The sequence below is a fragment of the Myripristis murdjan genome, chromosome 3 (assembly GCF_902150065.1).
Source record: "Myripristis murdjan chromosome 3, fMyrMur1.1, whole genome shotgun sequence".
NCBI lineage: Eukaryota > Metazoa > Chordata > Actinopteri > Holocentriformes > Holocentridae > Myripristis > Myripristis murdjan.
This window is the reverse complement of record NC_043982.1, coordinates 6150585-6272426: the sequence shown is the minus strand read 5'-3', so window position 1 is coordinate 6272426 and position 121842 is coordinate 6150585. Positions and strand designations below refer to the sequence as shown.

The 121842-nt window shown below is 40.5% G+C and overlaps 10 protein-coding genes across 24 annotated transcripts; 7 read left to right on the top strand and 3 right to left on the bottom strand.

The window, feature by feature from the left end:
• Nucleotides 1-3239: 3239 nt before the first annotated feature.
• Nucleotides 3240-36670, top strand: prtga (protogenin homolog a (Gallus gallus)). Its single transcript, XM_030081804.1, has 19 exons — nt 3240-3306; nt 4575-4877; nt 15656-15800; nt 15976-16109; nt 16709-17005; nt 17277-17436; nt 18093-18340; nt 20356-20520; nt 21887-22192; nt 23896-24084; nt 31951-32046; nt 32196-32382; nt 32680-32807; nt 33007-33177; nt 34774-34956; nt 35154-35277; nt 35402-35543; nt 35690-35803; nt 36263-36670. Exons 1-19 carry the CDS (start codon nt 3240-3242, stop codon nt 36668-36670), a joined length of 3567 nt encoding a protein of 1188 aa, XP_029937664.1.
• Nucleotides 36671-42558: 5888 nt separating this feature from the next.
• Nucleotides 42559-52969, top strand: ccpg1 (cell cycle progression 1). 3 transcript variants are annotated; one of them, XM_030079516.1, is made up of 11 exons: nt 42559-42717; nt 44152-44239; nt 45083-45200; nt 45614-45696; nt 45789-45978; nt 46172-46264; nt 47687-48025; nt 49317-49432; nt 50030-50152; nt 50427-51736; nt 51855-52969. In XM_030079516.1, the coding sequence occupies exons 2-11, from the start codon at nt 44180-44182 to the stop codon at nt 52042-52044; spliced, it is 2622 nt and encodes an 873-aa protein (XP_029935376.1). In that variant the 5' UTR covers nt 42559-42717; nt 44152-44179; the 3' UTR covers nt 52045-52969. The 3 variants fall into 3 exon arrangements, with proteins under 3 accessions (XP_029935376.1, XP_029935369.1, XP_029935384.1); XM_030079509.1 differs by having other exon boundaries at nt 51852-52969; XM_030079524.1 differs by lacking the exon at nt 46172-46264 and having other exon boundaries at nt 51852-52969.
• Nucleotides 52848-56391, bottom strand: pigb (phosphatidylinositol glycan anchor biosynthesis, class B). Of its 2 annotated transcripts, none has more exons than XM_030079599.1 (12): nt 56249-56391; nt 55976-56123; nt 55249-55372; nt 55034-55138; nt 54622-54752; nt 54382-54522; nt 54249-54300; nt 53938-54149; nt 53782-53846; nt 53462-53681; nt 53166-53343; nt 52848-53048 (listed from the first exon to the last, which is right to left on the bottom strand). In XM_030079599.1, the coding sequence occupies exons 1-12, from the start codon at nt 56361-56363 to the stop codon at nt 52935-52937; spliced, it is 1605 nt and encodes a 534-aa protein (XP_029935459.1). In that variant the 5' UTR covers nt 56364-56391; the 3' UTR covers nt 52848-52934. The 2 variants fall into 2 exon arrangements, with proteins under 2 accessions (XP_029935459.1, XP_029935468.1); XM_030079608.1 differs by having other exon boundaries at nt 55249-55366; nt 55994-56123.
• On the top strand, nt 56313-59723 carry pigbos1 (PIGB opposite strand 1). Of its 3 annotated transcripts, none has more exons than XM_030079696.1 (2): nt 56313-56419; nt 59237-59723. In XM_030079696.1, the coding sequence occupies exons 1-2, from the start codon at nt 56362-56364 to the stop codon at nt 59509-59511; spliced, it is 333 nt and encodes a 110-aa protein (XP_029935556.1). In that variant the 5' UTR covers nt 56313-56361; the 3' UTR covers nt 59512-59723. The 3 variants fall into 3 exon arrangements, with proteins under 3 accessions (XP_029935556.1, XP_029935540.1, XP_029935549.1); XM_030079680.1 differs by lacking the exon at nt 56313-56419 and adding an exon at nt 58055-58369; XM_030079689.1 differs by lacking the exon at nt 56313-56419 and adding an exon at nt 58995-59151.
• Nucleotides 59724-61996: 2273 nt separating this feature from the next.
• On the top strand, nt 61997-71212 carry rab27a (RAB27A, member RAS oncogene family). The gene is made up of 6 exons (XM_030079668.1): nt 61997-62228; nt 66761-66928; nt 68088-68167; nt 68300-68403; nt 70082-70205; nt 70676-71212. Exons 2-6 carry the CDS (start codon nt 66776-66778, stop codon nt 70869-70871), a joined length of 657 nt encoding a protein of 218 aa, XP_029935528.1. The 5' UTR covers nt 61997-62228; nt 66761-66775; the 3' UTR covers nt 70872-71212.
• A 406-nt stretch (nt 71213-71618) lies between these two features.
• Nucleotides 71619-83283, top strand: vrk3 (VRK serine/threonine kinase 3). 5 transcript variants are annotated; one of them, XM_030079628.1, is made up of 16 exons: nt 73841-73942; nt 75130-75350; nt 75475-75549; nt 76273-76395; nt 76521-76685; nt 77079-77219; nt 77887-77930; nt 78175-78241; nt 78962-79046; nt 79144-79246; nt 79386-79478; nt 79581-79713; nt 80115-80232; nt 81027-81085; nt 81292-81428; nt 82136-83282. In XM_030079628.1, exons 2-15 carry the CDS (start codon nt 75131-75133, stop codon nt 81426-81428), a joined length of 1563 nt encoding a protein of 520 aa, XP_029935488.1. In that variant the 5' UTR covers nt 73841-73942; nt 75130; the 3' UTR covers nt 82136-83282. The 5 variants fall into 5 exon arrangements, with proteins under 5 accessions (XP_029935497.1, XP_029935488.1, XP_029935481.1 ...); XM_030079621.1 differs by having other exon boundaries at nt 76270-76395; XM_030079654.1 differs by having other exon boundaries at nt 73865-73942; nt 75155-75350; nt 76270-76395; nt 82136-83283.
• A 278-nt stretch (nt 83284-83561) lies between these two features.
• Nucleotides 83562-93154, bottom strand: LOC115378959 (rho family-interacting cell polarization regulator 1-like). 4 transcript variants are annotated; one of them, XM_030079559.1, is made up of 16 exons: nt 93071-93154; nt 92827-92961; nt 92603-92681; nt 92433-92456; nt 92257-92310; nt 91260-91409; nt 90769-90832; nt 90638-90681; nt 90424-90549; nt 89590-89738; nt 88247-88355; nt 85965-86651; nt 85621-85865; nt 85199-85292; nt 84769-84898; nt 83576-84665 (listed from the first exon to the last, which is right to left on the bottom strand). In XM_030079559.1, the coding sequence occupies exons 2-16, from the start codon at nt 92916-92918 to the stop codon at nt 84595-84597; spliced, it is 2118 nt and encodes a 705-aa protein (XP_029935419.1). In that variant the 5' UTR covers nt 92919-92961; nt 93071-93154; the 3' UTR covers nt 83576-84594. The 4 variants fall into 4 exon arrangements, with proteins under 4 accessions (XP_029935446.1, XP_029935419.1, XP_029935436.1 ...); XM_030079576.1 differs by having other exon boundaries at nt 83576-84660; XM_030079567.1 differs by having other exon boundaries at nt 85199-85289.
• Nucleotides 93155-99830: 6676 nt separating this feature from the next.
• Nucleotides 99831-109701, bottom strand: LOC115378949 (transcriptional repressor CTCF-like). Of its 2 annotated transcripts, none has more exons than XM_030079537.1 (13): nt 109514-109701; nt 108057-108332; nt 107752-107934; nt 107221-107590; nt 106209-106379; nt 105913-106046; nt 105678-105798; nt 105421-105570; nt 104319-104479; nt 104011-104193; nt 103757-103889; nt 103031-103177; nt 99831-102107 (listed from the first exon to the last, which is right to left on the bottom strand). In XM_030079537.1, exons 2-13 carry the CDS (start codon nt 108309-108311, stop codon nt 101851-101853), a joined length of 2265 nt encoding a protein of 754 aa, XP_029935397.1. In that variant the 5' UTR covers nt 108312-108332; nt 109514-109701; the 3' UTR covers nt 99831-101850. The 2 variants fall into 2 exon arrangements, with proteins under 2 accessions (XP_029935397.1, XP_029935408.1); XM_030079548.1 differs by lacking the exon at nt 109514-109701 and adding an exon at nt 109438-109501.
• Nucleotides 109702-113181: 3480 nt separating this feature from the next.
• LOC115380659 (flocculation protein FLO11-like) lies at nt 113182-116951 on the top strand. Its single transcript, XM_030081793.1, has 8 exons — nt 113182-113280; nt 114294-114397; nt 114569-115034; nt 115143-115235; nt 115326-115362; nt 115687-115758; nt 115874-116850; nt 116937-116951. The coding sequence occupies exons 1-8, from the start codon at nt 113182-113184 to the stop codon at nt 116949-116951; spliced, it is 1863 nt and encodes a 620-aa protein (XP_029937653.1).
• Nucleotides 116945-118023, top strand: LOC115356909 (putative uncharacterized protein DDB_G0268234). Of its 2 annotated transcripts, none has more exons than XM_030048205.1 (2): nt 116945-117313; nt 117421-118023. In XM_030048205.1, exons 1-2 carry the CDS (start codon nt 116956-116958, stop codon nt 117732-117734), a joined length of 672 nt encoding a protein of 223 aa, XP_029904065.1. In that variant the 5' UTR covers nt 116945-116955; the 3' UTR covers nt 117735-118023. The 2 variants fall into 2 exon arrangements, with proteins under 2 accessions (XP_029904065.1, XP_029904064.1); XM_030048204.1 differs by having other exon boundaries at nt 117418-118023.
• Nucleotides 118024-121842: the final 3819 nt, after the last annotated feature.

Below are 121842 nucleotides of genomic sequence, written 5' to 3'. Positions count from 1 at the left end.
GAACGGTGTGGGAAGAAGAGTCACTGGTGTCTCTGCTGTTGGAGCCTTTTGCGTGATTCAGCTTAACAGCCACGGTCCTGATTTTCTCTCAACCCCCCTCCTGGGCAGGCTAAAGATGCCCCCCTCCACAGGGGTCAGTGGATAGGTCACACACCATCCACACCGGCCTTTTGGACACTTTGGGGGTCAGTGGGGATGGGCATGTGTGGTAGGTGGATGACAGGGCCTCAGCCAATGGCATACGACCCTGGGGGAGCTGGGTCTCCTTTACCCACGGCCTTCCCAACATTCATAACCTGATAATGACTTTTCCTCCATTGATCTGGCCTCAGAGCTTGACCCGAGTTCATCTGTGGGCAGATCATCACTCCACCCACAAACTGTGCCATATTGGCAGGTGCCGAAACCGAATTCCTGATTAAACACCCTTGAGAGTGTCCCCTTGACCAGTGAGCAGTCACCACAAATGAGGCCAGGCCTTCACTTTCTCACATTATGTAAGACCACAACTCTTAACATAACCGGAGGCTGCATTTAATTATTAGACCTCGAAACCAACTATTTCAGAGGAAACATAACCAGCCACTGGCCAATCAATGTGTATGTTAAAGGTTATTGTGGTAGATCACATAGTCACTGTAATAGCATGTATTACAAGAGTTAAGGCTTTTTGATCAAGACAGCTCTAATGGTATTATTATGTGGGAAGGTGTTCAAAATTATTGAGCCAATTAAAATTCAACTTTTGCATTCACACTGAAATTTTTCAAGATGAATGTACTTGATTAGTGAAACACAGCCGAGTTAATGCTCCATGCAGCTGATTCTGTATGATCCTCAACATTTGAAGGAGCAATGGAAACTGGCTGGCTGTAAAATGACTAATTATGGGTAATCAGTGTAAGTACTTTGATTCTTTGAGTACTGGATCCTCTGTATTCCTCTGAAACACAATCTCAGCCACATCAGTATCCCCCAAATAATACATTTTCTCAACATAAAAATGATGTGTGGTTTACCTTTTTGTTGAGGTTTGCGCCTTTTTGGTGTTTTTTTTTTTTTTCTTCTTCTGTTTGACCGGATGGACATCACAGCTGGGCTTCGGTCCTGCTGCTGAATAAGGGTCTGGGGGAGGTGGAGGAGGAGTTGGGGGTTTCTCTTCACAATAAGAGATGGACATTGGATCAATATCTGCATTTACACAGCAGCTGTCCTGCTCCCATCAGTGCTTCCTTGTAATTGCAGCACCCAGTTTTAGAGGAAAAGAGACTAGCTCATTTCCATTAACATTTTTTTTAATCTATAGGGGCCATTTGGCATGCAGTTGCTCTATGACATTGAAGGAAACACTGCTATTGGGCCACATATGTTCAGATTGATAGATCTCCCCTTATCAATATCGGTGCTACTTAGAAAATAAATATGCACTGCTAAAACAGCAAGACAATAACTGTGTAAAGCAGCATATGTATCACCCAACTCTAAACAGTGCCAAAGCCCTTTAATTTAGAGTACATATGAATGTTAAGTTAAATGACAAGGAAGTGAATAAATGAGTGAGAATTAATGGTTGCACCTCTTGGGAATGGGTGGCACAGGAAGGATCTGCTCCTGTATTAACTGATGTTACATGTAATAACATTCCAATGTAATATGTTTTTGCATAGTTTGGAGAGAGCTGAAGCCCATTATAAGATGCAATGCAATTCAACAAGCTTGTTAATTTTTATGTAATTTAAGCATCTTCCATTGATTTGGAGTCTGAAAGAGCCTGGGACAGTGCTGGAGGGATGTGATGCCACTCTGCTGTCACATATTCCATTATTTGGGTTTTAATAAGTTATCTGTGTCATGCAGTTCCAGTGTATAGTATCTTTTTGGAGGAACTTTATCACACACTTGATTTGATTTGCCAGTTCTCGTGCTGTGTACTCAGACTAAGGCCTCTCGATTTCCTTACCTCATGTCATCCCTGACCCTGCAAAGTCTACCCTCTGATACCACTGACATGAAAAGTGAACTGAACTAGAAAGATCCCACCTTAGACATTTTGATGTTTGTGTTTTTTCAGAGTTAACTAAGATTCTTCAACCAAATTGATTAAATTTATTTAGAGCAGACATGTCACTGGGTCATATGATGGATAGAGCATCAACAAGAATAAACTGGGCTATAATTTGACTTTTTATTTGTACCTTCATATAATTTGCATCATCTTGCTACTTGTAATAAAGAATGTTACGAATGTATGTCTTAAATATTAATGCTGACCTTTAAACTCTATTCTGCAAATGAAAAGGTGGGCTCAATGAGTTCAGGTCATCTCACTCCCCACTAACCCTGGAGGGGCACATCTTTTGCACACCTCAGAGACCAGAGTATAGTTGGTTTTATATTCATTTACATTTGATATGCACTTTTACATTTGCCCTTCAAAAAAGGAATAGCTTCAGTAGTGTGTAACTCAAAGGTGTCAAACCATCTCAGATATGTTTTACATCCCCATAACATCTTCACAACTTTCACCCCCACCCCCTCGCACACACACACAAACACACAAATATTCAATATATTATATTTACCCATTAATTCCAATAGCCTGGCTACCTTGTATCTCAGATGTCCCATACCCCATGACAGCCTGACCTTTTACCTTTTTCAGTTTGGATCTTAAAGTTTTTTTCAGGAGTTTTTATTACATGATAATTAGACATTATTTTAAGTAGCTTCACCAACACGTAACTCCAAAGACCTAAAACTGTGTAGGCTAATAAAAAAAATCATGAAAAAAGTAAAAGGTGTTGTGGGGGATGTGATTAAACATATAATTTGGGACCTCTGAGACATAAGGTGGCAAAGCTATTGAAATTAATGCATAAATAGTAATGTAATACATATCAGAGTTGGTTTTGCCACTGCTTACTTATCAGTGGTGAAGCTATTGTGTTTTTAAAGGGCCAATATTAAGTTGACTATCAAAGGTCCAATATAAAACAAATATCTCTGTGGCCCAGTACAGTAGATGGACGGCTCCCTCCCTGACCTGCCGCTAGGTGGCGTGATGGATCAGACTGCTCCAGAGTCTGTGAGCTTCAATGGGGATGTCCATCCATTCATTCAGGCACCGGAAAAAGCCCAAGCGCCTGTGCTGTGTCGGTCAGTCGTGGTCAGTAGTAGCAGCCCAGTCCGTCTGGAGGACACAACGATGCGAGACTAGCATGCACGGACAATTCAGATAAATGGCGCCTGTCAAAAGGAAATTATACCAGCGTTTGCTGTTTTGTGTCGTTTTTCTTCCAATCTCAGGTAAGCAGCATTTTTACTCAAATTTACGAGAAACAGAGGACACTATTAACCGCCTGCGCATCACTTTTCATGTCAAGTTTTGGTCCGTTACAAGTAGCTCAATTCAAATTTGTAGCTAGAAAATGAAATGCAAAACTTGTCTGTGCCCCTGTCGCTTCATGAAGGTCGACACGGACGAAGTGAATTGATGTTTCAGGTAATGCCATAGCTTCCTCACAGTTGGTTTAGTGGAGATAAACTCTTTTACAATATTAACATGGACCTCAACAGACCGCAGCAAAAGTTATCACTCGAGAAGAAACTCCCATGACAGTTAAAATATTCAAACCTAAAACAGACAGCCCATGTCTCGGCTGGTCGACTTTACTCGGTACTATGCTGTCATTTACTCTGACTGTATTACACTACGTTAGAGTAAATGATGGCACCATTACACTTAAACTGAGTTAAATATGTGATAACCCCTCAAAAAATATCACCTTAGGCTACTATCATGTATTTGGTAATAATAAGTTAGTTTTCTTCAATGGTCCCTTGCCTTGTTTTGGGGTATCAAACCCTGGTTAACAAACTGTACTTTGCAAATGTCATCCTTGAATGTTATTGAAATGAAAACATTACATAGACGAATAGGCGATGAGGCCATTGCTGTGAATCATAAATTAAGCTGTAATGTATTCTACTGTTACGCCGCGAGTTAGGAATGACATTATTTCTCTGTTCACTCCACAAAAGGTCACCTTAATGAAGCATTAGATGAATTTCATGGTGGGATTTCAGTAAGGGAGTAATAGGATCATCTGTTCACCTTCAGCTCGTGACTTTATGAGCCATAAGTAATTGGATTAAAGTGGAATCGAGACATTTGGAAATGTGATTACTGTAGCTAAGGACAGTGGAGCTCCTGCTGGCAAGGCTCCAAGCCTTTCACATGTAATATTTCACCTTAATAGAACATTTTAATTTGCGTCACACTTGGATTGAGTTGAGTTGATAAACAATTTGAATGAATGAATGAATGATACTTTATTAATCCTTTGATACCTGATATTAGCCATTGTTAGAGATCCATACCTGCCAGTGTTCAATGTAATTAATTTGACTCCACAAGAAAGCAAGCATGCAGACTGAAATAAACTAGTTACACTGATGTGAAGATTGGCTTCTAACCTGACAGTTGACCCCATACTGAGAGCCAAACACCTCATAATCTTAAGTGTTGTTATCCTACTTACAAACACTGACTGCTATCTTCCCTCTTTCTACAGGTGTTTTGTGTTTTAGTGAGTTATTTTTTATCAAGGAGCCCCATGATGTCACCGTCATGCGGAAAGATGCTGTTATTTTGGACTGTCAGGCGCACGGAGAGGCACCTATTGATGTCAGATGGCTCAAAAATGGGATAAAACTGGTGGAGAGCGAGCGGATCTACCTTCTCACCAATGGTTCCCTTTACATTTCGGAGGTGGAAAGCAGAAGAGGAGACAAATCAGATGAAGGGTTTTATCAGTGCCTCGCTCAGAACAAGTATGGAGCAATCCTGAGCCAGAAAGCTCGTCTTACAATCGCAAGTAAGTGTCATCAAAAAAAAAAAAAAAATAGCAAAAACTGCGGAGGAGGATGTGTGATGTGAAGTGATGGGTGACTCTAAATGTTCAGCTAGAGTTACATGGCTTGTATTTGTCTGTTGTCATCAGTGGATATGGCTATTTAACAGTCTACAGCTGTGTGTTTGTGTGGAAAATGAGGGGGCACGTATCCGGTTTCAAATCTGCCTGGATGGATCATCCTCTTTTTGCACTGCTTAATGTTGTATTTTGGGCATCTTAGCTTCTTTAATCCACCTAATGTGAGAAGGCATTATTGGCAGCAGAAGGGGGAGAGGGGATAATGTCTTCAAAGTTAGAGCCTTAAAAGGATACTATTTGGAAGGAGAATATGCCCCATTGGTGTGTTAATGAAGGAGCTGAAGATTTGAAAGGTTAGGAGCAGTCCAGGACAGCATTTCTCCGATGCTAAAAGAACAGATGACCCCTATTCACCAGGGCCAGCCTTTCATGTTATTGCTCCTCGCTGGAGGAATTGTTCTTTTGGGATGCTTGTTCCTCCAGCGCTGCGCAAGCTGGCCTGTCCCCCTTGCGGGGGAGCAGGGATGCTTCAGGCAGAGTTGGTCTTTTGGGATCTTATTCTTGGGTGTCACCAACTCCAAAATACCCCGCCCTACCCCCAGGGCCATCCTTCTTGTCATGCTACTTTGTAAAAAAAAAAAAAAAAAAAAAAACATTCCATGCAGGATGGTTAAAACTTAATTTAATCAATCATTTTACTATTGTGTGACTATTTTGGATGAAAAGGATCGCTAATACACAGCAAATTGTCCTACATGGCAAAGTATGCAATTAGAGTACATTCCTCCTCTGATGTGATCCTGAAGTTTGAGTGAATCCAAATGTTGAGACAAGGTCGTCTACTGTTTTCCCCAAGATGGATTCATACTCATGTGTGCTTTGTGAATACTTTAAATGATTAGTGGAAAACATGTTTAAAATAAAGACATGGCAGCTTGTGAAATCACATGTTTCCCACATTCTTGACATGATTGTTAGATGATTGTTTGGTGGGTTTGGCTTTATAGAACATAAAAAAAATTAAGTTATTTTGAGTTAAATGACATTCCCAAGATATTTGAACAAACTTCTATGAATTATTCTGAAACTACTTAACCAGCATACATACATATGTCTGTATGATTTTTGGCCCTGATCCAGGTCTCTATCCTGATGTTTACTGAATAGTACAAGTGTCTGTAGTTTTATTAATAAATTGAGTGGTTTATGTGCTTTATAGTTCAAATTTAAGAGGCGATAAATGCTGCCAGTAGAGTTTACTAGTTTGTTTTAAAATGGCACTTAGACCTGCTGGAGGGTCTATCTGGAAGCTCATAAAATTTGCACATACCTGAGAAATGCTTAGTTGAAGGAAACAAAGGTAGCAGTGGGGGTTGTTGAGAGCAGCACACACACACACACACACACACACACACAAATGTGAATTGCCGTTATCTAATACCCCAGCCTTACCCTGAGTGTCTAAATGACCAAACTTTATTGCAGGCCTGACCAGGGTAGTAGGGGCTGGAAGCTCTGCACAATTGTTTTCTGCTTCACTACTCTGGCCAAAGAGAGAAAAGCTTTTCACTCTGACCCTTTTTGTCCCCCCCCCCCCCCCCCCCCCTCCACCCAGAAGAAAAGAGTTTCTTTGGGGGCAATTGTTTGTCCAGATATCAGTGGACATAACAGCTGGGCCTATTCATCACAGCAAAGCTAATTATGTTAATGTTACATGTGAGATCAGAGATTGTTTCTAAGTTTAATTTTGATGTAAAAGTAAGGATGGCCATCTTCATTAATTTCAAGAATTTCCAATTGGGGATCAATAAAGTACATCTAATTATCTATTATACATTGTTTTTTTCTCCTGTAGAAATCTTCCCAGTGCTTTTGAAGATACGTCATTTGTCATAGATGTGTTTGTGGCACTCGTGTTTCACTTAAGGAACTCTTTCTGTGGAGTTAAGTTTTTATGAAAAGTTGAATTGAAGTGTTTGTGTGGCCTGAGATCTTTTCACGTGTTAAATTCCTGAGCAGGAAGATTGATAGTGCAGCATGTCTGGACCTTTAGTAACTTCAATAGCTTCTGTCCAGAGCCTCTTGTCACCTCTGGCCCTGTTAGATATCCCTCATTATCAGTCATGCTACCAAGTCCTTTCCTTTGGCTCAGTTCTGTATAAATCATGATTAAGGCCAGTGTAGAGAATAGCGATTGATCTGTTGTTTTTTGGTTCACATGTGGGATTGCCTCTGCCTTTTCATCCTGAGCACAGATGCTCATATGCTAAAGCAGAAGATCTGCTACAGGGTTTAAAAGAATATAATCAGTTACCTTGAACACTGGCTTGCTAAATCACAAAGGTGAGGGGGGTTTTGGCCTTGTGATGAATAGGCATGTGACATATGAGCCTCATCACGTGACCTCTGTCAATAGGCTTCAGATTGATGGGGATTTCAGGTGAAAGATTGCATCCTCAACTCGCCCTTTTAGGCCTCTTGCACCACGTGACCACAGGTACACAAGGAACTGTGAGTCAATGTCTTTTAATGTCCATCGAACTGATGGTACCTCTTCTATACTAACAGTGTTATGTTGGTGTAAAGTGGTCAACCTAATGCTGCCTCTTGTGTTAAAGAACCTCGGGAGCTGTCTGATGAAAGCTAAATTAAAACAAATGTGGAACAATTCAAATTGTTCATTATCAGGGTAGCTGGCAGAAATCAATGACAGATTTGTTATGGATGGTGTAAAATCTTTCTACTAAAAATTACCCAGACTTTCAATCATTAGACTTTGCCTAATTATACTAATGTTGTCCTCCAAAGTGGAAATTGAAGGGCAAAACATCAAATGGGAATGCCTGGTCATCCTAGAGGGAAGCTGATGCTTGTCTTTTGCTGAAGGACAGCTCACCCTTGGCTTTGTTTACAATGCACCAGGGTGACATAATGTTATCAAGTGTTTTCCTGTTGATGCAGTGGACTATGTGTCTGATTGTCCTGATTTTAGTTTAGCTACATAAGCTTAATTGTTGCTTACATAATTGATCGATAAATGCAATTTAGCTGTGCACTGTTGCTGCTGGATTCATCAGAGGTAGTTGAATTAAAGGTTTGCTGTGACCATTTGCTTTGTAGCCACAGTCCCATCTTTTTCTGACCTTGTGACTATCCTCTGGAAATGAACGTATTGTTTAGCATGGTATTTCAGTCAGATGGGGTGAGTCATGAGGTAGGTAGGGTACGTGTTGCAATAGCTGACATGAATCTGCACAAAGCAGATATTTAGAAAAAATGAAAAGATATGTCTGTATGCTAGACAAGATATGCTCTCATGATTAGCGCTTCTCAAACAAACATATAACTCATCTCCCTCATATATAAATGGTTTCATAATGTTGCATAACATGGCACATCCAGGACAGTGTGAAAAGTATTATTGAACATCCATCACCTTCTTGCAAGGACAAAAACAATTTGTCCCATACAACCTAAAGTGCGATGTACAGCTATATAGAGACTGAGTGGGAAAGTTAGGGCTGGGCGAAATAGACAAAATCAAATATTACAATATTTTTTTTTTACCTTGACCTTACCAGGTCCATGTGGTGATATTGTAGTGATGAGTATTGGCACTTTCACAAAATGTTTCACAAAATGAGATTTTTGATAAACAATCATTATTAATGTGGATATGATGACAAAGCAGGTAGAAGCAAATAATAGAACAGCTAGAACAGATTAATAAGTTCAAAAAATTGTATCTCTTTACTGTAATGCAGCCTTTAAAACCACGAAAAGACAACACTTTTGCCGAATCATGATACCATGATATCCAAAATCCCAGATATCTAGTCTTATACCACGATATTAATGCGTTATCAATATATTGCCCAGCCCTAAGGAAAAGATAAGTATAAGATTGCAGAGGATTATTGACACAATGCTAGCACTGCAATATGAAGTTTATTTCTATGTACTACTCTAAGAAACAGTCCAACAAATGTGTTTCTCACTGAATGTCTATGGACGACCTGTAGGTTGTAGTTCATCATTACAAACTACAAATTACAAAATACATAAGGTTGTTGGTTTGCTTGTGTCTAGATTTGAGAGGGGTTTGGTCATTCTCACAACTGCTGAGTTGACTGTTTTGGGTTCTAATATAAATGTGAATTTTTACACTGAGTGCTGTTTTATTTTAATAATAAAGATATTAACTTTATTCACATCTAAAGCCCAGAGCACAAAGAGTCTCAGAGGGGTTATTTGACTAAGCTGCTGCTGTCAACTTAAAAAGTTGGATTTTACCTTACTGGTGTATCTGTACGCAGCTGGGACAGGACCACAGCATTATTATTGGTTGCTAAGGAGTTCATCTGACTTGCAGTGGCTCGGCACAATTAGAAGCCACAATAAGAAGAAAGCAAACTTGGCACAGTATGAGATGGGGTGTGAATGAATGAAACACCCTTAAGTGAAATAGCTCAAGGCCTGGAATCTTGTTTTTCTCCTCTGCTGGACCTGAAAGGTTACCATGGTTCCCTTTAACGGCAGTTCCAGAGGTTAAAGGTTTCTTTAAACTGTTCAATAGATGGAGACAGAGAACAGGACCTAAATCTTTCCTGCAATAATGCTGGACATTCCTCTATTTTTATCAGCTGCTTTAATGATTGCAACCAGTGTGTCTACTTTGTTTTCATGAGCATCTCTTCATTGGCATTTTGTGCTACAATAACACTCAAGTTATATATTGTTCTCCCCTATCAAATGATTTTGAAAGAAAGAATAAAACAGTAATTACGGAGCAGATTGACTTCTTCAGCTGTATGTTCTGATACAAAGATTAGAGACAATGAACGCACTGTCTCTGGTGAGTGGAGGGTGGCTGTTGAATGATTGGAAAACTTTGTGGCAAGATAAGGGATTGGAGGAGGGGATGAATGCCCCCTTCTAACCCCACTCCCCCACCTCCCTGCTCTGTGAGAGGTCACACTGCTCATGGGAACAGCTCTTTGTTTAGCCAGGTCAGTGGTCACTTGACTATCCTGCAGCCTGTGTAGAGCTGCATTACATCTGCCATCCAGCCAATGATCGATTTGTGGGGCTTTTCAGCTTTGCATTCTTCTCTCTGCTTATCAGCCCTCTTCTTCTTTTTTTTTTTCTCAGAACGCTTTATTAATGTCTGGTGGGGTCGCTGAACATTTTAAAGGACTCATCACTCAACTCATTTGTGTTGTGCTGCATTTGTACCATTAATTAGAAAGCCTATGTGATGCATTAGTAGGCTAGTTAGCAGTGAAAGGTCCTATCACAAGGTGAAACTCTGCAAGATCAACCAAAGAGAACAGAAAGACCTTATTCTTAAACTTCTTTCAAAGAGTACCAATGAAACTTTTTGATGTCATTGTCTTAGTGAAAGCAGTCTTATAAAGAGACTTATTTCAATCAGGAAGATTCACATAAGCAGATATGTTCACATAATATGCAAAGAATAAAAGGACGATTAAGGTTTTGCAGTGCGGAATTCCATTAATATACCATGCAGCCTGCGGCATCAGAATGAGACGATCAATCTTAATGTCTCCCCAAAAAGATTGGACCCTGGGGGGGGGCTGGTAACTCAACACAAATAGCTTCTATCAACCAGGATGTTGAAATGCGTTTAGACTGTGGCTGAAACTGGGTGAAGTTATGACAAGGCAGAGACCAGCTGCAAGGCAACAAGGCAAAGATAGCTGGCTTAAGAGTGTTTTCGGGTGTGGCTGTGGAGAGCGTGAAGTTGGCTGCAGTTCAGCAGGGACTTGCAACTCCTGACATTACAGTAGCTAATAAAAGAGGACTGAGTGATTTGGCTGTGGAGTCAAGAAAATAATCCCTACTATACCATTTAAACTCGTCGTACAGCAATGTAACTACTTGTCTGACACACTAGAATGTGAAAATATTTGATTTATTTTTGACTGATTTGCAAGCAAGGGAGTTAATTAGCTGTCATTGCATAATTTATTAAAGGGAAACAATGTGCTGCAATTTATTTGGCTTTGGCAAAAAAAAAGCAAGAAATGACCTGAAAATTTGCAAGAAATTAGTAAAAAGTCACAAGAAGATGACCTATACATTAGAAGAAAAAAAGTACCAGAAAATGACCTGAAAACTATCAAAAAAGACCAAAAATTTACCATAAAACTAGGTTGATGCGACTACTAATAATAATCATCTGCAGATTTAGTTGGCATAAAAAAAAAAACATGCAAAAACTTAACACTGGGATTTAAGCTGCCTCGGTTAATTTTGCCTGAGAGTGAATTTCTGCTGCTTTCACTGTCTTTTAGACAGTGAAAGCAGAGATGGGGAAAGACAGCCCCTTGCCATTTGTAGACAATAAAGGTAGCGTATAACTTTATTGTATTTACCAGCCATTGTGCCAGTGGTGTAATGCTTTGACAACTGGCCTGCGTGTATAACAACAGATTGGTGTTTTTCCTTGTGTTGGCAACAACTGTCAAATGTCAGAGCTGCAGAAGAGAAAATGGTGTTAGAGCGGATTACAACATAGCATTTAAAGATAGCAGAAAGTCAGTGTAGTCTCTCTCTCCCAGTTGGAGAAGGCACTGAGTGATTGATTGTCAGTTTTCTGAGGAGCAGCAAGCCCTGGTGCTGTTCTGGGGTGGTCATGCAGGACTGTGCAGGGCTGAGTTGTGCACTGGCCAGGATTTGTGGAGGTCAGAGGTGAGAGGTGAGGTTGCTGGGAAGGGCAGATGGTCAGACCAGTTTTTTTCATGCTCATTGAGAATACACAGGCTAAGGTATTTACCCCTCGTTTGAAACAAGCTGGTAAACAATGTAATTAAATTTAGATTTCCCTTTTAACTCTTAATAAGTGTGTTTTGGTAAAATAAAGGGAAAGGAAAACATGATTGTGAAAGTTCTTTTTTCAATAGTTGAATTTGTAAGACATTGGTAATAGATGGCTCAGTGTGTTAGTACAGGTAATTATACAGATCAGAGAACCTTTGTCCTCAAAGTGTTTGCCTTGATTATTTCATAAAGGAACATTAGATGCCCTTTGGCAAACATCATCCCTCAAACCAGAAGGTCAATCTCCTGTTTTCAGCAGCCTTGGCCAATGCTTGACAAACCCTAGCTGTTATAGATTTTCAACCCAGCTTTAGTAGTTAATCAATAATCAATGAAGATCCTGCTGTTTGTCAATCTAGCATCATCTGACTGAAGGCAAAGTGTGGAGGCAGAGGATCAGTGCAGCTCATCTCTTGTGCCTTCTAGTTATATCACTTCAGCACATTAGAGACTTTTTTAGAGTCGATGTGAGGCCTTTGGTGGGGGTTGGGGGCTGCATGCCCACCCCCACTTCTCTCTACACATCAAACATCCACAGTACAGCACAGCACTGTGCCTACAACCCAAGAGGCCTAAGAGCTCAAAACTAATTTGATTAAACATATCCATGGCAAAAGGACTCAGGAAAAGAGCGGGCTAAGAGGGCAGTTTGTTCAAATGCAGAAAAGAAGGTTGTGGCCACAGTGTATGTTTTTTTAACAGGGTTGCTATTCCTATTTATCCCCACAAGTGACCCTTTAATCTAGTTCCATTTTGTCCCAATAAAATCTAAAATAAAATGTCTGGTGGTGAGTTTTTTTTGTAATTGATCAACATTTACATTTAATACATGGTGAAAGAGAAAACACAGCATTTCAAATGAGAATGCCAAATGCTGGTAAAGAGTTTAAATTTATTTAATTTGATCTCAGGCCCTTGTGGGCAAAAACTGTCGAGATATTAGCTTTATTTGGATGATTTTCAGGGTGTCCTCCTCTCTAAGGGAGACTAAATGCTGTCAGCGTGCAGTGGTCATGATTCAGTGACTGTTTTGCTTGGCAGCCAGAGCTCTCCTGCTGTTTAGCACCGTAACACCTGGCAACACAATTTACATTCAGCGATCCATCATGGCTCCCATGGACACTGCTGTGTGTTTATGACAGGATAGGGATTTCCTATTTGACATTTCTCGAAAGCAGAGCTCAACACAGCATGTTGTCTTTTGCAGTTCTCTGTGTGGAGAGACTATAATGTGCTTAGATATCCAGTGCTGACTTCTGTGTGAAATCTGATCTGACCTGTTGGAAGAAACCATAGGTAGTCTGCATTGGTTCGCCTCCAAATGCTTGATAAGTAATTCAACAGAGCAGGGTTGGCAGTGGGTGAGCTCAGGGCAGAGCAAGTCAGTTTTTGCCATTTGTGAAGCATATGGAGGGCATTTCCATCCTTAAGTGTATGTTTTATTCCCTTAGATTTTTGAAATTCTTTTAATTATTCCCTAACCCTTTGTAACTCACAGAGCATGTGGGCATTGTTTGTGTAATCTATCTGTATCTGTCTACAGATATCTAGATATAGATACTATAATAAGTATAAGTATATATATGTTTTTAAAAAGTTTTTTTTTTATTATTATTTAGAAGGTTTTGGTCTTTTTTCTGCTAATTTTCTGGTCATTTTCTGTTTTTTCATTTTTTCTTTTCAATGATTTTTTAATGATATTCTGGTCATTTTTAGGTCACTTTCTTATAATTTGTCTCTTAATTTTTGGATATTGTTTCATTTTTCTTTTTTTCTTTTTTGTTTAACATTTTAAATTTTTTTTACTGTCTTTTTTTCTCATTCAGGGTTCTCTCTCAGGCAGTATTTTAACTATATTGCTTTTTTTATAGCTTGCTTTGTATATTGTGAGAATGTCTGAATATGTCTTGTATACGTGGGCTCAGTGGGTTTGATGTTCTCTCTTAAGTTTGTTCAAGGGTAGAATTCATTTTGATGTTTTTTACACCTTGAATATATTGACTGGTTCAACCAGATGTCCCACTTAATGCTCCTCTCTGTTTCTTCACTGCTGAGTGCTGATGGCTCATCACAGCAGAAGGAGGTTAGATATGTGCATGGAGGTCAAAGAGCACCGCAGTGTTTGTTTGTCCATTACCTAAGAGGTGATAGTTTCATCCTGAAAACACGCATGAGCTTTACATCGTGACACTATGCAAACTATGTAAAACTAGAAATAATGTCAGTCACTTGAATGAAGTTGGACAGATTTAGTTTTTTCATTCACTGGAAAAACAAAATCCTGTTTGTTGGCTTAACAAGACTCTCTATTGCATCAAGGATTATTGGATTTATTATGATAATTCATTTGCTGTGGTGCTTTTTGTTAAGATTTTGTTTTGCTCTGTATCAGGAGCACCAGTGCAATTGATTTCTTTTAACAAATTATTGACGTGAAGCTTCTGCAACGTCTTTAGATGAGATGGGGGATGGTACAGCAGTGAATGACCTTAATGGCTTTCAGGAATTTTACTGCCTGGGGGGAACTGTTGTTGTTGGCAGAATTTACCAAAGGAAAAAAAAAACTTAAATTATTCTAAAAAACAGACAAATTGGGTGGTTCAGTGCTGGCCACTTGTTTCACTGTAACAGGCCTTATTCATGCTGGGTTGGTTTGCCTGTTGTTCGGCTGGTGGCTGATGACTGGTCACTTTGAGGGAAACTGTCCTTGCAAAATGTTGTTGTTGCACTCCAATCAACACCCTCCTGCAGCACTCAGCAGCTCTGAAGCTTTAGGTGATAGGCATCTGTGCTTTCTGATATGCTCTGGATTTATCTGACAGAGATGGATGACATTATGAAATATGTCAGCTTGAGGTCATTCAGAGATACGAGCTGAGAGGGAAGCATTATTATAGAAGTATATAAGCAACATATGCATTCCTCATTAGAGATTCCAAGAGCAAGAATATTTTTTTTCTTTGCTTGCACTGCTTGAGCTGCAGGTCTAGAGTCAATAAACTGTATGTTGTTTGAGTTTTGATGCGTGTTTGATATTAATTGTTTTTATATATCATGGATGTCAATAGTCTATCTTATCCTCAAACTTTTTGCTTAACTGGTTGAGGTGTCTCTATCTTTCTTTGGACAGATTTGAGAGGGTTTCTACTTTTATCATGTCTTTGTTTAGACTTCTAATGTGCTCTAGTTTTCCAAGTGAAGTTGGTGTCAAGGCACAGAGAAAGAAACACAAGGAACCAGTTTCAAAACACAGGAACAGAGTCTCCTTTGACTTTCTCATTGTATTGTTAACACCTAAATGATAAGTAATATTTATCCTTTGATTTAAACATTGTTTTGTGCAATAGTGGAACTTAGTGGAACATCTATGTCACTGCTCAGGCAAAGTTCAATCTCGATATGTTGATTCAAAGGAGTTGATGGAAGTTATAGTGAATTCCTGAGAAAAATATTAAGCTATAGGTTTACAATAAATCATTCATCACTCCTCAGTTAAGTTATTGGTCTACAATTGTTAATATGATTGTTATGTGATTGTGTGTGGGAGTTCAGAAAAAAGATCTTTTGTTGTAAAGAAAAGTATAAAAGTTTTAAGATATAAGGCAACATCATGTACATAAACAGAAATCTGTTCAGCTTCCCCTTCAGTAGTAACTGATAAAAAAAAAATGTATCAGGCTACAGCATGTAACATCCAACTGATATAATGATATAACTGATAAAGATATAATGTACAGCTGTGTGAACACATACAGATATTACGAAAACGTTGCAAAACAAATATTAGAACATCATTCCAATTTCATTGTTTGAATGCAAAATGTTAGACAAAAAAGTCACTCATTTAAAACTGACTGTCATTGTTCTGTTTGCCTCAGGTATCTCCTCCTTTACAATCCAACCAACATCCATAGTGGTGACAGAAGGCTCAGTTGCCAGGTTTTCCTGCAAAATCACTGCACACCCTCCTCCCATCATCACTTGGGAGTTCAACCGGGTCACATTACCTCTCGCCACTGAAAGGTACACTTTCTTTTGGTTTCAGCTTCACTTCACGATTCATTTTGTATATGCTTAATAGAGAGTTGCTTGAAACATGAAAATATAATCATTTTATTAGTTTTAAGGGATGTTTGATTTACTCTGTGCTGTCAGTGATGAAATTTTCTTCACATCTCTCTGTTATTGTGGCATCCAGAATCACAGTCCTGCCCAGTGGTGTTCTTCAGATCCACGGCGTGCAGCAAGCACATGCTGGGAATTACCGCTGCACAGCCACCAACATCGCCAGCCGCCGACGGAGCGCAGAGGCCACCCTCACTGTTACCCCAGGTGTGTCACCCAGCAGCAACATGCTGTTTAGCAGCGTATTTTAAATGATACTCCAACGCCCCAAACCAATAAAACTTTTCCTAATAGTGTGACAAACTCTTTGTTGGACTTTCTTGCTCTTCTTTACACCTCAAAATGCGCTTTGCATTTCACCAAGGCATCTGACCTCAACCTTTGACATGCATTTAAATTCAAGAAATCTGACACTGATTCAGAATCACTGATCTAATCTTGTCATATCAGACTCCCGAGAACAAAATCAAGTCGGAGTCTGGGACTTAATTAGAATGAGCTTGGGGGTCCAGAACATGAAAAAGTTTGAAAACCCCCTGTCCAATGCACAAAAAATGTATGCATTTTTAAAAATGCATTTATTTTTGCAAGAAGCGTGTTGCTTGAGGATGAACACCAACACTTTGTAATGTAGCAGCTGCTTTACCAAGCACCACAGATAACGTTTTTTTGGTGTATTCGTTGTTTTTGTACATTATACAGTTCATCCACCTGTTCTATTTCATTTCACTTGAATGTATACTAGTGGCTGTGGCACATTTTTATGCAGTAAAACTACAATATTTTCCTCCTCTGTCCCACTGTAGCTCTGCACCCCAAACTCCCCCAGAGGCCGCACATCATTGCTGGGCCTCAGAATATGACTGTGTCTCTGCACCAGAGTGCCATCCTGGAGTGCATGGCTACAGGAAATCCCCGACCCCTGATCTCCTGGAGCCGAGCCGACAGCAAATCTATTGATGTTTACAACACCAAAGTGCTTGGAAACGGCAACCTTATGATCTCGGACATCAAGCCCCAACATGGAGGAGTCTACATGTGTAGAGCCACCACTCCTGGCACACGGAACTATACTGTGGCTGCAGCCAACATCACTGTGCTTGGTAAAGATGTACAGCAGCCTGACTTTATATGTTCTGCACTGAAAAATGACCATTTTAACAAGTCTTTTAGTCTCATATTTAGTGTTGAAATCTTTTTTTTTTTTAACAAGTGAAAAAATCTGCCAGTGGGATGAGATTATTTTTGTAGTTGGTCAGTGTTTTATGAGTTAACTTAAAATTGAGGTATCAATTAGTTCTTTTATTCAAGCAGTGAAACTTTTGTGATGCTGCTACATGTGTTTCTCATTGCTTCTGATGCTTCTCTTTGAAGCACCACCCTCCTTGGTGGAATGGCCAGAGAGCCTGACTCGCCCACGTGCTGGCACTGCCCGCTTCGTGTGCCAGGCTGAAGGAGTCCCCACACCCCAGATCACCTGGCTGAAGAACGGGGAGAAAATCCACTCCAATGGGCGCATCAAGATGTACAACAGGTCTCAAATCTTAAGTCAACAATATATCTTTCTCGTACTTTTGTTTGTGGGTTTTCCTTTCCACTTCTGTACACAGAGACATGATTAGGCCTAAAACTTGTTTAGATGTTTGACAGTAAATCTGTGGGAATACAGCTTTAATAGTTTTTAATTGTGTACTAATAGTTTTTGTGCTTAATTTGTTTTGTTGACTGATTAATTTTATTTGTTTATTTTTTTGGTTTTGGTTTTGGTTTTACTTTACTTTAATGTACCCTGGGCTGCATTTTAAATGAGGATTCTTCCCTCAGTTCACTACAAGACTTAAATAAACGTTTAATTGAGTGAATAAAAAAACAGGAAAACTTACTCCTTTTCCCTTTAGACCCTATTTTAATAGTCTTTATTTTCCAATGTACAATGATTCAGATAAATAATTCATCAGCCTGTCCCCACAGTAGGAAGGAAGCTGAATAATTTACAATAGTGCAAACGAGGTTTCAGTTGGTTTCCCTGTAAATTGCTGCCACTTTTCATCCATCTCTCTGTGCTTGTAAAGGTGACGAAGGAGCTTAACGACTTAGAACTGATAGAACAGCCTCAAGATGATGCCATCTGTGTTCGTCCACATCATCTGTGTGTGTGTGTGTGTGTGTGTGTTTGTGTGTGTCCCACAGCAAACTGATTATCAACCAGATCATCCCTGAAGATGATGCCATCTATCAGTGCCAGGCAGAGAACGAGCAGGGGTCCGTCCTGTCCATGGCGAGGCTCATCGTGGTGATGTCAGAAGACCGGCCCAGTGCACCCAGGAACATCCGGGCCGACACCGTGTCCAGCTCCGCCATCCTGCTGGCTTGGGAGAGGCCTCTGTATAACTCGGATAAAGTTATCGCCTACTCAGTACACTACATGAAGGCTGAGGGTGAGTGATGTGGCAGAAACAAACACACAGATCATACTGTAATAGTCCAGTTTTGGTGATTTTCAAATGAAGAATTGTGCAACCCGCCATAGTCTACGAGAGATACGTAAATGTTAATTATTAAAGAAGAGTATTCATGATTAATTTGTGAGTGCAGGCCCTTTTCAGTTGTACTTTGGATCTATTGTTGGCTTTGAGCAGCTTTGTTGCCTTTAACTTGGCTGAAATTTGATTTGAACATGTCACCATTCTCTTGTAAAACTCAGCGGAAAGCCTGAAAGTTGTCAAGCTTAAAACAGGGATGTTTTTTGTAGCTCCTTAAATGGTGGCATTTTGGACATACATTTTGGAGATTTCATCTCACAGAAAAGATGTTCTTTTGTCCTTTTGTCACATGTGCATGGTTTTATCTCTAGCAGCAGGAAATACTTAATATATTTAGACATTATGTGTTAATGGACTTCATAGCCTCAGGAACTGGCATTTTAGATCCTTAAAATGCTTCCACTTCCTTCTTGCCCTGAAAGTGGAATGTGGAATGACCATCTGTTGTCAATAGTGTGTTGGTGGACAGAGGTCAAGGGAAAAAAGTCATTCCTCCTCTAAAATAGGAACAACGGCTTTCTCTCTACAAACAGGAATGGTCTTCAATAGACTGTTGCCCAGTCGCATGGAGAGAGTTTTAAGATGCAGGATCTCCTTTGACTGATAAAATGCAGGATGCAGGCACAAACTATTCACAGAAGCACAAGGCTTGTATTGTAGTAGTAAAAGAAAAGCCTTTTAGCCTTTCAGATTTCCTGGGAGCTTTTGTTGTTGACAACAAGAGTCACATTTGAGAATTGCAACATTTCAGGGAAAAAACTTCATCCTGTGCATTCAAGCACTACATCCATTGTAACGACATTGACCTCCGTTGGGGAGGTGAAATGTACAGAATTCAAGCAGCAAAAGGAACACCTGCTGGATTATGTAAGGATAAGAATGCAGAAAAAAGAGAGCGACTTCAGCAAATTCTCTGTTTTATTCTTGAGTAACTGGCATCTGTCAAGGACATTCTGCTCTTGATTAAGATTTAGTGGCACGTTCTCCCTGGTCCTGGACTCAGAGAATGGCTGCTCATTGACATTGACAGGAATTTCAGACAGTGCATTCTGCACCTGAGGACACAGGGAGGCTAAATGGAGGCTCTAATTAGTCTGTGAGATGGAGTGTGCTAATCCAAAAGTGCAGGATTCTGTGAGGGCAGCAGGCAAGTGTGATTTGGACGGGAAGGCAGGTTTTGTTACACTGTTCAGGGAGGCTTACTGAGGCATTCAGGCTATGGACAAGGCGTTTTTTGTTTACCCTCAAGGATCTTGTTTACAAGGTCAGAAATCAGCCCAGCTATTCTTTGTGTCCATGTGACAGGCACATCTTTTGTGTGACTTTCCCAATCTGCACCAATTAAAGAACTATCGGTCAGCAGGTGATGTGAGAAACTGTTGTGACATTTTGATTGGAGCTTAAAATGCCAGCCAGAACAGTTGAATGTCAGTTTCCTAAAGTAAATATTAAAATTCCCGCTATTTCTAACCTTATACAACTAAACTCCAGGAGCTGTATTATACTGCTGTATAATGATTGAGATGATTTCACATTAAAGGACCATGCCAGTGATTTTGGATGTTTGGCCCATTTATTACAATTTTCCCCCTTTTTCATTGCAACAAACCATTTTCCAAATTCTAATTTCTAATTTTAATTTTTGGTTGAAACACCCTCCTTATAACATTATGCTTCTGTGGCTAACAAAGTCATCAGCATTCATAAACCACAGAACTGATAACTGGCTGTGTAAAGCAACCATTTGGCCGGGGACTATTTTCTGGGTATTACACTAAGCATGCAAAATCACTGGAATGGTCCTTTAAGATTTTGGACAGGGAAAAATTGTATTTAACCTGAGATGAGCATTCTGAAGTGTTTTATAGTCTTTTTTTAAAACTCCTTTTACCTTTTTGTTGTTGATCCAGGCTTGAACAATGAGGAATATCAAGTAGTCATTGGCAATGATACAACTCGCTACATTATTGATGACTTGGAGCCTGCGCGCAACTACACCTTCTACATCGTGGCCTACATGCCCATGGGAGCCAGTCGCATGTCGGACCATGTGTTCCAGCACACCCTCGAGGATGGTGAGCCATGCACCCAATGCAGGCAGTAAACAACAGTATTAATTACGTTTCAGTGCCATCCTTTCCCTAAGGAATCTGAAAAAAAAATCCTAAAGTCATAGAGTTTGAGATAATTAAAAGAGACCCTTCTATAATAATGGTTTTCGACTGGTAATGATCCACATCTGGATCCACATTTGTCCTTAAGTCACAGTGCATATCTTGGCCATTCAGTTGGATTTTGCAAAAAGAAAAGTAAACCACAATACTTTTGTATCCTTTAGTTCTTTCAGAAATATTTCAAAATTGCCTCTTTGGCCCAGACTCTCATCTGAATGACAAGAAGTTTATTTTTTATTTTTATATTTTTTTCTTATGTTTTCCTTTTTTAGTTCTTTTTTGCATAAGGTAATTTTTTAAATACATATTTTCAAATCATTAAATGAGCATCTGCACTGGGAACCAGTAGATCAAAATAAAAATAAACAAATAAATAAATAAATAAAACAAATAAAAGCACTGTACCACATGAACTGTACCAAATCAACCTGCAGTCCACTTTTGGGCTGTGACCCTCCAGGTGAGAATCAGTACTCTATAAAAGACGTCACTGACGGTCTTTTATAGAGTACTGATTCTCAACTCAGTATAGAATAGATGGTATATACACTGGGTGTTTTGCCAAATCAATCTTTGTATGTTGCCGAGAACAGAATGGATTATGAAAACATTTGTGTCCACGGAGCTTATTGGTGTACATGGGCACGTGTATGTCTGTGTGTGTGTGTATCCATTTCTATCTGTTTGTGTGTATGTCCTGTACCCCTGGAGTGTTTTTGAATTCCAGGCAGACCTCATTTGCCCATGGTCTTGGCCTGTGGGTCAAAGGCTGCCATGTTTGTTCTGTATGGCTGACATTATTAAATGGTATTACAGAGACTGTTAAGCTTAGGGCAGGTTTGGGGTCAGCTTTACTATGGATGCTGAACAAAAATGAATGAGGGGGAAAATAGTAATGTGTTTTGATTAGTTTCACTGCTAAAGGCTGTATGTCAGATTGTTGCCTCAATATCACTACGAGTACGTATAGCTGAAACATATTCTGGTACTAGCCAAACTCCAAGACTGTTTTCATTGCAAAAGTAACTCCTGAGTTATGCAAAATGTCTTTCATTTGCACCGATTTTGGAGCTGACTGACTTTGTTTGTCTCAAAACTTCTTTTCAATGGACCAATTATGTTACAAATATAAAGTGTCAGCAAGAGAAGAAATGAATCTACACAGATGGCATTTTTAGATGGGCATATCCCACTTTTCTTTGACACGGTGTGAGATCTGCTGACATGAGAATGCCTTCATCACCTTTCTTGTCCTTTCCATCCTCAGTTCCCCTCCGCGCCCCTGAGCTCAGCCTGACCAGTCGCAGCCCCACGGACATCCACGTTTCTTGGCAGCCTCTCCCGGACAAACTAAGTCGTGGCCGGGTCACGGCCTACCGCTTGTCTTATCGCACCAGTACTGAGCATGCTGTCACACAGATGGAGCTTCCTGGAGAGAGGACCCAGCACCTCCTGGAGAACCTGCAACCGGACACCATCTACCTGCTGCGTATAGTTGCCGCAACCAGTGTGGGATGGGGTGAACAGTCAGCCTGGACCTCCCATCGCACCCCAAAGGCCTCCAGTGCTCAAGGTACAACACCAGAAAGTGTCCTCATTACAAATTCACAGTATGTTATCACAAAGGTTTTTCAGAAGATGTTGCTGTTAATGAGCTCTCTTCTATATGAAAAAGTCAAACTAGTGGCTCTATTGTGCTTTATATGGCTCTTCTTTGTACAGGAGACCATGTTTGTGGCACAAATACATCTGGTTGCACATTGTTAATCCATGAAGATGATACGGTTTGGATGTCAGCAGCCCCATTTGTCGTAAATCTTACAGAATCAAACAACCCCTGATCGATCCAGCTACGCACAGCTGAAGTTGACCTGAAAGTCTGAATTATCACTGAACCTTTCTTCTTCTCAGTTCTATTTGGGCCATGGGAGAGAACCAAGAGAAGAGCTTGCTCTAATAATCTTGTTAAGGCATTGCGTTTGTTACTCCGTGACCTTTGCCCTGCACTGTCAGTAACATTGGAATGGCTTCAGTCATGGGTCATAAAGAGAGGGACCCGGGCCTCCGGGTGGGAAGCAGAATATGGCTGTTTAGAACTACATCTGAGGCTTGGATGTGGGGGAGGGGAGGATTTGTTTTTCCTGCCCATCTCTCCTGCTCTCTGTCTCCATTTTAAATGGAGACAGGAATGAAGCTTTCCATTCAGTTAAAACCTAAAAAAAAAACAAAAAAAAACTGTGATCTCGCTCCCATGCTAGTGACTGTGGCTCTTTCTGGTCCCTAATGCTGAGCGTGAAGCAGCTGGTAAGGGACCTGAGGCTAGCTGGACTCTGATAGGAAACTTCTGAGCCTCTTAATGTCCACCAGATAAGCATAAACAGCTCGATGGAGACTAAATTCTTGTTCTCTAAGAACAAGGACATAGTGGACATTAGTGACATTAGTGTTGCAGTGATGAGTGGCTGTCTTGTGTTGTATTTGATTGAAAGTTTAAGTCACATGACACAAATAGTGGAACACTATCTCTGACGTCTTGTTTTCTGGTAGCTCTTAATATTCTATTTCACTTTTTATTAGAGTTGCAGCAAACAGTTATTTTCATTATCAGTTAATCGGTTGATTGTTTTCTCTATTAATGAATAATTTGGTTTATAAAACGTAAGAAAATGGTGAAAAATGTTACTGTCACAGAGGACTTAAAAAGCAAGAAAATATTCACATTTGAGAAGCTCGATTTGGAGAATTTGGAAATTTTCTTTTTCTCAAAATGATTATTCAACTGTCAAAATAATCGAGGCAAGGCAAAGTAGCTTTATTTATATAGCACATTTCATACACAGATGCAATTCAAAGTGCTTTAGATAATGGTAAAAATACAATAAAATTAAAAGATGGAATTCAGAAAGTACAAAAATACAGACACAATTTGAATTGCTTTGCAGAATGATGAAATACAGTAGATAAAAAAAATAGAATAAAAAACTGTGCAAAAGTACAAAAGTTTCATTACAAGGCAGAATAGGCATTGTAAAATGTTCAAGTTTTAAGTTTGGAACTACATCTGAGTAGGTTTACTCTTTGAACAAAGTAGAGAAAGGTTTATTAGAAAAGTTGTGGATAAAGATTTTATCTATTACAACCTGCATCTCATTATCAAAAAGAACTAATAGAATTACATTACAATTACATTACAAAATATTCATATATATTCATATGTAAGATAGTGCCCTGTCTTTGAACATGGAAGAGAAACATCCAACTTTTGTCTCTCTGCAGTTCCTCTGGCACCAGAGCTGCATTTGGAGCCCTTAAACTGCACCACCCTCCTGGTGCGCTGGCAGCTGGCACCCAGAAACTCAGCCGGCATCCAAGGTTACCGTCTCTTCTACCACGAGGAGAGCCAGCCTGAGAGTTCCCCGATTCAGCTGCGTGCTTCGGATAACAGACACACCATCGGAGGCCTTGGTGAGTTTTGTCTTGCCTCACTTTGGGCGAGTCATTTGGTTCGAAGTCGTGACACCACAGTGCATTGGCACACCACTGTGCAGGACACAGTGGTGTCATGGTTGTGTTTCTCTGCCTGTGTGGAGACAAATGCTTAGACCAAAGATTCCCCTCGCTTGGACTTGGGACAAATGTATGAGGCTTGGTGGCATACACTGGCATATTAATTAGGGAAAACTTTTTTTTTTCAATGGCTATAATAATTTTGAGTTCTGTTACCACTTAGGTATTATGTGAAGACAAGCATGTTTACTCATTTGCATAACAGTTTATGGCTAATATGCCCTAGATCATAGTGCAACATAATTTCTCTTTAGGGATGTGCCATAAGGCATAAGGTTTTATCAAAGTGGTTATACAAAGAAACCTGAACAAAAATTTCCTTTATTTGTTTTCAAAAATATTCATTTAAAAAAATTACTACATTTTCTAGATGCATTTAGTAAAATCAGGAAGTTATTATTTTTTGATTATTTGTGATTAATTTAGTGCAAAATTTTAATATTTTTTTATATTTCCTTAGGCACAATTTGTAGCATTTTTATACATTTCTAAACATTATATATTATACATTTTATATATTTATTTTATCATATTAACATTGTTCGTTTTTCCATGTATTTATTTTCTTTTTACTTTTTATTTTACTTTTTTAATTTCTTACTTTTGTCTCATGAAAAACGTTTTACATTTCTTTCTTAGTTTTCTTTTTCCTTTTTTTGTTTTATTTTTTGACACATTTTCTCAAAAATATTTTTTGAAATAAATAAAAACAATTATGTGTAGGCTAGTGTGGAAGAGGATTGAGAAAATTTAGAATTTACCTACTGTATTTAATCATTCTGCAAAGCAGTTCAAATTATTTCTGAATTTGAGGATTGAGAAAAATGGGTTAAAATAAAAAGGCTGCCCACCGGCCCCTGGCTTTCAAAGGGTTGATATAAGTGCTGCGACAGGTATGATTCACTTCCTTCATTCCCTGTCTGAGTATGTCTTTATCAGTAGCTACTACCAGTTTGATAGTGGTTTGAATGATCACATTTGGATTGACTTTTAATTAAAAGTAATGTAATTAAAAGTAGTGTCTTAACCGCTCAAACAAGTTTTTAGTTGACAAATGCTATTAGTTATTGTGGAAAAATAAGATGACAGCCAGCACCGGCATCTCCTGACAGCCAAGCTCACAAGTATTTGGTTTTATAGGTTTTAATCTTTTCATTTGGAATGCAGAGGTTGATTGGGCCTGGGATGGTCCAACAGCCCGTCCCACTTCCATGACCTCTCAACCTTTGAACAGAATTTTAGTGTGTGTCTATTCAACAGCTGCCGGATGGTGTTGGGTATATCATGGCCTTTAGGTCGGATTCATTTTGCCATGTTTGAGAGTGGAAAGGCGTCCCAGGCCAATGCAGTGGACAACTGACCATCTGTGGCCAGAGGGGGTCAGCCAGGTGGTCAGCAGCTGACTTGTAAATCAGGAAGCATGGAGTTAGAAAGGGATTAGAAAGAAAGAAAGAAAAAAGAAAGAGGAGGCGGTATAAATTACTATAATAATAGGAGCCATATTATTATTTTGTTTTGTTTTGTTTTGTTTTTAGTTCTGTGGGTTGAGACACTATTAATACTGCTGATACCACTACTAATATTATTGCTCTTACTGTTACTACTAATACTAAACCAAAAATAATGGTGATATTATAATAATGACTAAAGTCAAATATAAAGCTATACTCAAGGTCCTAGTGAAGGGATATCTTCAAATGGTGGAGAAATAATAAAAAAAACTGAGATTTTTTTCATTATGTTTTGCAGCATTTGCATTTTATTAGTTTTATTTTTCTTTGTTATTATTTCATTTTATCCATTTTCACTTTGCTTTTGACAAAGCTGTGTATGGATATAGTTAGAGCTCTATAGCTCTAAGTATATCAGGACAAACTGCACCTAAGTCGTTTGTTCACAGTCTTGGTTGCCTCATCAGATTTCATTGAAGGTTGAAAGAAGGGTGTAGGCGATATTAGAACGATATTAGAACACAGGAGAAACCAGTCAACAAGATAAGGAATGGAATACAACTTAAGCTAAAAAACAAACCAAAAATAAATAAATAAATAAATAAATTGATTTATCTTTTTGTTCCTCTTTGATAAAGGAACATTGTAGGGCTAAGCCTTGAAAAGAGGGAAGTTGTTATTGTGAAGGGAGATTTATTATGTGTTTTATGACTGCTTTGAGCAGTGTTCCTGGAGGAGCATTGACTTCAAAGACTCTCATTGTGTTTGACTTGCAGGGCCACAAAGATAGTTTATTAGCTAAGAGTCAAAGGAAATGCAACCTCTTACTAACTGAACTGAGGCCATACAATGAGGATTTCTTGTGAGCTCACTGTTTTGCTGATCCACTGTCATTCCTGGTGTATTAAGTCCAGCACCCTCCACGAAGACAGAGGAGTGCCATGCAGCATCTGACCTCCCATGTGGCACCACATCCTGCAGCACAACATGCTGTTTACGAGGCTGCATGTGCAATCAAAACAGCTTTCAAGCTGCTCACCCATCACTTTCTCTCAGTTTAATTAGTTATTATTGTTGCTGTTAAAATTATTATAGCAAAAACCTCAGAAATTTAGTCATTATTAATTATTCAAATTCTTAAACTGCTTCATGTTCCTTTATGTAACTATAATGTAAATAAATGAATAGGAAGTGTTTGGCTTTTTAATGGCTAATAAAGTCACCAACAGTTGTCTTTAACAATGCTTCTTCTCACAGTTAATGTTGCTGTTAACTCATAAATGAGCAACCCAGTTTGATATGACCTGAAAGGAAAGGCAATGTAAAAGACTGTAGGTTAATAAAATGTTCACAGCCCAAGCTCTGATTTAATATCAGCAACACTGACGTGATATGAAAATGAACAGAGATGAAAATGAAAGTTAATCCAGTGAAGAGATTTGTCACTCAGTGATTTGTTTGCACACCGCTCTCCTTCTGCACTTGTCTTTAGATAATTATGGATTAAAAACAGGGATTTTTCAGGGTGGGGTCTGGGGACCCCCAGGGTCTTTGAGGGTCTTCCAGGGGGTCCTTAGCAAAAAGGAGAATAGTTTTATTTCACTGTAAGTTAAATGCTTGTGAAAGGCAACTGAACCCAGTCTTTCACAAGAAATCTGACATTGATCCAGCATCACTGATCTGACTTTTAAATACAGAATTTTAATCGTTACAAATATACTGGTTGTTTTCTGAATTTTTTAAAAGATTTTTTTTGCTATTTTTTTCTGGTAGTGTTATTGAGGTTTTTGTTTGTTTGTTTGTTTGTTTGTTGTTGGGTTGTTTTTTTTTTTTTTTTCCAGAAAGAGATCAAGTGCATTTACTCGGGTTTTAAAGCGTTAATTCACTAGACACCGCTATGACACAAAAATTTGCATATGAGTATGTTTTAATCTCCCCACTTTGAATCTTGTCATATCAGAGTCCCGAGGGCAAAATAAGTTTAAGTGGGGGTCCAGAACATGAATAAGTTTGAAAAACCTTGGATTAAAATGCTGCCTCATATTTTTCAGTTCAATGTGAGCATTACCATAAATGGTAAAATGAATTTTAACCCTACGCTGAGTTTATTTTTAGTGCCGTTGCATACAAGTAATCAGTTCAAACTCCCTTTAAATGACCTTGTTTGTTTATTTTATAGCAACAGAGCACATTAAGAAATTTCAGTATAAAATAAAAGATTGTAAATATACTGCAGTTAGCAAGAATGTTAATTTATGTCTGTAGTCCCTGGGCAGGTAACAAAAAACACAAGCAATATAAATAAAAATATGCAAAGTTTGTCCATATGTGGTGTGCCTATATGGCACCACACAGTCCCATAAGAGGAACCACCAAAATGTGGCTATCCTTCTGTAGTTAACTGCCAAACCACTTAATTGTATTCTTCTCAACCAAGCTCAACAGCTTCCAGTTCAGTGATCCATACTCCAAATAATATGGGCAAATAGAATTATAGTTAATTCCTTCAAAATAAACATATATTTTGGTTATTTAGCTTTGACCTGATTACTTCTAAGGTATTATTTGCAATTACTTGTGGACAGTATGATGTTCAGCTTCCTTAGCAGGTGATCCTTATAAATTTCATCTACTGTAAATGAAACTCCCTCTTCTTGATGTTCTACACACCAGCTATGCTTTGATTACCAATAAAACTGTTCTCTAAAGTACCAACTGTGACAAAGCAGGATGCTGTTGATTCATATCTGTGTAAAGGTGCAGAGAGACACGCTAAATTACCACTTATGACCATCCACATGATTGAAAGCATACCCTAAAAGAGAGGAATGTGTTTGAGAGGCTCCAGTTGTGTGTATAAATGACACGGTGTTGAAATACTGTGACCTTTCCACACATGTATTCTTCTCATGGCCCATTAGAAGAGCCAGTCGGGACTAAATACCTTTCATACCTGTTTGCACCAGAGCTGTGTGCGCGGAACTGTAGATTTATCTCATAGCTGCAGGCTATCATGGGCCTTACCCAGTGCTGCTTCCTCTGATTACACACTGGGCAGAGGCTGCTTGGTGGGAAAACTAGATTTGAATTCTGGCTATCATTTGAAAGGTCATATTGTGCGTACTTTCTGTGTGTGCGTGTGTGTGTGTGTGTCTGTGTGTGTGTGGTTGTGTCTTTATATGCCAGTTTGTGTGAATGAGAGCGAGAGAAAGAGGGGGGATGAGAGGAGAGAGATGATAGATGCTGGTGTGTGGGTCAGTGTGGGAGTTGACATTTATGGCCCCTGTTCAGGCCTTGCATGCTGCGGCCTGGGGGGGCCTTTCACAGTGGAGAACAAAACCACAGGGGCCAACAGGATCTGGAGGCAAGCTGTAAAAATCAGGTGACCACAAACAGCTAAAAAAATCCCTTTAATGCAAACTGGCATAATTTATGGGAGCAAAGAGATTTATCACTATGGGAATAAGAGGGAAGTGTCTTTGCTGAAGGCATGACCACTAAAGCAGAGTGCAGCCCAGCAGGGATATAAATTGTAATAATGACATACTTGTATGTTTTTATTTCTAGTTCTAAATCCACATGTTTCCAATTGAAACATGTATTGCGGTAATTCCTTGACATGCAGCTAGTTGAATCCACAACAGATTATTGCATACTGCTGTGTGGTTAGTTGACCACCCTGCTCTTATCTGTGGTAGAGATTGACTGTTCAATGGCCCAGGGCTACCACAGAGTCTCTTTGAAGTAGTGTTAATTGCGAGCAACCTGTCTCTAATTCCCTCCAAAAATGTGTATTTTGTTGTTATTTGTGACTTCTTACAGATTGCACAGAAAATTTGTGGTCACTTTCTATCACAGTTATACAATGCAGTAAATTAGTTCTGGAATCAGAATCAGAAGCCTTTACTGTCATTGTAAACAAAAGCATACAACAAAATTCGAGGTACTACTCCTGCTGGTGTTTTAGTTATAGCCTCGGGTAAGTTTGAAATAACTGCAAGCTGTGTGGCCCGTTGCTGATGAAGTGAGCTGTAATATTTTTTGTATAATATCGCCCATTGAGACTTCTGAGTTCTCCCTCTCAACTTTATTTTACTAGCATGCTGCATCATCACCTCCTAAGTGGCATTATAATTTGGCTGTTTTTCCACTCACTTCCTCTGTTTGACCCTCCCCCCTCAGAGGGAGCAGTATAACCCCTCTTTTTGCAGGATTTAGCTTGCCCAGATTCCATGTCAAAGGTCGTGGCCCAGATGTCGCAGCTTCCCCCCTCTCATAGCCCCTCTCCCGCATAATTACGGCAAGCTCATTGTATTGTAGGGCAGGGTAGAGGTGCATATGGAGAGACTCTGCCTGTTCCTCTTTAGAGGTGGACACTGAAGTATAACAAAAAGCTCAGGCATTGACCAGAAACTGTGGATAATAAAGTTAACATTATGATACAAGTATAGACCCATTTTGTTTGGATCTGTCTTGCTGCAGGGAACAGAAAAGGTGGTAGTAGAGGGTATTTGTCTTTACTCTGGTCCGCTTCTTGCTGTATCTCGAGATGCTAGACATTGATCAGTATTATTCACAGGGAAGGGTTTGTTTTCTTCTGTTTGCATATTTGCATGCAATTACATATATGACAAGCAAGGCACATGGTCTAATTTATTAGATTATTGATTACACACTCAATACTGTTTTTTTCTCCCTCTCTGCTCATAGACTATAGCCATTTAGGTTAGGCTGCAGCGAGGATCCTTGAGCAAAAAAAGAGGCTCATCTCATATTCCACACCCATGACCTCAGATTCTTTCAGAGTTTTATCTAGGCCTGACCTGTTGGCCCTTCTCTGGCTCTGCTGAAACTCCTTAGGGCCAGGGGTCCAAGTAGCTCCTCCCCTCTTAATCTTCTTTTACCTCCTCTGGACATGAGTCCACCTCCTGTGGTCTCCCACTTTTCCCTTCATGCTCCTCAATGTCTCATTTATAACAAATACTGGTACTTGAGATTTGCATTTTTTTTTGTGTTTCTCAATAGTCAGCAATTGACAGCAACTACAGACTCAGTATGCCAAACAACATGAAAGTTGGCTTATAAACACAGTATTTTGGAGTAACGTTCATAGCAACCTATCCTTCAAGGTTTTGATCAACAAATGCTTTATATAGTAGGTTAGCTTATTAGATTGTCAGGCAAAAATACAAGTACATAATGGATATTCATGCACAAAATAATACTTCTTCCAAATTCTGAACAAGCATAAGTATTAGGGAATTCCTGGGGAAACAGTGTGCATTTGCTTTCCTCTCTCAGTCCTGCTGCGTTATAGAAGCTTACAGAGGGGAGAAGCAAACTGACTCCAGTGACTAACAGATTTACTGTTCCCAAAAACGTATTATTACATGAAAATGATTTTCAGGTCGCCCTTTACAGAGATAAAACATAATCCATTTAAAGGCTTTGTAACTGGTGAACATCAACTTGTGTCTGCTTCTCAGTTCAGACCTGCCTTTAAATGTCCACAAACTGACCATTACCTACCCCAGACACTGGCTCCATCCCTCTTGTCCTCTGGCTTGTCTTTGCAAATCACAGCATAAAATTGTATAATTGAGTGAGGAAATCACTCAATGCCTACAGATAGTTAGTTGCTATATACAACATTTGAACTGAACCCTGATTATAATTCTCTTAGAGGTAAAAAGGACATTTGTTCTGATGGCTTTTGTTCAACGTGGGGTCCTTTGGGTCAGTAATGCCGGCAACTGCCGTTGACCGACATCGATGTCCTTCCCAGGGGGTTTGGTCTGTCGATTTAACCCCCGGGTTCTGGAGCTGAATAGGAGTGACCGCTGACCACTGACCAGCAGCCCTGGCTGGGGCAGGGGAAAGGGCCATCGCATTTGCAATGAAAAGACTGTGTGACAGGGTGATGGATAGTGGAGGTGCTCTGTCCTGTTGCCCTGAGTGCTGCAGACACTGACCAAAGGACCCACAACACCAAGCATCTGTTGCCAGTGTTTGGCCTCTTTTTCCCACCACACCATCAGACCCCAAACCTCACTGACCCCACAAACATATAGTCCAGGTCCCCTTTATATAGCATGCCCACTCCCTATTGGTTCAGGAAATCACATTGCATCTGTCTTGGCTACATTGATTTCAGAGCAGTGATCTACTCAAACTTATGTGGATGATTCTTGAGGTCTACATCTGAAACCTTAGAGACTGTTACATTTTGCAACAAGCAGTCAGACATTCTCATGCTTTTTTCTATGATGTGATTTATTTTAGCATTTAATCGAGTCTCTTTTTCTCAATTTAGACCCACGAAAGAAGTACCATGTGAAGCTCCTGGCTTACAATTTCATTGGAGATGGCTACCAAGCAGACCAGACTATCAGCACGCCTGGATGTGTCTGTAGGTTCTACAAAATAATTGAACAGACATTTTTCCTGAATAAAAAGTCATCTAGTCACTTTGATTGCATCTTAAACATAATGTTATCAATTGTGTTTACTATAATCCAAATTTGGTGACATAAACAGCGTTTTCACTGTATTCTCCAGCTGTTAGAGATCGCCTGGTGCCCCCTCCGCCGCCACCACACCATGTGTATGCAGAGACTAACAGCTCAACTGCTGTATTTCTCCACTGGGGGCGACCAGCTTTCACTTCCAGCCATACAGTCAACTACACCATCCGCTGCAACCCTGTTGGTCTGCAAAATGCTTCCCTGGTGCTTTACCTGCAGACGTGAGTGCATTTTTATATTCAGTGACAACTTTTTACTTTTGTTGGAACTGTGAACTGTTTCCCACCCTGTCACTTTACCAAAACAGTTTCCCCCTCTTTATAATATAATCAGAGCAAGATTTGCCAGAGTTACCCTTAACAGTCCTCTTGGTAGCACTTAATTAACCCTTGTAAAGGGAAGTTAAGTGACCACCACTTACATGAAGCATTTTATCCTTCAAAGGTAGCATGGCTCCACAGCACCATCTGCTGGACAAATCCTTGTGGTGAAGCCTCTGTTATTATTTCCTCTTGCAGGGGAGAGCAGAGCCTCCTGGTGCGGGATCTGGAGCCAAACACCAAGTATGAGTTTGCAATTCGCCTTCACATTGACCAGCTGTCCAGCCCCTGGAGCCCCGTGGTGTATCAGAGCACTTTCCCTGAAGGTGAGCACAAACAGGTTCAATAAAAAGGGACTATGTCGTAAAAAAACTATAAACCACTCTTTTCTGTTAGTTACTCAGTCACAATTTTCTCTTAAGGTGATTTGAGTGGGCACTTAATATTCTGTTTTTGATATACACTGCATCTTGGTCAGTTATTTTTATGTGACGCTGGTCTTTTCCTCCACCTGCCCAACAACAGCTCCCACACTGCCCCCTTCCAACGTGAAAGTGACTCTCATTGAGGAGGACACAGCACTCGTATCATGGAAGCTCCCGGATGAGCCCAACATAGCCGTGACACATTACACCATCCTGTATGCTTCCAGAAAGGCTTGGATAGCTGGGGAATGGCAAATGCTGCAAAGAGAAGGTAAGGGGGAGAAGGGAAAGAAGAGAGCAAGTTGTCTGTTTACAGCTCTGTGGGGGAGTACAGACACATAAAGCCGGCCCCTGTCCCAGACAAATGGATCATTGGAAATCAGTAACTCAGTTCATCCTCTAATTCATTTATGTAGTCTTTGTGATACCTGTGAATTGCAGTTTGCTAAATCTTCACCTATGCTAGTGTTATATGCCAGAATGACTATTATGTTAATAAGGGTAATGGCCTTTTGTCCTTATAGTGAGTGGGCAATCTAAGGGGATCTTACTGGTATTTTTATTTAGTATTTTGCTATATTCAAGGTATTCTGTTCAAATTTGCTGCACTGCAAAAATCTGACTCTCCTGTTTCAGAGAAACCTCAAAGAGTTTGTGTCAGAAATAGTCTATCAGAATATTTCACTTAATTAAGAGTGGTTATGTTTCATAGGAAGACTCCATGTGTAACCATGCATGACTTCCACATGTTTACCTAAAGCCATGTTTTGATATAACCCTTGGGTTTTCTTACCTGGGGCAAAATAATGGTAGATATCTGTGATTTTTTTACTTTGGATTTCACTGCAGCTCTTTCTATAATAGACTTTTTCCACAGCAGCCATTTTGATATGAACAGCAGGGTAAAAGTGTGTTTCCAATGATATTAATTAAGGTTCTGTCCCATTTAGGTCTAACCGAGCCAGGGCCCTGGTGTCGTTCATGCTTATTCACTGAAAGGGTGCTGCTACACTACTGCATTTCAAAATCCCTGCTGTGAAAAAGGGCTACAAGTTAAATTTCCTTTGAAGCAGTCCATAGACAGAACAAAAATATTTGACCACAGTTTGACGTGGCCACTCTCAGTTTGTAGAAATGATAAGGAACTGTGTATAGATTAAGCATACAAACGAACCTCACTCCATACAACTGAATGGGTGGTATTTGGACAGCAAAGTGCATTTTTAGTTCCTCTTTATTGGATGTGAAATGACATATTTGCCAGTTTCAGTTTCACTGGATTTTTAGCCATTTTGAATGTACAATTCAACTGCATTTCAATTTCTATTTGCACATATTATCACACAGATTTATTCAGTGTCCAAGTAGCGAGTTGGAGTAAATTCTCAAAAATCCATATATGCAACATAATAAGAAAGCACCCAACTATTACCAAACTCTGTCCCTATATTTATATCTTTAATTAATGTGTACTCCTTATGTTCTCATTAATGAACTCAAAATTCTATTCTCATTTATCTCACCCACATACTGCTTCAAAGTTATCTGATATTAACTGAAATCCTGAAACCTTTTTCAAGCATGTAGAAGTCATTCTACAGCAAGAATTGTAAATTACATACAAAAATAGTCCCTTTATTGATAAGATAATCTTAATTTGTCCAAATATTTTGGGCATTTTGAAACAAAGAAAAAGGGATGAGATTTGAGCTTGGGGTTTACTTTTTAATGCGTGTGATCATCTTGTGTGAAAGACTCAAAAAACACAGGTTTAAAAAGAAATCAAAAAATCAAATCAAATCAAAAAGCTTTTTATAAAAATATGAACAAGATACAGTTGAACAGCAGAGATAAATCTCATTGACAGGGAGCATCACCATGGCGCTGCTGGAAAACCTGAAGCCTCAACAGGTTTACTTGGTGAAAGTTTCTGCATCCAACGAGATGGGTGATGGACCGTTTTCTCACACGGTGGAGCTGGCTGTCCCTCCTGAGGGTTTATCCTCCGGTCATGTTCCTCGCCTCTCCCATGGCTCCCCACACACCTCAGGTCAGTGACTATCTGTGTTTCTCTGACCTGTCTTCCACTCACATGCATCACTCATGCTTTTTTTTTTTTTTTAACTTATTCAACATTATCAGGACAAAATTATTTCTATCTTTTCACAAGCCTGGAAATTCTTCTACACCTCAGACTGTACTGATTAACATGGGTTCATCTGATCATTTTGACCTCATGCTTTGCAGTCTTTTCTGATGGCTTCTACCACCTGGACCAAAAGTCAATGACAGGGATCATTGTGGGAGTCTGCATCGCATTGATCTGCATAATCATCTGTGCTTTCATCATTGTCTGTCGGGGCAAAAACAGGTAAGTACGACACAGTGAGTGACAGAAGTGCTCACTGTTCTTTGCAGGGGTACCTGGGAAAAATTTACCCTTTTTTTCTTCAGTATATTCTGTCTTCAGTGATGTTGTTTTTGTTTGTCTGCAGGAAATTTTCAGCTGTTAAGACGTACAGGCAAGGAGCTAGCACCTCTGGTGCCACTGCGCACCATTTGGGCCCTGATGGACAGGCTGAGAACATGGAAGTGATGGTTCCCATGATGACTGAAGACCATTTCATTGATGCCAAGGTGCTAAACACATAGTGGACAAAATATGTCATATCAGTCACATTACAGAACAAAGAATGTTTGACACTGTGTTGTAAAGTATAATATGGTAAGTCCTACCTCAGGCTAATGCCTTTCCATGTATTTTTATACTTTTTAATTCATAGGGTGGAACAAATCTAATCATCAACAGTCTTGGACCAGTTCTTCCCAATAGTGAGAGGAAGAAGAAATGGTTTTGCTTCCCCAATGAGGAGAAAAAGAATGTTAAGGCGGTGCAGGTAAGATTGAGAATGAGGAGTGCCTGCCTCTCGAGTGTTTGAAATGATCCCGCAATGCCCCTTACCCCTTTATCTATCTTCCTTGAATTCTTTTGAGGCAGATAAATACAGTCGGCCGGTGTTCTTTGGCAAGAAATAGTTCTGAACAAAACTCTTTACCCTTAAGGGCTGTGGATTATGTTGTGTATCTGTGTTATTGCTATTGGAAAGAGCTGGAAAGAGCTGGAGTTTTTCACATGTAAACTTGTGTGGTTTGATTTCCTCACAACCATAACCATGTAGTATGCAAGTATATATTTTGGGTGAACCTTTTTTTTTTTTTTCAGATTGTTGCTCTGCAGGGTTGATAATGACGTCAGGTTGGGTCGCAGGCGTCCCTATATAACGTGTCCAATGAAAGAGCAACATTAGTCTGTCAGAGGTTCAACAGCATCTAACTTAAAAAGCACTTCATTTCAGGTGCAGAGCAGCAGACACGGAGACGCTTCGTTCAAGCCGGGTACCACGATGCTGTGTTATGAAGAGGAGCTGTCCACAGATCCCCACCAGCCCACCACCCTGCAGGTGCTGCTGGGACCCCACGGCGACACCGAGGGCTCCTCCAACAGCGAGGGCAGCCATGCCACAGGCGACTCAGGCCGTTACTCTCACGACGAGACAGAGATGACCAACCTGTCCTCTGGTCCCAGCAGCCGGCCCTCATCTCTGAGCACGGAGGACAGCGGGGGGTTGGACAGCAGCGCCCCGGCTCAGACAGGTCAGCTGAAAGAGAGCGGCCAGCCTGACCTGAAGGCAACAGAGGCTGCTGAGGATGGCTGCCGTCACCATGACACACAGAGCAGTTCTCAGCCTGCACTTTCTCTCTAAATGTGTGTGCTTGTGTATGAGTGTGTGTGTGTGTGTGTGTTTGAGTGAGTGCGTGTATATGTGTGTGTGTGTGTGTTTGTTTGGCTGTGTTTGTGTGTGTGTGTGTGTGTGTGTGTGTGTGTGTGTGTATGTGTCAAGGTTATGGCATATTTACATCAAAGTTGATTTTTCCCAAGCAGTTTTGTTGACCATAAAATGTTGGCACAGAAATGTTACGTGTACTCAGTGAACAAGAAACTTCTTTAGTCTGTGCAAATCTGCAAAAACTTTGCGTTGAGTATGCCGTGGCCTTGAGTGTTGTTGTGAGTGTGAGGGAGAAAGAAACAAAAGAGAGAGCCCTCCTGTCTTCACCGTTTATCCTCTATTGTTCTAACAGACAGTGAACAGGAAGCCAGCGACAGTCTATGGAGGTATCAGGCGCAAGTAGGGGGTCACAGGATTTCTTTTACTGTCTTCTTTCAATGAAAGTCTTTCTCTCTTTTTTCTCTGTTTTCTCTTTGTGTGTATGCTTTTGAAAAAAAAAATCTCACCCACCATGAATGTTAAAAAAGATTGTCAAAAATGTAAAAAAAAAAAAAAAAAAAAGAATGACTGTTACATTTCTGACATTATTTAAGAGAGTTTATCACTGGAGCAAAAGGGAAGCGTGAGTCCTTTTGCTGATTATCTACCTCAGTTTGCCTCCGGGTAAACTTCCTCTGTATATTTAATAACTGCTTATACTTTTGTTATGTAATGGGTTGCCTCAGCTACATAACATTTGATACTTCCTGATGGCTTTTTCTGGTTACCATGTTAGTCATCCCAATTTGTGTTTTTCCTCCTCCTTTGTTCTGAATAATTGGATTGTAAGGGCGCTGCAGCTTTCACTTAAAGCTGTGTATCTCTTTTCTCTTCCCTCCTATCATGTGGATTGAGATATAAGAGACACAGTTACTTACCTCCTCAGATGCTGCTGAGGTCATAATGAGCCAGTATTAACAAGGATTTTATTTTTCATTTTATCCATTAGAGTAATGGTGTGGGAGGAAAAATTATGAATGTCTGCTTTTGTTTTGTATGTCAGTGTGCAGTTGCCCTTGCATTTCCTGTTTTATACTACCTCGTTAAACAAATTATTTTATTGTCTTATTATTTTCCTAAACTCAGGGAACAAGGTTTAGTACGTTTGAAAAGTCATGTAGTGTTACATGGTAAACTGACAGGGTATCTTCTCAGTGCTAAACTGCTCTAGTGCTTAATTGCCTAATAGAAATGCTATGAATGTAACTCTGAAATATTGTTCAGACCCTTGTGCTGCCCTCCTCTCAGATGAAAAAAACTCCCCAAAACTTTAGTTTAATTTCAGTTGGAATGATGTCTGCACAACAGGCTTTGTTTGTTGACTTCCTTCCTTTGACTTCCTTCCTTTTTATAATCATGCAAGAATACATACCAAAAGTGCTTGTATTGGCATGACGGTTCTTTAAGCTTTATGATTGGCCTTAATGTGGAAAACATCCCTCAGATGCAAATAACAAAGTCTAATCTTTCTGAGGGAGAGCCTCCACATGAGGATGCAACGACTATGAAGTATGATTGTTGAAAAGGAACGGGAGTGTTTAATCAGAGATGAAAGTGAAGAATTGAATGAACATCAAGAAACTACATTTTACCTCCATGAAAAGAATCTATATTTTTGTTAGAAGATATGTACTACTGAGTACACAGTGTAGTTCTTTTGTTTCAGCTTGTTTATGCTTTACTGTAGAGTAGATAAAGATTAGCACTTGTCTGTCAAGTAGTTTTGTATCATCAACCAATGTGCAGCGGTGACCGATGTTATGATCCAAAGAGTTGTTTGCTCCCTGATTTCTTTTAATCTCTCAACTGATCTCTGGCAAAAGGTTAATGAGTGGTGTGAGGTATTCTTATGCATGATTAGACCAAAGATGACACAGCCTCAGAGATCAGTTGAGATGCTGCTCCTAAAAACAAAGCCTTGCACATTTGTGGCCTTGTCCTGGGACCAAAAGAGTTGCGATGCGGGTGAACTCTAAGAAAAGTGCTCAAAGGATTCCCAGGCACTCAATGGATGAAGTGACAATTATAATCGATTTCATGCACAGTCACAAAATTTTCCAGTTGTAGATGTCCTCCGAGAGATATACTGTTGCCAGTAGTCGTGTGTACATTGTAGGTGAAAGTTATATGGAGTTATATAGAAAATATTTTATTGATTCAATCCTTACTGCAACAGTGCAGCCATGTGCAAATGTGCATCCCTTGATTTTTTTGTGCTCATCTTGTTAATGAAAAAAATAATTATATAAATATATAAATAATTTAAAACTGTATTTGGTGTTCCTTTGTATACAAAGTTGTATAGTCTAACAATGATGAAAAACAAAAACTACAAAATGTATCTGTAGGTATATAATTCAGTAAAACAAATGTAGAATGCAATTGCCTTACAGTCACTCACAAATATTTGAGCATCATTCACAAGACTTGTGAAACTTGCAGTTTTGAATTACATTGTAGCACCAAGAGCAACAAAGTGTGCAAAAAGTCAGTGGGTGCACAAACGTGGCACACGGCTGTGTTTTCAATCAGAGGATACTCGAGAGGATTCAATCAGGGGAACAACTGGGAAGACTTTGCATGAAAGGCGACACAATCAGATTAACTTTCTTTTGAAGAGCAAACAATGTAAACCAAAGATTTTTTTGAGGTCACCGTTGCATATTGGTAAGAGATCAATCTAAATGCATACTATCTTTGTGTGATATTTTGTCATTTTCAGTGTTCTCATACCTACATGATTTGTCATTTGAAAACTTCTGTGATGTGTCTCCACTGGACGACAAAGTGAGATGAACATGGTACACTGTGCTTGTGAGTGATAATGTCTTTCCCACAAAGTCAGTTTTCCTTCATTTTATTAGCCTCATTCAAAGGAGAAGAATGGGCTATTGTTACCACAGTGGCATCATTTGCATCCTGATTTTACCCATATCACAGTTTTTCATTGTTTAAAAACTGAAATCCTAAAGTGTATTATTTCAAATGAATACCCCTTTTCTTGTAGGTGTTTGAGAGGAGTCTGCCATCCTGTGTTAGTAGCGCTTAATGGCTCAATCCAGAATTTCACAGCAGCCCCGTTCTTTGCTTTCATGCTGGTTTATGCTTAACAACAAAATGTTGTATCTGTGTTTGGCAGCTGGTGATTTGTGCAGCATGAGCAATGACAAGATGTTCACCTCTCACTTTGCAAAAACTGCAGACACAAATGCATTGTCACATCATTATAATGCCACATGTGGCCATTGTACTTGAAGATGTTCTGAATTGGGCCTTTAAGAGTCCGTGCAGGTATTTAATTGCTACCTCAGGCTTTTATTTTAGCTTCTATTGTTGTCATGACAGAATCAGATGCAATACATTTGGGTCAGTGTCCATGAGATGGAGGTCAGGCTGTAAGAAGGGATGCGGGATGCTGTCCTGTGTCTCTTTTGTCTCATTAATGGTGTTATATTGAAATGATGTTCCTTCCTTAGCATGTGAATTTGGAGGGACGAAACAGAGCTCAGTATGTGACTGAATCCACTTGCTCTGTTCTCCCTCGTGCAGTAACGTTGTGTTCTGTCAAAGCTATGATGGCTGCACGTGTGCTGCAGCACGGGACATTTACGGTTAAACTCAGGGGAACCCGCTGCTGCTCCACCTTGAAGTGAAAGCAAGTATCAAGTTTTGAAAATTGAATGTACCTTTTGTAATTATTATGGTTTCTGATATTTTTGTGTTAATGTTTTGGTATGTTTTATCAGTTTGTCTTTGTCCTACATTGGAATTACCTACAAGAATGTTTCTGCCAAAAAATGTTTTGTTAGGAGATTTTATACAGTGGTTAATTATTAAAGAAAAAGGACAATTCCAAGTTTAAATAAAATATAGAAATAGCATCTACAGTTGTGTTTCATTTCATTCATTCACATTATATACAAACTTACCTCTTGTGTGTGGGGTTGTAAACACACATTAACCCATTCAGTCATGCACCAAACACACATACAAAACTATATGTATATTGGAAAGGTGGATTTCTATTCAAAATGCACTAACCACCAATAAATAGTCTTAACAGGTCCTTTTTCAACAAAAAGCATGAGTTTATTTATTTTATATGAATGATTAACTCATATCAGTGACTAAAGTGTGGCTTTAAAACAACACTGCATACATATTTTGAATTATTTTAACAAAATTATTGATATAAAAAGCCCTGTTTCTGATGTATCTCCAGAAAGCAGTATGATTTAAAGCCTCCAGAGCTGAATAATCAGTATGTATTACATTATTGTAAGATGTATTATGAGCCAATTGTCAGAATAAATCAAAACAGTATTTCCCTATTCATTTTCTTATTTCCCTTCCTGTGACATTCAGCTCCGGCGTCCCCTCCAATGGTCAGATGTTTTTAAAAAAAAATTCTGAGAAAAACCTATAAATCTTTCTTGTGATATTTTGACATGTACAAGTAATATGACCTCTCAGGTTTATGTAAAACACAGTTTAAATGAGCATGGCCAAGCAAAAACAAAGAGTACTGTATTTGCTGTAAAAGCACCAAAACATCAGCATTGGCAAGTTTTGAACTTTTTGAATAGTTTTCTAGAGAGAAGACCAACTTTAAACCAATCTCTAGAAAGAGATGAATCCACAAACCTCTCTGTATATTAATTAAAATGATGAATAATACGAGTAACCACCACTGTGCCACACTAAGGTTTTTATTGCTGAGAAATGTATGCTCTATTCCTAATTCCTGCTGTCAGCCATGTACTGCTCTGAGAAAACAAAAAAAAGTTCAAACACAGCTATTTTTAATGTTTCATGTATTGAAATGTTCCTCTGTGGCTCTGAGAGAGAGGGGATTTTATACCCCAGAACATGAACAGGAAAATTATGTTTTGGAGTTATTTTGAAAAGATTTTATCGTTTATTAATTTAAAAAAAAAAAAAAAAATCTGTGGGGCAAACCATCTTGATTGATGGATACATCAGCAAGAGATTGCTTCTCTGCACAATGATCTTACTCAGGTAGTAGTAGTTCATCTCAGTATTGAGTATATTAACATGCATTTTTTTTTATATTTACTAAAATTTATAAAGTTTACAAAAGTTCATAATAAATGCAAAACTATTTTATATTTTGCATTTGGATGCATGTTGCACAGAATGGCGTGTAGTTTGTGACTGAGCCGTGCGATGATAAACACCAGAGGGACATGTAGTGGTTATGAAGAGTGAGCAGTGAAGTTTCTATTATTAAATGGCACGGCTGCAGTCTCGTGACGACTTTATTACTGCCTATCTCGTGTCACCTCATCTGGAAATGTACAATGAGCGTGCCAGCGGAGGCCGGCCTGCCAGACCCGAGGCACCAGCTGCTCGGGGCGGCTGGCTCCCTGGCAGAAACCCTGCACGGACACACGAGGAGCCGTCCGAGCTGGCGGCTCTTCTCTCCTCTGCTCTCCTCGCAACACACACACACACACACACACACACACACACACACACACACACACACACACACACACACACACACACACACACACACACACACACACACACACGTGCATCCTAATAAGTGCCCTTGCCATGTTTCCCTCCCTGTGCTTGGCTGCCTCCCCGCGCTGCTTCGTCATGGCTGCCAGCGCAGTACACAACATGTTGCAACCCATAACAGCTGTGCGTGCTTTGTCACACTTCCTCGTTTTTGTTTTTGTCGGGGCTGCAGTGTTTTTGTTGTCACATAAGTTTGCTCCACCTCTCCTGCTCTTGTTTGGTCACGCGACGTGCCAGCTGCACCATGGGAAATGTCGTTCCCAGGGTTGGGAGAAGGCGTGCGCAGCGTCGTTAGCGGTTCTGCTATAAAACTACATTTCCCAGGCCCCCTCCGGCCTGTCGGCGACACACTGTTGTTAATGGATAATTTAGGCTAAGGGCATACTGCAATAGTCTCGGAGCCGCTTGCAATTAAGTCGTCGGGCACCACGCGACAGGTAAGCTTGGCTCTTCACCTTTTGAATGTAGCAGTTGGTTCTCTCGAGCCGCTGCGGCCGTTAAGCTGACGTCATGGTGTAACGTGTATCAAACTGTGCACTGAGATGTGACGTTACTGCCAAGTTGAGACTCACTAATATCGTTACCGGCGGCCCTGCGCTCACTAATGTCGCTACGGCTCGTCAATGCGCTGCTAGAGCCGCTGTTGTCAGGTTGTTTACTGTAAACATGTGTTGTTTGTCAGCCGCAGGCCGCGCTCGACACTGGAGGCATCATCTGCCAGCTCTGTGCTAGTGCTCTGTGCTCCGCTGGAGGGCGCTGTTTCTGGCTGCTTGTTTGTTTTCTTCCCAGCATTTAATTGACTGACGCCCAGCCGTAGCTGCCATGCTGGTACTTTTTGACAGCAGCCATGTTGACAGGAACCAGCAGGTAAACACAGGTGTTACTGATGATATTGAATCGGTGTCATCAGTAACACCTGTGTTTACCTGCTAGGCCATGTCAACATGGCTGCTGTGAAAAAGGCCTCTTAATTAACACATGCAGGCCACCACCATGATCAGCTTGAACTGGCCAACGTCTCTAACAGTGCTAAAATTACAGTAAATGTGTCATTTACCATTTGCCATTTATTAATTTATTTTATTTGTCTGCACCCTCCCAAGAGTTGTAGCAAGCCATCTGTTTGCCGAGCTGCTCCTAAATATCCAGCTCATCAACTCGTAACTGTTTTTCATGACAGTATTAAGACATTAAGATGAAGACAGAAGTCTAAAGTGGGTATCACAAATGACATAAACTCAAATAAAGTGGAATCTTGCGACATGGATACAAAAAAAGTTAGCTAGCTAGCTGACATGAAGCTTTCTAGCTTTATCCAAAGACACAACTATTACACTAAACAAGAATGCATGATTTTAGTCTTTACCCCTACAAATATACGTATGAATGTGATATTTTAATAGTATCTGCTGACATATTTTTTAGGAAAGTGAAGGAACGCGTCATAATTTGAATTTTGTAACATTTCTTGGTCATTTTGAACTAAGTGTGCCTCCAGTGCTACCTTTGGCAGCCAGCTCAGGTTTTAGGTGCTTTCCCCTCTGCCACGGCCTTTTGGTTTCACTACTTGCATGCAGAGTCCAGGCACAAGTAAACAGAGCAAATAACAGTGACATGGTGAGGTTGTTTGGCTGAAGCCTAGGTAAGATTAATGGGGGAAAAATATTTCTTTACATTTTTTTGTGTAATTTTGTAATTGGCAGCAATATTTGGGGATTCTCTTACTTGTGTCATATCAATACCTACCTTATGTTTGGGATATTGCGCAACAACTCAAGCCACAAGTCATTTCATTAGTCTTACATTAAAAAAAGGTCTTATCACCATAGCCCATGGTTGTTTACAGTGCCGAACCTTTTTTCCCCATTTAGATTCCTTTATTGCTTACAACTGACAACAATGTCAGAGACCTCGAGTGATGCAGAGTCATCCTGTGGCTGGACTATTATAAGTAATGAGGTATGAACTATGTTTCCTGACCTCTGATCCCATCTGTCTTTATTTGATACTATATCTTTATATATGTATTACAGATACTTTTTAAAGTTTCATTTACTCTAATGTACTGGTATATAAGGGGTATTGCCAAATAGAAGAAGGGTTAATACTGAAAATTAATTAGTAAGACTTGAGGCTAAATTGACAATTAGTTCAGTGAGAAATTGCTTCTCAACTGTCCTGGTAATTATTCCTTCTTTCTTATGAAAGGTACTTGCAGTATTGAACTGAGGGATTTAATTGCATGTTTTGTGTCTCTTGTATCATCTGTTTGTTTGATCTGTTTTTATGTTAATTTTGCATGACAGATGTGATTGCAACAATAATAAATACTCGTATTTTACTCATAATGTATTTTTGGTAGAAACTGAGAACCTTTTTTGTACAATGGTAGTGTGGTTTAGATGTAATTTCTAGCTGAATGTATTTCCTAGCCAAGTGACCTATTTTTTGCAGCCAATTGCCATCAAGTGTGAGAAACATATTAGATGTCTTATTTTCACCTGTTTACCTACACTGACCTGTTTGTCCCTCCTGCTGGTCAACAAAATATTTAGTATTTAATATTCTGTATGTCAAAGGAGTCTTTATTTTTCTAATATTTTGGATAGAATCTGGCCTACAAAAGCTAAAAAATGTTTCCATTCTAGCTTAAGTGTGCATATATGTCCAAGACTGTCATTGATTAGTATTATAGAGCAGGCCAATGTCTATTTGGGTAGGTGCCATCAAGTTTGATTTTGCAAATAACTCTTTTGTCTTGTCATGCTCAGTAGTAGCTCATGTTATATTTGTGTTTGCAAGGGCTCAGATATTGAGACCCTGGGGCCGGAGGCCACAGTGGAATATGGGGCCGAGCTGTTAGAGAGTCCTGCAGCGGAGGAGCCGCAGCCGCAGGACTCACCTGCCTCCCCATCTGATGGTAAGAAACAGCAAGTGCTCAGCTGTTCCCTTCCTGGGCTTTATGGCCATACAGTTTCTGATATGTCTGAGATTTATGTAGTATGGAGGTTCATTTAATACGTAATAATTCAAAACCAAGGAAAAAGTGTCAAAGTGCACCCAAATAAATGTGATCCAAAGCTCTATATTTACGATTAATATAGTTCCCGTGTGGGTAACTTGAGGTAAAATGGCCTAAAATGGCATGAATTGGATTGGATTTTAAAACAAGTCTGACAGCCACCACTCTTACATGTTAGCAGGTGTTGACATGTATTTCTTCATGACCACTTCATGTATTCGCAGTTTTACTATACAGCTCTTTTATAATCACAGTTTACACATTTATTTATTAATGGTCACAGAAATTATATTCACTGTGGTTTATTTCAGCTGGGTGTGCTGAGAAGAAGGGTGGTGATGCACTTGATGACAATCTGAAGGAGCAAACCTTAGACGAGACGCTGTCTTCTGAGGTGAGATGAAGATAATCTAAATTCTTGTGAAACCCCACGCTGCCTGATTACCTCTGTCTCCATGCCAACCATGTTGAACATGTCCTCTGCAGGCCGGATGTGGCCCTCCAGGCAAAGAGCATGTGACCCTGTGGTCCTCCAGCGACCACTCAGACATCGTGACTCTCGGTGACCTGAGGGAGGATGAACATGCAGCGGTGGAGGAAGAGGCAGCGGTCAGTGAGGATTTCTACCTTGGCACCTCGTCTAGCAGCCAGTACACCTTCAGTCCTGTGGAGACAGGTAGGACTGCTGCACTAAACACTCAGTAGCACACTGTAATGTTTTCACTGAATAAGCTCGTGTAATGTTCCACTTAAAAGCCAAGGTTGCATACAGAGAAATGCATATTATTAGTGCAGGGACAGAATATTACAACAAAAAGAGAACCACTGCAATACAAAACTTCCTTCCTGTTTTTCCCTTATTAAATCAGGTTCGATGTTGAGTGAATGGAGGCTTCCACAGAGTCTGTGGAATTTAGGCTGCCATCTGAAAAGCCAGCTGTCTGGAAACCACTCTTTCCCAGGTTGCCTAATTGATATTGCAGTGAATATGACCGTATGCTAATCTTGCTCAGGAGTGTCCCAGGACTAACCCTGATAAGTTGCTGTCAGGGACAAATGTTGTCTGATGGTGTGAACAAGTTTGTGCTTTCTCTAAAGCGTGTTGCAGCTGCCACTGAACAAAAAGTGTAGTTCCTCTCACACTTTCTTGAAATGTGTGTGCATGACTTGGTCTTTTGTATGTCTGTCTGAGTTTGATTCTGAAGTGAGCAATATAAACAGATTAGTTTATATTAAAATAATGAAGAATTCCCGTTGTTCTCAAAGGTTTCATTTCACTATCTGAACAAAATTCCCTTCAGTCCTTTTGAGGGTATCTTGTAATTTGGTTTTAAATATAGAATCATAATCATTGCAACTATGTTTTTTTTCCCTTTTTTTTTTCTTTTTTCTTTTTTTTTTACAATCATTGTCCTTTTAATTTCACAATCATTTTATTTATTTATTTAACTTTTTTTTGGCTAGGTTTCCATCATTTTCTGTTTTTTGTTTTGTTTTGTTTTACAGTTTTTTGTTTTTTGTTTTTTGTTTTTTTTTTTTTAAATTATAAAGACCTGATTCACATTTCAAAAGTCACAGTCACTTCCCAACAAAGTTGCATAGCAGCACAAAATTTTGGCACAAGGTTCTCACATTGATTGGGCCATATGTTTTTACTTTTTTTTTTTTTTTTTTCCAAGTTGGTTGACACACGGCCACACCCACTTCTGGTGGTGCTCTTTCTGGACCAGTGGGATTAGCTCTACTGAGTTTCATTAATTCATTTGATTATTAATTTGTTCTTTTCATACCATATTAAGTGAATGAAAAACTTTCTACCAACAAATGGGCTTTTATATCCAGTTGTCTCACATGGTACTGATCGAATGTCTGTTTTGGTTTGGTTTGACCTGTTTTGCACTGGCTGCCTTGTGATGAATATATTCAAAAATATTTCAGAAATAAAGTCATGAACAGACAATTGTTAGGAATATTTCCCATGGTGCACCAGACATTATTGCAGTGTTGCATCTTTGCACACATTTAGAGTTTAGCAGTAAATTAGTACATATTAAATCACATGTAAGCAGCAATAAATATTGAACTTGAACTTTCACTTTTAAATCCTGTGCAGTTCCAGTTTTTGCCGAGAGTGCTTGAAATCATTCAGATGGCTCTAAACTGATAATCTATATAGAACTGCTCCATGGGTTGTTTATTCTGATCACTATTTATGTCTTTGAATCAACTTGTTGTCATATGTCAAGCCGTAGTATTTGTTCTGTGCATGTTTAAATTTACTTAAGCATGATTTCCCAGCATGCTAAGTTTGTTTGGAACTCTTCTCCAATAATTTCTTTGCAGCATCTAACCGCTGCAAACCTGATCCGTGTGTTGTGCTGTAGTTTTTCCAGTGCAGCAGCCTGCAGTGGCCAACTCCAGCAGCAGTGAGGATGAAGCAGTAGGGAGCACCAGTACCGTTGTGCGGAGACGAAGGTTGAGGAAGAGTACCACCAGCATAGTGACAGAACCTGAGGAAGAGGCACGGGAGTCTGGTCCAAGTGCGGAGGAGGAGGAGGAGAAGGAGGAGGAAGAGGTCAGAGAGGAGGCGCACAGGGAGGAGCAGACTGAAGTACCACCCACTGTGACCCAGCCTGTGCAGCGTCATGTCAGCAGCACCCTCAACACATGCATCCTGCTGGCCCTTGTCGTAGCCGTCAGCATGGGCTTTGGTCACTTCTATGGTAAAAGCCTCAACACAGAATTGCTGGTTCCACTGCTGATGCAGAAAATGTACTTAAAAAGAAATTGAGCACTGCAGGTGGATTGAATGCACAGTATGTTAAATGTTATTTGTTTAGCCAGAGGATGTACACTGACCTAAGAAGGTATTCCATACTTTTTCCTTATTTGTGGTGTTGAAGCCAAAACACATATTTTTGCAAACAATTAACCAAATAGGACTAACATGATTGGCAGTTTATGGAGAAATACAGAAATGACTAATTGCTTTTAGCTTAGTCAAGTTGGATGGGAAGCATCTGTGAACAGCAATCCTAAAGGATTTTCAGTGGATTCAAGTGTTTGCTTTGGCTGACCCACTCAGAGACTTTCCAGTGTGGATTTGCCTCAAAGCTCAGGATCAAACATAAATCATCATTCTTGTCTAAGGTTTTTGGCACTCTCTGTTAGGTTCTTCTTGCCTGTATTTGGCTCCGTTCATGGTTCCCTTTGTCTTTGTGTCACAGTCCCCGCCACTAAAAATTACACTCACATCATGTTGCCACCACCAGACTTTATACTAAATGTGTGATGAATAGTTTCCGTCTTTGGCTTTATACATACCTCCTTGACCAAGGTCCTTCGTGCCTGGTTGGTCAGTTTGGTTGTTTGACCAGCACGAGGAAATGTCTGGGCAGTTCCACAGTTTTCATGTAGGCTGTGGTTTTGTAAACCAAACAGTTTATGAATTGTTTCATACCCTGCACTATCTATGTGCCCCCTCACAATCCGGTCCCTGAATTCTACAAACACTTATTTGTCCTTAATAAACATGCTATAATATACCCAGTGAATTCAACTGACCACAAGTGGACTGCAGACAAGTTGCAGAGACATTTAAAGTTTGATCTCTTACTGCCTTAAACATTTCAGCTTTCCATTTTAATTAAATTGTAAAAACATCTGAACAGGAAAAAAAAACCTTCAGCACTGTGAGTTATTGTGCTTAAAATTCCAATTTATTTTAATCCTGACTGCCACACCGCATAATGTGGAAAAATGTCAAGGGTGTTGAATACTTGAAGTCACTGGACTGGATGGTAATGTGTTTATGCAGGTAAATGATTAAACACGGGGCCACAAAAGCGGCCATCTGCTGTCTGCTGCCACATACAGTCTGATTCATCTGAACTGCAAAAATATACCTTTTAACTGCACTTTTAAGGCATACAGGCTTGGCCTATAATCTTCTCTACATCTGTAGAAAAGATAATTGTTATAAATGCTTTTATAAACTCTTTTCTGACCTTATAGGCACAGTCCAGGTTCAAGAGAGACACAAAACTGTGGAGAAAATCAGAGAGAATGAGCTTGGTGACATCAGGGATCTGCTTCAGCAGCGTTTGAAAGAAGAACTTTTCACAAACCAGGTCAGTGAGACAATCAGTGAGACAGTTTTCACAACTTATGTGTCTGTGGGGGTATACAAAATTTTACATGATATTATAAGTCAAATTTTGCTCGCCAATATTTTTGAGCCAAGAAATACAGTGGGGTTTGGCCGCATCTATCAATTTATTTGTATTTATTTATTATTTTGCCAAAATGTCCCTCTTCTCACCTTTTGCAAGAACTCATTTGGTGAAAACCCATAGGTGTTAAAATTTTTTTACAAGAACTATTTTGGCTAAAGCTCCAAAGTCCTCCATGGGGATACACACATGTGGCCGTGAGCGATTGAACATTGTTGTTCAAGAGTACATTATTAATAACAGACACATATCAGAATTCTTTATCTGAATGTCTAGGTTTTCTCAAACTGTTGTCCCACCATGAATTTGTATAGCCAAATAATCAACAATGTTGATAATTGGTTGGGTGGCCCAAAATTAAGATATAGAATGAATATCATTTGCTTTTATATCCAGTATTAGAAACACCAGTCTTCATATCGGTATGGTGTTATGACTATAGCTTCTTACTGGAGTGCTGTGCTCACACTGGTGATGGTGTTTTCACACTTTTAGGATGTGGTTGAGAGTCTGAGTGAAGACCTAGATGAACATGACATAGTGTTGTCAATCACCGGAATCATGGATAGGATTACAAAAGAGAACCAGGATCTCAGATTCAAGCTGGCACAGATTCAGGTAACCTGCAATCCCATGTTTCACTTTGAAGGTAGAAAACAAATACACAGTAAATGAAAAAGTGGTCATTTCTGGCAGGAAGAATACAGGGTTTGCAAGTCAACCTGCAATTAAATACCATTAGCTTTTGCATTTTATTTTCTTGTTCATCTTCTTAATCAGATGCAAAATAATTTTCATTATGATTGGAAATTTTGACCACTTAATGATGACCCATTTAGCCATGACTTTGATGAGCCACAACTGGTTCCTTTTCTCCCCTTTTCTCAATCAGACCCAGAGGGATGAGCTGGAAAATCAGCTGAAAAAGACAGCGATGGAGAGAACTAACATGGCGTCTTGGCAGCAGAAGGTGACGGCTGAGAATCAGCTGCTGAAGAACTCCCTGGAACACGAGGAGAAGTCTCTGTCCACCTTGCAGGAGGAATTGAGAAACTTGCGTTCTAAGATCAGGGAACTAGAGGACAGGGGAGCCGGCTCTGACTCCATACTGTCGGAAAACCAGAGGCTGAAAGTGCAGCTGGAGGAGGAGAAGCAGCTGATCCACAGCGTCCTGGGCCAGAGGGAAGGCTTGATGGCTGAAGTCCAGACACTGAGGAAGGAGCTTGACAAGGAGAGAAAGGTTACAGACAGGTTGAGGAAAGAGTTGACTCAGAGGAGCAGTCGCAGCGCCAGGGCTGGGGAGGAAGCCAGCGCAGAGACAGATGAGCTACAGTCTCGTCTGATGGAGCTGGAGAAGAAGCTGAGCTTTGAGCAGCAGCGCTCTGACCTGTGGGAGAGGCTGTACGTGGAAAGCAAAGAGGAGAGGGCCAAAGGAGACACTCAGTCCAAAGTTAAAAAAGCTAAAGAGAGCATGGCAGGTAAGGTGAAAGAGACATTTGATGCTGTCAAGAACTCAACCAAGGAGTTTGTTCACCACCACAAAGAGCAGATTAAGAAAGCCAAGGAGGCTGTGAAGGAGAACCTGAGGAAATTCTCTGATTCTGTCAAATCAACTTTCCGCCACTTCAAGGACTCAGCCTCCACTTTGCTTAACAAGGCCAGAGGGTCTTACAGCAAGAGATTTGACGAAAAGGATGCAAAAGAATCATGGCAGCACAGGTGGCACAAGCCTCACCACAGACACCCACACCGATCCACAGACGACTCTTTCCAGAGCAACCAAAACACTCGAAAATCAGGGGGTAAGGTTCATGAAGATCGCGACACAAACACCCACAAGGCTCCCAAAGGTTGTTCTGGGGTTTTCGACTGTGCCTACCAAGAATCCATGAGTCTCTTCAACAAAGCCATGGAGCCGATAAGAGCAGACGAATTCCACCAGCTTCTTCAAAGCTACCTGCAACAAGAGGTTGACCACTTCCACCACTGGAAAGAACTGGAGAAATTCATCAACAACTTCTTCCACAACGGTGTGTTTATCCACGACCAGATGCTGTTCACAGACTTTGTGAGCGGGGTGGAAGACTATCTGGAGGACATGCATGAGTATCACGGCCTCGATGATGATGTGTTTGAAGATCTTGATGACTATGTGTACAGGCACTTCTTTGGAGACACTTATTCGAAAAGCTATGGTCCAAGGTGAGCTCTCTCCCCTCTTCCCTAGTCATGTTCCAAGTTGTACATATGAGTGCAAAACACATCACTCAGATATTTAAGCCATTACAGTCCCTGACTTTTGTGTGCTTCTCCACAGCAGGCCTTTTGAGCGATCTGACACAGATGCTAAAGAGGAGCCACGAGGAAAGCAGCAACAGCGTAAGCAACAGCGGGCCAGACCCCGACCACAGAGGGAAAGGAAGTGGAGCCGATCAGGCAGGAACACAGACAGACACATGGCTGATGTCAAAATAGAATTGGGCCCTATGCCTTTTGATCCAAAATATTGAAAAATATTTTATCTGCTTTACTGGATAATAGCTGTAGATTCTATTTTGAATTTTATTTGGATTGAAAGTTTTTTGTTTTTTTTTTTGTAATTTTGCACAAGGTTAACTTTTTAATGCTACTGAATGTCCTTGAGCTTTTTGTGTTCAGTTAAAGAACCCTTACTCAGCTAGAATGGATAATGTGGCATATCTTATGTCGTGCACAAAAATGCACTTATTTGCATTTAAATTATTGTTATCAATGATGCTAGAACAATTAGAATACATGGCAGGTGGCTGCCAATTAAGTGTGCACTTATGAGGACAGCTGTTAGGTCAGTTGAATCTGGAACGATTTTTACTAGCTGTGTAACGTTGACAAAAGTAAGTTTTTGTTAGGTTTATAATAATGTTTGTGGCCAACTCACTATGGACCTGCTGATGATTTCATGCTTACCATGGATTCTTATCATCATGCACATGACTGTCATGAAACGTTGAAACGACTAGGAAAAATTAATTGGAAACTTGCCTTTTGTGGATTTTTAAGCCAAAACACAATGGGAAAAAATGTCATTTTGCGTGTTTCCATGTATAGACCCATAGATGTTGTCTTACTGCTACTGGCAGCTTAGTTTGACATGGTTGCAGTTTGCTTTTGAAGTTAAATGCTGTTTTCTAACATTCCATGTCGGGCTTGTTTTTACTGGAGCTGGCACTTCTATTTGACATGTAGACGTTTTAAAAACTGTTGTCTCTAAATAAAAAAGTCCACGTTGACTAAATTTAATCCTCAGTAACATTCTCAGTAACAAAACATAGAATTTCAGTTTAAAGTATTTAATTCAGTAGCAAATCCACATCATGATAAAACAATAAGGAAAAGAAACTGTCATTGTTCCCAGTGTTTGTCAGTGCCTTTCATAAATAAAGATGCTTCCTCCAACTCTTCCCTCAGGAACATGAGTATGAAATATCACTGCTGTCCTTATGAATTTATTCCCTTCCAAAAATGTTAGGATTTCCTGGAATGGTAAAAAAGAAAACAGATGGTAAAATAACGCACACTTCTACAATGACAAGACAGTTTGCAGAAATCTGACAACTATATGTGCAGGATGACCACCTATAAAGTATCTTACTTTTTCCAAAACATCAAACAAAACCAGGTGAGTTGGCATAGAGGACTTGTGTGGAAACGAAATCCTGAGCCACTGAAGAGGGTCATCGAAGAAGTTTTCAGCCTCATCCACATATCCCTCTTCTCCAAGATCTGGAGGACACTCAAGGAATCTCATCCTGAGTGGGCAGTGGATGTGGCTGAAGGAGAAAATGTCATCAGGTGTTGCATTTGACTGCTGAATGCATCATGATAAAATTAGAAACTTGCAGCATTCAAGTGGCTCTCCAAGGTGGGAAAGTCACGTCTGAGGGGTACCTGTAGAAGGGTGTGGAGTGACAGGGCATGAGGAAGAGGACGTCAGGCTGTGGCTGTGCAGAGAGGCTGTTGGTGTCACACAGTTTCTGCAGGTGGCTCATAACGTCTAGAGTGCCTCGCTGGTGAACCAGGCCCGTGTACAGAGCTGGAACCAGATTGGCCACCAACAAGCCGTAAGCGGCAGCTCGCCTCCAGTTTTTCAGATTTGCCAAAGATATCCCTGTAGCAGCCATTAAGCACAAACATCGGATAAATATAACTGTTTTTCCCACTGTGAAAATTTATTTATTTATTTATTTATTTTGGAATTGAGCACTTACCACAGAACACCATACAAAAGGGCAGCACAGGATAGATGAATCTGAACTCCTTGTGAGCAAGCAAACTAAATCAAAGAATTCAAAATGTTATTTATCTTTATGGATTGTCTGGCAAGTATGAAACACTGTATATAACAAGGAAAGCAAAAACACTACCTGTAAACCGTTATTGTCCAGACAATTGTTACCAACAGTAATCGGTATCTCTTTGAAGCTAGAGTGCATCCGTGAAGGAAGAAGGGAAGATGGGGACCGATCACAACAGCAAAGCCCTGAGTGAAGTACCAGTGCCAGGGATGAGAACCGTAGAACTCTGCCACACCGTGGAGGATGTTAAACTTGAGGAAGTTGAGCTGCACCAGGGTCCACTATCAAACAGAAGACAACTGTTAGATCTGTACTTTTAACTTTAGAGGCAGCAGTTATTGCAATTGACAAATGACTGTCATACTTGAATACTTGTTTACCTTGTCATAGAACAGACAGTCGATCAATGTTGAAATCCCAACAGTCAAAACCCTACAAATGAGAGATCAGATTATAGAATACAGATTAAAGGAAGCTGTATGGATGAAGATGAAGCACACTGATGGTACTCACCCTATGGGAATGCAGTGGTGAGTAATGAGTCTGAGCTTGTTTTCTTCCTGCCAGAAATGGTACATCAACAGAGGAAGCCAAACAATCAAGGCTGTCGGACGAACAATGACCGCCAAGGCAACAAGGCTCAAGTATTTTTTACTGGAAAAAAAACACATCAACAGTGTCTTGTATAAACAGTCTGTTCTAGAGATTATGGTGTTTAAAAATGAGCAGGTATAAGGCTTAACAGGCCCTGACCTGCTGTGTGTTTTGGAGCCAGGCAGGGGAAAGTAAAGAAGAGCCAGGGTAGTGAGCGTGGTCTCCATGGTGTTGGTCAGTGTCCTGGTGCAGCAGTACCATGTGAACCAGGAGCACAGGTGGCAGAAGAACTGGAGACAAAAACAACATGACACAGTGATGGAAGAGGTGAAGTGAATCTGCATCTGCTACGAGTCACTTTTTCTCCCCAAATGTTTTATTTTCCATTCAGGTAATACTAATTCCACTTCATGTTATTCTCTGAACTTGATGCTTCCTATTTACCTCGCACGTGCAATGACTTTTTGGATTTGAATGCAGTAGGAAAATGACAGTCTATCTTACACAGCCAGGTGCCTTGTACAGGATATGAATTTAAAAAACACTGACAAAAAGGTCTGAGTGTCTTTACCGTCCACTTCGCAACATCAGGACTTTCCATGGTGCGGATAAGGAGGTAGAATTTTACATCTGCAAAGGCGGCCAGGAGTGCTTGAATTACACGTGGAAGCCATATCTGCAGATCCAGACAGACCAGGTTTAACGGAGCACTGATGTGACAAGGAAATGTGGTCAGAAATATGCTGGTGGAAAAGCTGTCTGAAGTAGTGAAACGAAGGGACTTGCCAGCAGATACACTGAGTCATAGTTTATCAAGTGCAGTATCTTGTATATACAAGCAAAGAAGAGTGGATAGGAGTATCCTCTTATTCCTGCCTTCCATTCCCAGGTCAGGTACCCATAAGTGAAGCTGTCAAGGTTTTAATCACATAATGATATCAAGAGTTATTTCAACACATCATTATTAGTAGTATACTTACTAGTATTCTTATAAGTAGTAATTTTAGTTTTACTACTAGCAGTAGTAGTAGTAGCAGCAGTAGTAGTACTAATAGTAGCAGTAGTAGTAGTAGCAGTAAACGTAGCAGTACTAGCGGTGCGAGTAGTAGCAGTAGTAGTAGTAGCAGCAAAGCCAGCAGTAGTATCAGCAATACTACTACTAGTAGTAGTACTAGCAGCAGAAGTAAGTAAAGTAAAGTAAAGTAAAGTAAATTTTACTTATAGAGCGCTTTTCACAGCCAGAGGCACAAAGTGCTTTACAATACATAAAGAGCATTAGTAGCAGTAGTAGTAGTAGTGGCGGTGGTGGTAGCACAAATACTGGTGGTAGTAGCAGCACTAATAACAGTGCTCATAGTAGTAGTGGCAGTAGTAGTACTAGTAGTGGCAGCACTACCAGTAATAGTACTTCTAGTAGTAGTAGTGGTGGAGGTGGTATCATTATTAGTAATAGTGCTATTATAAGTAGCAATAGCAGTCCAACTACACAGATGAATTACTGGGATCACAGTACTTGGTTCCCAAAGGATATGTGAAGACCATGTTGTGGGAAACCTCCAGGGACTGCCAGTACTCATCAGGTACAAAGCTACTCTGGACAAGGAAGCAGTTGGCAAGTCGGAAGGCGACACAAAACAGAGCCAGGTGAGCTCCCAGCACACCTGACGAGGTGACAACACCAGCTCATTTTAGCATGAAAACATCTTCACGTATCAGATAAACACAGTGCAGAAAAGCTTGTTAGCACTGCTTGTAGAAAGGAAGACGTAACAAACAAGGAGCCCACCATTACTCGGAGCACATTTGTCTTCTTTGTTGTGTAATTTGGATTTTCGCTTCCTCAGTTTCACAACTTCAGCTTTGTTGCCAAAGTTGAACCGCGGGCGGATATTTTCCATCATGACGAAGAGTTGTCCTGCGGCCCGCCTGCACAGTATCCTGCCGACATGTCAGCTAGGTGTGTATCAGGTGTGTGAAGACAGGTTGCTCGCTGAAGCTCCCAGGTAATGAGCTGGACTTACAGTTTTCATCTCAAGTAACTGAGGCGAAGTGAATGACAGCGAAGAAACTGTGTGCAGCAGCGGAAACACCAACTGTGACCCGGCTGTTCGCACTGACTAGTGTAAAGAGCCGCAGAGGGACGAGCGGCTCCGTAAACTGTATAAATTGTTGTGGATCTACGAAACTGGACCCGCATGAGCCACTGGGCGGACAGCGTCTCCACTCCGCTTCCGCTTTTACGCACACTTCCGCTTGAACGTTTCTCCCTAGACTTCACAATAAAGGTTGTGATGCTCACCGAAAGTTACACATGTGGCGAACAAAGCGGATGATATCAATATTAAAATAAAACGATTATGTTTTTTATAATCTGTGTTAGAGAAAACATTTTATGCGGCAGAGTGCGTTGTTGAAAAATATTTTGTCATTGCTATGATTAACGCTATTGGGCTCTTGCATCTAAAATGAAATTGGCATAATTATAAATTGTGTGGAACTAAATCTCAGACCCTCAGAGGAAGGTTTTGGTGGTGAGGATATCTTCAATATTGGTGCATTTGGAATATTAAAAAGAAAGCAGAACATTATGTTAAAGAGCTATATTATGGAGCATGTGTACTAATGCAGCACTGTCCCTCCATCAAGGTAAAAGATTGAAAATAAATAGTAGGCTACAAGTATTTGGTCTGCATCATATCTGCGGAAGTAGTTCTCGTCCACGATTAAGATTATTAGGTGTTCCAGATGAAACGTAAAACACTGAGAAAATACACAGGGAAGATTAATTAAGTGACAGCACAATTCACACCAAACTTTAAAGTTCTATATTTTTTTGGCAAATTACTCTAAAATAATTCCCTTACAGGAGGATTTTTTTTTTTTTTTTTCATTTCTGCTTGATTTCCAAATTGATGTTAGCAGAGAATCAGCTGATCGAGGTCCCTGTTCAGTGAGCTCGCTCCTCAGCTACGCACTGAGGCTGAAAATATGATGAGCTGTCTATCAAAGCTCTTGCAGTGAACACACATTAGTCTCGGGTAAGCGCTACGTGGTAAAAGTGTCCAGCTTGAAGACCGTGAGCTGTGTTCCCACACTGCTGCAGGATGCAGCTTTCAGCTCAGACTGTGGAAGCCCCTCTGACAGCTGGACACTGGAAAGGGGCTGAGGCCGAAACTGAACACCTGGACAGGTGCAGTGGATGAAACTTTGAACAACTGACCTAAAGGCTACTTTCAAACATTTTGCAAAACTCAGCAGTTTAAAGCTTTTTTTTTTCCTTGCAGAATTGGCAAAGTCAGCTTTCATTTTGGAATGATCCTCACAAGTGGAGAGAGCTGCGAGTTTGTCTCAGATCATTTGAGATCAGTGTTAGATGGCGCCCAGGTCCGAAGCTCTGCAGCACACCATGAGAGCATGAAAAAGAAGCTCCCAGCTCTGTCTTCAGGGAGGCACAGTTGACATGGGTTAAACCAAGGAAACCACTAAACTTCAATTAATACTCAGCGAATGGCTGCACTTCCTTTTGCGCCTAATTGTTTGACGCAGCTGGGTGAGGTTATTTGGAGAGGCCGAAATGGACCGAAATTCAAACATGAAATGTTTCTAGAGATGAATGAGGGATTGTGGTAGCACTGCAGCATTATTTTGATTTTCCGTGGGGTGCATGGATAGGACACTCTCCCAGGTGAAAAAGATAAATGGGTGAAATTGCTTATGTAAAGTCATGGTTAATGTACTTTCGGTACGGTAGGTGGCGGTATGCACCTTTCACCTTGCGGGACAGTCATTGATAGAAGAAGAAGAAAAGACATTCTCAACTGCAGCAGCACTATTCAAGTGTTAAACACTGAATTCCTCTGCTTGTACTTGTTTTGTGTGTTCACACGCCGAGGACAACATCAGCTCGGTGAGTTGACTCGCAACACACGGGGGCCATAGCTGCACGGAGTCGCCCCGAAAAGGATGTAATGGAAACATTTTTTTCCACACAGTCAGTTAGCTAACCTAGATCGTAAGGTCACTGTCGAGAGACTAGGGTGCCAGGCACTCTACAAGAGACCATCTGTAGCTTTCAAAATAATAGTCTCGCTAAATTAGATGGCCGCAAAACATTTGAGATGAACTGAAAAACGTGCCATTTTGCTGATAAATACTCATATCATGCTAATGTTTTGTTTTTGTTTTTTTGTTTTTTTGCCAAATGAAAGGGGGCGTGATTGTCCATACTGCAGAGTACTTACTTATGTTGACTGACTCAAAAATACATGTCAAATTGAAATTATGAAGGTTATTCTCTCGCACAGTATGGCCTTAAAGGGATAGTTCAGTCATTTTGAACAATGCCCCTTCGTGATATGTAGGATAGTAGTGGTGCTATCTTCTTAACAAAGGCTAACAGTTAGCATTTGGAGCATCCAGCCAGTATCCAGCACTCAGTAACAACAAGAGGAAGATTACTGTAATCCAAGGAGGACAGTCCAGTATGCTCCTGAGCTTTGTCCAGTGGCATAGTGGACTGTCCTTCATGAAAGAAAACACCAGCTCTCTGGGGGATGAAGGAGGTGGAAATGTATGTAATACTTTGCAGTCTAATACCTCAGTGCTATTTGTATCTTGTGACCAGGGAGGCCATGGAAGGCAGTTGCAGTCTTTCTTCAACTGATGAGTTTGTTCAGCAGTATGCATGGGGTACAGTATTTGCACCCCAGGATGACAGTACACTTTAAGGTGTCCCTTTAATGTCTGTGATAACACCACTGTTTTGTCCTTTCAGGATCATCTCAGGACCCAGTGCCACAGAAAATTGACTGGGATTCCACATTGAGAGAGACAATGTTTCGACGAAGGATACCCTTCGCACAGATGGCCTTTGCCACAGTGCTTGGAGTTGCCGGTGGTGTTTATATTTACAGACCTTATTTTGAGCCCCTGCAGAAGAGCAGCGGACAGCAAAATCAGGATGTGTCAAAGAATCTGAGTCAGTCAGAGGAAAATCAGTCATCACTGGCAGAGAACCTTGAACAGGCGGAAGCCAGAAGAAGTACATGAGAGGCTGGTGGACTGTCAGAACCAGAGGCCAAATCAAGGACAGCATATACTGAATGATGTATTCTTGATGTGATTATTGTGAAAAAGTATTTAATAAGTTGCCTTACTTCATTATCTTCTCAGTTTCAAAAACTGTATGGCTCATTGTACTTTTGTCTAGTATGTTTTTGACCAATGTCCTAGATTTTTACAATGAAGTTCTACAAACACTAGCATTTGTCTGAATTGTTCTTTGTTATTGTTTCTCATTTATTTTACAGTACACACATAAAGAACAGACTCTATTGGCTTTGCTGGTTAAAAAAAGAAAAGGATAAATATGTACAAGTAGGACAGCTTTGAATCTAAATATTGCATGAAACAGGTCAGCAGTATGAGATATGTAATCTCTGTTTTCACGCTATGGCTTACACATCTTACACTGCAACTGACCTGTCAAATGTTTCGTTCTCCTGCAGTCCTGTAGCTCTGTGGTTCTAAAAGTGGGGTTCAGGGACCCCCAGGGGTCCTTGAGAAGGGATCTAAGGAAACAAATAAATTTATTATTATTATTAGCCCAAGCAATCTAGGAAATGATTTAATTTCACTATGACTGAAGTCACCAGTAATTATCTAAATCTGACATTTAAAAATGACACTACAAGTTGCAGTTTTCAGTGTTACTCCATACAGTGTAGACTGCTATACAATTCAATACTAAATCAGCAACATAAATGGTATCAAATGGGGAACACCTACTGTATGTCAGAAACATGGCATTAACACCGTCAGTGGTAGAGGGTAGGATCCTCTCTGTGGGCCACTCAAGCAAAAACTAGATGCACCCATTTTGATATGCCACACTTTGGTTACAAGTACCGAATACATGGTGCATTGTTACAGTTTGTCAGCCGCTCTGGATCCTCTCATCAAGATGAACTTTACTTCCTCCTTCTGTTTCACAACACTCACCACATTCTTTTTTTTTTCTTTTTTTTCTTTTCTTTTTTTTTTTTTAAGGTTTGCACTCCACATGAAGTTTGGGTTTGCGAGGTGAGCGACCCCAAAGTGCTCGTTTGCAACGGTGCAAATGCTCTGCTGGCATTCAACTTGGGACCAATCATCTTTTTTCTTATTCCAGTAAGCACTGCATGTAACTGTAAATGTAAGCACTATATATTTGGTCTATTGCAGAGGGATGTTTTAGGTAGGAATAAGACTATAAACTAGATAATATGAACCATTGTTTAACTTTCCTTTAGGTTAGATAGCAAGGTGCTACTGTAATAAGTCTCAATGTTACTTTTTTTCCACGGAAAAGGCAAGCACAATGATTTTCGTGGATTTTCCTCAACAGGTTAAGGATGCCAGGTAAGAATAATTAAAAGTGAGCTGGTTTAATCTAGAGAAGCCATTTTCCTAATAGGTTTATGTAGCATGTAATTATAGAACAAATAACAGTATAATTAAGAGTACTTGGCACAGTAGCTTGAAACTACATCCATCAGATAAATATAGTGGAGTCAGGTCTGCCCACAGAAATGGCTGGGCCCCTGAAGAGGTTCAGTGAATGGTCCCTCCCCAAATCTACTTCACTTATATCAACACCTGGAGGTCCAGGACAGAAGGTTGCAGGGCGGGTGGCTGGCTGGTGGTCAGTTGTCATGGAGTACAAGTTCTCAGTCCCAGATGTACCAGGGGTGCAAAACCCAGCCAGAGCACCAGGGAAAGATGGTTTTTCATGTAATTTCTACCCAGCGTGCTGACTGTCAAACTGAAGCAATTCAGTTTTCACCTGAGGTTTTTTTTTTTTTTTTTTTTTTTTTTTGCCTTCATCCGAGCACCAGAGAAGGGTATGCAGGCAGTTCCTCCATACTTTCTCCTCTCTCAGTAGGCAGAATAAGGGTCGACCTCCAGGTGTGGTTTAAAACCCACTTTAGTCAGAGTACAATAAACCGAGCTGGTCCATGGAGCAACTGATTCAAAATCTGTATTACACCTGCTTTTATACCATCCATTAACTCCACCTATTGTGGGGCCAAGATCAAGCCAATTTTAGTTTTACAGACAATATGAATTTTTGCACCATGAAAACTCCTTCTTATATAATGGTGTTTTGTATAGTGTATATTTAAAAAGAAAAAAGAAAGCTTCATCAGGTTACATATCATGAATACTCTCTGACCAACTACATCCATTAATAAAATATATAATATAAGGGGCATCCCCCCCTTATGGACGGCACTGAGTGCAGTAAAATAAATATTTCAGATAGCGACATAGTGCAGTAAAACTTCCTGTGCCTCAACACTGTACACCAGCAGCTGACTAGAGTAGTTACTATCCACCTCTGCACCCCTGCATCCGTCCAACACAAGGCTTTCTCTCGGGCTGGAATTGATCAAAACCCTCTCAGACACCACAGAGGTCTATTGTGTTGAGTGTGTCAGTTCTCATGAATTGTGTTGCGACTTGCCACTCCACTTGTTGCTGCTGAATCATGACAAGCCTGGGGCTGGATGGGAGGAGCTGTTTCTCCACGGCATGAACACACCGCGGAAAGTTAAGTAGTGTGTGTAGTGTTAATGAGGCGAAGGCAGCTAATGCAACTAATGGCCCAAAGGGGCGACGAGGAAAGTACAGTCGTAATTTAGTTCACTTCTCGAACAGCCTCACTGTACTTTTACACTTATTATTAAGCACAAAAACCCCCGTCGCTCAGCAACGCCCAGGGGCTGGTAAGTGTTTTTCAGGAAATGTCATTCGCCGAAAACTCTTTCTAGCATCTGTAAGGAGTTAGCAACAGACTGACAAGTTTGCGTTTAACTTCACTTGTATGCTAGCTCGGTGATTTAGCGCAGGTGCGATAACCGTTAAACTACGTACGAACAACCGTTAACTTTAAATCTTCCCATAATCCGGAAACATTTATTTTCCTCTTGTGTGTTGGTTGTTTTTTCTTTACACCTGTTTCCTTCTCTTCTAAACTGCCATGTTAGCTGTTTTCGCTGGATGAACTGCTTTATCTGTTAGTATAAATCAGTCACTCAGCCTAAATGAGTGGTAATTAACACCTACCAGAGTTTAGAGGCCTTCTTGGACCCTGACGTCTGTTTCTGTGACAGACCAAGCTGGAAGGTTGCGAAAAAAAAAAAAAGGCAACGCTTGAATCCATATTATTTTAAAAAGGTGTTCTTTGCGTCTGAGAGGTCATCTGACCACCCAGGACAGCCACACGAGGACCAGCTGAGGGTCATTAGATGAAACTAATGTTTTTGATATAAGTTGGTTTGTTTCAGTTAATCAGTTTTATGAGTGTCTCTGTCTCATGGTGCGAACGAGTTGTCACTGCTGCCTCGTACATCCTCTTCATGTGCTGTAGGTCTTGGGCTGCTGCGCTGAGAAAACAGGGAAAAAAAGTTAGGACCGAGTAGTAAATGGCATTAGAAGCCAGGGTTTAAAGATGCTTGGCATTCCTATCGACTGTGGCAATTACTTTTACATAGATTATTTTTTTCTCTGAGTGACGTGTCATGTTAATGAGCATCGAGCTATTTTATGTCACAGTTTCCCTTCTGCTAAACCCCCTTTTCATCTTGTGGAGCCAGCTTTAGTTTATGGTATCTGCATATCCGCATTTTCCTGAGGAGCTGACAGGCTTTGTGTTGGACAGCTGCCCAGGGTGGGTCCTGCACTTCTTCTCGCCATCTGATTAAAGGCAGGTTTTGTTTGCTGGGCAGTAGAGGTGGTAGGAAATGCCTGGCAGGCCCTAAGTCACTCACTCTCACTGTCACAATTAAGTAAAAATGCCAGCTGAAACGGATATCAGCTGGCAGGGTACAACCTGCTGGTGCTCCTAACAATTTAACATGGTGTTGCACCACCTGGCAGAAGATGCACTCCCATAGGAAACGTCCAACTAGACAATCACTTGCTTTCAATAATGTGCATCTTTAGAATATTAAAAATGACATCCCTCCTCCACCATCATGCCCCAAGATTGTCAGACTAATTCATTTATATATTATAGCTGTCAAAACTAGACCCATAACCAGACGAAATGTTTACTAATAGCCCAAATTTCAGATAAGTCAGATGGTTATGTTGTGTTGTCAGTGCCAGACAGTGAGACACCCCTGCTGTGAGGCGGCTTCACCCCACCTGAAAGCGTTCAGTTACATTAGTCTGGGTGGATAGTTTTAGTGTCACATGATGTAAATGCCGTTGCTGAAAGCTTTTCACAGCAGGGGAATGCTGTGTTCTGTAGAACCTTAGTATTTTAGTGCAACAGGACCTCAGTTCTGTGTAAAGAGGTTCTAGGAAATATCAGATTGCTCAGAGAGTTAAACAGCAGTTGAACCCACATTGGTTTATCTATTTGATTATTGAGGCATAAAGGCTAATAAGGCAAAGTCTAAATGGGAATACTGTAGATCTCAGTATGGGTTAAGAGACATGTTAAGAGGAAGACTATATTCTTACAAAGTATTGATATTTTCTTCATCCTAACTCCTTTCCTTCTGTTCCACGTGAATAAACAGCTCATCCAGCATCAGTGCCATTAGTTTGGAGACATTAAAATCCAGTTGTCAAGTTGTCAGACAACAATTAACATACTGTGAGACTTAAGTGTTTCCTCACTGTTTCCTTACTGCACTCAGAGTAGTTGCCTAACATAACGGAAGATCATGCGCTGCCATCAAGGCTTTTGTGCTTCCTTGCACAGTTCTGATAAGACTTGGCAGAGTGATACAACTACAAAACGATCACAGGACTGGTGTGATCGTTTCACGCATGATTTTCTGGGCATGCATGTTTCTGTGTACATGAGCAAATTGTTTGGCTTGTTTGTCAGCTATAACGTTACACCTTACATGGACAAAATCTCGATTTTGCGATTCATATATTGTTTTGCATCGATTTAAAACATAAATTTGAATTATTATTAATAAATCGATTGAATTGATATATTGCCTAGCCCTACATGTTATCATTGTTTAAGAATTGTGCCCAGTATGTGATGGTCTTGATGAGCATCTCCAGTTCACAGATCTTGCCAGGATAGTGGGCTTGGTGATAACATGTGGTAATGCACTTACATAACCTTCAGCAGTGTAATTTCGCTTTACATAATAAGCAACTGCAAGTGAGTTCCCTCACTGAAGCAGATAGCAAGTTCATCTGGAAATTAGCAGGGCCAGTTTTCTGTCTGCAGCTTTGATTATGACATTAATAACAGGGGTGGATAAAAAAAACAATATTCAATATATCTGCTTGTAAACACTCACTTAAGTAGTGACTTTGATATCCAAATAGAATAAGTAGATGAGAAAGTATTTTCTCTGTTTGACTTGTAGCATTTCCATGTTACTGAAATTGTTTCAAAATGCATGTGGGGATTTTTGTGCACCAGACGACGTTTGCAACGGAAAATGACAAAAGATGAGTTATATCATGAAAGTAAAATTGAAATTGTTCAGATATTATTTTAATACCCTAACAAACTATCTATACCTGTGATAATAAGGCAGATAGTGAAAATGTATCAAGCTAATGATCAGGGCTGGGCAATATGTCAATATTATATCAATACTGCGATATAAAAGTAGATATGGTTTGGGTTTTTGGCGATCATAATGTTGTGATCTAGCAAAAGTGATATCCTTTTCCTGGTTTTAAATGCTGCATTTCAGTAAAGAGAAGGGATGCAATTTTTTTCACCTTTGCAATTCTAGAAGTTCTATTATTTGCCTCTATTTGCCTCTCTCTGAAGAAATGATTTATACGTTTTTAAATGTGTTATATAAACAGGCATTTTAAGAAGCAATTGCCAAGAGAGTCAGTGATTTTGCTGCAGAGATCAGGCCACAAGCAGGAGCACTGGACTTCATAGCTGTTGCACTTTGAGTTCATAGTTCACTGACCTTTAAGGCTGTTGATCAGCACATCACTGCCTCCAGGAACCATTTCCATCACAGTGTGTTTATCATGGATCTTGATTTTACACGAGACTATAAGCTGCTTACTCCTCAAGATGAAGGGTTCAGTGCTGGTCACACTGAAAGAATGCTGGACTTGTCTGAATCCTTTTCTATGCCATGGTCATATGATACAGGCTACGTTTTGCTAGTCTGCACTTGCAGACCTGCCGATGGAGAGTGTAACATCCAGCAGTTATGCTTGTGCTTGTCATGTTTACTGTGTAGCCTTAAATAAAGGTTGTATTTATATTCTATAAGTCTCATAGGCCAGAAGACAAAACAAAACAAAACAAAACAAAACAAAAAAAATCTGCTAATCAAGGGAAAGTACTGTGGAATGAAATCCTCCTTATATAATAGCTTATTACCTAATTTAGTATACCTGTGTTCTTGCTACAGTGCAGTGATAGTGCACTGACAAAAACTGAGATAACACCTGGTTTGATGTGTGTGAGTGGCTGTACAGAGATTTCAAGTGTTTTCATCTTAATATGTCAGCAAGACAAACTGCCTTAGTGCTCTGTAAGTTCTGCCAAGCCACATCATGCAGCAAGGATGGAGTCCATCTAAATATGATGGCAGTTATTTCAACTGAATGCAGTTCGCATAGGTGCAGTTTTACTAAAAAAAAAAAACAAAAAAACAGCAGACTGATAAATAGACGAGTCATCAGTTCTTCAGCTCAGCATGTTGTTCACTCTGCTCAAGAGGGCAATATCAGTCTTACAGTTGTTCATTTGAAACTTAAGTTTATATTACAATGGTTTGTGTTGCAACAAACAAACAAAACTAACTAACTAACAAACAACAAAACAAATTGCTTACATGTCATCAAAGAACCTCTGAGACAGTACACCCCAGCTTGTCTTGTTTGGGACAACCAGCTAATGCACTGCATCAAAGAAGTCCTGTTTGGAAACTGACAGTTCATAGCTTGCCAGAAAGACATACCACTTGTCCAATTTTTTTCCCACCTGCCCTGGATAACCAGACAACCGTAAATGTCGAACCCTCCATTCATGTTTGAGTGTATTGGCGAGCTATCTTGTGAAACTGGGTGGCTTCATATCCAGATTGTGTGTCACTGTGGTTCTCTGTCTCAATCATTTCTGTACTTAGCAACACTCTTGTTCTTTTACAACATTATTATTTGGAAAATATCTCAGTCCCTTAGTATATTTTTCACATTTGGGCATAAACCTAAATCTTGAAATACTTTGTCTTAGATTCGCAAAAGAAATGTTGATGCTGAATGTTCTCTTGTTCTCTTTTTTGTGTGTGTGTGTTAGATATAAGCACTCACTATGTCTGATGGGGAATACGATTACCTCATCAAATTCCTAGCCCTCGGGGACTCTGGAGTAGGCAAGACGAGCTTTCTCTACCAGTACACAGACGGCAAGTTTAACTCCAAGTTCATCACTACAGTGGGAATAGACTTCAGAGAAAAGCGAGTGGTACGTTGACCTCTCGCGCTCGAGTTGCATTGCATTTTGAATTGTTGGGTGTCCCTGTTTTTTTTTTTTTTTTTTTTTTTTTTTCAAACTTCTTGAGGAGCTATTCAACTAGTGAGTTTGTGCATAGATGAATAAGTCTGATATAAAAAAAAAAAAAAAAGCATGCATGTTTTCCACTTTCCCCATATCTTGGTTTCAGTGTGGTAGAAACATGTTTAGGAGCTTAAATGCATTCCCAATGCATTAAGCAAAACTCTTGCAACAAAAGACTACTGATGAGTGTTGAGAAAGGCATCTGCTTGGAGGATGACTAATGTTGCTGAGCGGTAGCACCCTCCTTAAGAATAAACACTCAATACCATAATGGCAAGCACCAGAGCAATACGGTATTTGGTGTTTACTCACTGATGCAACTGACCTCTGGCTTGCAATATATATAATAGCTTAACACAAGCTTCATCATAGCTTAACTGTGCATTGATAAATATTGAGTTAGTCCTTTTGCAATGCTTTGTCTTCCTGTAAAACTTAATGATATAGCAGTCAAACTGAATCAAGTTCAAACAGTTTCTGTTTAAAGCGAAACAATGCATTTTACTATGAAACGTTCTGGTGAGTGAAGCATGGCACGTGATTATTCTGTGTCGTCAAAGCAGCCAGAGATATCTTAACTGCCTTTCATTGTTAAAATCCATCTGTGATGGCACTACTGGTCAGAATTATCATGTTCACTTGCTCTTATACTGTGATGTCCCCACTACAAGTAATTTGCTCCCCACAAAGTAAAAGTATTGCAGTAAATGGTATTTTCATGGAAATATTAATGCTGGGTAATGTGTCGATATTAAATTGATATTGTGAGATACTGATATTATGAGACTATAGATATCATATGGGATTTGGATATTGCCTTATGTGTTGTCTTTGTATTTGGTCAAAGGAAATGTGACATCTGATTTTTGTCTATCACACAGCCCTAATGAAAATACAAGAAACTATTGCTTGTGGGACTATTGTTAAATAAACACACAATGACATAGAACATTAAGCAGCAGGATGAACTAGTAATTTTTCATTTCTTTGTGACCTCTGTGTTAAATGGAGTGCAAAGAAGACCCAGTTTGTTTGAGAAGACATCTCTTGTCTCTATGTCTCCCAGCTTTACAAGTCAAATGAAGGAGCGTCTGGCAGAGGACAGAAGATCCACATTCAGCTGTGGGACACGGCAGGACAGGAAAGGTACCTGAACTGATCTCTTCTCCTGCCATTTTCTCACGCTCACCAGTCTTGAGTTGTTTGTCGTAGTTGTTTGTTGTAGCTGCTTTACAAGGCGTTCCTCATGAAGTGCTTTTTTTTCCTGTATGGTTTCAGGTTTCGGAGTTTGACAACTGCTTTCTTCAGGGATGCGATGGGTTTCCTGTTGCTGTTCGACCTTACGAATGAGCAAAGTTTCCTTAACGTCAGAAACTGGATGAGTATGTCCTCATTTATCACATAATATGGACATTTCTTTTTGCCAGGTATGCGGTGCAGACAGAGAATTTGACCTTTTTAATTCTTGTTGACCACAGAGACGCTTAAATGAGCAGGTGTGGATTCTGATCTGGCTTGAACACCCTTGACAGTACACATGAAAGTTGATAGGCACAGACTGTTGTATGAAACACCATTTTACCTCCTAAATAAGCCTCCATGTGCACTGAAGCGCTCCAATATTTACTTATACCTGGGATTTTGCATACCACCATTTGCTTGGCAGTCCTAAATCCTCATGAAAAATGTAAATAGCTTTTCAGAAAATAACATAAATAAGAACTGTGCTGAAGAAATACCCAAGAGATATACTACATTCAGTTTCAGGGGTTAAACTATATCTACTACCATCACATTTGCGATTTTTGATTGTTGTGTAACTTTTAATATTGAGTTTTGCTAAATAAATGTGAATCATCTGCCATAACATTGAATATCTGAGCATGAATAGTTATTATACTTATTATTTGTATAGCTATAGTTACTGTGTTCCCATTAGTGATTAGTAAGTTCTGTTCCAATTGCTTGTTGCTAGCAGCGACAAAAATACAACAAACAAATGTTGTAGTCCCTTTTTAACATTTTTAGGGTTAGGATTAGCAGCTAGGTGGTTGGCATCATTTTCTGTAGACATGGGGGCCATGTCTTATATCAACTAAATAAAGCAAAATTATTTTAGGTACCAGGAGTTACATAAGTAGTTACAAGGCTTAAACAATTTTGTACAGGGGAGGGAAAGATTAATGACAAGACTGTGTATTTACGATGTATGCATGTTATAAAACAGCCACAGTAAATGGGAAAAACTGTTCACTGCTTACTACTTGTAATTATTAGTTGTGATAGACCTTTTTCACTGCAGACAATTGACATGAAACAGCAGGGAAACCCAGGGTTTAGTAATGACATTAATTAAGGTCCCATTTAGGTCTAACAGAGCCAGGGGTCTGCTATTATCAGTGTCACTAGTAAAGGTGTATTACAGCCTATGGGATAAATCAATTATTTCCACAGTGATACAGTGTACCTAAAACAATTCAAACTAAATACGTTTACATCCAAAAATATGTAATCTTAAATTCTGTTGATTGAATTCCTCTGAAATCAGGCCAAGGAATGAACATCACTTTAGTCTACCACATATTTCAGAATGGGAGCCATACAGTTGGTGGTGTGCTTACATCAAATAGTCAGCAACATGCTGGATTAGACAGGCATGAATCAGAGCCAGCAGGGTTGACGCTGACTTCAGCTCCCCGTTGAAGGAGAAAATTCACAAAGGTAATGTTACTTAAGGTTTTTTATGTCATGGAACAAAACATAGTACAGCTTTTAAGCAAGTGTGCAGAATAGCCTTGATTTCGTCATGTCTTGTAAATGTCTTCCATAGTTTGCATAGGTATTTAGACTATGCACCAAAAGGTGGAACTGCTAACTTTGTAACCTGCAAAATTTCGTCAGACTGTGTGTTTTCCAGCCCTGCAAAAAACCCCTCGGACAAATGACCCTTTATTTGTTTTCTCTCAAGTCCAGGTCCTTTGGGTTACAGCAGCTGTGCTCTAATCTACTAAGTGTAAAACTGGGCTAAATACATGATGAATTGCTGGTTGTGTTTCACAGGCCAGTTACAGATCCATGCATACTGTGAAAATCCAGACATTGTTCTTTGTGGAAACAAGTGCGACCTGGGAGATCAGAGGGCAGTCAGTGAAGACGAGGCCCGTGAGCTGGCAGAGAAGTATGGGTATGTGTCAGCTTGTATCCATCTGTACATGAACCTCTCCCTGAAACGTTTGTCAAGAAGGCAGTGGCTGCATTGTTTGTGCGGGAGAAGGTCAGACTAGATTGGTCCTCCTCGAAAGGCAAATATTTGTACACGTGTATAAAATATCCTGCTCCTGGCCCTTTTAGACACACCTTAAATGAATACAGAATGATTGGAAAGGATTTGTAAGTCAAAGTTTGTAACTGCAGCATAAAATGTATTATATTATCAGTCCAACATAATTATTTCATTATTATTATTGTTAAGAAAGGGATTTGGTTGGGCTACATTTTGTAAAACCTATAAACTTAGCAAATGAGATTTAATATGTATTTCAGTAGTTGTTCATTAAGCATGGAGTACACTGCATTTTTCTTTTTTTGATGAAAGTTGAAATGCCTGTTCTCATGCAAATGTGTGTCTCTAATTGTGAATTCTCTTCCATGCAGAATCCCTTACTTTGAGACGAGTGCAGCAAATGGGCAGAACGTTGGCCATGCCGTGGACGTCTTGCTGGACCTTATCATGAAGAGGATGGAGCGGTGTGTGGACAAGTCCTGGATCCCCGACGGGACTGTCCGAGCTAATGGACCCACCAGCCCGCCCATCTCAGAAGGCTCAGATAGGAGCAAATGCGCATGTTAGGTTTCCCCAGCAATGGGAAGCAGTTTTAGTTATCCCTCTGTAAAATACTGGTGTGCAAAATAGGAATGGATTACATTGGATCAGGCATCTAGGTTCATGGTGACATTGATTTTTAACAAAGCTAGAGTGTATATTATGTTTTATGTTAGGTAAAACTAACATTAATGGCCAACCACTGCCCCACAAACCTGCACGCTATTGATATATATTGATACATATATTATACTGTTATTTATATGTTCCTACTGTGCCAGAACAAAGTCAAGTGCCTTTTGAACACCGGCCTTTTCATTTGAATTCATGTAGTGGGTCTTTTTAATAATGGATTCATTCATACTGGCTAGGAGGGAGGTCATTTATTTCCTATCATACTTGGCGTAAAAGTCCAACACTGACCACCAGTTGAGTATGCGGATCACATTTCAAGCATGAATTTTGCGCTCCATGTTGACTGCCATATCCTCACAGCTCCACACGGTGCCGCAAAACAAGCTGCAATACCAAATATGCTATAAATATGCTGTTAATACTGTCTTTACCTGCTGTAACATTAATATGCATTTACACTGGAAGAAAGTCAAGAAAGCCACTTGGTCCATTCATTCTTTATGGCCTGAGAAACTTTGTCTGCTCTTAGCCGTGGTCACCTCATGTCTTCATGTTCTGCTGTTGCGAAGAGGTTGGAAACTAACCTGTTTTTGTACTACTGATGCTCTAGTGGAGCACCACATTATTTTTGCATTGTCTTTGGCACCACAGCCAAGAAAAATCCACTTTGTCCATAAAACATTATCTCAGCTTTGTTGCTCGTGCTACAAAGCCAGAGCTACTTTGCACTGCAGATCATCAATTAGTTATTGACTGTAATTTGACTAAAACATCTACTGTTAAGTATATGCAATGACAGCATTGGCCAATAATTTCAAAATCGGCTCTGCATTATTCTTTTTATTCTAGTCTATAAAACCAGTCTCCATATTTTCTTTTCACTAAATGGCTTGAAAGGGTTTTATGCAAAAACTTGTTAAAAGGCCACGTAAATACAAGCTTCACATAATATTCAAGTGCTGTGTGGACAGCACAGCTGCCTCAATGCATTAGTGTCCAGTTCCTTAGATGTTAAATAAAGAGTTAACCATTATTCTCAGACAAAAATAAGTATTCTAAAATAAAATCAAGAAGCCACTTTTTTGAGTGACTATTTAGATGTTATTTACACAGTTGTGAAGGGCCAGATGGTCCCTAACCCCTCCTGGTGGAGTAACAGGGACACTTCCACCCAGTGAGCAGGGTTGTGTAACACTCACACTCTGAGACTCTGAGGAAGTAATTTCTATCTCTGGAGGTCTAAAAGTTTCCCATGCTGCTCTTCTTTGCAGCTCCTGTAGAGTCAAGGCTTCAGATCTGACTTGGATATCTGCAAATTGTTTTTTAGACATGAAATTGCCCGTTATCTGTTTTAGTAATCATATTGTTGTATCATTGTCACAGATTACAAACTGTAGGGGACATCCGATGCAGACCAGACCCCAGAATTACTCAGTTTTGGTTTTGCTTTCATTCAATTATAAAACACGCCTTCAGTTTTGAATTACCCATGTCTCGGCTATCGTATGGGCTGCTTTCTTTGGACTATATCCTAGATTATAAAACTTTGTTATGCCAACCCCAAATGAAGAGATTTTTGTACCTTAGATATCACGTTATAGAATTAAGTAGGTCTTTGCACTGGTTATGGCTTGGAAAGTGAAGCTTGATCATCTCTACACTTTCTCCTATTTAACTTTTAGAGAATTAAAGGAAAGTGAAATGACTGTCCAGGCCACCTGAAGGTCATTGAACTCCACATTAAGATGTATTGGCCTAGTTATTCTTAACCAATCACATCAGATCAGAGTTTGAAGTAATCCTTAAGTGCTACTTCATTCCAATCTGTTTCAAAATGTTGAACTGCCTCCTTGTGAAATCCAAGCCAGAGTCATGAATATTGAAGCTTTGGTTAATAAGCAAATACAAAACAAAATCAAAAGAGGTAATTCAGGTGCTTGATCCAGAGGAACCATTGCGTTGCCATAATGTAATTTTCTAACTCACAGGTTTCTAGACTTTAGAAGACCACACTGCAAAATTTCATAACCATAAGTGCATTATTAGATGGCAGTATTTGTGTGTATGTAACCCTCATATGTTATCAGGGTGACAGACTGCTACATGTTTTATTTTTCAAAGCAAATAAACCCAAGTTATGGCTGTACATTTTGCATTTTTTTTTTCTTTTTGTAGAAGAGTCTTTGCATGAGTGACAAAATACCAAGGGGTTTGCTCCTCTCAAAATTTTCCTGGAGTTCATGGTGAGCATTTAAAATCCAAATACCCCGCCCCTTATGCCATTTCTGTGTGTATGCTTTTGACATTTTACAAAAGAAGTATAACATTTAATTTAATTTACCCAGTTTAGTAAAAGACATTGGAATTAACAGTTTGACACGTCAGTCAGGGTTTATTATTATGGCATACATCTGTGCATAAAAGTCCTGCTTACATAATATTTTAGTTTACGAGTAATTATTAGTGATTAAACAAAATATTTTTCCACCCTCACAATTTTGGTCCACAGATTCAAATATTAGCAAATTTATTACTACAAATTTGGTTTATTATATCATTAAGGTAAGACTGAAATACAGATCTTATGTTGACCAACATGCCAAACATTTATATCCATACAAAATATTACCATGCTCAGTAAGACCAATCACACTTCAAAGACACATATTTGGTCAGTCACACTAGCTGACATCGTTTTCATCTGAATAAGATATGTGATATTTACATCCAAATTTTGTCACATCTTCATTCAACACTGCGACTGTCTCACGAGCATGAGATGAGAATCAGTCAATTCAACTCAGGTGTCGTGTGTCCCAGTCTCCTCTAGGTGGCAGCACGTGGCGAGTACAACTTCGATGCCAGAAATAGAAGAGGAAGAAAAGGAAGAAGAGCAGTTTGGAAGAGAAAGCCAAAGTTTGAGCTTGCTGAGCCGCGGAGGAGCAGGCTACCTCGGGACTAAGGTACCTGAGCAGAGATTTAAACAGCTATGGGTTTTGAAACGAGTCGAATCGGGTTTAACTCATTGTTTTACCCAAGCACCGCTTTTAGACACAGAGCAGACTCCAAGCTAGCAGCGGGACACTTCCGGCAACAACTAACAACACTTGCGCTACTTTTCCCAGAGTTTTCAGCCTAACAGGAGCCTAATCTGTGTCCGTTACTCTAACTGCTAAAAAGTCAGCTGGTGTCTATGTTTTCACAACTGAAAGTGACACAATGTAGAGTTAACGCCATGTTTATAACACCTGCACTTTGACCTCTTACTGCTTCAGAAAGTCAGAATCGGTGTACTTCAAAGCTAGCATAATGCCTGCACAGCTACTGTCACTGTTTACCCAGCTCGTATTTATCATGTTTACAGAAAGAAAAACGAGAGCTGCTCATCATGCGAGCAGCGATTTGTAAAGCTGTGAAAAGGGCCACATACTGATGATACGTATTCTTCAGTTTCGTTTTGACACTTCGCTTTTTTTTTTTTTTTTTTTTTTTTTTTTTACGACATTGTTTACACTAGCGGAAGTGCTGCAAGTGCTTTCATCACCAGAAGAAAGTACAAGACAAACTGTACACTGCATTTAATACATCTCCAGTCCTATGCTATTAATACATGCAAACATTTCTAAATTATTACCAGCATATGTAATAACCTAGGAATATGAAATATGTTAAATAGGTTGAGTAAAAAAAAAAAAAAAATCAGAAAAAACTGGCTGCACCTGGCTGCAGTAATGTGTCCCTGTTGACTAACATGTAAGAATCTGTACTGAAATATTTCCAGCTATCAGAGACACTGGGCTCAGGATGGATAGCAGTTGTTGCCTGGTATTTGTCAAGTAGAAAAGGGTAACCTGAGTTGTTAGCTGTGCTTGTGCCAGTAACATGGACAACGTATGTGCAGTGTGACTATAAAAAACATGAAGGCACACATACATTTGGGTCAGGAGTTCTGTGTGCGTGGGAAATGCAGTCCTGTCTACTTGCCAGATAAAATGTAAGCCGCCCATCCTGTTCAAGTGCATGGGCAGGGTGGAACTCCTCATTAAGACATGCAAGGATGGATATATTTACTGTTGTGTTTAGCCACTCGTTTGTTCCTCTGTCTATCAGTTTGTCTGCCTATTCTCTCTCATGTAATTGTTGTTTGCAGGATGCCTTTCCGTTTCTGTCCTCAGTGTGGGACGGAGCTGCAACCTCACTTCCAGTTTTGTCCGTCATGTGGGGAGAAGCTGCCCTGTCCTGCTGACACGGCTGGAGCTTTAAGCGCTGCTGCTTCTTCATGTGTCTCCGCACTGAAACGTACTGCATTAGGAACATCAGTAAACGTAACAAGCCTGCCTTCTTCAAGCACAACAGATGAGACCACAGACAGTAAGGACAATACGTTTGGCAGTATTCTGTGGCTTAATTAAGGCCTAAACCTGTGAAAGTTTTGACAGATGGAAAGTTCATTTCTCTTTATCTGTATGTCACATGTGTATCTCCCCTGTTCCAGTATCTCCTCGTCCTCCACTGCGGAAGACCCGCAACTCTCTTCAACTGGATGCCAAACCTAAATCCCCCATCAAAGGTGCCTGCCAGCCTGTGGCTCCCTCCTCTAATCTTGTTGCAGTTAAGACAACAAAATATATTTACATGTTCTTGAAGCTGATACTCTGTTTTGTCATGAAGCAAGAATACACCTTCATGATTTTATTTAGGGCTGTGCTATAAGGACAAAATCAAACATCACAATATCCTTGATGAAGTACCTCAGTATCAATATTGTTAAGATACTGTGGGGATGACTATTTGTGCTTTCATGAGATAATTATACCTAAGAAATTTTTTGTCAGCAATCATTAGTAATGTGGGTATGATGACCAAGCAGGTGGAGCCAAATAATAAGCAGCAAGAACAGTAAAAAGTTAAGAAAATGGCATCCCTTCAGTGCAGTGCAGCTTGTAAAACCAGGAAAAGACAACACTAATGAAGCAACTATGATTATATCTGGTATCATGTCAGCATATTGACATTATATCAATATATCTCCCAGCCTTGATTTTATCTCAGTGTTTGTGGTAAGTGCAGAAGTGAGTAAAGAGAGATGCAGTATTATAACATGAGCAGAGACTCAGTCGTGGCAGTGTGTCTGCGTTGTGCAGCTTGGTAGACTGAAACAGCGTGTTCCTGCACTTCTGATGTGAAAAAAACTGCTTTCGACAAGAAGATCTGTATGAATGCAGCTGGTGTAGTGCAGAGTATGTTAACTGATGCCCTTATTCTTGGAAAAATCTACGGTTTCTGCCAACAGACAGTGGTGTCAGGTCTCAGGCATCTCCTGCAAAGCGCCACATGGTTATTGGCAAAGTGAAAGAGGAGGTGGAGCCGGCTCTGAAGTCATCATCTTCACCTGTCTCAAAGCCTCCTGGACGAGGTGAGCAGAAACAAAAGAAACCTGTGATGTTTTGTTTCCATCCTCATAGAAAAGAGGATTGCTTTCTTTTCTTTTCTTTGCTCTGTCTTGATCTTTTCTCTTTTCCATATGGTATCCATGTATAGGCAGGGGGAAGGTCTCAAGGACTGAGAACGCTGAGACACAGGTGGAAGAGGGAAAGAAGCTGAATGAAAGAACGAGCAGGAAAGTGGAAGAGTCTGCAGGCGTTGGCGCTGCAATACCAATCTCTTCTCCTCTTTCCTCACCCGTCTCCAGGTCTCCTTCAACAGGTGAGCACAACTGTTGCAACCACCAGAAAAAAACAAAAGACAATACTCATTGCTAAAGACCCGAGTTACAAACTTACGTCTTTATTGTCCTGTTGTTTGCTTTGGAAGACTCCAGTGGGTCAAGTACTCAGCTAATGGGATAAATTTACCCATTAAGCCTGCAGTGTGAGGTCAAAATAAATAAATAAAAAAAAACAAACCCAAAACTGATCCTCAAGTCCAGACTAGGTAAGAGATGTAACATAACTTCACTGTTATGTTACATCTCTTTCCTAATCTGTTTTGTCCTGAGAGTGTCCATGATAGAGTATTTAAACACTGATAGGTATATCTCATATCCTTCACCTCTGACTTTGTCATTTTACCTGTTCTCTCTAATTTGGTCATATGCAGCCAAAGGAAAGGCGAAGAAGGCAAAGCGGGCCCCTGCGGTGGAGCTGCTAGAGGAAGGGGAGTGCCTTACAGACACAACGGGCAGGCAGTGGAAACTGGTGAAACTGCTCAGTCAGAATATAACCGAGCTGATCTATGAAGGTGAGAACGTTGACATGATGTTGGTGTCATGAAGGTCAGACTGTCTCTGCTTCATTAGGATTACATTCCTTCAGGGAAGCCACAATCAATCAATTTGGCCAATCTGGGATGTATAGATTGCATATTAGCTAAAATCAGTCAGCCATCATCTTTATATATGATGCCTTTTCAAAACATGCAGAACATGACAGATTAAAACAAAATGATGAATTACAACAAAATAGGCATAACTACTATTTGAAAGTAGTTTGTAAATGCCTTTAAAGGTTTACATTTATCATTCTCACATTTTAGGAGAAAGGATAATTAACAGACATTGTGCTGTGAGTATTTCTTCAGGTTTTAAGAGGGAACTCAAGGCTACTTGATACCAAGTAGTGTTTACCCTGTGCCATGTAGAGCCCAGCTGATACTTCATACCAAAGCTAATTCTTTGAGTGGTTCCTTGTATGAAACTGCAAGTATTTCTACACTCAGCTGTTTTGTTACATAAGAATTGGACTGATACACTGCTCACACACTTTTTGATTCTGCTTGAACACAGCAGCCCACAAGAGGCTGTAACTCATTAGTAATATAAAACTGAGAAAACTGATGGTAGAAATGAGCCTGGTCTTATCGTACATTAATATTCTCCTTTTCTCTGTTTCATTCTTACAAACAATAGTGTCGCCATGCACTAACAAGGGTCCCAATCACATTGTCAAACTGGTAAGTGTAACATGACATAGCTTTATTCACCTTGCCAAGTCACAGTCCATCCAGTCTGGATATCGAGTGGTCACCTTTATCATGATTTTTATGTAGCATGTTATGGTTTGAATATTTGGGATTAGTAGTTGCAGTGCACTGATGTGATCCTATGTTGAGTGAGTAGGTAACCACTCTCAACCGCAGCCACTCAGCTTATCATTATTTTGCTGTTAACCATAACCACTGCCCCGCCGTCTCTTAGGGAGCTAAAGAAGGGAGGATCTTCAATGAGCAGAACTTTCTGCAGAGAGCTGCTAAGCATTCATCAGGTGAGAATTATGATTTGATTTCTCTTCATTTTAACAGAGCCAAGTCTTGAGTATATTCAGATCCAGCCATACACTGGAACAATTTCCGGGCTTTTGCGAGGAGGAAGGAGAAGCCTGGAACAGAAGGGCTATAATGTCATGTGTTTAGGGGAGATGATACTGAATCTTTCTGTCAATTTCTGCTCAGATCTGAATTTAGAAAAACAGAGAAAAAGTGAGTTGGGGTGCAGGAGTGTGTATTGTGGCACAGAATAATACCTGGCCTCTCATTGTGCTGGTGATAATTACAAGAGATTTTAGTAAATTACAGCTCTCTGCGTAAGAGGCTTTAACAAGCTATTGAAAGATATCCAGACACTCCCACAGAAAGCAGTCAGATCAGACTTAGATGCAGCCTGAAATAGATCCCGGCAGCAAGATTTGTGCACACAGTGTTAGCTGCTTACTGGCAGTTTCCCATGTGATCCAGTTACACAATACCAAGTAAAACAACAGTATACCATCTTTCTCAATGTATAATCCATCCAAAGCAAAGCAGAAGTAAACAAGTGCGTAGTCAAATGGAGTGACAAATCAGCAGTCTGTGAGCCATAAAACATCTACAGCCCGCAGCAGATGCAATATTTGAATAGTCTGATTTACAGTGAGCATTATCATACACACATAAAACACTTGCAGCCAGCAGAGCACTACAGTTTTCCTCTCTCTCTCCCTCCCTAGTGGAAAAATGGATGAAGCACAATAAGATGGATTTTCTTGGGATTCCCTCCTGTGTCGCCTTTGGTTCGCACACAGATTCCTACAGGTGTGAGAGAGAGTAGTCTGCTTATTAATTTCTACACATGAAATAACTGCATTTTCTGCAAAATGAAGTCCTTGCTCACTGTTGTGTTTTTGTGCAGATTTCTGATATTCCCTGCCATGGGCCAGTCTCTCCAGTCTATTATGGAAGACGGCGATGAGCTGCTGCCTGAGAAAGCCATTCTTCAGATTGGCTGTAGACTAGTGAGTTGTAAACTTGATGTTTGATGTATGATAATCCCTGAAGCAAAATATGTATGATCAGGAACACACTATAAACTATGTATCTGTTTCTCGTGATGTCCCTTAAGTGATAAATTGCAAAATTTCTTTCTCTTTTCAGTTAGATGCGCTGGAATATATCCATTCAAATGAGTATGTTCATGCTGACGTTCAAGCAGAAAATATCTACATCATGCCAGGAGAGAAGTCACAGGTCAGAAATATTCTGCAGTGCAAACTGCTGATTCCTGTGTGTCTTTATCTGTGTGGTTTTCAGAAGGTTATTAAATTGTTGGATGTGTGTGTGTGTGTGTAGGTATACCTTGCAGGGTACTGCTATGCTTTCCGCTACTGTCCAAGCGGCGTACATGTAGAGTACCGTGAAGCTAGCAGAAGTCAACACGAGGGAGCCATACAGTTCATCAGTCTGGACGCCCATAAGGGAGCAGGTGAGTCAGAAAGCAAAACCTTTCCACCACATCAGGGAATTACAAACTGTCCCAGGCCCGTTTACTTAGCACGCTCTGTAAACCAAACCCTAGCAGTGTTCATCTTTTTCTATCAAGTTGTGATGTGTTTTCCTCATCCTCATTTCTAAGTTTTTGTTTGTACTTTTTCTGTCTTGTGAAGCCAATTTAGTTGTACTTCTGTAAGAATACCGTTTAAAATGCCTTGGACTTGACTGGAATTTTTTTTGTAGTCTCTATTTATCGCATTGAAAACTGACAAGAAACAGGAGTCACTGTGGTAGATTCATCTTAAATCTAGTCATAAGATCAATAATATACCATGCTGGTAGCTTAAAAAAAAAAAAAAAAGATATCCTCATCTTTGTATTTGCTTCCTTCAGCACCATCTCGACGCAGTGACCTGCAGTCTTTGGGTTACTGCATGCTGTGCTGGCACACAGGGGCGCTGCCGTGGAACGCTCTCACCAACCCTGACCAGGTAGCAGACATGAAAAACAGGTGAGTCTTTTATGTTTTTTTTTTTTCATCCTTGGAATCAAATTCTCTAACAACCTTATTAACATACACATTAATATCTACAAAATGTAGAAACTCTGTGTTTCTACTAATCTTTTCCCAAAGCAAACAGTCGTATTTTAGAACTCTGATATCACTTTCTCCAGCCATTGGTTTCCATTCATCCCAATGATGATATGAAAATGAACTGAGACTTCAAACTTTCTTCACACCAGTATTCCAGCACCGTAATAAAGTCGTCCACATTCGTTTTCCTAAAAGCAGTGGCACTGTTGTGTTTTGATGTTTGATGTTTTGATGACCTGAAATTGGGTGGAGTGAAATGTTGCTCAGTCTTTAAAATAGTTCCCAGAGAAACATTTGCTTTACACAGAGAATTATCAGTTCTGTGGTTTATGAATGGTGATAATTTTGTAAGACAAATGGAAGAAGAACATTATAAGGGTGTTTCAACTAAACAATCAAATTTGACTTCCAAATATTTAAATTCAAGCAAATATTCAAATTGAGGAATTTTGTTATACGTTGTGTAGTATTTTGTTATACGTTGTGTAGTATACGTTGTGTACCACAAGATTTGCAGAAGGGTTTGTTTCAGTGGAAAATGTGGGGAAATTGTAGTAAATTCAGAGTCAGTGGTATGGTCCTTTTTAAAATTTAGCCATTTGCATTTACATTGTTATGTTTGGTTATGGTTGGTTTTGACGTTAAAACCACAGCAGAGAAAGAAAATAAAGAGGCTCAGTCATGTTAAAGTGTTTCAAATTTCATCCCAGATACATGGACGATGTGCCGGCACTCTTGAGTCACTGCTTTGGCAAGAAGCGAGTTTCCAGTGAGTTTAATTCCCTTTGAAAGTTCTCTTATGTAACATAAAATAAGTTGTATGGCTTTTTCACAGATCCTTTTGCATTTTGTTGTGTTTTATATATATATATATATATATATATATATATATATATGGATCTCTTGTAGCCTGTTGGGCTAATAAAGTTGAACAGAACAGATGACAAGTGAGTACAAGGCTGTGTGGTGTTGCAGGGGCGCTGCAGGCCTACCTGGGTGAAGTGATGGCTCTGCAGTACTCCGAGCAGCCTGACTACGCAGCTCTGAAGGCTGGCCTCTGTGCAGCCTTACAGCAGCTGGGTGGGGCGCTGGAGCAGCCGCTCAGCTTGTAGGTGAGAACACACAACTCCTGTCTGCACATGGACCCCAACATTTACAGAACACAGCCTGGGTCTTAGGTAATGCGTGAAGTCACTGTGACTTTACATCAAGAGACTATCTCAAGCAGTATTTCAGCTTTTGCTGTCGAGACAGTGATGTATTTTAACTATTTTGTTCTTACTCTGTGTCACTGTATGTACGATTGTCAAGATTGTAAACTATGAGGCTTCAGTGCAGACAGACAAGTTTAATTTCACAGCTTTATCACAGCTTTATTCAAAATCATTCAGGGGACATTTCCCACGAATGTAAACCTTCCCATTTCGGTAAACTTTCTTTTGGTTTGTAGCTCGTTATGTTAATTATTTGTCATCTTCCCCCCATTTTTTGTCTCCCTATATAACCTCTCCCTATATCTTGGCTCAGTACTGAAGATGGAGTAGTGTGAAGATGACCTTAAGGCTAAGCAATATTCTAAATGGTCATATGTAATTTAGTTTATTTGATCATTTGAAAAAAAAAAACAGTTGATCAAACTGATCCACTCCAATTAAAACCCATCATATGCACTGAACACATCAGTGATTGTGCCTCTTTACAACCGAAATAAGAAGAGCATGAAGGCTAAACATCAAACTGTGTCGACACCCACTAACTAGAGCATATCCCATTCCATGTGAGGATTAACATTTAAAAAGGTGTGTATTTTTTTTTCCAGAGAAATGTAACAACATGAAGAGAAATGGAAGATGAACTACAGATTTTTTTTACTAATTTTAGAGTAATGCTGTTTTATTTGATGTTTAATTGCACTGAATTGGGAGTGGTTGTTGTGCTGCCTATTGTAGCTGGAGGGAGTCAGCCATACTGACTGTCAGGGGAAGGGTTTTGTTCTCTTGGGGGTCATGTGTGTTTGATTTCATGGTGCTGTAAGGTGTTTTGGATAAATGCACAAAGCAAGTGTTATATTCTGTTGTTGATTACAGTGCACTGCAGTTTTTAGCATTTCAAGGGCAATGTGAACTGGAGAGGAATGTAAGTTGCAATTTGTTAATTCACTGGTTAGGGGTGATTCATTGTCAGTTTTACAAATGCAAATGTCTCAGTGTTTTTACCATGATTGTGTGTGGTTTTAGGGAATGTTTCCCCACTGTTTGTTAACTTAATTATAAAATGATTTTTAATAAAATGCCTTTCACTACAGAGAAGAGGAGGATCGCTTGCTGGCATTTTGCCATAATGCAGACAAATGACCTGAACATGTTTTCTTCTGTTGTTGTTGTTCTTTTTTTTTTTTTTTTTAATATCACTGAGATGTAAAAACATGAGAAAAGCCAGCGGATGTGGATCAACAATGATCGACCCTGAACCCTCTGTATATGATTTGCAGGGGCTTTTGTCTCAGTAAAAATGTGTTTTATTACATGTTGGAGTCCCTTGGTATCCTTCTGAAATACAGTTCTTTCCCCTGGAATCCAAATAGCACTTTTTGTTTAACCCAGCCAAACACAACTTAGTATTTATTTTAAATCCCATTACATCCACCATGTTCAAATATTCCACTAACAGATTCCGCCAATGCTATTTTTTCCCTGCGGCTCACTTCTCTCGGTGTCGTGGTGTTTACCTCGCCCCTACAGCTCCTCTGCACCTCACACTGTCACAGTCTGAATTTCACCAAACCAAACACACCCTGCTGATTCATTCAAACACACAATACACACGGGTATTTTTAAAGAAAACCTTTATAAAGTTTAAACATTTCTGAACATAAACATTTAAATTTTAAACATTTCAGAACATATACAATACTTTATATGAAACAGTGAGTAATTCTCTTATTGTGCACACTCTGTAAGTAATTCAGAAAATAAACACTGTATCATCTTTGCCAATGTTCACACTCCTCTCATTCATGGCATTAATTCATTTCAAACCCTACATTTCTGTCAACGTGAGGCACTTTCTGAATGAAGAGGCTCTGGAGATCAATTTAAAGCATAATGCAGAAAGAGTATAGCGCCCCTGTGAGGCAACACTTTGACACAACTACAGACTCAATAGCTTCATTGGATTGAAGACAAGTTAACACGCTTAAAACTGATCAACTGAGCTTATGATACACGCACACTGGCAGTGTGAGACAGCTAAACATGCAGGTTTAAATATAGTTTGAAATTGCAAATTGTTTTATGTTTGTAAACATTGGACCACAATGTATTTTTTATTTTATTTTTTTGCCTGATGGAAAGATGCAAAGAGATTTTCAGCAGAGATTATTAGGCAGTCCTAGCCTTCAAGAGTCTAAGTGTATATATCCTTTACTAATTTACTCGACACAACCCCTGAAGTGGCTTACAAGGTCTAACGCCTCTGAATTTCACCAATGAAATGTTTTTCCTGTCCCCTGTGGTAATAACCTCTAAAACTGATTTTCTTGGTGATTTGGAGGTGATTGTATTCATTTGAAGAATAGAACGTCAGAAGAACATCACGTGTTTTGTCTGAAGTTTAGTTTCCCAGCTGCTGTCAACAACGCAGCTCCAGGCTGTGACACTGCAAATCACTATCCTCAATATTTTGTATTATACTGAGGCTTGAGAGTCATTCATGTCCACAAATGGACTATCCTGGGCTGTAACCCCATGCAGCCTTAACGTTTGATTGCTGTCTGGTGAAAACCTTATAACTCCAATTATGGTGTCTTTCATGCTTTTCATTGCAACTGAAGGATTACATGCTCCCAACCTCCAGGGCTTATTATGAAACCCCTTCAAAGCCCGTGGGACGACCACAGAAATGCACTGTCATGCTAAAAACAAGACAGCTTTTTAGTTGCTAAAATACTGATATTTTGGAAATGCAAGGTTTTCACCTGACAGCGACAGTTTGAATTATAATTTGAGTGGTATTCCCCTTTAACCCGGGCTACATCGTAAAGTTTGGAGGCATGAGGATGTGTACTTTAGAGAGGAGGGACTGCGGCGCGGAGGCCCCCGTGGTTTATCATTCTTGGTCAGGACGAGGCGAGTACATTTATGTGCGCACAATCTCCACCGTGACGGCAGAGCTTGCTTGTCTGAGCTGGGAGTGGAACATCCTTGAGGCCTCGCAGTGTAAATGGGAGACTGTATGAGCAGATGTGCACTGGGGAAATGATTTGGCTGTGCTTTGTCATTACAAGGCAGTTGTGGCCAAATGGCTGGGGGTGGAGGGTCGCTCCTCCTGTTCAGCGGATGTCTCCTGTTCTGAAAGATCATAGCAAATCAGCAAAATGCTCAGCACATGAGACGAGCACCTCTGCTCTCATAGCAATAACTACAGCTCAGTCTACTGTCCGCCTCCTCTCACCATGTCGTTCATCTCCCTTTGCTTCGCTTTGCTCCTCCTCGTCTACTTCCTCTTCCTCCCCGTCCACGTCCTCCACCTCCTCAGGCATTTCCATCTGACCCAAATCCTGCAGGTTCTCCACGCTTGATGACTTTTCCAAACAAAATAAAGAAATTAATGAATTAAGCTTTCAGTTCTCTGAATACGTAAACTGACACAAAATCACCTTGCGGAACTCTATAAGCAGTTCAAACATCTAATCAGTATCATCTTTTATTTTGTTTTCATTTTTTTAAATTTATCTTTTATGTCCTGTACTGTCTTAGGAAATTGTTTTCTTTTATCATTTTTTCTCAGGTTTATTTCGGTTGTTTTCTTGGTTTCTCCATGAAGCCCTTTGTAACTGTGTTTTAAAAAGTACCATACAAATGAAGTTTATCATTAGAATCACCTCTGAATGGGAGTAACAGTCTTCATCTGAGTTCCTGAATCCCTCTGGAGCCTCCATGAGGATCTCTAGACCCTCCACCTCCTCCTCATCACTGCTGACAGAGACCAAGTGATATAACAACAAAATACATCAGGTACAGATATACACAATAATCAAGGAAGTGTAAAGTCTTCCTTGGTATATTTATAGCAAGATATTACATGGAAACATTTAGTCTTCTGCTCAAATTGCTTTCTTTGTATGAACAATACATTTTCCATATGAAGAAACTCACCAAACGTACTCATGGCCCAAAATATTACATGAAATGGGAATGGACACATAATACAGGTATTTGTCTTTTATGAAGTCCTGATGAAATAAGGCTATTATGTGTTCACTTCCCAACACTAAACATTGTATCTGACAAACATGACAGTCACCTCTCTCCAGTGTATATGTTCTTATCCTGTTCTTCCTCCTCTGTATGCTCTTCCTCCATTTGGCATTGGTCCTTCTCCTCCTCTCCGTCCTTCTCTTCCACCTCTTCTTCCTTTTGTTCCTCCTCTTCCTCCTCATCCTCACTTTCATCTTCTTCGTCCTCGAGGTCAGAACAATTGAGAAAGTCAAAACTCTCAAGGGCGGTCTCAACTTCCAGACTGAAACTAGAGGAACTCGGCAGATAAGCCTGTGGAGGAGAAAGCAGAAATTTGGGGTTTGAGAATACCATCGGCAGCATATCAGATACGCACACAGGAGCACCACACACTCTTAGGGGCGTGCTTACAATCTGAGAATCTTCTGGATGTTTTACTGGAGTGGAGTGGTGTGGATGACTGTGTTCCTCTGGGCAGCCTTGGTCCCTCGCTGCCTCTCCGTCTGCTCCCGTCTCAGTGGTGCTGTCCTCTGGTGCTGCTTCACACGGCTCAGCCTTTAGCGCTGACTCTTTGGGTCTATCATCATTTCCCTCCTGGGCAGACACACACACCTCTGGCTCACCGCTGTCAGGCAGATCCAAGCCCTGTGGCCTCCCTGCCAGCATCACAGGACGCTGAGAGGAGACGTCAAGGTCCGAGCAGCTCAGGTTGTCTGAGGTCTCAGAGAGGTCAGCTGATCGGGCCGACGCCGCATCAGTCACAGTACAATCTTGGCTAACGTCGCCGATGTGGCTGTCAGAGCTCGCGCTCTGCAGATGGCCGTTGGGCACCGGAAACTTCCCAGAGTCTATGGGGCCGAAAGCCTCAGCGGCGTCTGGCTCGTCCTCCTCTTGATTGGATGAGAGCGACGGCGTGGAGGTGCTAGGCTGGTGAGGGGTGAAGGACAGCTGAGCGGTGGGCGTGGTCTGTAGCGTGTTGGAGGCCGTCAGCCTCTGGGTGTGGTGAGCCAAGGCTGGACTGGACGAGTCGTCAGAGGACTCAGAGGAGTTGGACCAGACGGTCCCGTTCTCCAGCTCTCCCTGTCTCTTCAGCAGAGACTAGAGAGGACAGACAGACAGACTCAGTCAGATTAACATATCATTATTCTATGAAGAGTTTTCATTAGGGCTGGGTGATTCATTGATATGAGACCAGATATCATCTGGGGTTGTGATTATCAGAATTTCGTGATGATAAGTGTTGTCTTACTGGTTTAAAGGCTTAATTACAATAAAGAGATCCACTTTTCTGAACTTCTATTATAGACAATATAGATATTATAAATTATTATCGACAATATATAATATAGAGTATTAGAGACAATTATAGCATATAATCATGATATTAGACTATATATCAAAAGTGTAGATGATCATCACCCATCTAACTTTTGCTACCAGGATCCCTAAACTGGAATGACTTGTCTGAGGAACTTCTAAAAACACATTAGTACATTAGAGTTATTTTAATATGCTTTGCTTTCTTTGTTTTAGTGTCCTTCTTTGTGTGGCTTTCAAGTGCTCTACCACTCAAGACTTAAAAATAAAAAATAAAACCATGAAGTGGTCACTGAATGTTAGTAGGAGTGCCCATTTTAGCAATCTGTATGACAACAGTTTAAAATTCATTTTGCCTAAGTTTATTCTTTAAAGAGGGCTACTGTTTCTGCACTAGAAATGCATCTGTATTATACGAATGCAATTGCCTTTACCTAACCAGGTATCTGTAATTCCCTGCCATGTGCTGAAAAGTGTGATCTTAGTTTTGCAAGTGTTGCTGGAATCTTGTCCCAGTGACGGTGACTGCTCAAATGAGCCCTCCGACTATCAGTCAGTGAGCGTTTCACTGGTTTATTTGTCTGTCTTTACCTCTTTCAGTTAAACTGATGTCATTATTACAGTGACTTGCTTTACTGCGTTCTGTAAAGCAACTCAACAAGGGCTTCCAGAAAGATGTGTTATGACCATCATGATTATTATGATGATGATTTTGATTGCTTCCATTGGATGTTTTTGGTTTGATCAGCGGAGTACTCATCACACTACACTACGACTACGAGCCAACACACCGACTGTAAACAGGTGAATCGGGGTGCAGTGCTGGTGAAGTCACAGTGTAACGAAGCTGTCCTGTCCGTCAAGGTGTCATGGAACAGCTCCAGCAGCGAGCGGCTGTGTCGGGCCCTGCCGCGCGGCACGCTCTTCAGCGGGGTGAGGAAGAGGAGGGACAAATTGGAGCGCTACTCAACCACTATTAAACAGCTACAAGGACCACAGCTCTGTTCATACACACCGCTGGTCTCACACATCTCTCTACTGCTATCATTCATGTGGGGATTTGCTCTCCTCGTGTTGGGCACATCTCTATCGCGACCGCACATCCTAGAGCACACTCCTCCTCGAATGCCCTCACACACATCACTACCACTACAGACAAAGCAGTTGGGGAGCAGCTGAAACAGAACAAGCCGGTAAAATGAAAGTAATAACTGCCATCAGTTAAGATAAATGGCAAAAAAAAACACATATTTGCAATGTAAAACTGCATATTACAAACCCTACACAAACTACAAATTGGTGGTACAGCAGCGGGTGAAGGGGGTTGCTGTTAGCAGTCAAAATGAGATTGGATATTCTCTGGTCATGTGACTCACATAGAACACCTGCTCCCGCATAGAGGGCGTATCAGGCGGACTCTGATTGGATAACAGCCGTTTGGAGACAGTACTGGTGGTCGATGTCTGGTCATCCTTATCAAATGGGCTAAAAAAAAAAAGAAAAAAAAAAAAAAAAGAAAATACAGACATCCAAGTGACATAAAGGATGAAAGCTGCCTGCAACAAACATTAAAGGATCACACTTCTCTTCAACAGTCATAATTGTATGTGTCTGTGACAAATATTGGTTGCATGTGTGTGTGCAGAATCAGCACAGGTTGCTTAGAAGTCAGGACCAATTCACTGCCACTCATGTTGAAAAAAAAAATTGGAAAAACTGATACCGTGAACCTTGAAAGTTGCTACGCATGACTTATTCCATCTTGTGAATACTAAAATTCACTAAGAAAACAATACAATTTGAGCACTTTGAAGGAACTATTTTTTCAAAGCATGTTTAGATTCTGGTCCGCAGCTCTCATCAGCTTTGTTGTGAGTGGCTGACCGACTAAGGTGGCCTCCAGTGCAGGTCAGCGACTGGCTTTAAAGCTAAACCACAGAGCAAAGGAAAAAAAAAAAACACACACACACACACACACTCCATGCACATAACCTAAAAGAGAGGAAGCACTCAGCCGGGCATAATGCATAAACTAAGCAGCTCCCTCCAGCAGGGGGTTAAAGGGGTAATTCACTGATTGTGAAAATGTTGACATTATTTCACTTTCCCCTCCCAGCTGTACTGTAGGACAGTAGAAAATGTTGGTTACTGCTGCTGCTTCTCTAGTGTGGAGGGATACAGGATGTGCAGAAGTTACCGGATCTTTCTGAATGTTGGTAACAGGAAAAATACAGTTATAAACAGTAATTTGAGCAAAGCTATCATTCATTTGCACTCGGTAGTCGTCTGTGCATTTTAGCTTCAGAAAGCGACTCGTTAAACTTTCTTTGAGTGAATTAAAGCGGTTATTTTTCAGAATGTTAGCTGGGAGGAAGTCATCTGCAATGGCAGGAGGCTAACAGTTAGCATTTGGAGCACCCAGCCAGAATCCAGCACTCAGTAAGTGAGTAGTTTTTTGTTAGAACATGCACATGAACTAGGTTTAGCCTTGACTTCTAAGCCACCAAAGCGTATTCTGAACGCACTTATGCAACCAATATTTGTGATGAGCAGATTCAATCACAACTGCTGACGAGAAGACAAAGTGGACCTTTAAATACTTCAGATTTTTTTATTCATATGCCTAAAAAAAGTTGTTTCTTTTCAGGGCAAAGCAGGTCAAAGAAAATGTAACAAGATTGTGAGGTAATAAATAAGAGTCAGTGGAGGAGACGCTCACCTCCAGGTGACCTCCAGGTTCAGTTTGACTGTCCCGAGGTCGTTGATGTCCACAGCGAGCGTCTGGGGAAGCGGGCAGAACAAGTCGAGCATCTCGCAGGACACGCTCCCCACCACCACGTGATTGGCCAGGCTCTTCAGCTCTGTTACCTGGGCAACCACAATGGACAGTAAGCACAGTAAGCAGCAGCTCTGAGCTCGGAAATTCAACAAGGGCAACAGTCTGCCGACACCTTAGACCAACTTTTTTTTCCATGTGGGTTTGGGATGCTTTTTTAATATTGATCTCATTTTTTATTCTTACACATATTTAGTTTTAATTTATTTTTAGTAAAAGACTTTTTAAAAATGTATATGACTGGAGCAGGTGCATATATTTGGGACAAATATGATACAAACCCTAACCCTAACCCAAAATTATTTTACAATTACATTTACATCATTTTTTCACTATATTCTCAGCTAACTCTTGCTGCACAAATGAATCATGTTAGCAGACTGTTACAACAACATGAGTTCAGATTATTTCACTCAAAATAATCCCATACATTTTCAGCATGGGTTGCGAAGACAGTGTTATGGTTTGTGAGACACAGCTATCTTGTGGTGAAGTTGGCATTCAATGAAAATAGCCAAAAACCTTCCCTAAAAAAAAAATTCTATTTTTTGTCACCTATTAAGTTTTAGTGAGTTTTACACATAGACAAGTTTTATTCAGAAAGTTCATAAATTGTACTTGTTATTTTTTGTTTTTTATTTTTTTACTCTGATAATCTCCAAGTCTAATGTTTTTCATGAATGTCTGCTGGTTCAGGTTCAGACCTAGTTTTCTCACCTTGATAGACAGCAGTTCTGTGATGAGAGGCAGGAAGATGTACTCCTCACTGTCCCATATCTGCTTGCTGCTGACCTCCACACGGCCTCGCAGCCTCCAGCGTTGCCGGCCGTAGCGCATTAGGACCTGTTGGGGTCAGAAAGCAGCCGACGTGAATCATGTGACCACGGACTCCAGAGAGCAAAATCTGTGTGTACGCATGCACATTACTGACCTCATACTGGTCACCAGCACAGAGCCGTGCGAAGCCAGCAAGACCTGAAACATCCGAGATGGACAGGACAATAAGACTAGGTCTGGTGAGACATCACATGGACAGTCACATGGTTGGACAAAGTCACTCACCCTTCATCTTAATGTGAAACTCTCCCATCTGGCTCTCCAGTTCACTTTCAAGTGAACACATGTGCTGCAGGTGAGGAGAGAGCCAGAGAAGTAGCTTATGAATAAGTAATGATCTGGGATGCTTTTAAAATATGGTTTAAAATTTATTTTTTAGCAATAAATAAATAACAAGTCCCTGAGAACCACAATGAATGTACGTGGTTACACTACACAAACAAGATTTAACGGGATGTTTCAACTCATTCTGAAAAAAGAAATATTATTTCACTTCCCCTCTAGCTAATATTTCCTTGAGCTAATATTCGTAACAATAACTGTCTTTGGAGGAGGTATTTGGAGCATCCAGTCAGTATCCAGCACTGAGTGTCAATGAGAGGAAGATAGCACCACTACTGTCCTACAGAACAGCTTTAGAGGAGAAGTGAAATGTCATCTGGTGGGGTGAAATAATAATATTTTCAAAATGATTCTTTTTAAAGTTTCTTCCTCACCTCTGTGCATTCCCTGTAGCCCTTATTGGCCTCGCTCAGGCTCTCCCGTGCCTCCCTGCTCCCCGTGGTGGAGTTGAAGGCTGCCACCATCTTACTTGCTCCATCACGCAGCCGCCGCTGTATACAATACGCATCATACAGCTCCTCCACCTGAGCAGGCAAATATTACAGAGATTTAAACGCCATGCTACAGTGGTTTTCAATCCAGGTCCTCCTGGCCCAGAGAACCACTTGTTTTCCATCTTACCGGCTAATTAGCTGCAGTCACCTGCCACGCCAGGTGTGACTCACTAATTAGTCCCTGATTAGACGGCTCGCATGAAACCCAGCAGTGCCCTGGCTCCACTTCAGAGCACTGGCATCGTTTTTGACGTTATTGGACTATAGATACACCCACCACCGCTGGGATTGGTCATGCAAATTTGCTAGCACATTGCCCATTGGCTCAAACAGCCATGACAGAGGCCCTCACCAAATCATAACCATAACCTTAACCATGTGACCGAATCTTTGCCCACAACTCTGGTGGGATTCCAAATAACGCAGTCTTGGACCAACCATAGCCTCGCGCAACATTCACCTGAGTCAAGGTCTATGTTATATCATTGTTGTTATTATTATCATTATTACTGTTATTATTATTATTATTAAGATTACTATCATAATTGTTGTTATTATAAGTAGTATTACTAATAATAGTAACAGTAGTAGTATTAGTAGCAGTAACAGTAATAGTGCAGAGTAGTCGATAGATAGATAGATAGATAGATAGATAGATAGACAGACAGACAGACACTACTGATCCTAGAGGAAATCAGGTGCCTCACTTTATAAGACAATTCTACTTCTTCACTAACAGCTGCTGAGGATTACAGAGATAAGTGAGGAGAAACAGTGGGGGAACGTTAGGAGAAAATTTAGTAGTAGTAGTAGTAATTGTAGTATCATAATTATTATTCTAATTATCAACTGACTGCTGTGCACTGTATATACACACCTTGCTGAGGTGGAACTCCAAGCGGCGCATGAACCTCTCTATGGCTTTCACTTGCTGGAAAAGAGGAACAAATATAACTCAGTAAACTAATAAATCATCTTCTCCTGATCTATCTCCACCAAGTGCCTTGCCCTACTCTCAGGTGTCAGTATGCAACAGGTGTGATGGAAACTCACCTTATCCAGCTCATACAGGGAGCCCTGCAGAGAAAACAACATGAATAACACCGTTAGCATCACAGAGCATCAAATTAACACATAATGAATGAGGACTGGGATGGAACAGCTGGCTGGCACTAGTTGACTGGCAGTATTTGTGTAACTGGTTTAACCACATGTGTTCTCACCAAACGACCATTCCTCTTGTTTTCTCTGATCTGCTGACCCAGACTGTCCAGCTCCAGCTGGTGGACCTGCAGATATGACCTGACAACCAAAGAAAAAAAAAAAACATCACAGTGACTTGGTTTTGACGTCCAAAAGGAGCCACTTCCTATTAGCTGAGTGATGTTTCATCTGGCAGCGGTCCACTGTAATCAGTGCAGACGGCGCCTCAGATGTGTTTACTCACTGTAAACCTCTGCGCAGGGCAGCGTACACTTCATCCAGCCGCTCAGGCTGCGGGGTTTTAGTGGGTGGGAGTTTGGTGGAGCCTGTGAACATCCTGCTTCCCTTAGAAGGCACTTTTCTCTAGGAGCGTACAGTGCTGAAGGACAAAGAGATAAAGGATGGGATCATTTCTAGCTAATATAATAATGGCCTTCATACTTTGAGTGCTTAAAGAGATAAAGAGAGAGTGAGAGAGCACTGCTCACCTGTTGAATGGAGAAAGACTGTCACTATTGCAGCATGCTTGGAGAGCTGAGTACAGCACAGCGGCTCTAACACACTGAAGGACATGTCCTGCAGTTACACAAAAAGGAGAACATTAGAGGCACAACTCCTCGCTGGCGTCTTCCCTTTTCACTTGGTCCCTTGCTTTATAAGAACAGGCCACTTCTTCTCTCACAGCTACTGAGGATTACAGAGGTCAGTGAAGAGAAAATGGTGGAGGAAAGAGGACGGAAACTGCTCTCTCACTTCCTCCACCACACCACATTGTTTTGCTGGGAGTCTGGGATGGTGAGCGACATGGCAGCAACCGCAGTGGCCACCACTGACAACAGTGGGGAGTACAGTCTGCTTTTGCTTCGCTTCCCCTTCCTTTCCCTGTCTCTCCACCCCCCTCCACATCCAACACAGAGCACAGGAAGTCTCATGGCTGACTCTACACAGGAAATTCTACACAGAGGTTTGGCCCCAGAATATAAAACCATCTCTGCATGTGCGTGCGAGTGTGTAAAATTGCCTCTTTCTGCTCTGCTAAATCATTCCATACAAGCAGAGAGAAAGTGCGTGGGACTGTGCAACAAACACATGTTGTGTCCGGTCTCCTCAGAGCAGCATGATGCCATCGTCAGGGGGACACAGAAGTGAGCAGAAGCAGAGGGTCATGGCCTGGCTAAGCTTGCCACAAAAGGGATTACAGACTTAAACTGGACTAAATCTGTCAAGCAAGATCCAAACCCATATTAACACATGGAATCTGTGAATGAGTTAACTCAAAGCTTACGCAAACTACAGACAGAATGCAACAACCACTTGCATCTGCTGCCCCACTCTATTTTCTGTGCACTGTACTATCCAGAGAGACACATGTGAGCGCAGGCTCTCTGGGTGTTATTAACATAACAGATGGGAGTCAAGTGTTTGGGCCTTGTTGGAATCTCTGACACAGATGACACACATTTTATCAACTAATGTGATCGGACCCTTTTCAGGAGCAACATTAGAGACAAGGGAATATGCTTTTCCCCAGCTGGGTCCAGATCCTCCTGTTCTAACAGGAGGACAGTGTGGGGACGGTGGCTCGGTGGGCCTTGCAGTGCGCCAGGGGTCTGGCTAAACCCCTAATCCTGGCCACATGCTGAGAGGATTAGCTGGAGCTGGTCAGGGTGAGAGCATGGCGGAGTAAAGGTGCCATACCAGAGAGCCTTTCCGGATCAAACAACCCCCCACCCACCATCCCACCAACCCACCTCTGCCAAACACAAGAGGAAAGACATGCGCTTCAGTCCTGACCTGCACCTTGAGCTGTGTCCAGCCATTTAAGGCCAGTGCACAGATTATGACACACTTCCACCTCAAACCTACCCATACACCTGTGACAGGCGCGGCGGCCTCTATACATAGTGATTATTATCAGTGTTAATCGCCCAGTTTGTTGGTGTGAGATGTGTTTATCCCTTCCATCTGCAGTGTCAGTGCTCGGCTTTAACATTAATAGGGATCATTAGCTGTATTAATCTCCTCTGCGGGCAGTGAGAACAAAGAGGAGCCTGTTTCAGTCACCTCACAAGACTGGAGTTTATGAAGAGCCGGTCACACACTCACCAGGCCGGCGCGTGAACACCGGGTGGATGGAGACGGGCGCGCGCGCACGCACACGTACGGTTAGGAGAGCTTTTTTTTTTTTTTTTTTTGGTATTCTTACAAACACGTTTTAGACTATTAACCCATACATGTATGAGTATGTCCACTTGTTTGGAAAAAACAAGCCCCTCGATTCCAGCTTAGTGGATTAGCCCTGAGCGAGCCGGAGCCGGAGACAGGCCGTTAAAGTAAAGCGGACAGGCGGATCCGTGTTCACATCATCACGCTTTTCTTGAAGCAGGCGAACAACGGAGAGGAGTGCAATCGGAAAACTTGGGGAAGAGTTACGACCCCCTTATCCCACCCCACCCCACCCCCGAAGCTCATCACAGGCCACAAAGTCAACTCCTGGCCGGATCAGGAATCCCCCCTCACTAAAAGTGCCCCTACACCCACACACGGTACACAAAAAGAGCCACAGCGGCGGACAGAGGGGACAATCACGGCCAGGCGGACTGATATCTGCAAACGGACATCGCACCAAAACATCAGCAGAGAGCAACTTCACGTCGGACAGAGTCGTGTCCATGTAAAGAAAAACAGCAGGATTCTTGTTGTGACCTTGGCGATCAAAGCTCAGAGCCCTACCTGTTGTTTAAGACCCCACCGTCCAGCGGACAGGAGCGGAACCCCATTTCCACCGCGATGCTCGGCTCAGTTTGGAGATGTTTCCAATATTCTCCTCAGGGCGCTGTCCTTCTCCTTGATTTCGCAGTTTTTTGTGGCTACGGTCAATGTTACAGCAGTCCACACACAACATCCGGCCGCTGCTTTTCAAAGTAAATGTTTCCACTTGAGTTGGCATAGCGTTTGGAGACACAAGACAAATCACATAGAAATGTGTAGACACTCAGATTATTTGTAGCTTACTGATAACTATCCATTTTGGGAAAAAAAAAAAAAAATGAATACGTTGACAAATTGTTGGATATTATACCTCTCATGTAATTCACCATTTACAGCACTGACACAAACAAAATGTGTTGTTTTTGCTCTAGAGAAGCAGGATAAAAGCAAGATATGCCCATTAAACACAAAAATAAGCCCAATAAATTAAGACAGTGCATTATAGTTACAGACTATAATTCAAGCCAGAGGCTGAGCGAAGATACCAGTTAGGGAGGAAATTGGAGAAAGAAGTGCAAGGCAGTCACAGAGCTATATAGAGGCACAGGATACAAATGTGAATTTATACTACATATTGCAGCGTCTAGCCTAAAATATAAACATGCGTATGTGTCAGAAGTTAGGTCTTATGAAGGTATCTAAAGCATAATTATATTCTTTACTCTGTCAAAAATAATTAGCAGTCAATGAAAGCTGTCAATATTAACTCTAACATCTGAATACATAATGTAATTACAATAATTATACAAAGCTTTGTTTTGGTTTAACCTCACACTCTACTGGTCAAACATAATGTCTATATAGACAAAAAATGTATATGCTCAAATAAATAGGATACCTAATTGTATCTCTAAAATTCTCTATTTGATTTTGGTGTATTTTATGTGCTTTATTTTAAAAATGTTAAATACAAATATTCTATAATAGGCACAAATATGCATGAATGTTCTTCCACCTGTGCACGTTAAAATTGTCCTGAAAGTTCCCCTTTTGTTACCGATTCCGTGGTGCTACATCACAATTTTAATTTCTTTCTTTGCGCCTTTACGGGAAATAATCTTGAAACATCACGCACATTTTTATTTTGAAATCCGATGCGCACACCGGAAGTCGTGATGTGGCTAGTTGCTGGGGCAACAAGGATGTATCTGGCTCTGTCACTATTTTCTCCGTTGCTTTTTGCTGCTGCGCTGGCGACGCCACGGTGAAGCCAACGGAAAAAAACAGGCATGATGTCTTCCGAAACGGAGGAAGGATGAAAAAGTCCCGGGGTGTCCCGCAGCCTCGGCGGTGCGGGACACCCCGGGGCCGGTCAGTTTAACACGGAGCTGAACGTTAGTGGACATATTACGGCGGAATAAGTCACGTGCGGGCGGAGAGGACCGTTTGTTCAGATTTAACGAGAGGAGCAGGGGGCGGTGGGGAAGTGGCGCATTTCCTTCACGGTTTTTCCAAATTAAACGGAGCGTTACAGGTGTCAGAAACTGGGGGTGTTATTAGTCACCGTGTAGATTCAGTGACTGCTCGCTTCCGACCAAAAGTCAAGTGTGTAGCGGTGCCGCCTCAGTGATTTAGAGCCAGGATAAGTAGGGGAGTCTAACACCTGAAGTCTGGAAGAAAGGCATGGCGTGTGACAGGGTAAGAAGTTCCCATTAGCGACCGGCAAATTAAGTTTCCTTTTGTCTGCTGGCCAGAGGTGCTAGTCAAGTTCTCCAACCACGTCACCAAGCAGCTAGTTAACGGTTAGGTCGATTTACAGCGTATCATGTCTAAATGTTAGCCAGTGCTTGTCAGGTGCCGGGCAGGGCAGGCCAACTTGTCCAGCTACAGCCTGAGCCAGGTTACCTGTCAGCTGTGGCCGGGGATCATCACCTGCCCCGGAGCACGAGCAGCCCATCATCATCATTATCATCATCATCATCATCATCATCATCACCTGCTGAGTAACCTGGAGAAAAGATGCTCACGGTTACTAGGGCTAGAGGGCGACCCATAGTGGATTTTTAAAGGCCCATATAATAACGATAGTTTGGAGCAGGAGAAAGCCGATAGTCGATTAATTGACCGACACACACACACACACACACACACACCGTGCAAAGAAGAAAAAATTGACACCGTCATCTATGACTGACTTTGATGTGTCAAAATAATAAATACCTAAAAGAATATATAAATGAATCTTAATCACTAAATATCAGATTGGATGTGATGAGTAAATATTATCTGAAACTGAAAATCAAACCAATAAATCCAGTATGTAAAATAACTGAGTGGGTGGGAGCTCTTTTTACTTTGTGAGCAATATTTCCTGTTCAGTCATTAATTCCAGTTGAGAAGCCTCATATTTTAATGGAAGAAAGAGTTCCTCTGAAATGTTGAGCTTTACAGGAAGAATAATTTAATTTCATTATTTTGGGCTTTAGCAGAATTAAGTTGATTTTTGTATCAGATTGTTTCATTATTGCTAACAGCACTTAAACCACTATTTTATTCATATCTTCATTATATGAATCATTTAAGTTACTTATTCATGTCCCCTTTGCCTTAGGACAAAGTCATATTTGTGCAGGACTAGGGTTAGACTAGTCATTCTAGTTCTTACCTCTCAGCCATCGGCCACTATCAGAGCCAAGTTCTACTGATAACAATAGTTTGTAAAACGTCCCATCAGTGCTGAGTAATCTGCCAAACCGATTAATCGGTCCACCTCTAATTAGGGCTACATTAGTCTGATCTCTAATAAAAGATGCTATGTCCTCAAACTTCAGAAACCCTGTGCACCAAGAGTCACACTTTGCATATCATTTCACCTTTTGTTCACAATTAACATCACTAATTGGGGGCAAAAACTCACAGTCCTCCATTAGTTGTCCTGTGTAGCAGCCTCAGACTTTATGTCTCATCACATCACAAGATGAAGCTCCTGGTTTTGATGGAGTTTGCAAGGTTTGGGCATTCCCACACTTATTTCATAGCATACCAGTGCATGAACTGAGCAATGTTCCTCTTTTAATTGAAAAACTCACAATGTCTAAGATCAGAGAAGTCTAATACCTGTCAGTGGGGGGCTGAGTAGAGGTGTAATGGCTCAATAAATCTGTGGTCCAGTTCATACTGCAGTTTTGGGTAATGATTTCAGTTTTGGTTCAGTTTGTTTTTTACATTAGGGAGAAAGAAACACTACCATTTTCAGTGTTCTCTATATTTTGTCTCATTTACAAAGTTAACGTTCCTTTCTGAGATTTAGGATAACAATATGAAATCAACAAATATTCTTTCAAAGGCAAAAGTCTTTGTTAACATTTTAAAACAAGCAAAAATACTTAGAGCGTATTCATTAATTCATCAGTTAAGTGTGTGTTTGTATGGCTCTCGTCCAGCGGATGTGTGTTTAACACTGCACTTTTCATCTCCCAGTTCAAAATGTAATGAACACATCAGGTAACTCTCCTTGGCACCGGAGGTCCAAACAACACTGGTTACAGCTTTGTAGGGTGTGTTGTATATTGAACAGTGCAGTTTGCTTCTTATTTAAATCTAATCACTTTTTTTATATAGCGCCTTTTGAGCAAAATTGCAATACAAGGTGCTTAGCAATACAATGAAAATATAACTATGTAATGAAGATACAACCATATAGTGAAAATAAATGGTAATAAGGAAATTATATTATGAGAAATAAGAGACATGGTAGAAGAGACCAGTGTAGCACTAATAGATTGGAGATTAAAATGAAATGGATTAAGAGAATGCTAAGATAAAAAGGTATGTCTTAAGATTTCTTCTCAAGGTGTTTACAGATTATGACGCCCTCAGCTCCTCTGGCAGGCTGTTCAGAGGTGAGGACTAGACACTAAATGCCACCTCCCCATAGTCCTGTCTTCACCCTGGGAACAACTAAAAGGCCGGTGTTAAGAGTACCTGAGTGACCCAGAGCGAGTACACATTAAAAGCATGTCTGAAATATTCAGGTGCTAGTCCATTAGTCATTTGAATATCAATAAATTGATCTTAAAATCTATCATAAAACTGACATGCAACCAATAAAGGGACTTCTGCTGCTGGTCAGTACTTGTGCTGCTGAATGATCTGTAGCTTATTTGTAGCTGTGTTAGGTAGGGCAGGAAAAGAGCATTTCAGTAACCAAGCCTGCCAGTGATGAAAGCATGCATAGGTCTCTCAGTATCTGCTTGGGAGAAAAACAGTTGCACTTGAGCAGTATTTTTTTCCAGGCGGTAAAAGCCAGCTTTTGTGAGATTACTGGTGTGAGATTGAAAATTCACATCACACAGAATCTCTTTCCGGACCTTTGCTCTGATAATTAAAACCTCAGTCTTATCATAGTTCAGTTGAAAGGAGTTATGTGACATTTTAAAGTTGATTTGAATAATTATGTTTTTTAACATAATTTGTGGATAAAAACCAACAGAACCTATGGCTCATTATGGAGGAAAAATACATAGCACCATGGCATCAAGGTCAAATTAGGGATTTTATTCAGCAATCAGACTTGTACATAATTATAAAAAACAATACAAATAAAGAGTTATCAAATTTGGCCAAGCATTTATAGTCAGATCAACTGCTTTGACAGATGGTAAGATAGGGAGATCTGAGTCCTACTTACAGCGAATTGAGGCCAAGCAGACTTGATGGCTACAAGAAAGTGATTAATCCCTGACCACTGTCCATCATACCAGTGTGAAGGGTAAAGAAGCCAAAATGTCAAAATACATTTTTTTTTCTTTAACACTGAATAGGCCCTCCGAATAGGGAACGAGTCAAATGCTGTTCAGTTTATCATGTCAGTTTGACCTGAACCCCCAACATACTATTCCTCCAAGCCAGTCTAGCCAGAACGCAGTAGTGTGCTGGTATACTGGTTTCACATTTCATACAGTAAAAAGGTAAAATTCTCCTTAAATGTAGTCTAAATAATTGATTCTCCATTTCATAAGCTATATTTGCAAGCAAAACATGCAATGTAGCAACTTCTGGTCTGGTCTAGCACTATTATTTGTCAGACAGTTTTGATCATTTACAGTAGCTGAGTATGTGTGACCATAATGGTCCAATAAAAACATGGTAACCCAAGCCTATGAGACCTTGATTTTTAATTTACATAAATTATTCAATATTTTTTTTTAACCACTTGACAAATCTAAAATTTCAATGTTGGTTGATTTTTTTTTTTTTTTTTTAAATTGGTTGTACAGTCATACATCCATTTCACCCAGTCATTAAGTTGTCATTCAAGCTGGTAGCATTTCACCGCCATCGACATGGAAAACCATCAACCCAAAGTGGAATGGCTACATGAGGGAAGAAAACAACCTTAATTTAATTGCACTTATTAGTGTCAATGTCTAGCATATAATAGGGACAAACTAGGGGTGTTATAGTGGTAAGAAAGGAGCATACGATTAAGTGGTCTAGAAGCTCTTACAAACTAATGGCTTTAAAAAGGTCTGTCCCTCCCATGGAAAAATAAAAATATCTCAGATATTTCATTTAGTTTTATACTTTGAGGTGGCTGTATTAAAATAGATAAAACTAAACTGTAATATCCTTAACATCCTGAATGTTGCCTTAGCCTAGTTTTGGCCTTGGCCAGAAACTTTGTGACAGAAATAAAAGGATAATTCCACTTAACTTCTACATGGGCCTCAATTTGCTGTCATGCTGATTGACTGGTGAAAAACAAAACAAAACAAAACACTTATCCTACTGTTAGACAGCAGTCCTCCCTGCACACTGAGAGGTATGTACAGCTCTTCAGTGATGTAAATGACTAAATTTGGTTCAGTATTAATCAACATGATAACCGAAACTTGGATAATAAGGCCCAACTACTTTTCCTTACCATGGCACACACACTTCTCCCTGTCAAGATTAATGAATTTACGAATGGAATTCTACATTATGACCAAAGGTCTCCTGAAAACCTGACCACAGAAAACATAGGAAGATGCAGCAATGCCTGATGAAAATAGATGTAAAATTTTTTAAGCCATGTGCATCATGTTTGGTAAAATTACACTGCACTGCATCCACTTTTAGGTACAAGTATTTCTCTGTTTTTTTTTTTTTTTTTTTTTTTTTTTTAATGAATCTAGTGGGCTATTCTGCACAAATAAAGCAAGGGAAAATTATTTTTTAAATGCAGATAAAGTGGTGTAGCTATTGGCTTCCATGTCACTGAGCCACTACTAACCAGAAGAAAAATGTAAAGGCAACATTAAGGAGGCTAATTATACTGCTGTCTAACACAGCCACCCCAAACTCGGAAATACACACATACACAGATCTTGTTTTCTAGTATCATACATGAAATCCATATTAAAAAGCAATGCGACTTAAACAAGTCTTTAACAATAGCATGATGTTTGTTTCTGTGCAGGATGCATCTGATTTGTGAACCTAAAAGCCAAGAGTTAAATGAAGACGGGTACAAGAGTCTATGTTGTGTATACTGGTTGGACGCTCACATCCATCACCGGTCCATCATGCTGAGGATCATCTCAGGAGTGAGGTCTCCGTTAGGTGGGGCTTCAGACAGCTGCACCTCCTGTGTCGTCTCCTCTCCCTGGGCCAACCCCTCCACCTGAACGGGCAGTTTCCCTCTAACAGCCTCCACTTCCTCAGTGGTTTCCTCAGCGATGTCCTCCTCCGGATCAGCTCCAATCTCCTTCTTCACGATGATGTCCACCTCTCCAGTGGCTTCATCTTCCACACGGATGATGGCAGACGCTGTTCAGAAGGTTTCAGGTTAGAAAATGCCTTTATGAATTCCCATAACTAAGTACAGATTCAAGAAATACCCCCCCCCCCCCCCCCAAACAGTTTTTACATCTACTGCATTTTCATCAGATCAGGCTGGGCGATAATTCAATGTTCATTTACTGTCTTCCAATAGGAACTGTGGTAATGACTGTGATACAAAACTCCACTGTCTAAACTGTCAACCAAATTTTCAGTCAAAAAACATCAAAAGACCCTTATGATTAATGTAGGGATGTCACGAGAATTGATACTTCGGTACCAAGTCGATGCCAATAGTCCAAAAATATTACAGTACCTGTTTTTTGTATGGCACCTTAGGTATTGGATGTATTAATTTAGATTTAGTGTTTATTACAAGTTGGCCTTCAGTGGGCCATAGTATATTCTTCCGGAACCGATGGGGGCAGTATACACACGATTTGAGCTTGTCTGAGTGAAGAAGAGACAAACACATGAATGATAGAGCTGCAGCTTCGCCTTGGCTTGACCAAAAGAAACACAGCAGGAGCTGTGTATGGAAGGATTTTGCATTCAAGTGAATACTCAGGGGATAATAATAAATTCACAAAACAAAATATGTAAATGGTGCCATCAAATTTTCCTGCTAAATGGCATAAGTTGTTTCTCTCTGCTCTCTCTTTTTTTTTTTTTTTTTTTTTACCATGGTATCAAAACAGGTATTGAGAATCGTGGAAATCCACTGGTATTAGTATCGACTACTGAATTTCTGGTATCGTGACAACCCCTAGATTAACGTGATACTGATTTAAACCATCTAGCCTAGTGCCACTTATAAACAACTACTATTCACAGTGATTTGTTAGACTTCAGCGGACACTAGTAAGCCTCCAATAAACATTAAGTAGAGCATATAGGAATCAGATACTTACTGGTTGGTTTACTCTTCGGGGGCCGTCCACGTTTCCTCTTGGCTGGTGGCTCCTCAGGTGCTGGGGTAGGGAAGACAGCTGGGGCCTGTTCCACCTCAATCTCAGGCAGCAACTCCTCTTCCTCTTCCATCTCATCCAGCTCAGCCTCTACATGTGAGAGGGAGAGCAAGGAAACATGGGGAGTGTTAACCTTCAGTCGGTGTCTATCAAGGTTCTAACCTCTTTAAAAGATACATTAAGACTGGGCAATCCCACATACAAAGGGAAAAAAAGCTATTCTTAGTTTATTGTAACTGGATTTTCTTTGTTTATTCCCGTCTCCAAACATGTACTATCCTGAGTGAAAGTTTTTATTCCAACCAGACAGTCCACCAGCTGATTTCACTGTTATCATGGCCCAGGTATCATGATAGCACCTTATCTGTTATGGTCTGATTTCCACCCCTAGTCAGGACCAAGATCCCTGGGAAACATTTCCAACACAGGCCGAGAAACTGTGAATATGCTATTGTCAATCAATGCAGCTTTAAACCCCCCGGTAAACATTTTTTTTTTTAATCCCTTAGTGCATTTCACAATTAACAGCTCGTGCAAACATATTTTGCTGTCAGAATGCTATGAACACAAAATGCATACACTACAGGTTGGCTGATCTGTAGCAGTAGCCAATGATTATGTCAATACACTCTCTGATTTATGAACAGTTCACATTTGATAGGGTTATACCTGTGTCATCATCGTCATCCTTCCTGGAGCGCATCTTCTTCTTCCTGCCACGGCGGCCCCTCTTGGCGGGAGATTCATTCTCCTCCCCGATGTCCTCGCCCGTGCAGTTCTCAGTATGACGCAGCATTGTGTTCTGAGGGGCAGAGCAAACACGTGACCATCACAGTCACATATGTTCCTGTGTGCAAGAGCCAGTTCTCCGTAATGTGAAGGGTACTTGTGCATGCTTGCAACATCTCAGGGTTGAATCTTACCCTACGAGTGAACGTCTTGCTACACTTGCTGCAGACAAAGGCAGTGGGAATAAAGTTAGGATCATGGTAGCGCCTGAAGTGCATGTCCAGCAGCTGCTTCTGCCGGAATGTTTTCTCACACTGACTGCAGGCAAACGGCTTCTCTCCTGTATGTGTCCGTTTGTGCATTATCATGTGGCGCTCCTACAAGGTGATATGTCACAGAACAGCAGCCACTTTAGCTTACAAATAAAAAAAAAATAAGACAAGAGATACAGATGTGAAATGCAAACTATGGCATCAACTACTCCACACTTGACGTGACACACCTGTCTGCAGCAGTAGTCACACTGGTCGCACTTAAAACGTTTCTCATTCTTGTGAGTCTTCTGGTGTTGGATGAGTGCATAACGCTCATGGAAGACAGCGTCACAATAACGACACTTCTTGCCTGTTGCAATGAATGAGTGCTGCTTCCGCAAGTGGACACCTTGGGAAGAAACAGTAAGTCAGTATAGCTACAAGCACTGGGCCGACCTAAATCCCTCACAAGTGTCCAACAAGTGTGACATGGGCCGTTTATCCCATTGTCAAAAAGCTAAGCCAGTTTGAGGTAGCTGCTATGCCTTGAAAGATGCTATGAAGGCCAAATAGACAACAAATTGGTGTCATACCCAAGTACACTGAGCAGGAAAACAGTGAATACACTTACATGCATGCCAAAATTCTGATTACTGGGACTAATCAGTTTGAGGCAATATTTCACTTATATGGTTCATATGGTTTGAAGAAATCTGATTTCTATAATAACCCTTTAAATTTTATAATGGTGTATACGGCTTAAATACTTGCACTTTGAAGCAACCAAAATAAATCTGGAGGTGTTCACATGCCCCAAAAAGACTGTGCAGAAATCTAGGTGTGTTAACCAGGCTAAGCTAAGATTATGACTTACTGTGATCAAGATAATCAGATAAAGGCATTTTCACGTCAATTTCAATAATTGTGCCTTGGTGTTAGCATACTGACAGAATTAGCTTTACATTAGGACTGAACAATTAATAGCAATATGGCCAAATGCAATATCCAAATCACAGGGGTACCGCAATACTGCAGAGTTGCCCTTACCTACAGATTGTATCCATGTGTAAGAAAATATTTGGAACAAACCAGAACAAAAGTTGCATCATCATTTTTAAATATTTATCCAGTGAAAAATTAGAGTAGGATGCAAAAATTAATACCAACTGAAATTGGGAATTGTTTTCTTTCTTAACTTATTTAGCTCTAATTTTAACTGAATTACTTGTATGTATGTGAATGTACTCAGTAACAGTAGAGGGAAGATTCTGACAGTACACTATAACATCAGATATTGTGGTTATTATAAAGCTCCCTGGGTAAAAATTTTAGCTGTAACACACAACGTACCAAGATCACTCTTGCGGGCGATAACTGTGTCACAGTGGGGGCAGTGGAATTTGGCCACGTTCTCTGTGTGTTTTTGCAGAATGTGCATCTTCATGGTGCCGCTCTGTGTGAAGCGAGCATGGCAGATGTAGCACTCATACGGCTTCTCACCTGCAACAAAGAGGAGATGGCATAGTAAACAAGTGATTGTTCTCTCAAACGATAAGCAGCCTAAGCCAGGAATATCTTTTGACTACTTAAGGTTGCGACTGTTTTACCCGAGTGTGTCCTCATGTGTCTCTTCAGCTTGTAAGTATCTCTGCTGGCATAGCTACACAGACTGCATTGGAAAGGTCGCTCCCCTGTATGAGAGCGGATGTGCCTTTTCAACTTGCTCACCTGTGGGGGGAAAAAAAGAGAAACCATCAAAACACACCACATCAGGCTTCAAAAAGGGAAATTCAGATTAGGTATGTTCATAAACAAAAATGAGTACGATTAGAGATTACTTGCCTCTACGCTGCAATAGTCACACATGGAGCATTTGAAAGGCTTCTCGTGTGTGTGTTTGTAGCGACGATGGCGCACCAACTCACCGCTGGTCACAAAAGCCATATCACAGTCTGTGCATTTATGAGGCCGTGTGCCTATGAAATTGAAGAATATATTAATGAAAGAATATTGCTCAGTCTATTCATTATATTCATCTATCCTATTAAGCTTCCCCCAGCAAAGCTTAATTTACTAAGTTATCCAAATCATCTTGACTATACCAAATCTTATCTAACTAAAAATCACACTTCAAATACCTGTGTGTGTGTTGAGATGGTTCCTCAGCAATGTGACGGTCCTAAATGCCCTTCCACATAAGTGACATTTATGTGGCCTTTCATCTGTGTGACTCTTCATGTGGCGGTCCAGGTTGGAACGTCGTGGACATGTGTAACTACACAGCTCACACTGAAATGTCTTCTTTACACCTAAAGACATAAAGACAAGATAAGGGATTTCTCCAATGCAACACAGACCTACTCCATCGATGATCACACCATGGCACAGCAAAACGCTGGCAAGTGAAACTCTCAACACATCCAGTTTAGGGTTTTACAATTTGGATCCTGCAAGAGGTTGCCATTTCTGATGGTTAAGTCTCTCATGGGTGTGATCAGATTATGTATTATTATTATTATTAATGTTATCATTATTATTATTGTTATTATCATGTATACTTGCAATACTTGCATTCATCTCTCAGATGTCATATTTTTTCACATTTGTGTTTCCTACACAGCATGGAGAGTTAAAGAGCATGTACGAAAAAGAATTTAGGCCATACAGACAGATTAATTTCAACTGTTCATGTGACCTTTAGACAAAACAATGGTCTTGTTGCCAGGTTTCTGCAATATTTGTAAACGGATAATCTTTGTTCTGCATCTATAGCACTGGGATTGTAGCTGAAAAACCAATTTGGTGTGTCGAGGATGCAAAGATATAAGCTTATGTTTGATTTGCTGGTCAAGGTTGTAACAGTGCAGGCATAATTACACTATTGCTATACACAACAATGTGTGTTTGCATCAGTCTATATTCAATTTTCAAGACAGAACAGGCCATCTAATCTCCTTTCACATCTTTTTGACCATCAGGGCACAGAGTATACACAGTGGCATGCTTCCCTTATATTTTCCAGTGTCTCTGGCCATGACTGCAAACAATAAGCTTGTTTTCAAATTACTGATAGAGAGCAATTCTCATCATTTCCCGCACTCCGTCTACTGTGTTGTATATACACACAAAGAAACATGCTGTAGGACTAACCTTTCTTCTTGATTTTGGTTGGTTTGGGTGGTTTCATGTTCCCCACAACCTTCTCAGCATTCACCTCTGACAGAAGCCCCTCCTGCTGCTCCTCCTCAAAGTCATAGACAGACACATCCATGTCACGATCACCATCTGCATAGCGCAGGCAGCTCTTTTTTCCTTTCTTTCCCTTCCGGACAATAGCAGCAGGCTGGTAGTCTGGGTCTTTGGACCACTCAGGATCTTCTTGCTGGGGCTCTGTGGGTTCCTCCTCTATTGGTGCCTCCTCCTCTTCCTCTCCCCTGGTGACTTGAAGCTCCTCGTGGGCTGCCTGGAGCTCATCTTGCTCTACAGTCTCCACCTCTCCATTAGCACCAACTTTCACCACCTGGAAAAGAACAAGGTAACAAGGTGCATCTTTCATGAGCAGACTTACCTCTGGCACCCTGAAGCTGGTAGCACAGCAGTGCACCAAATCTGGCAGTTTGTTTTGAGCAGAATATATCTTTAGTTAATTTGGTTGTAGAGTGGTTCAATGTGGGTTCATACCTGGAAGCCCTCTGGCAAGGGAAGAGTGTGACAAATAACTGGCTCTGAGTCCTTGTTAGCTGCTGATGCATCGACAAATGTGGCCTGGAGACCCTCCACAGTTGTGGTTGTGACTGGTACCTGCACCAGCTGAAGCTGACCAAGACCTAGTGCAGCTCCTGCCTGCTCCTCCATATTCACCACCTACATGGAATAAGAAGTAATTTCATCTTAACCAAAAGCAAAAAAAAAAAAAAAAAAAAAAAACCTCAACAATGGGGTTGAAAGAATTTACAGCAATGGTCCAACCAACATTCCATACAAACCTGGAGGGTGATTATCTGGCCCTCGTCTCCACCAGTAACGGTCACTGTGCCGCCCCCCTCCAACACTTCAGTCTTCATTTGTAACAAAGTTGGATCAAGAGCATCCATCACCATCATCTCCATGTTACCAGCCACCTCCCCTTGTGAAGCTATGGCTGCCCCCTGCATCAGGGCCTCCCCACCCTCTGGTAGGACCTTTCCATCAGCCAAGGCAGCAGCCTCAGTGGTCTCCATGGACACAACCTCGCCCTCCATGGAAACGGGCTAACCAACACTCTAGCAAACAGAGAGGACAAATAAAAACATGTAATAAGAGCAATAAAGACTTACATAAGCCTGTACTTTAGTATTTTTCCTCTGTGCTTTGTCACTAAAAGTCCAATACATTTGATCCGAGTAAGAGTAAAATCTTCAGCCATAGTAAAATACCCACATAAACTGTCGGGTAATTCAGTGTCAGTGTACTGCTGACATTATTCTTCATCATTAACAGGGGGCGCTCTCATCCATCATATATGTTTATATAAAATCCCGAGTTTGGAGGGACATGGGAGCTGAAAAGAATAAAAAAATTTTTACCAGTCTTTACTCCAAGGTCATAGGCTAATAGTGACTTATTGCAAAAATAAAAGTGGGGTTAATTACAGTAATGAGACTGGACATAATGATTAGAAGAAAAAACGTGTTACTCCAAAACTAACAAATACTCAACAATTGTTTTTTGTTAACCTTGCTCCCTATAACTGTTCCACAAAATCACCCCGTCGCTTAACCCTAACCCTGTTATGGCTAATCTTCTGACTACCATCAAAGTTTTTGAGTCTTACTTCAGTGATTTCTTCATGGGAAAGAGTTACATGTGCTAACAAATCGTCCAATCGTCGTAGTTCGACGATTGTAATGAGCCCTTTACCCTTTTAATTTAACATTAAGTGCTTAATATAAACCAAGTCGCAATCCTGCGACACACTATAGACATGATTTAATGGGTTTATTAGCTTTTCATCGGTCTAAGGTTCAAAGCGACCCGCCCCTGTTCTCTAAAAACACTTTAAAATGTAACCTCTGTGATTCAAAAAACACTGTATCAATCTGAAAATGATGCAAAACACTTTTGTTTGGCAACTCGGGAAGCGCGAGTTCGTTTGAGAAGAGGAAACAAAAGGCACGGTAAGATGGACGTCAGGCCTAAACTAACTTAAAACCACAACCACAGTTAATGTGGCCGTCTTTGCACAAATGTCACCATATATAAGAGAAAAGCCGCAGATACGTTCGCCTGAGACACTTAACTGTAAATTGTACACTTATTTACTCAATTTTGGAAAACGATAGAGGGAGACAAACACCCCCCGCTAGCCGCCTGGACGGTAAGCCCTACCGTGACACCTAGAGGCCGACGACAGCTCCTACAAAAACGTTCCCCTTCACCGGCAGGAACTAACTGTTTCACTTACTCTTCGGCACTCTCTTCTCCACTTATATGTGTTTCGGAGATCAGTTCCTGTGTTTTCTCCCTTTTGCTCCGGTGCGGTCGTCCGTAGCTCTTGAATCAGACTATTAATTGTTCTCCCGCTTTGGAAGAGTTAGCCTGACACAAAATGGCGGCCTGTTGTTGTGAACGGACATGCGCAAACAGAGGACCGACGGGAGAAAACGGGAGGGTAGGCAGCCCGCGCCAGTTTTGAATTCGAGCGTGGGCGTGGCGTCCGAGTGAATGATCACTGTGTCCCACATGGCCCCGCCCCCTAGCAATGGCGTTTATTCATCAGGCTGATTACAATGATGATGATGATTGTTATTATTGTTTGTAGTTTCTAGTGTTTGTAGTGGTAGTTGTAGGAGGAGCAGGGAACATAAAAGTAGTATAAATAATATACTTTTCCACTGAGAGGTGCGAAGTTGTTTCTGCTTGTTTTTCTGTTTGTTTGTTTGTTTGTTTGTTTGTTTTGTAAATTTGCAAAGAAAAGTCGATTTTGACCTTTGTTTTCAAAATATATCATAATAGGTTAGGTTAGGTTCTATGCAATAATAAAACACTGAAAACCAACCACCAGAGGGCAATATGACTGTTGAAAGTGTAGCCCCCCCTCCCCACACACACACACACACACACACGCACGCACGCACGCACACACACACACACACACACACACACAAGGAGTCGTGATTGCTTGTGTGCTTCATAGGGAATTTGCTATTGCTGCTCACTTTGTTCCAGCACAGACCGAGGGGAGCAGGAGTGAACCTCCATTTTATATCAGACAGTAATCCTCAATTCTGATCAACTGCTAACTGATTACAGCATTTTCATCTGGAAAACTGATGCTGTCTTACTTGGCAAATGCGTCCAAAATTGTACCAAAGAACGGAAAGAAACAGAAAATCACTGTTTTTTCAGTGGTTCAAATATCCCACTGAAATTTTATTTAATTTTGATGTAATCATATACTTTGTGTGGGTGACAGATGATTTCATAGATGTAGCCTTTACCACCACTCTAAAGGAGCCAAAAAGTTTCATCAGCCAGACATCAGCCACTTCATCACTGATTTAACTGATGTGGACATTTCCAGTTATGGAGGAGTCTCAACATGTTCACTAGGCACTCAGTGATGTTGTTAACACTTTGAAAACACAAAAGAGTTGATATAAGTCATGAACTCCTCTACTGTTTATTATAGCTTCTGCATGTGTTGTGCAGCAGCTTGAGAGAAAAATTTGACCCTTAGGCAAGTTCACATGCCTTCTCAATCAGGCACTGGTTGATGTGTGCATACAGTGGCCCTGATATCATCTTTACTATTCTAGTATAACCTGTGGTATACCATTGTTCCTAATTTAATAATCCACTAATGACGCATCTACGTGTCTTTAAATGTTTTATGACTACAGATATATACGCAAAGATGGAAACAAACAAATTGTCTTTGGTGTTTGTGTCTTTGCTTCATGAAAAGACAAAAAAGGCAGATCATACTGTTATCACTGTTTAACTCGCGTAACACTCGACCAAATATCCTCAAGAACTGAGCTCAATTTACAGGTTGATCTGTCTTTGAATGTCTGATTCATTTAACATATTTCATCTTATTTTCTATATTAACATTCATAAAAATACAAGAGACCTCTGAAGCACGTTACCAACAGAAGATTGGGAGAACCTGAACAGAAAAAACATTGTACAGAAAGTTAGAAAGTTGTCTGTGACCCAAGTCAGGGCATTTGCCCACCCTAAAACATTTTCTTTTGCTTGTAGCTTTTAATAATCTTGGCCTATTACATCTGTGATGTAGCCTTGAAATAATTCATGTCATATTACTCCATATGGAAAAGCTAAACAGGCTCAGAAGTGCGGGTGAAACAATAAATTGATAATGCAATATATTGCAATACTTCCTCTTGTGATACTTTATTGATACATTTGTGCCAAATATTGATATTTGAGTTTTCAATTTAATAGATATATAGCTAGTTACTATGAGGCATGTTTGTTCCCTAGGTATTTTAGGTATTACTTTAGGTATTATTTAGGAATTTTAACTGGGACTGTTCTGTCATGTACATGTGGCAGTCAGCATGCATGTTAAAACACTGAAAAACATGACTGATTCCTGCTTGCTGAAACATTAGTTCACCTTTTCCAGGGTATTTCCAGGGTACAATATATTGCAGAATTGTCTGGATCATGATATCATCTTTGTCTTGGTAAAGTATCATGATAGTATCGTGTCACGATTTACCCAGTGATTCACAGCCCTTCTCATAAGTGGAAAACAAGCTTTTGCTGGGTTATTGCGTTGCCTTGGACACAGAAGTAACCAATTAGAAAGGAAACAGGTTTTGGATAATTGCTTGCCTGAATTGCCAGTTAGCCTCTGAGATTTCATTTGAACCAGCTCTTTAGAATAAGTCGATTATCTTCTCTTACCAAAACAACCAGCACATTATTTTGTAACATATCAACACATGTGGTTTAACCGGAGAGCACTAAATTTTGTTAATGCTAATTGTTCCCTAAAATTTGTCTACCTCCATAAAATAAGATAAAACATTTCCATTGGGGAAACTGTATAAATGACAGCTTGACCAATATCTGTGTAATAAATCAGTGGTGAATGCAATCTTTGCATGTTGCTACAGAGTCATTTTGAAATGTACAATGTGTAAATGCTACAATTTTGTTCAATCTTAAAATCAGACCAACCAATTACCATAAAATTTGCTACATTTGCTCTAGGGGGCATTAGTAGTCTGGCTATAAGGTGCAACAGAGATTGGTGCCAGAGGATGCAGACTTTTATGATATGGCTTATAAATTAATTATAGTTTGAAACATAACTATTTTATGATCCCCTCATACTCTTCAGTTGCCCAACATGTTATGGCAGCTTTTCCGCCACAAACTTACTGCTTCTGCTTGTATTATTTAAAGTATCCTTGCAGACACATAATTATTCTATTTGTTAAAGCTACATAATCTTAGGTTTTCAACTTTTAAGTGTGATGCCGTGTTATCTCACACTTAAGAGGACTTCAGTTAGTTTCACAACACTGCGTCCAGTGAAATCACAAGTTGAAAGCTGTCTTATTGTGAACATCTTGTGAATATAAAAACTTGGTTGCGTGTTAAATTATTATTTCTGAGTACTGAGATAAGATACTATGTGATCCACTTTATTGTGGGACAGAGGAATTTATATAGACAGCCCATCACTTACAGCATTTCAGAACATCTCTGCATTCAAAATAAATTATTAATTTGTTACATAATCAGAACATTTTGTTCAATTCAGTTATTGTCATTACAGTATCTTCATATACATGACAACAGTACTTAAGGACATTAGCACAGATAAAACAAGTATCATCATTGTCAATTTAGCTCTTTCTCTCCCTCACTCTGCCAGCTCTCCTTATTTTATCACCATCTTTTCTCTCTCTGAGGGGAGGGGGTAGAGAAAGGCGAGGTTCTGTTGTCAAATCTGTCAGTCTGGCCAGCCTGGCCCCTCCCACTTTAGTAGAGGCATTACATACTGCTGGTGCTCGTGCTCTTAGCAACGGTGCCTCAGCAACAGAGCCAAGGCAACAGAGCTCCACGGCAACAGCGTGCCGTGTCTCCCCAATGGAGCTGCCATTGGGCGGACCAGCGCTTAGGCACTACACCCAGAGCAGACCCAGACCTCACCGACAAAAACTCAACTATCGTCCCAGCAGACCACAGGTACTGTGAAAGAGGAAAAGAAAGATTTTTTTAAAAAAAAAAGATGAGAGAAAGGTGGTTTGTGTGTGAATGTGTGTGTGTGTGTGGAAACAAAATGGAAGGGAGGAAGAGAGGAGAGATCTAATAGGGTACTGAAGGGAGAGGCAGGGGGAAGGGAGGGATGGAGGGAGAGTGCTGTGGAGGATGCCTGGTCCCCTCTTTAATGAGGCAGTCCCATTGTACCGGTCACCAGCTGTTTGAAGCACCCAGACTTTGCATTTATGTGTGTGTCAGCGCATAAGAGGCGTGACTATGTATGAGCATCGGTGCTAGTTTGGTTTGCATGTCTTTTCTTGCTGTCTCTGAATAAAGATAGTGGCCTTTTTTAAAAAAAAAAAAATTCCTAGGATTCTATAGGGAAGTGTACACTGTATGTGTTAATGAGTGATCATGTACATAACTCATAGCGCTGAATATGTCACGGAGCTACTAGGTTGTGGACACAGTCACTTCCTGGGAGCCTGTGTCCAGTGAGGCAAAATTCAAGCAATTCCCTTGGCAAGATATCATGTAACAGTGACTTCTGCTAAATTTGTGTTTTGTAGTCCGCCCCCTGGCTTTTATTGCTACTTGTGGGCACAGATGTTACATGATCAGGATGGTGTGTTACTGTATAGCTGCATTTTTTCCCTCCACAAACCATTACCTCCACTGGCAAAATGACTTATCAGGCTTTCCCTCATGTGAAATCCTCTGACCCCCTGCTGCATGTTACTGAGCAACTGGCTCTTAGGAGGCAGATTTGTAGTATGAGTGAATTCAGGATTTTGACCAACCAAAAAAAGAAAGAAAGAAACAAAGAAAAGACACTTATAGAGACAGCAGAGAAGCCAGCACCAGGGTGTGTGAGTTCTTGAGGTGAGTGTTATGTAATGCTTCTCATGTGCCATATGACGTAAGTTGCTTTTCATCACCAGTTTGATTTTTGGCGTAATTGTCCCCGTATTTGTGTCTTGACCCATGTGTGTAATTAGGAGCCAATAATTGAAAGTGAAAATGAGGTCCTCGAGCACATGGGGCGAGTGGATGAAGGAGTTGAAGAGTTCTTTACTAAGAGAGTACTTCCTGTTGATACCCTGTGAGTATCTGCAGCTGCCAAATAAGCTTAATTTTATTTCTTTAATATTGAACTAATCTAGATACTAAACTAACAGAAACTGGGCAGCTTTCAAGGAAAGCCCCACCTCCACTTTCATAAATTTATTCTATATAATTGAATGAGCCTGAGATACTCTGATCCTTTCTATAGGAAAAAACAAGATGAAGAATCATCCACTACAGTGCAGCAAGTGGCTCCTGCCAGTTCTGTGTCTTTTCCACCACCGACCAAAACACTCAGGAGGAGGCTTGGTGATTTCTTTACCCTCAAAAAGAGACGAGGTCTGAAATCAGAGACAAGTCAGGAGGGGCGACCCAAAAAAGCCACTATTGCTGATTTTATTCGACCTCTCAGGGAGGCCAGAGGTGACAAAGACAAAGACAAAGACAAAACTAAGGAAAGCGACAAGGAAAATGAAAAGGAGAAAGGAAAAGAAGATCACAGTGCTGTTACTGGAGAATCAGCTGTGCAGGAGACGCTTACTTCTGGTCCTGCACCGCTGAGAGGTGAAGCGGCACCTCCCCGTCGTGCTCTCAGAGAGGGGAAGTCCCAGTCACTCATCCTTCTGTCTGGATCAGCAGCAGCGGGCACCGCTAATTCCAGAAACACTGCAAAGGTGAGTGTTTGCAGAGTTGTGCACCTTTAGAGCCTTTAGATAGATGAGAAGGTTGCAGTATTTAAGCTCTGAAAAGCATTCTTCAGTGTACTGTTGCTGTGATTTCAGAAACAGTACGATGGCCAAAATAGTTTTGAACAGAAGCTCCATCTCATGCTCCAACGTATTGGAGTTTCAAAGCCACAGCCAGAAGAGACACAGGTGTGTGAATGCATATGTATGACTTAAGAAGTATTATATTGGTATGTAGTGGTCTTCAAAGGCATTTAAATACCTTATTAATTCTTGTAGAATCAGGAGGGGGAGATGAAAAAGGCTGAATCTGAAGGTAAGTCGCATTATCTATTTGAATTTAATATAATTAAACCCTAAGCTGTCATTGTGGTGGCACTGCACTGTGCATTCACACTTGACTCCACCTTGAGTTTCCACAGAGCGTCACGTCTGCTACAGCTTGGTGTAAATGAGCAGGAAACAACATTAATCTTGGAGGTTGAGGAATTTGTACCGAAGGAAGTGACTGATTGAAATGTATCAATTCACATTAAAAAAGGTTTAATATCTTAGCAACAAAATTGACTCTGGAAGAAAAAGTATCTATCTCTATTCTTATATTGTTCAGTCATATTTCTTCTTTAAACTTTTGCTTCAGGTACTATTATTGACAGTAAACCTGAGCCACCTCCAACTTTCACGAAACCTCGAACGATGTCCACCTCATCAGGTAACACACACACTGAGTCACTCATTCATGTACGTACTCACTCATTCACTCAATCTTCCTCTTTCTTTAGCTTATATGGTCATCTCAATGATCTGTGCATTTACTCTGTCTTTAGATACAAGGCATCAAATTCGGCAAAGTGCCTCAGCACATGAGTCAGCTGGGAAACCTGCTTTGCTTCCAAAACCAATAATCAAGCCTGGTCCGCCCCCTGCAACATCAGGGCGCAACACACCCGAGAATGAGCTAGCCCAAATACAGGAAGGAGAGTCAGTTACGCCGACTAAACCGAGCCCTACTGAAGCTCTGCCTACCCCGATTTCCTCCACCCTCGCTGCTGCTCCCGCCCTCACTGAACCGACAATCTCAACTTCAGTTCCTGACTCAACTAATTTTACAATCTCCTCTACAAGTACTGTAACTCCCACTGACACAGATATATGCACTGACTCTGATAATCCTACTTCAGCAGTTGCTTTACCCTTGAATGTTACAGAGCTTGATGAAAAGGCCTCTGTCCCTGCAGCTACAGCTAGCACCACCACTGTCCCGCCCGCCTCCACCTCCCCACCACCCTGCACAAGTACCACCACACCCACAGAAATCACTGCCCCTGCCCCCGTTACCTCCACTATCTCTGATTCCATTACCCCAAACCTCTCTGTCACTTCCAGCTCCACAACAATAACAACGCCTTCCATTACCACCTCCAAAACTGATTCTGTACCCGGTGATGAAAGCTCAGTTTCCACAACATCAACAGATCTGTCAACTAAATCATCTTTGCCAATGTTAAATGGCGATGTCTCAACTGATGCTACTCCTACTGCCATTAGTGACACAACTATTTCAGTCAGCAGCACTGTAGACACAGTTTCTTCCATCTCTACCAGCATGCCAAATATGCCGCCAGACGGCTCTGTCACTATTAGTTCAGTTACTTTGGCCAATGATGATTCCACTTCTACCTGTGTTATTTCCACCAGCTCTTTAACTCCAGTTTCATCAGTTACTAAAACCACTGATATTGTGGATGCCCCGACTCCCACAGCTACAGTTTCAGTTGACGCCACCATGAGCAGTTCCTCTGTTGTGCTTGACTCCAGCCTGACCTCCCCCGTCTCTCCTGCCCTCCCTCCCGCTGGCCCCACCTCTCCCACCACTGCTGACATTACCAGCCCAACATCCACTGAATGCATGCCATCTATCTCTACTTCCGCCCACCCAGCAGTCCCTAGCCCCGAAGACATCTCCATTGCCCCCACTTCTACCACTGAAACAAGACATGCAGATACTTCTTCTGCCACTACTAATTCAATAACCCCAGCCGCAGTGAACATCCCCCTCACTAACCCTGAATCAGCTAACTCTAACAATGTCAGCACTATCCTCACCACGCCTATCTCTGCCCTCCATACTACTGATAACTCAAGTGCTACTTCTGATCCTGTGACCAGTCCACTGCCCTCAGTATATATTAGTCCAGGCCAAGATAATGCTTTGCCAACTTCACCAGAAGAAAAATCTAGTCTTGAGCCTGCAGGAAAGGATACAGGTAAGTTTAAAGTTCTGCGCACATGTACACACTTGCTCGCATGCATGCGTTTCTGTGCTTTTTCCATAGATTCCAGTTGAATATTTAACAATTCTCCTTCACAGCAGCTGATAAAGAGGATGCCATGGCTCAAAAGAAGGAGCAAAATGAGATGAATGACAACAGGAATGATCGTGATGACAATGATGATGGTGTGAAGGAGGCTGAGGATGAAAAAGAGAAAGCGCCTTTGGTCAAGAGTGCAGTGGCTAAGACAGAAGTGCAAGAAGAAAACACAAAGGTGGATGACGACACCATGAGAAAAGAAAAGCAAATCAACAGCACTGAGTCAAACAAAAATGGTGAACTGAGTGGAAATGAAGGCATGAAAGAGGGCGAGAAGCAAGAGGAAACCAAGTCAGTGGATGAGAAAAAAGTCTAAAACGAAGATGAAATTGCTAAATATGGGACCAACTACTGTGACAGGGGGCAGGAGAAGCCACAGTAAACAGTAAGGGGGGAGATCCGTAGGACTTCCTACAGGGACCACCACATTACAGCAGCACACCACACAGGGTGGGCCACTGGACCAAAGAACTGAGATCCCCTTTGTGTGACATAATAGACAAATCCAGCAGTGTCTTTGTCATTTTATTTTTTTTTTTAGCCTATGTTTCAATTTTGCATTGCACGTATGATAATGTACTATAAGACAACTACTGTGGTAAAAATACAGTATGTTTACAATAGGTGGATAAGAGACATACTTATGACTATTAAATGGAATATCGAATTGATGGAGTTATTCCCACAGCTTCCTTAAGAAAAATACATTATTGCCAACAGATGACTGTTTGTTTGGTGCTTTGTGAATTCAAAATATTGCTCACATTGTGTTTTCACCTTTCAAATGAAATGAGAAAAAAATCACAAGGGCAAATCAATAAAAGTCAGTGAGCGTGACAACATAGCACCAGTATGCTTGGACAAGTACGGTGTATTCAAATTGACATTGCCGTGATACTTATTTTTAAATTGAATCATAAGATGACTAGAATGGTTCTAATTACAGCATATAATTTGGCTTTACAACATCACCAGAGAAGAATGTAGACAGATTCTATCATGTCAACCCATGCTCTGGCTTTCAAATGCACTGCTCCACACTACGCACAATGTATGCAGGGGTCAAATTGGCTCAACAACAGAATGAAGGTTGTTAAAGAGAATCAAAACTTTCAACAACACTTAAATATGGTGCAAATATGATTCAATTCAATTCAACTCAATTCAATTTTTTTGGCATGTATCGCCAAAATTGGATGATATGCCCTCAGGTGCATCTGATGATGATTGCCAGTTGTTAAACTGACTGCCAGTGCCTGTTAATGTTGTTTAGCATAGATAGACACTGGCAAATGCCATAAAAGGCAAACAGAAAACACATATGGTAAGGTGGAGCACCCATAGTGAAACCACCTAACTTAGCTTAAATAGAAGTGTTGTTGTGGAGAGAGAGAAAAGAGAAACAGCCTAATTTTTAAAATGAAGTTTCAGTGACAAAGTAAAAGAACATGGCACAAAATGATAGGCTGTTGTCAATGCTGTTTCACAGGTGTGAGTATTCATGGGTGTGAATCAGCGGGGTGCTAAAGGAATATCTATTCTCGATCTATTCTATTCTCTACCCTGAGTCAGTATATGGAAAAAAAAAAAAAAAAAACTTCCGATGCATACCTTTGTTGAAATTGAAAAGCATGCCTTGACTTAAAGTTAGAAACTGAGGCAGAAAAATGACTGAAACTTCCCACAGTACTATTAATCTGCTCGGGTTGGCTACAGGCTGGCTACTGTCTCACAGCATTCGTGTTGTAGGTGACATCATTTACACCAAGAAGTAGACTGTGGCTGAGTCAAATTTCCACAATGCAGACAGTTATGATAATTTGGGTAACTTCAAATTAACAGGTCTTTTGCTACATTATACCATGAAATTGAGAAATACAATTTAAGGCAAGAGCTCATTTAAAATGTACTCAGAATTAATGTTACCAAATAACTTCTAGGAAAAGAGAACATTGTTACACATGATCTTTTCCATGCAATTCTAAAAGGACAAGAGGACAGAGCGGAACTAGATTTTTTTTTTTACAAAGTAAACTGCACAAACCAAGTAAAGCAAGACTTGTATTCATTGCTGAGTGATGGTTCACTCTGAATGGATCCAAAATTGGTCAGTTTAATATGGTGCAATTTCTGTTGCTTATGGAGATTCACGGAATCTGTACTCTGGTGAAATAGTAAAATGAGTAAAATACTTCCGCAAAACAAAGTTAAGTAAGAGTAAATTTACTGAATAGAAAGGCTACATAAAAAGCCACTGAGCTACAGTAGCAGAGGTACATATTTAAATGACTGATTGGTGATGCTGGGTACCTTGCTAAACAATCATCACCAGAAGGTTTATTTACTGAACCTCCTCCAGACAATACTGTGTCTTTGGGGAAATTTCAGGAGATGTTTTAGGCAGCTTAGCTCGTCCACTGGGACAGTGTGGGCAACACAGAAGCAGTTTCCTAGTAACAGAGGAAAGGAGGAGGTAGTGGAAGAAAGCAGTCAGTCCTGACAGACTTTATAGCGGACTGGGAATGCCTTTATTATTACAGGGTAAACACAGTGAGCACGCTCTCTTTTAGGTGTACTAAACCAAGAAAAATATTATAGCTGCTGCGCAGCAGTGGTCAGGGCCGGGCAATTTTAGGCAATTCTGAGCAACAAATGGAGAATAGGAAGATGAAAAGAAAGGTGGCTTTCTAATGTGCATTTTGCATCAGTTGAGACTTGAACTCCCAATTTCTGGCATGCGGGACAATGCTCTAGCTCACTGAACTAATTGGCAAGTGTCAATTCATGTGAGGTTTCACAAATTGATTAAGCCAGTCACATGATAGCAGCCACCTATGCATGGAAAGGCAGATTTCAAACCAATAAAAAAATCAGTCATCAAGACAAAAATCTGACAATTATGATCTGGCATGGGACTGGACCTTTGTGCAAAGTTTGGTGAGTTTTCGCACGTGGGAATGTTGCACAAGCTGAGGCTTAAACTCACAACCTTCGACACCGAGGCCTGGCCTCTACCTCACTGAGCTAAAACTTCACATGTAGCTTTACAAACTGACTGAGCCAATCACTGAGGTGCAGGACAGCAGGCAGCCATGCATGGAAAGGCAGATTTTAAACAGCTGTCAAAAATTCAGTTATTAAGACAAAAATCTGAAAATACACATATTGCATCTAGACAGCATGGAGATCTTGATCATTTGTTTTCAACAATGACTGATTTGCTCCATAAGTGAAAAACTAAAAATGTCATTCTTGCATTGACTCCAATTGTTCACATGAGAACAAAATTCAAAATGCTGTCAAAAATTGAGTTTTTGAGATACAGTTCTGAAATTTGCCACACATCATCTACCATGACTCCAAAATTTTGTACATTTTTTCATGAACATTGAAGATTTATTTATCAAGAATTTGCATGTATATGTTTACAGTACCATTTACAGTCAAACCTTTTTAAGCACTGTAGGCTCAATTTTTGATTTATCAAAAATTTGTGTGGATTGTTTGTGTAGGACAGTCTGAAGACGCTCTGTAGCAAGTTTGGTGACATTTGAGCAAAAATTATGGGAGGATATAGGTTTAATAAGTTTTACAGTTTTTGAAAAAAAAAAAACAGAGTGATGGATTTCATAATTTGCAATAGGTTTAAGTGCACAAAAGTTTCTTCAGTATTGGGGCTACATTTTGGTGCAAAGCTGTAGCACATACGGTTGATTTGTTATGAATTTTCAAAGTTCTGAAATTTAGAGGCTTGCTATAGCGCCACCATCAGGACTATTGGCTTGTGTTTGCATCTGAGGTGATCTGGCATGGGACTGGACCTTTGTGCAAAATTTGGTGATTTTTCGTGTATGGGAAGTAGGAGTTCCTCGGAAGAAAGAAAGAAAGAAAGAAAGAAGAAGAAGAAAACGCTTGAATATAAGAGGGTCCTGGCAGGTTAGGCTGCCCGGCCCCTAATTATAGTGATGGAGTTGTTTGGTAAAAAAAAACAGGATCTTTTGTATTTCAGGGTAAATATAAATTAAATGTCATCACATTGATATAAATGCTCTGACTATTCTTTCCTGAGCTTCACTCTTTGCTTCTCTTTAGAAGCATTTAGATAATTTGATTCATGGTTTAAAATTTGTCCAAAGCCCACAAGTTTTAGTTTTTCACACTGGTAAAATACATGAAAGGTCCACCATATTATAGCAAAGCAAACAACTTCCGTGGTAGAAAACAAACACAATTCAAACATTGGATATGGCTGTATCCTTTTCCTTTTTTGACTATTGCTGGTGTTAGTGTGATCAAAAGAAGGCAAGCTGGGTCAAAGAGACAGCAAACTCAAGTCAACTGCACCCTGTAGCCATGGAGAACTGACACTGAGAGGAAAGAAAGTAATGTAAATCAACAACATTGCTTTTTCTGGTGTCATGAGT

Coding starts and splice junctions, on each gene's coding strand:
- prtga (XM_030081804.1), top strand. CDS start 3,240: ATGGCGCCTGTCAAAAGGAAATTATACCAGCGTTTGCTGTTTTGTGTC. Junction 17,006..17,276: donor AGCCAACATCACTGTGCTTG/GTAAAGATGTAC, acceptor TTCTCTTTGAAG/CACCACCCTCCTTGGTGGAA. Junction 32,383..32,679: donor CTGGTGCTTTACCTGCAGAC/GTGAGTGCATTT, acceptor TTCCTCTTGCAG/GGGAGAGCAGAGCCTCCTGG.
- ccpg1 (XM_030079509.1), top strand. CDS start 44,180: ATGTCAGAGACCTCGAGTGATGCAGAGTCATCCTGTGGCTGGACTATT. Junction 45,201..45,613: donor ACCTGCCTCCCCATCTGATG/GTAAGAAACAGC, acceptor GGTTTATTTCAG/CTGGGTGTGCTGAGAAGAAG. Junction 48,026..49,316: donor GGGCTTTGGTCACTTCTATG/GTAAAAGCCTCA, acceptor CTGACCTTATAG/GCACAGTCCAGGTTCAAGAG.
- pigb (XM_030079599.1), bottom strand. CDS start 56,363: ATGATGGAAAATATCCGCCCGCGGTTCAACTTTGGCAACAAAGCTGAA. Junction 53,682..53,781: donor CTTTTGTATGGTGTTCTGTG/GTAAGTGCTCAA, acceptor TGGCTGCTACAG/GGATATCTTTGGCAAATCTG. Junction 53,049..53,165: donor TGTTTGATGTTTTGGAAAAA/GTAAGATACTTT, acceptor TTACCATTCCAG/GAAATCCTAACATTTTTGGA.
- pigbos1 (XM_030079680.1), top strand. CDS start 58,222: ATGCACCTTTCACCTTGCGGGACAGTCATTGATAGAAGAAGAAGAAAA. Junction 58,370..59,236: donor CCGAGGACAACATCAGCTCG/GTGAGTTGACTC, acceptor TTGTCCTTTCAG/GATCATCTCAGGACCCAGTG.
- rab27a (XM_030079668.1), top strand. CDS start 66,776: ATGTCTGATGGGGAATACGATTACCTCATCAAATTCCTAGCCCTCGGG. Junction 66,929..68,087: donor ACTTCAGAGAAAAGCGAGTG/GTACGTTGACCT, acceptor TATGTCTCCCAG/CTTTACAAGTCAAATGAAGG. Junction 70,206..70,675: donor GAGCTGGCAGAGAAGTATGG/GTATGTGTCAGC, acceptor TCTTCCATGCAG/AATCCCTTACTTTGAGACGA.
- vrk3 (XM_030079621.1), top strand. CDS start 75,131: ATGCCTTTCCGTTTCTGTCCTCAGTGTGGGACGGAGCTGCAACCTCAC. Junction 75,351..75,474: donor AACAGATGAGACCACAGACA/GTAAGGACAATA, acceptor CCCCTGTTCCAG/TATCTCCTCGTCCTCCACTG. Junction 77,931..78,174: donor CCAATCACATTGTCAAACTG/GTAAGTGTAACA, acceptor GCCGTCTCTTAG/GGAGCTAAAGAAGGGAGGAT.
- LOC115378959 (XM_030079559.1), bottom strand. CDS start 92,918: ATGTTCACAGGCTCCACCAAACTCCCACCCACTAAAACCCCGCAGCCT. Junction 90,833..91,259: donor GCTACAGGGAATGCACAGAG/GTGAGGAAGAAA, acceptor CCTCACCTGCAG/CACATGTGTTCACTTGAAAG. Junction 89,739..90,423: donor CAGAACTGCTGTCTATCAAG/GTGAGAAAACTA, acceptor GTGGTTGCCCAG/GTAACAGAGCTGAAGAGCCT.
- LOC115378949 (XM_030079537.1), bottom strand. CDS start 108,311: ATGGAGGGCGAGGTTGTGTCCATGGAGACCACTGAGGCTGCTGCCTTG. Junction 105,571..105,677: donor ACACATGAGGACACACTCGG/GTAAAACAGTCG, acceptor TCTTTGTTGCAG/GTGAGAAGCCGTATGAGTGC. Junction 103,178..103,756: donor GGATGACGATGATGACACAG/GTATAACCCTAT, acceptor TCTCACATGTAG/AGGCTGAGCTGGATGAGATG.
- LOC115380659 (XM_030081793.1), top strand. CDS start 113,182: ATGGAGCTGCCATTGGGCGGACCAGCGCTTAGGCACTACACCCAGAGC. Junction 114,398..114,568: donor GTACTTCCTGTTGATACCCT/GTGAGTATCTGC, acceptor TCCTTTCTATAG/GAAAAAACAAGATGAAGAAT. Junction 115,759..115,873: donor AACGATGTCCACCTCATCAG/GTAACACACACA, acceptor CTCTGTCTTTAG/ATACAAGGCATCAAATTCGG.
- LOC115356909 (XM_030048204.1), top strand. CDS start 116,956: ATGCCATCTATCTCTACTTCCGCCCACCCAGCAGTCCCTAGCCCCGAA. Junction 117,314..117,417: donor GCCTGCAGGAAAGGATACAG/GTAAGTTTAAAG, acceptor TCTCCTTCACAG/CAGCTGATAAAGAGGATGCC.